Below are 144179 nucleotides of genomic sequence, written 5' to 3' on the forward strand. Positions count from 1 at the left end.
GGGGAACACTGTCACCGAAACGTTGAAGTAAAGACATGCTTTTTTCACCTATCCGGGAGTGCCGTGGCTGCTTTCTGATACTCACAGATTGCAATTGTCTGCATATTTATCATTGGCAAAGGCACACCGGTTATTGTACCTGCTGTTTGGAGTGCCGGACCTACTTGCTACATATATATATATATATATATATATATATATATATATATAAGCAGTACTTTCTAGCATGCAGCGGCACTCAGAGACTGACACATGGGTAGTTTAACAAATAGTGTATTTAATCCATTGTGTCATATAAAGAACATCCAATGTTTCAGGGTGGTAACACCCCTTTGTCAAGGTGAATAAACCAGAAGTGAAAAAAAGTACATAGTGATTACCTTTATAGGTAAAGAAGTCCCGCCGGCGGGAGGTACAGCAGAATCTGGGAGAAGCACTTGCTTCCACCCCAGCTTGCGTGTGCATCGTGATGTAGGAGCACTGGTCATGTGATCCGTTTGCGCCGTTGGATACCCTCGTCTCCCCGGCAACCCCCAGTATACGGGCTGTGTATTAGACAGCTCCTACGTCACGATGCACACGCAAGCAGGGGCGGAAGCAAGTGCTTATCCCAGATTCTGCTGTACCTCCCGCCAGCGGGACTTCTTCACCTATAAAGGTAATCACTATGTACTTTTTTTCACTTCTTGTTTATTCATCTTGACAAAGGGGTGTTAGCACCCCGAAACGTTGGATGTTCTTTATATGACACAATAGATTAAAGACATTGGGGCAGATGTATTATCACCTCCTAAGTGTTAATTTACATATTGGAGCTGATTGGCTGGTGCATGTATCACCTTGCATTTAACACTGGTTTATCACTTCCTTATGCCAACTCCAGGTTAATACATCTGCCCTACTATTTGTTAAACTATCCATGTGTCAGTTTCCGAGTGCCGCTGCATGCTAGGAAGTTCTGCTTATGTCATTGTCTCCAGAGGGCACCGGAGCTTCATATATGGGGAAGGGTGAGTGCCAATCTGCATGTGTATAGATAGATAGATAGATAGATAGATAGATAGATAGATAGATAGATAGATAGATAGATCTCTATATTGTTACTATCACTCCACACAAACAATATTGCCCCAGTGCCCTCCAATCAAAAAGTTATCATACCATATCCAAACGGCGGCACTCCAGATGGGACTTTACAACCACAATAACCAAGAGACAGACGCTGTGTGTGAGGTTAATGTTTTAGTTATTATTAACTTTTGTCAGAACAACATGTGCAGATAACAATTCACACCTTTATACCTTCACCAACATCTATGCTCCGTCCCCACAAGCTCGGTGGCTTGTCGGGTCTGGATGACGTCACCCGCAACAGGTGCGGCACGCTCCTTCCTCCATCGTGACGCCGGTTACCTGGGTTACACATAAATAAACAAATGAACAGGATGAAAAAAATATACATAATAACCACCACCGTAATGCAACAAAAGGACAGTGGACAATAATACATATAACAAATATAATAGCCTGTACTAACAATTAGTGCAGGTTCGTTACATAGTATACAATATTAGCAGACATGAATATGCGCAATATACATAAAGAATACAACAGAACATTATAGGCACTTATTTAATAAAGCAATGTAGACTTAATTGCTCACTAAGTCCCCAAGGGACTAGGGTGTTGAGCCAATGGATACACCTTGCTTCTCGTCAGGGCCGGTGCTAAGGTGTTCAGCGCCCACCTGCAAACTATAATTTTGCGCCTTCCCATAACTGAAAAGGGGACAAGGCGCGCCAAAGGCACCACAAAAAAGGGGTGTTGTCTCACAAGGAAGGGACGGTGCCACACAACAGTACCTTCAATTCAAATAGTAGTTTCCCTTATACACATAGGAACTAGAGATGTGCACTTGAAATTTTTCGGGTGTTGTGTTTTGGTTTTGGGTTCGGTTCCGCGACCGTGTTTTGGGTTCGACCGCGTTTTGGCAAAACCTCACCGAATTTTTTTTGTCGGATTCGGGTGTGTTTTGGATTCGGGTGTTTTTTTCAAAAAACCCTAAAAAACAGCTTAAATCATAGAATTTGGGGGTCATTTTGATCCCAAAGTATTATTAACCTCAAAAACCATAATTTCCACTCATTTTCAGTCTATTCTGAACACCTCACACCTCACAATATTATTTTTAGTCCTAAAATTTGCACCGAGGTCGCTGGATGACTAAGCTAAGCGACCCTAGTGGCCGACACAAACACCTGGCCCATCTAGGAGTGGCACTGCAGTGTCACGCAGGATGGCCCTTCCAAAAAACACTCCCCAAACAGCACATGACACAAAGAAAAAAAGAGGCGCAATGAGGTAGCTGTGTGAGTAAGCTAAGCGACCCTAGTGGCCGACACAAACACCTGGCCCATCTAGGAGTGGCACTGCAGTGTCACGCAGGATGGCCCTTCCAAAAAACACTCCCCAAACAGCACATGACGCAAAGAAAAAAAGAGGCGCAATGAGGTAGCTGTGTGAGTAAGCTAAGCGACCCTAGTGGCCGACACAAACACCTGGCCCATCTAGGAGTGGCACTGCAGTGTCACGCAGGATGGCCCTTCCAAAAAACACTCCCCAAACAGCACATGATGCAAAGAAAAAAAGAGGCGCAATGAGGTAGCTGTGTGAGTAAGATAAGCGACCCTAGTGGCCGACACAAACACCTGGCCCATCTAGGAGTAGCACTGCAGTGTCACGCAGGATGGCCCTTCAAAAAAATACTCCCCAAACAGCACATGACGCAAAGAAAAATTAAAGAAAAAAGAGGTGCAAGATGGAATTGTCCTTGGGCCCTCCCACCCACCCTTATGTTGTATAAACAGGACATGCACACTTTAACCAACCCATCATTTCAGTGACAGGGTCTGCCACACGACTGTGACTGAAATGACGGGTTGGTTTGGACCCCCACCAAAAAAGAAGCAATTAATCTCTCCTTGCACAAACTGGCTCTACAGAGGCAAGATGTCCACCTCATCATCATCCTCCGATATATCACCGTGTACATCCCCCTCCTCACAGATTATCAATTCGTCCCCACTGGAATCCACCATCTCAGCTCCCTGTGTACTTTGTGGAGGCAATTGCTGCTGGTCACTGTCTCCACGGAGGAATTGATTATAATTCATTTTAATGAACATCATCTTCTCCACATTTTCTGGATGTAACCTCGTACGCCGATTGCTGACAAGGTGAGCGGCGGCACTAAACACTCTTTCGGAGTACACACTTGTGGGAGGGCAACTTAGGTAGAATAAAGCCAGTTTGTGCAAGGGCCTCCAAATTGCCTCTTTTTCCTGCCAGTATAAGTACGGACTGTCTGACGTGCCTACTTGGATGCGGTCACTCATATAATCCTCCACCATTCTTTCAATGGGGAGAGAATCATATGCAGTGACAGTAGACGACATGTCCGTAATCGTTGGCAGGTCCTTCAGTCCGGACCAGATGTCAGCATCAGCAGTCGCTCCAGACTGCCCTGCATCACCGCCAGCGGGTGGGCTCGGAATTCTGAGCCTTTTCCTCGCACCCCCAGTTGCGGGAGAATGTGAAGGAGGAGATGTTGACAGGTCGCGTTCCGCTTGACTTGACAATTTTCTCACCAGCAGGTGCTTTGAACCCCAGCAGACTTGTGTCTGCCGGAAAGAGAGATCCAAGGTAGGTTTTAAATCTAGGATCGAGCACGGTGGCCAAAATGTAGTGCTCTGATTTCAACAGATTGACCACCCGTGAATCCTTGTTAAGCGAATTAAGGGCTCCATCCACAAGTCCCACATGCCTAGCGGAATCGCTCTGTGTTAGCTCCTCCTTCAATGTCTCCAGCTTCTTCTGCAAAAGCCTGATGAGGGGAATGACCTGACTCAGGCTGGCAGTGTCTGAACTGACTTCACGTGTGGCAAGTTCAAAGGGCAGCAGAACCTTGCACAACGTTGAAATCATTCTCCACTGCGCTTGAGACAGGTGCATTCCACCTCCTATATCGTGCTCAATTGTATAGGCTTGAATGGCCTTTTGCTGCTCCTCCAACCTCTGAAGCATATATAGGGTTGAATTCCACCTCGTTACCACTTCTTGCTTCAGATGATGGCAGGGCAGGTTCAGGCGTTTTTGGTGGTGCTCCAGTCTTCTGTACGTGGTGCCTGTATGCCGAAAGTGTCCCGCAATTCTTCTGGCCACCGACAGCATCTCTTGCACGCCCCTCTCGTTTTTTAAATAATTCTGCACCACCAAATTCAAGGTATGTGCAAAACATGGGACGTGCTGGAATTTGCCCATATTTAATGCACACACAATATTGCTGGCGTTGTCCGATGCCACAAATCCACAGGAGAGTCCAATTGGGGTAAGCCATTCCGCGATGATCTTCCTCAGTTGCCGTAAGAGGTTTTCAGCTGTGTGCGTATTCTGGAAACCGGTGATACAAAGCGTAGCCTGCCTAGGAAAGAGTTGGCGTTTGCGAGATGCTGCTACTGGTGCCGCCAATGCTGTTCTTGCGGCGGGAGTACATACATCTACCCAGTGGGCTGTCACAGTCATATAGTCCTGACCCTGCCCTGCTCCACTTGTCCACATGTCCGTGGTTAAGTGGACATTGGGTACAGCTGCATTTTTTAGGACACTGGTGACTCTTTTTCTGAGGTCTGTGTACATTTTCGGTATCGCCTGCCTAAAGAAATGGAACCTAGATGGTATTTGGTACCGAGGACACAGTACCTCCAACAAGTCTCTAGTAGCCTCTGCAGTAATGATGGATACCGGAACCACGTTTCTCACCACCCAGGATGCCAAGGCCGCAGTTATCCGCTTTGCAGCAGGATGACTGCTGTGATATTTCATCTTCCTCGCAAAGGACTGTTGGACAGTCAATTGCTTGGTGGAAGTACTAAAAGTGGTCTTACGACTTCCCCTCTGGGATGACCATCGACTCCCAGCAGCAACAACAGCAGCGCCAGCAGCAGTAGGCGTTACACGCAAGGATGCATCGGAGGAATCCCAGGCAGGAGAGGACTCGTCAGAATTGCCAGTGACATGGCCTGCAGGACTATTGGCATTCCTGGGGAAGGAGGAAATTGACACTGAGGGAGTTGGTGGGGTGGTTTGTGTGAGCTTGGTTACAAGAGGAAGGGATTTACTGGTCAGTGGACTGCTTCCGCTGTCGCCCAAAGTTTTTGAACTTGTCACTGACTTATTATGAATGCGCTGCAGGTGACGTATAAGGGAGGATGTTCCGAGGTGGTTAACGTCCTTACCCCTACTTATTACAGCTTGACAAAGGCAGCACACGGCTTGACAAATGTTGTCCGCATTTCTGTTGAAATACTTCCACACCGAAGAGCTGATTTTTTTGGTATTTTCACCAGGCATGTCAATGGCCCTATTCCTCCCACGGACAACAGGTGTCTCCCCGGGTGCCTGACTTAAACAAACCACCTCACCATCAGAATCCTCCTTGTCAATTTCCTCCCCAGCGCCAGCAACACCCATATCCTCCTCATCCTGGTGTACTTCCACACTGACATCTTCAATCTGACTATCAGGAACTGGACTGCGGGTGCTCCTTCCAGCACTTGCAGGGGGCGTGCAAATGGTGGAAGGCGCATGCTCTTCACGTCCAGTGTTGGGAAGGTCAGGCATCGCAACCGACACAATTGGACTCTCCTTGTGGATTTGGGATTTCGAAGAACGCACAGTTCTTTGCTGTGCTTTTGCCAGCTTGAGTCTTTTCATTTTTCTAGCGAGAGGCTGAGTGCTTCCATCCTCATGTGAAGCTGAAACACTAGCCATGAACATAGGCCAGGGCCTCAGCCGTTCCTTGCCACTCCGTGTGGTAAATGGCATATTGGCAAGTTTACGCTTCTCCTCCGACAATTTTATTTTAGATTTTTTAGTCCTTTTTTTACTGATATTTGGTGTTTTGGATTTTACATGCTCTGTACTATGACATTGGGCATCGGCCTTGGCAGACGACGTTGCTGGCATTTCATCGTCTCAGCCATGACTAGTGGCAGCAGCTTCAGCACGAGGTGGAAGTCGATCTTGATCTTTCCCTATTTTTGGAACCTCAACATTTTTGTTCTCCATATTTTAATAGGCACAACTAAAAGGCACCTCAGGTAAACAATGGAGATGGATGGATACTAGTATACTTATGGATGACGAGCGACTGCCGACACAGAGGTAGCTACAGCCGTGGACTACCGTACTGTGTCTGCTGCTAATATAGACTGGATGATAATGAGATAAAATTAAAATATATATATATATATATATCACACTAGTACAGCAGCCGGACAGGTATATATTATGTAATGACGGACCTGCTGGACACTGTCTGTCAGCACTGCAGACTCCTAAAGTAAGTTACTAGTATCAAGAAGATAGAAAAAAAAAACCACGGGTAGGTGGTATACAATTATGGATGGACGAGCGACTGCCGACACAGAGGTAGCTACAGCCGTGGACTACCGTACTGTGTCTGCTGCTAATATAGACTGGATGATAATGAGATAAAATTAAAATATATATATATCACACTAGTACTGCAGCCGGACAGGTATATATTATGTAATGACGGACCTGCTGGACACTGTCTGTCAGACTCAGCACTGCAGACTCCTAAAGTAAGCTACTAGTATCAAGAAGATAGAAAAAAAAAAACCACGGGTAGGTGGTATACAATTATGGATGGACGAGCGACTGCCAACACAGAGGTAGCTACAGCCGTGGACTACCGTACTGTGTCTGCTGCTAATATAGACTGGATGATAATGAGATAAAATTAAAATATATATATATATCACACTAGTACTGCAGCCGGACAGGTATATATTATGTAATGACGGACCTGCTGGACACTGTCTGTCAGCACTGCAGACTCCTAAAGTAAGCTACTAGTATCAAGAAGATAGAAAAAAAAAACCACGGATAGGTGGTATACAATTATGGATGGACGAGCGACTGCCGACACAGAGGTAGCTACAGCCGTGGACTACCGTACTGTGTCTGCTGCTAATATAGACTGGATGATAATGAGATAAAATTAAAATATATATATATATCACACTAGTACTGCAGCCGGACAGGTATATATTATGTAATGACGGACCTGCTGGACACTGTCTGTCAGCACTGCAGACTCCTAAAGTAAGCTACTAGTATCAAGAAGATAGAAAGAAAAAAAACCACGGGTAGGTGGTATACAATTATGGATGGACGAGCGACTGCCGACACAGAGGTAGCTACAGCCGTGGACTACCGTACTGTGTCTGCTGCTAATATAGACTGGATGATAATGAGATAAAATTAAAATATATATATATATCACACTAGTACTGCAGCCGGACAGGTATATATTATGTAATGACGGACCTGCTGGACACTGTCTGTCAGACTCAGCACTGCAGACTCCTAAAGTAAGCTACTAGTATCAAGAAGATAGGAAAAAAAAAAAAAACACGGGTAGGTGGTATACAATTATGGATGGACGAGCGACTGCCGACACAGAGGTAGCTACAGCCGTGGACTACCGTACTGTGTCTGCTGCTATATAGACTGGATGATAATGAGATAAAATTAAAATATATATATATCACACTAGTACTGCAGCCGGACAGGTATATATTATGTAATGACGGACCTGCTGGACACTGTCTGCAGAATGCGTTTATAAAAACACCACACGACGAGTGTTTAACTTTTTCAGGCAGACAATCACAATATACTGGTGGTCAGCAGACAATCACAATACTGGTGGTCAGTGGTCACTGGTCAGTCACACTGGCAGTGGCACTCTGGCAGCAAAAGTGTGCACTCACTGTACTTAAAATATGTACTCCTGCTATAACTGCTCCCCAGTCTCCCCCACAATTAGGCTGTGTGAGCAGTGAGCACTCAGCACAGTCAGATAATGATATACAGTATTACATATGATGCAGCACACTGGGCTGAGCACAGATATGGTATGTGACTGTGTCACACTGTGTATCGTTTTTTTTCAGGCAGAGAACGGATTAATTAAACTGGTGGTCACTGGTCACACTATCAGCAGCAAGTAGTACTCCTCCTAATAATATGCTCCCCAAAATTTGTGTCTCTCTCTAGTACTCTAGTCTAAACGGAGAGGACGCCAGCCACGTCCTATCCCTATCAATCTCAATGCACGTGTGAAAATGGCGGCGACGCGCGGCTCCTTATATAGAATCCGAGTCTCGCGATAGAATCCGAGCCTCGCGAGAATCCGACAGCGGGATGATGACGTTCGGGCGCGCTCGGGTTAACCGAGCAAGGCGGGAAGATCCGAGTCGCTCGGCCCCGTGTAAAAAAACCTGAAGTTCGGGCGGGTTCGGATTCCGAGGAACCGAACCCGCTCATCACTAATAGGAACCAGGCTTTTTTCAATAGCAATAACGTGTATTCAAACTATTTGTTAACGTGTAGACATATTTTCTAATAAAAAATAAAAACGACGAGTGCCACTTGGTTCCTATTTCAGCTGTTTAGGGGATATGCAAGCTACCTCCATGGAACCTTATTTTGCATATGGTATTAGAGAAGGGCACCGCATTTGCTTTATAGACCTAAAGTGCCAATTATTTACTGTTTATATATATATATATTTTTTTTTTTTAATTATTATTATTTTTTTCATTTAACACATATAATATTATATATATTATGTCAAAACCCAAGCCGGGAAGAGAAAGAGGCATGGGGAGAGGGAGACAAAGACAGAGAGAGAAAGAGTTTGCGAGAGAGAGAGAGAGAGAGATGGAGGCATAGGGAGGGAGGTCGTGGGGAGAAAGAGAGAGAGGCATAGTGAGAGAGAGACCAAAACATTGGGAGAGAGAGAAAAATACATCGGGATAGAGGTGGAAAGAGAGAGAGAGAGACACGGAGAGAGAGTGATGGGGGGAGAAAGAGAGAGAATGAGGAATATATGGAAAGAGAGAGAGAGAGGGTTCCCGGGACATCACACACCAGTTACAGTGGCGGCTGGTGAACTGCAGACTGAGGAGCCACTCTTTAAGCTGCTGGCACCCCTGCCTGTCAAACATTTGGCAGCTGCAGGCTGCAGCAGCCGGCAGCAAAATTATTGTTCACTGTGACGAGCGGGAAAGCGGTTCACAGTGACGAGCGGGTGAGTGGGCGAGCGAGGAGAAGGGTGGGTGGTACATTAGTAAAGAGGCAGAGAAGGGGATCCAACCAGCACTTCAAGCTGCCAGCCCCACACACACACACACACACACACACACACACACACACACACTACAGATAGATAGATAGATAGATAGATAGATAGATAGATAGATAGATAGATAGATAGATAGATAGATAGATAGATACATACATACATACATATACGTATATACATGCACATTATTTCTTTTACTCACTTTTTCCATCCACTTTCTGATGGCTGGCTGGCAGGATCTGACTGTAGCCTGGTCCAGTGTAGCTCCGCCCCCTCAGCTCCTCGTAGCCCCACCCCTTTTCAGCCAAACACAGACACTATCACAGGGGAGTGGGTAGGAGGAGGCTACTAGCTGCTGGTGCTGCTGCCTGTCAGTGTGACAGGCACAGCAGCCATCAGCAGCATCAGCAGAAAAGGCAGGCGCAGCAGCAGGGATGCAAAGCAGGGAGAGAGCCTCTCCAGTCCGGCGCCTCCCTGCTTTGCATCCCTTTGCTGAGCGGGCAGCACCGAGCCTGCTTCTCGCTGTAATAGGGCTTTGTTCCTGTCACCTCCCCTCATATTTGTGGGTTGCTGATCTATTATCTTTAGAGAGGACAAGTTATGCTTACATTTCTTAAAATGACGAGCTACAGGTTGGGCTTGGCAGTCGCCCTCAAGGGCGGCACGGATGGCTGATCTATGCATGGCCATTATCTCACGGAATTGTCCGGTATATAGATAGATAGATAGATAGATAGATAGATAGATAGATAGAATGTATTAAGAGATATTAAACTGCAAGAAAACTTTCCATTTGTCTGCAAATAAATGTTCCAAGATTATTGCGTCTTCTTTTTTTATTTTTTTTATTTCTATTCTTATTTCTCTATATCATTGATTTCTCCTGTTGGTCCTGCTTAGTGTGATTTGTTTTCTTTAGTTTGTGGCATCTGCTTTGCTTAATTACTTGACTGCTCTGTGAACCAGACCCATTTATTTGCAGCAGGTTCTGGGGGTAATTGTTGGCAAGAGATGTCTAATCATTCTGCTGCCTGAGGCAGCAAATTAATTGGTGCCATTGTCATCGTACACAAACAGCCATAATCATTCATAGACATGTATTATGCACTATACAGACAAAGGGACAGTAGAAAATGTGGTTTTCGCATTTCTTAATAACACCCTGCGAATTTTATGAAATCTTGTACAGTCCAGTGGCGTAACTACTGCCCCCACAGCCCTCGCGGTGGCTTGGGGGCGAGGGGCTGCGGGGGCGCCACTGATACTGATTTACAGCAGACTGACATGCGAACGAGCGTCCGCATGTCAGTCTGCAGTCTCCTTCCCTCCGCCGCTTTTTGGAGGGACACAGAGGGCACAGCGCGCCTCCCTGTGTCCCTCCTGCTGCATCATCTCCGGCGGCCGCGGGTCTAATAGGGGAAAGTGCCGTCCGTGAGCTCTAATTGGCTCACGAACCGGCACTTCCCCCTATTAGACCAGCGGCCGCCGGAGAGGATGCAGGAGGAGGGACACAGGAGAGGTGAGCTGTGCCCTCCGTGTCCCTCCAAAAAGCGGGGGGGGGGGGATATCTGGCACTGGGGGGAATATCTGGCACAGGGGCATATATGGCACTGGGGGGAATATCTGGCACTGGGGCATATATGGCACTGGGGGGGGAATATCTGGCACTGGGGGCATATATGGCACTGGGGGGGGAATATCTGGCACTGGGGGGAATATCTGGCACTGGGGGCATATATGGCACTGGGGGGAAATATCTGGCACTGGGGGGAATATCTGGCACTGGGGGCATATATGGCACGGGGGAATATCTGGCACTGGGGGCATATATGGCACTGGGGGGGAATATCTGGCACTGGGGGCATATTTGGCACTGGGGGGAATATAAGGCACTGTGGGCATATGTGGCACTGGGGGGCATATGTGGCACTGGGGGGGAATATCTGGCACTGGGGGCATATATGGCACTGGGGGGGAATATCTGGCACTGGGGGCATATATGGCACGGGGGGATATCTGGCACTGGGGGCATATATGGCACTGGGGACATATATGGCACTGGGGGGGAATATCTGGCACTGGGGGCATATATGGCACTGGGGGGGAATATATGGCACTGGGGGCATATCTGGCACTGGGGGCATATGTGGCACTGGGGGGGAATATCTGGCACTGGGGGCATATGTGGCACTTGGGGGGTATATGTGTACCTGGCACATGGGGGGGCTATATTTGGCACCGGGGCATGTGAGTACCTGGCACCGTGGGGGAATATCTGGCACTGGGGACATATGTGGCACTGGCAGCACAGCCCTAGCAACAAGGACTACCTCCTAGCAACGAGCATGACACCCAGTGCATGAAACACCTGGCAACGAGCATGACACCCAGTGCATGAAACACCTGGCAACGAGCATGACACCCAGTGCATGAAACCCCTGGCAACGAGCATGACACCCTGAGCATGAAAACCCCTGGCACCGTGGATGGAACCAAGAGCATGAAACCCCTGGCAACGAGCATGGCACCCAGTGCATGAAACCCCTGACAACGAGCAGGTAATTGAAAAGTAATTAGAAGCCTTACTGTAGGACTTAATGTGTAATGGGCATTACGGTGTGTGGCATAACGTATCACGGACATTGCAGTGTGTGTCATAATGTGTCACAGGCATTACGGTGTATGGTATACTATATCGCGGGCATTGTGATGTGTGGTATGTCTCAGGGTCATTGCAGTGTGTGGCATAATGTATCACGGACATTGCGGTGTGTGTCATAATGTGTCACAGACATTGTATGTGCTATAATGTATCAGGGGCATTGCAGTGTGTAGCATAATGTATAACGGGCATTGCGATTCCTGTCATAATGTGTCACAGGCATTACGGTGTGTGGCATAATGTGTCACAGGCATTACGTTGTGTGGCATAATGTGTCGGGGGCATTACAGTGTGTGCATATTGTGTCATGTGCATTATTGTGTGCGGCATAATGTCTAAGGGCCATTGCAGTATGTGGCATAATGTATACTGGGCATTACTATAAGGAGGAAAAATGACAAATAATGTAAGGGGCATGAATAAGGATTATTTTTCTTTCCTGTGGTGGCCAACGTATGGACGTGCAGGTTGCAAAACTGGGGTATAAGGTAGTCTTTTCCTGCAATGCCACGCCCCTTTATGTGAAACCACGCCCATTCCAACGAAACCACTCCCCTTTTTTGCCGCACGCCTTCGGCACGCGCATATTTATCCCTTTCTGCCCGCAGCTTCAATTGCATGGATGTCCAAAAATAAACATTGGGGTCAATTCTATTCGGCAACTTAAGAATAGCGCCGGGAATTAGCTCCCGACGCTATTCAATTCAGCTGCTAGTGACCCGCAATTGTCGGGAATTCTTCTCTCATCCCCAGGGGATGAGAGAAGAAACCCGACAAAAGTGCTGCCTCGCGGCCGGCGCGAGGCTGATTCTGTCGGGAATCAGCCTCGCGCCGGGGAGTTAAGTCGGAGAATGCCCGTTCTCCCGACAAAACTACCTGTTAAGTCGGCGAGAACGGGACATCGCCGACTTAACTGGAGCTGAATTGAATAGCGTCGGGAGCTAATTCCCGGCGCTATTCTTAAGTTGCCGAATAGAATCGACCCCATTGTGTCCATAGTTAATAAACAGTCCCTAGAAGAATATTTCTCCCCAGAAATGTATATTTATGTACATAATAGTAATTTTGGACACGAGTAGACTACACTCAACGGGGTATATTTACTAAAATTCGTATTTTCCCGATTGAGGTTAAAGTTCAATCACGAATGACATCGAAAGTGTAAAGTTGCAACTTTTTGAATTTATTCCGACTAATTTACTAAGCTGTCGTATTCTGCATTTTCGTATTTACCGATGTCGATGTCATTCGTATTTTTTTGCAGTGTTTTACGTGAGTGAATTGTAAAACACTGCCGACTTTAACACAATGAATCTCGGCCGGATCTGTGAGATCCGTGCTGGGCTTCATTGTGCACCTTTATAAAAAAATAAATCATTGTTAAAATCTTGAAAAAAAAATGCGTGGGGTCCCCCCTCCTAAGCAAAACCAGCCTCGGGCTCTTTGAGCCGGTCCTGGTTGTAAAAATATGGGGAAAAAAGTGACAGGGGTTCCCCCATATTTAAACAACCAGCACCGGGCTCTGCGCCTGGTCCTGGTTCCAAAAATACGGGGGACAAAAAGCGTAGGGGTCCCCCGTATTTCTGAAACCAGCACCGGGCTCCACTAGCCAGATACATAATGCCACAGCCGGGGGACACTTTTATATTGGTCCCTGCGGCCCTGGCATTACATTCCCAACTAGTCACCCCTGGCCGGAGTACCCTGGAGGAGTGGGGACCCCTTCAATCAAGGGGTCCCCCCCCTCCAGCCACCCAAGGGCCAGGGGTGAAGCCCGAGGCTGTCCCCCCCATCCAAGGGCTGCGGATGGGGGGCTGATAGCCTTTTTGTCCAAAATTGAATATTGTTTTTAGTAGCAGTACTACAAGTCCCAGCAAGCCTCCCCCGCAAGCTGGTACTTGGAGAACCACAAGTACCAGCATGCGGTGGAAAACCGGGCCCACTGGTACCTGTAGTACTACTACAAAAAAAATACCCCAATAAAAACAGAAGACACACACCTTGAAAGTAAAAGTTTAATACATACATCCACACCTCCAAACATACATACTTACCTATGTTCACACGAGGGTCGGTCCTCTTCTCCATGTAGAATCCATGGGGTACCTGTTGGAAAAATTATACTCACATAATCCAGTGTAGTTCGGTCCTCTTCTTTTCTTTTTGTAATCCACGTACTTTGCAAAATAAAAAAACGGATACACGACCACGCACTGAAAGGGGCCCCATGTTTTCACATGGGACCCCTTTCCCCGACTGCCAGGAACCCCCCCTGACTTCTGTCTAAGAGGGTTCCTTCAGCCAATCAGGGAGCGCCACGTTGTGGCACCCTCCTGATTGGCTGTGTGCTCCTGTAGTGTATGTCAGGCAGCACACGGCAGTGTTACAATGTAGCGCCTATGCGCTCCATTGTAACCAATGGTGGGAACTTTGTGGTCAGCGGTTGACCGAAAGTAACCTCACCGCTGACCACAAAGTTCCCACCATTGGTTATAATGGAGCGCATAGGCGCTACATTGTAACACTGCCGTGTGCTGCCTGACATACACTACAGGAGCACACAGCCAATCAGGAGGGTGCCACAACGTGGCGCTCCCTGATTGGCTGAAGGAACCCTCTTAGACAGAAGTCAGGGGGGGTTCCTGGCAGTCGGGGAAAGGGGTCCCATGTGAAAACATGGGGCCCCTTTCAGTGCGTGGTCGTGTATCCGTTTTTTTATTTTGCAAAGTACGTGGATTACAAATAGAAAAGAAGAGGACCGAACTACACTGGATTATGTGAGTATAATTTTTCCAACAGGTACCCCATGGATTCTACATGGAGAAGAGGACCGACCCTCGTGTGAACATAGGTAAATATGTGTGTATGGAGGTGTGGATGTATGTATTAAACTTTTACTTTCAAGGTGTGTGTCTTCTGTTTTTATTGGGGTATTTTTTTTGTAGTAGTACTATAGGTACCAGTGGGCCCGGTTTTCCACCGCATGCTGGTACTTGTGGTTCTCCAAGTACCAGCTTGCGGGGGAGGCTTGCTGGGACTTGTAGTACTGCTACTAAAAACAATATTCAATTTTGGACAAAAAGGCTATCAGACCCCCATCCGCAGCCCTTGGATGGGGGGGACAGCCTCGGGCTTCACCCCTGGCCCTTGGGTGGCTGGAGGGGGGGGACCCCTTGATTGAAGGGGTCCCCACTCCTCCAGGGTACCCCAGCCAGGGGTGACTAGTTGGGTATGTAATGCCAGGGCCGCAGGGACCAATATAAAAGTGTCCCCCGGCTGTGGCATTATGTATCTGGCTAGTGGAGCCCGGTGCTGGTTTCAGAAATACGGGGGACCCCTACGCTTTTTGTCCCCCATATTTTTGGAACCAGGTGCAGAGCCCGGTGCTGGTTGTTTAAATATGGGGGAGCCCCTGTCACTTTTTTCCCCATATTTTTTCAACCAGGACCGGCTCAAAGAGCCCGAGGCTGGTTTTGCTTAGGAGGTGGAACCCACGCATTTTTTTTTTTGGAAAAATTAACACTTTCCCACCCCTTACCACTGAAAAACATGCACGGATCTCATGGATCCGTGCATGCCTATCCGAACACGGTAAAAAAAAGCAGGTCTGGGTTTTTTTAGCACTTTTTCACGAATTGTGGCCCTCATTCCGAGTTGATCGGTCGCAAGGCGAATTTAGCAGAGTTACACACGCTAAGCCGCCGCCTACTGGGAGTGTATCTTAGCATCTTAAAATTGCGACCGATGTATTCGCAATATTGCGAGCACAAACTACTTAGCAGTTTTAGAGTAGCTCCAGACTTACTCTGCCTGTGCGATCAGTTCAGTGCTTGTCGTTCCTGGTTTGACGTCACAAACACACCCAGCGTTCGCCCAACCACTCCCCCGTTTCTCCGGCCACTCCTGCGTTTTTTCCGGAAACGGTAGCGTTTTCAGCCACACGCCCATAAAACGCCGTGTTTCCGCCCAGTAACACCCATTTCCTGTCAATCACATTACGTTCGCCGGAGCGATGAGAAAGCCGTGAGTAAAAATACTTTCTTCATAGCAAAGATACTTGGCGCAGTCGCAGTGCGAATATTGCGCATGCGCACTAAGCGGAATTTCACTGCGATGCGATGAAAAATACCGAGCGAACGACTCGGAATGAGGGCCTGTATTTTTTCACGGCAGTGTTTGGCTATTGTCGGCAGTGTTTGTGATTTGCACTTTTTAGTAAATGACCGATTTCTACCAAATTCCAGGCGTATTTGACCGATGGTGTATTCATTCGTAATTTTTTCCTAGGACTTCCAAAAAAATACGAATGCCCTCATCACTGCCGTGATTTGAGTTTAGTAAATTCCCGAGATGACACTTTGAAGAAAAAACAACATCTCGGTCAAAATCGGGACCTTAGTAAATATACCCCAACGTGTGTGATGAGTGTCAAGCATCTGGTTTTTCCTTTATTGCTTTTCTCCATGATGTCACATCAAGATAATACATACCTCAGTTTCTTTCTAGGTCACTGTCATCAGTCATTTTCCAGTACAACCGCTGCAGCCTATTTTGCTTCCTTATGCTACTACTGTAAAGAATCTGCCCATGTATGCCACAGATCTGTGCATCTGCATGTGGCAGGTCATTCACGACCCTCTATTTTTATGTATGAAGTTTCAGCAGTCATCATTAGTACCTGTATCAGTATATAGTAGAGATGAGCGGGTCCGGTTGTCTGAGAACCAGACCTACCCGATCTTCATGATCCGAGTCCGGATTAGGGGTTTCCCGTCAGGCTCAGATCCCAAAACGAGGCAAAATGTCATCATCCCTCTGTCGGATCCTCATGGGGTTTTGGATTCTATAAAGGTTCTGGTGATCAATGCCATTTTCACTCCAGCTGTGGAGGGTGCACTGAACAGTTGTGTCCATCTCAGTTCTGGGGTTGTGTGGTGTGCAGTGGCGCCGAGAGATGCGCTGCTGTGTGCTGGTCTGCAGTGTGGCCAGGGAAGCGCTTAAAATACAAATGTATCTGTATTTTTTCTAAGGGTACATAGCCACGCCTCCTGTTATTAGACCACACCCCCTGAAAAGTACCTGGGTCCAGCCAGGCTCTCTACTGCCCTGGGCGTGGGGCTGCTGGCTGCTGTAAGGCTGGTGTAGCAGTCGAGGGATGCTCTGTCCATCGTTAAGTGGTGTATCTAATAAAGGGTGATCTGTCCATAATCCGTCTACATCCAGGGGCTCTGTCCCAGTGTTAGAAAAACAACAACAGTATACTGTGTGTGCATCCAAGGGTTGGTGTGTGTTATGTATCAGTATCAGTCCAGGGGTGCTCTTTCTGCTGTCTGGTGGTGTATCTGACAAGGGGTGATCTGTCCATATATATCCAGGTGCTCTGCCCCAGTTTTAAAATAAACCCCAGTATACTGTGTGTGCACATCCTGGGGCTGGTGTGTCTGACTCCTATTAGTATTAGTCCAGGGGTGCTCTGTCTGTCGTCTGGTGTATCTGACAAGGGGATGCTCTGTCCACCTAGGGGTGATCTGTCTATCCATCCAGGGGCTCTCCTCCAGTGTAAAATTTAAATAATAAAAGCTATAAAGCCTAAAATAAAATTACTTTAAAAATATATATTTTTTTTGTTTGTGCTGTACCCCAGTGTACTATACATTTTTTATTTTTCATAAGTAATGTGACACTGCTGGTCAGACTGCAGTTTATTGTTATTTCGTACTCATACCTGTATTGTGCAACTGTTGGTGAAATGAAACCGCAATGTTTGATTACTATTCCTGACTCATACACATATTGTGCGACACTGTGGGTGAAGGTGGTACTACAGTAATATATTTTCGCACTCATCTCATACACATATTGTGCGACACTGTTGGTGAAATTAAACCGCAGTGTTACAAGGCATGTCAGACAGTCCGTTTCAATACTCGCAGGAAAAAAAGGTAATCTGAGCAAATGTAGCTAAATTGAGAGCCAACTTACCTAAAGGTACCCCTGGGATCTCCAAATAGCACTACAGAGACCAGCATTAGTGTGAAGAGCACGGATGGGACCAGTGTTGGAGGGTATGCTGGTCTCTGTAGTGCTATTTGGAGATCCCAGGGGTATCTTTAGGTAAGTTAGCTCTCAATTCGGCTACATTTTTTCTCAGATGCCATTATCATGTGGCATTAATTTATATTACCCGGAAGGGATGTTATTATTATTAGTACCTGGGATGAGTCTGAGGTGCTGTTCCCCCTGGAATGGTGTGGCCGGGCTGCTTTGGGTAGCACACTGCAATATCTTATTTAGCACCCCCTTAACACATTTATAAATCCTTCTGATCTTTTAATTATACCTGCACTAGTATATTAATTTTTGTATATAAATTTTACTTTCTTTTTATTAACATGTATTAACACTTTACTTTCTCGCATTGTTCTGTCTTTGGGTAGCTGGCCTTTGCCCGTTTGTGAGGTTCTGCACCCCAGGCCCTGACCTAGAGTTAAGGACCACCAGTATCAGAAGAGCCGTGTCAGGAACTCAGAGCCGGCCTTAGCTATAGGCAGGCTAGGCATCCAAGCATGTCTGGGGGCATCCAAGCATGTCCCTGTAGTATCTCATGCTGGGAGAGACAGTCTGCAAACTATCTGTTACTTTCTAAATGTATTCAATGAGTACTTGTATACACTGCTGTTTACATTTGTCAAATAGAATGCAGACAGTTCCTTGAACTCCCTCCGACATGCTTGAATGCCCCTGACTTGTGAGACCTCAGACAGCAGAAGCCCAGTAACTGCAATTCCTGGACCTGCATAATTTTCACTGACTATATAAGGTTATTACTGGATGGCTCCTTATGATACCACATGTGTATTTTGGAAGACTGCTCCACATAAATCCGACATCACCTATACTGCTTGCGCACATGGGGGAAGGGGACCCTGCTATCCTGTGTCCCTTATCCCTGTGCAAACCCCAGGTGTCTGCAGGAATATAACATGTGCAGTGTTCTCCCCATACTTTATTTCTCAGTCAGTCCATGCCGTAAAATTTCCCTTCCATCCAGCACTGTAACATGGTCAGTAAGTTGTGTTGCGCTATTTCTATATGAAACATCAGTGCAGCGTGACTTTCAAATGTGTCAGACTGCAGGGCAGAGCATGTCACTTCAGCAGTATAAAATAAAGTGCATGCATTTTGCCGGGAGTAACAGACACCAGCAAACACACTGAACAGTGAAGAGAATGGACAGTTGCTTGCTACATGTTTAATACTGGTCTTTTTGTATAACCAGCAAGTATGGCAGTATCTGGACTTTGCTGCCGTCTGTGTCCAATCAGCAAGCTAAAATAAAGGATGAGGCTTGCAAAGGACAGCATACGCTGTGAGGTCACATCCCTTGTATGGGTGCCCCTTTAACGGGTGCGAGTGCAAGCACTCACCCATCCTGCCACCCCCATCTCACAAAACGCAGTCACGGATCCAAGTGGCACAAACTGACTCCAAGCACGCCAGCAAGCAAAAGTAAGTTTAAAAAAAAAAAAAAGCTACTAGCATTACTAATGTGGGGCATATGTGTAAGGTGCATTACTGTGTGGAATTATGTGTATTATGGGCATTCCTGTGGGGCATTATGCAGGGTTTAACTGGCCCACAGGGGCACAGGGTAACCCCCCGGTGGGCCCCACTGCCTAAGTGTTGCTGGGTCAAATGCAGAGCTAGCAGCGGTGCTAGGATGCACCAGCCAAAATTTTCCCTTGGGCATCAAATTAGCTAGGACCGCCTCTGCGGGAACTGATGGCTTATCATATATTTGCAAATGTATGCAACTAAGACCTCTGGATTTCTGTTATATATATATATATATAGGCTTTCAAGTCTTGGTACAGGTAGATTTCAAATTTTTTATTTTAGAGCAGGCCAGGAATACAGGATATAACTGGGAGGTTGTGTTTCGAGTCGCACAAGTTCCTGGACGATATTTGAGCAGGCAAGAATGACAGGATATGGCTGAGAGGTTGTAGCTCCAGCCATGCAGGGCTCTGGTAGATGGTTGGCAGTCCAGGAATGCAGGATAAGACTACAAGGTCGCGGCTCCAGCTGTGCAGGATTCTGGCAGATATTGAGCAAGCCAGGTATACAGGATATGGCTAAGAGGTTGTCGCTCCAGCCGTACAGGGTACTGACAAATGATGAGCAAGCCAGAAATACAGGATATGGCTGAGAGGTTGCAGCTCCAGCCATGCAGGGACCTGGCAGATGGTGAGCAAGCCAGGAATACAGGATATGGCTAAGAGGTTGTGGCTCCAGCCATACAGGGTTATGGCAGATAGAAGCAGGCCAGGGGTACAGGATACGGCTGTGAGGTTGCGGCTCCAGCCGTACAGGGTTCTGGCAGGTAGTTGCAGGCCAGGGGTACAGGATGTTCTCAAGAACAACAGGAGTACCAACAACAGCCTGGACGAGTTTTAAATGAATATCTCGTGTAGCTGGAAAGCTGCACATCTCTCCTGTACTCTCCACAACCTCCCTCAGCAACCAGGCATCCCCATTATTATTATTATTATTATTATTTATTAACAGTTTCTAATATAGCACAGCATATTCCAGTGCGCTTTACAATTGGAACAACAGTAATAGAACAAAACTGGGTAAAAACAGACAGACATAGTAGGAAGGCCCTGCTCGCAAGCTTACAATCTATAGGGAGTTAGGCACTGATACACAAGGATAGATGCTACCTATTGCATAATGGTCCACCAGATTGCTAAGTTCTTAATGGGTTGTATGATATGATCACCCCACAATGTTGGCCAGGAGGGTGTGAGAGTAAAGAAAGACAAGATATGTGATGTTATGTATACTGTACAGAGAGGATGTAATAAGATAGGGAAGCACTGAAGGTTATGTGGGTGGGTCTGGAATTTGATAGGCTTGTCTGAAGAGGTGAGTTTTCAGGGAGCGTTTAAAGACTAGAGGCGATGCTTATTGTGCGTGGGAGGGCATTCCACAGAGTGGGTGAAGCCCAGATAAAGTCCTGTAATTTTGAGTGTGAACAAGTAATGCGTGTGTATGAGAGATGTAGATCTTGTGCAAAGCGGAAAAGTCGGGTAGGGAGATATTTTGAGATGAGTGAAGAGATGTATGTTGGTGCAATTTGGTTAATAGCCTTGTTTGTCAGTAAAAGTATTTTATATTTAATACAGTAGAATACTGGTAACCAATGGAGGGACTGCAGATGATGAACGTCTAGCAAGGAAGAAAGGCCTCGCAGCTGCATTCAAAATGGATTGTAGTGGTGAGATCCTATGTTTGGGAAGACCGGTCAGGAGACTATAATCAAAGCGGGAGATAATGAGAACATGGATTAGAGATTTTGCTGTGTCTAGTGTAAGATATGGTCATATTTTGGATATGTTTCTTAGATGTATGTAACATGATCTTGAGACAGATTGAATGTGGGGAACAAAGGACAGTTCAGAGTCAAGAATGACACCTAGGAAGCAAGCTTGTGGGGTAGGGATGATTGCAGAGTTATCAACAGTGATAGAGATATCAGGTTGGAAACTACTATTGGCCGATGGAAATATAATTAATTCTGTTTTGGAAATATTAAGTTTGAGGTGGCAAGATGTTATCCAAGATGAAATGGCAGAAAGGCATTCAGTGACACGGCCCAATACAGATGGTGACAAATCTGGGGAAGATAGGTAGATTTGAGTACCATCCGCATACAGATGGTACTGAAATCCTAAGGAGTTGATTAGTTTGCCAAGAGATGTGGTATAGATAGAGAAAAGCAGAGGACCTAAGACTGAGCCTTGCGGTACTCCAACTGAGAGAGGTAGCGAAGAGGAGGTGGAATCAGAGAAACGAACACTGAAGGAGCGATTAGATAGGTAGGATGAGAACTAAGAAAGGGCTGTGTCCTGAATACCTAGGGATTGTAGTGTTTCCCCATGCTTAGCTAGCAGTGGGAAGCCCCTGGCAGGAAGCATCCTGACGTCCTGGTCGCCTAGCAGTGACCAAGACTCAGAGGCAGCCACAGCAGCTCGCAAAACAACATTGCTGATGGTACTTTGATGTGACTGTGTGTTTTGTACATATATAGTATACTAGGTGATTCATCGCACCCTACAGGCGCTCTTCACACCGTCAAAAGGGGCTATGCCCCCCTTAACCCTTGCACGCACTTGTGACATGCAATATTTTTATTATATGGAGTATTACTTCCAATCATAATGTCAGGTTCGGTTTTGCTTGTGTCCCCGGAGGGGGCGCTAGTGGGTCAGTGGAGGTAGGATGGAAGAAGTGAGGAGGCTGGATTGGGTTTCTGCGCATCAGCGCAATGGTGTTTTATTAACATAAAAGTTCACACAATAAGGCAGCAGAATAACGTGCAGGAATAAACAATAAAAAGTATGCAATGGAAATGGTGCAGCTTGGAAGCTGAGAGTCTATGGAGGAAATGGTAATGATGGATAAGTTCACTGGTGTGAGAACCAGAATGGTTTAAAACGTGGAGCCAGCAGAGATGGTAATAAATGTGTAGCAAACCTGGTAGCAGATGCAGGAGACTCAGGTGGAAGTCCACAGTGTAGTTCGTTAGGCACAGGCAGCTAGCAAGCTGCTTCACAGGTGAGGTGATGGAATGCACCTGGAGAGAGTCTCTACTGCTGAGGCTGAAGCACACAGTGTTTGTAGATAGGTGTGGAGCCAAATACAAATGCAGGGATTGCTGATGCTTGTAGTTCCACGGAAATGCAGGAAGGTAACCAGGAACACGGAGGAACAGGTAGGTAACCAGGAACACGGAGGATCCAGGCACATGGGTCGCAGGAGTGACACAAAGTTCAGGACAACCACAGGCTCACCCTGCAGCTCCTGATATACCCCCTGGTGTGCAGACATTGGTTGGAGTGGGAAAAGGAGGTGCGGCCAAGCTCCGGATTGGCCGCCGTATTCTGACCGATGGAGACTGTCATGGCGGCGCCCATGCCGCGGCCCGGCGGGAACGCGGCATGCTCACACGCCCGCTATTACAGGAGCGCTCCCAGGCCCAGGATGACGTCTGGCGGCAGAGGAGCGGACGACAGCAGAACGCTGGGACCCCGGACGGAGTCCGCACCGACGGACAGATGTGGCTGTGGTGAGTCGATTCCTGACAGTACCCCCTCCTTTATGGGTGGGCACTGAACACCCACGTGGCTTGGAAGGATGAGTTCTGTGGAAGACACGGACCAACCTTGGAGCATGGACATCTGACGAATTCACCCAACTTCTCTCCTCAGGACCATAACCGGACCAGTCGATAAGGTATTGTAGACGACCGTACCGGCAACGGGAATCCAGAATCTTCTCTATCTCGAACTCCACGCCCCGCTGAGTTTGCACTTTGGGGCCGACTGGAAGAGCTCTTTGGAAGCGATTCAGGACTAACGGTCTGAGGAGAGAGACATGAAAGGCATTAGGTATTCGTAGAGAAGGTGGTAACTTGAGCTTGTAGGCCACAGGACTGATGACTCTTTCGATGGAAAAGGGACCGATGAAACGTGGTGCAAATTTCATCGACGGGACTCTAAGACGGAGGTTCCGGGTGGAAAGCCAAACCTTGTCACCAGGTTTCAGGCTAGGAACTGCACGTCTTTTGCGGTCAGCAAAGAACTTATACCGGCTAGAAGCCTTCTTGAGAGAAGCATGAATCTTCCTCCAGGTTGAAGAGAACTGACTCAAGACAGCAGTGGCAGCAGGAACATCAATGTGAGGAAGTTCTTGAAAATCTGGAACACGGGGATGTTGTCCATATACAGCAAAGAACGGAGTTGTTTCTGTAGCAGTATGGTAGCGGAAATTGTGGGCAAATTCAGCCCATGGGAGCAGGTCCAACCAGTCATCTTGAGAAGACGAAACATAAAGTCTTAAAAAGGTTTCTAACTCTTGGTTTACCCTCTCCGTCTGCCCATTCGTCTGAGGGTGGTAGGCTGACGAAAACTTGAGGTTGACTTGCATGGCAGAACAAAGGGCTCTCCAAAATCTTGCCACAAACTGAACTCCACGGTCAGATATAATTTCAGTGGGTAGTCCATGTAAGCGGAAAATCTCCCGTAGGAAGATTTGGGCAAGCTTTGGTGCGGAAGGAAGACCCTGGAGTGGTACAAAATGGGCCATTTTGGTAAACCTGTCAACCACAACCCGGATGGTATTGAATCCTTGAGAAGAGGGAAGGTCAGAAATGAAATCCATGGACAAGTGTGACCAGGGACGGCTGGGAACAGATAATGGTTGTAACTGACCTGCTGGAGATTGTCGAGGAGTCTTGTGCTGCGCACACTTCGGGCAGGATGCCACGAAATCTTTGATGTCAACTTTCATCTTCGGCCACCAGTATGTCTCAGAGAGGAACTTGAAAGTTTTCAGGACACCAGGATGCCCAGTGAATTTGGACTGATGAGCCCAAGACAGCAACTTGGAACGGAGTTCTGGGGAAACAAAAGTCTTACCAGGAGGTGGAGCAGGAGAAACTTGAGACGAAGCAAATACCACTGGACTCAGGATGGAATGCGGAACCGAGTCGGACGTCTCCTCTTCGGACTCCATAGATCGGGATAAAGCGTCTGCCTTGATATTCTGAGAACCTGGGCGGAAATGAAGCTTAAAGTTAAAACGAGAGAAGAACATAGCCCACCAGGACTGGCGAGGATTGAGGCACTGGGCTGCCTTCAAATAAAGCAGATTTTTATGATCCGTATAGATGTTGAACGGAAATTTGGCCCCTTCCAGGAGATACCTCCATTCCTCAAGGGCCAGCTTGATCGCTAGTAGTTCTTGATCTCCAATGGAATAGTTAGCTTCTGCAGGGAGGAATTTACGAGAATAAAATCCACAAGGGTGAATCTTCCCATCAGTTCCCTTCTGGGAGAGAACAGCTACAACTCCTACTGTGGAGGCATCCACCTCCAACTCGAATGGCTTGTTTACATCCGGTTGAGACAGAACTGGAGCAGACATAAAGGCCAGCTTGATCTTTTGAAATGCCGCTAAAGCTTCTTCTGACCAGTTGGAATGATCTGCCCCTTTCCGAGTTAAGTTGGTAATAGGAGCGATGAGAGTTGAAAATCCTCGGATAAACTTCCTATAATAATTGGCGAATCCCAGGAATTGCTGAATAGACTTGAGACTACTTGGAATGGACCAATTGGCAATGGCTTCCAACTTTGTCGGGTCCATCTGGAGATCCGATCCGGAAATTATATACCCCAGGAAGGGTATGGAGGGAACTTCGAAGGTACACTTGGATAATTTGCCGTAGAGACGGTTCTCACGAAGACGTCGGAGGACCTCACGGACTTGCAGACGATGAGAAGAGAGATCTTGGGAGAAGATGAGGATATCATCCAGGTAAACTACGAGGTATTTGTACAGAACGTCACGGAAGATTTCATTAACAAAGTGCTGGAACACTGCTGGGGCATTGCTCAACCCGAATGGCATTACCAGGTACTCGTAATGACCATCTCGAGTATTAAAAGCTGTCTTCCATTCGTCACCACTACGGATTCTGATGAGGTTGTAGGCACCGCAGAGATCTAACTTGGTGAAGATGCGGGCTCCCTTAACTCTATCAAACAATTCAGTGATGAGTGGTAATGGATAACTGTTTTTGATGGTAATGTCATTGAGACACCGGTAGTCAATGCATGGACGTAATCCTCCATCCCTTTTTTTAACAAAGAAGAAGCCCGCACCAGCGGGTGAAGATGAGGGACGGATAAATCCTTTCTGTAAGTTCTCCCTGATGTAGTCGCTAATCGCCTCAGTTTCAGGAACGGATAACGGATAGGTACGCCCCCTTGGTGGTTTCTTGCCGGGAATGAGGTCAATGGGGCAATCCCACTCTCTATGGGGCGGCAGAACATCAGCGGTCTTTTCACTGAAGACATCAGAGAAATCTTGGTAAGCCGCAGGAAGATTTGACTGGGTTTTGACTTCAGAAGACTTGATAGGACAAACTTGGGCTAAGCAGGACTGGCGACAATGCGAACCCCAGGAAGTGAGTTGTAACGTAGACCAATCAATCTGCGGATTATGTAGTTGGAGCCAGGGCATTCCCAACACGATCTCCGGGGTTGCCTGAGGAATAACTAAAAACTTTATTAATTCAGAATGCAGGAACCCGACTCCCAGAACCACTGGTCTGGTTTGGTGAGAGATATTCCCCTTGGAGATTCGGCTACCATCTACTGCAGTGATGTAGACTGGATATGAGAGTTCGCAGATAGGCAAACGAAACTTATCTACCGCAGCTAGAGTGATGAAGTTTCCTGCGGCTCCACAGTCCACTAACGCAGATGCAGACTGAAGACCATCTGTAGTCTCTAAAGTCACAGGAAGAATGAGGTCTTGGTTTGAAGGAGCTTGTCTAGAAGATCCCAACTTGACTCCTCCTTTACAAGTCAGGATCTGGCGTTTCCCGAACGCACTGTACAAGAATTGATCTGGTGACCTGCAGCCGCACAATAAAGACACAATCTCTCACGGAGTCTTCTTGACCGCTCCTCAGGAGTTAGACGGGACCTATTGATTTGCATAGGCTCATCAGAAGGTGGAGACTGAAATTGTACTGAAGGTACCATTCTTGACTTGTGCGGCTCACTACGAGCACGCTCACTGTTGCGTTCGCGGATGCGAGAGTCCAACTTGATGCATAGAGAAATCAGTTCAGGCAATTGCTCAGGGACATCGCGGGTTGCCAGTTCATCCTTGATCCGATCTGAAAGTCCATGCCAGAAGGCTGCTACCAGGGCTTGATTATTCCACTGAATCTCTGCGGCTAACGTCTGGAACTGGATGACATATTGTCCCATACTCCGGGTACCTTGACGAAGCTGAATAAGGTCTGCAGAGGCTGATGTTGCACGACCTGGCTCGTCAAAGATACGTCTGAAGGTTGACACAAATTCAGCGTAGTTGTTCATCAGAGGGTCAGCACGTTCCCACAGAGGAGACACCCAACTCAAGGCAGAACCAGAGAGCAGTGAGATAATGTAGGCAACCTTGGATCTTGACGTGGGGAAATTGTGTGATAATAATTCAAACTGGATTTCACATTGGTTAAGGAACCCGCGACATAACTTCGGACTGCCATCATATTTGCTAGGCACGGGCAGGTGCAAGCGTGACACTGGAGCTGATGCAGCCGGCGTAGTAGAACTCACAGCACTTGCAGGTGCTGGGGTAACTGGAACTGGAGTAGCAAGTACACTAGGCAGGGTTTGCTATAGTGTATCAATCCGGGAGGACATCCCTTGCAGAAACTGGAACATCTGCTGCTGCACAGCCTCTTGACCATCCAAGCGGGAGACCAGATTTTGTAAGGCCCCTGACCCCACACTCTGACCACCGTCCGAGTCCATCGGTCCTGAACTTACTGTCAGGTTCGGTTTTGCTTGTGTCCCCGGAGGGGGCGCTAGTGGGTCAGTGGAGGTAGGATGGAAGAAGTGAGGAGGCTGGATTGGGTTTCTGCGCATCAGCGCAATGGTGTTTTATTAACATAAAAGTTCACACAATAAGGCAGCAGAATAACGTGCAGGAATAAACAATAAAAAGTATGCAATGGAAATGGTGCAGCTTGGAAGCTGAGACTCTATGGAGGAAATGGTAATGATGGATAAGTTCACTGGTGTGAGAACCAGAATGGTTTAAAACGTGGAGCCAGCAGAGATGGTAATAAATGTGTAGCAAACCTGGTAGCAGATGCAGGAGACTCAGGTGGAAGTCCACAGTGTAGTTCGTTAGGCACAGGCAGCTAGCAAGCTGCTTCACAGGTGAGGTGATGGAATGCACCTGGAGAGAGTCTCTACTGCTGAGGCTGAAGCACACAGTGTTTGTAGATAGGTGTGGAGCCAAATACAAATGCAGGGATTGCTGATGCTTGTAGTTCCACGGAAATGCAGGAAGGTAACCAGGAACACGGAGGAACAGGTAGGTAACCAGGAACACGGAGGATCCAGGCACATGGGTCGCATGAGTGACACAAAGTTCAGGACAATCACAGGCTCACCCTGCAGCTCCTGATATACCCCCTGGTGTGCAGACATTGGTTGGAGTGGGAAAAGGAGGTGCGGCCAAGCTCCGGATTGGCCGCCGTACTCTGACCGATGGAGACTGTCATGGCGGCGCCCATGCCGCGGCCCGGCGGGAACGCGGCGTGCTCACACGCCCGCTGTTACAGGAGCGCTCCCAGGCCCAGGATGACGTCTGGCGGCAGAGGAGCGGACGACAGCAGAACGCTGGGACCCCGGACGGAGTCCGCACCGACGGATAGATGTGGCTGTGGCGAGTCGATTCCTGACACATAATTTTGTGAGTGGTTACAAATTAAATGGACAACGGGCGTGCAATGGTTAATGGGCCGTAGCCCCTTGCAACGGAGTGAACAGCGCACATAGGGCCCGATGAATCACCTAGTCGGTGCTGTGGTTGGGGGAGTGGTGGGTGCAGGGGAGAAGCGGATGAGGGAGGGAGTCTGGGGGTGCCGCGGGTGGGGGAGGGGCTTTTGTGGTGTGGGAGGGGCGGATGTGGTGGCGCCATGGGTGGGGGAGGGGCGGGTGTGGTGGTGCCATGGTTGGGGGGGTCAGGAGGCACCGCGGGTGGGGAGGAGCGGTTGCAGCGGTGCCGTGGGTAGGGGAGGGGTGGGTGCAGTGGTGCACAGGTGGGGAAGGGGCGGGTGCAGGGGTGCTGCAGGTGGGGGAGGGGGTCTAGAGCCACAGCAGGTGGTGGAGGGGTGTGTGTTGGGATGTAAAGGATGGGGGGCCAGAGGTACTGCGAGTGTGGGAGAGGCGGGTAATGCTTCTCCTCATGGAAGCAGCTAAGCTGCTGTCCTCCCTTTAGCTATGGCTCTCCCGGATACTCGCACAGCAGCCAAGCAGTCACTATTGTTAGCGCCGGTGTCCCAACGCGCCGCATTACAGGGAAGAAGATGCACTCAATAAACTACAGCTCCCAGCAGTCCTAAGCGCCGGAATGCTTCAGAGCTAAGGGCTGCTGGGAGCTGTAGTTTATGTAGTGTGTCTACTTCCCTGTAATGCAGCTCGTTGGGACACTGATGCTAACAATAGTGACTGGCTGGCAGAACTGACTGGCTGAATCAATGTAAAAGGTTAGAGTGCTGTGCAGTGTCAGTGACACTGCACACCCACTGCACTGCACAGCAATGTCACCTTTTATATTGATTCAGCATCCAGACATTACCCTCCGTGATATCACCCACTCTATCCGTTATATTAGCCATCTCGGGTATTCCAGGCCAGCAGCCTAGGTGCTGTGTTGCGGAGTCAGGGCCTCTGGGGATCGGGGGGCGGCTGTGGTGGAGAGGCATTTCTGTTACATCACGCGCAGAGGAGGCTCCACGGCTCAGCGAGTATGCGCCGCAGGGAGGGCTATGAAAGCCTTCCACTGTGCCGCTTTCATATACAACTATGCTGGTGGCCGCAGCAGCTTTTGTTCCACCTGCGCCATGGCTAGGGAGTGGGGATTATTGATGCTGGAGGGGGCAGGCGGACTGGCAGCAGGACATAGGACGCTGCAGTAAAAGGATTTTTTTTCCCTATCTACAGTGCAGAGACTTGCTGCAGATGCAATGGCATACCCACCAGCTGTACCTTTTTGTCAGGTACAGTACCTTTTCTTTATGGTCTGTACTGATTTTTGGCTCTCCAAACTTCCATTGAAAGTATTGGAAAAGGGCGTGGCCACGCCACTTTACCCATGCCCACGCCCCTTTTCGGATTTGTAGTGATTTTTATGTGTAAATTGTTAGAGGGTATGTTGCTGGAGATGCAGTGGGCCTATTTTGGGGTGTGGACCTGGAGCTGCAGCTCCATCAGCCCCATTGTTAAGCCTGCTCTGGGAACACACAGCAGCCAAAGGGCAGAGCCTCCCACTGGATGTAACCTGTGTGGAAGGGCATTTCTCGTCCAATCAGCTGTGGGCTGGGTGTGATAGACCTGCTGCTAATCCAATGAGAGCTCCTAGCCACGGCCAGCGTTATACACACTGACACAGAGTCAAAGATCTGGGCTATTATATAGGAAATTATTTTGCATCTTTCCAATCGTCTTTGCCTAAATTAAAATTATGGTGGTACCTGGTACTCTCAGCTAGCATTAAGGCTGCTTCGAGCTTCCCAAATTGGGTAGACCATCTAGAATGACTAGATAACAGAGATAAACATTAACCCAGTCTTCCAACAATGATCAAATCAATACTTTTTTAAAAATAGTATTTTGGGCTTGCATATATCAAGTAAAAGAATTATATTTTTTCAAGTTCCTGCTGAACATGAAAATATATTTGTTAGACACATGATGGAGCTCCATGCAGAAAGTGTGCTCTGTACACAGACAAAATTGATGGACACATCACAATTAGTACATGTGAATATGACCTAATATAATCAAAAGAATATTTGATATTTCTGCTTTAAAAATCACCAGAAAATCTCCTTTGGAATAGGGTTAAGCTGACAGGAATAAAAGTAAGTGGTTGTTTAGGCAGATGTTAGCAAATGGCAAAGAGAGTAAAAGAAAACTAATGTGTAAGCCTCAGGCTAGATGCAGTCAGAAAGCCACATGCCAATGGTTCTTCACTGGACACTGCCGCCAGCAGTCAGCATCAAAGCATGGGCATATGCTCTCCAGCAGCGTAAGAACATGAAGAGGATGGGACTCTCCAGAAGCCGGATGGCTGATTGTTTTGACAGAAACAGCTGCCTGTGAGTCTATTCAAAATATAGGATTTGGCTCTTTAGTATAAATGAACATAAACATTATACAAACTGGTTTCACATGCAAATATGTTCTCCCTCGTGAGCAACAGTGTGTGTGAAAGCAGTTGTTTAGACATACTGGGCTAGATGCATCATCGCTTGGAGAGTGATAAAACAGAAAAAGAAAAAGAACCAGCCAATCAGGTCCTAACTGCCATGTCACAGGCTGTGTTTGAAAAATGGCAGTTAGGAGCTGATTGGCTGGCACTATTCTCTCTCCATTTTATCACTTTCCAAGTGATGATGCATCTGGCCCACTTAATGAAGTAAAGATATATTTCATAGGGGAGATCTATGAAGCAGTGAAAAAAGTGGAGAAGTGAGCTAGTGGAGATATTGTTCATGGCAACTAATCAGCTGCTACCTATAATTTTATAGAGTGCACTTGATAAATGTTACTTAAAAGCTGATTGGTTGCCCTGAGCAGGGGCATAGACAGCCATGCCGGGCCCCAGTAATGAACGGTGGGTAACCTAAACGGGGTGTGTCCATGCCCCCTAAAAATAATAGCATGTACATAAGTTACTAATTGCAGTGCCACACGATTCACAAGTGGTGCCATTCTAATACAGGGGGTGGGCAGGAGGGGGCACGGGGGTGGGCACCCACTCCCTACCTTGCTTACATGAAGCATGTCCTTCCTCCTTCAGTGATATTTAGGAAGCCGTCTCATGTGCTGTAGAGAGTAAAGACTCTGGCACAGTGCCAGAGTCTTTGCTTTCAATGTGCAGGCACCATCTTCCCGAAGATATCACTGGGAAAATTGCGCCAGCCTTAAGTATAGGTAAACTCAGGAGGGGTCCCCGACCTTGGGAATTAGCACCAGCTGCCCCCACCCCACCCCTTCAGTGCCATTGGCCACAGACATTTTCTCCACTGGCACACTTCTCTACTCTTTTCACTGCTTCATACATCTCCCCCACAGCGCGAAGCCTGGGTGATGGTGATTGCATTTTCTGTATATACTGTATGTCACGGATCTGATCTGTGTAATGGCAAATTCCTTATTGTCAGTCACAGTTAATGCTAGAAGCGTCATAGGTACAGATTCTACCAGATTCTCATTTTTCACCAGGAACACTCAGAGGGAGATTAAGGCTTGACTGCAGAGCAGTCTGTAGGTCATAGTCTCACTGAACTGCCTTCTGGTGACACAATCTGGTGCATAAAGATGGTGCATTGCCACAACAATAATGAGAGAATAATAAGACAACCTCAGGTTGGAAACACAAAAATGCATTGCCAAATTGAAAGGAAGAAGAGGAGTCAGAACTATCAAGTCAGAATCAAGTCAGAAGCTTTACATCTGGGAAGGCTCAAAGGGTGGGCTGACAGTGCCATTGCCCGGAGTGCTGTAACCTGAAAGGACACATAAATAGTAAGGGTCACAACCCTTTCGGAGTGTGGCGTAACAGCAATCCTAGGTGGGTGGTGTCTGTAATAGTCGGCATTTGCCAGCCTGGTCCCTCTGTCTCTGCTTTGTCCTACCTTCCCTCCTGGTCCTTGCAGCTACTGCCTTTCCTCTGCTCCATCTGTCCCCTGTTCCCTCCTGCCTCCACCCTGATCTATCCCATCTTTTCCCTGGTCCCTTCCTTCTGCCTCCCACATGCTTCATACTGCCTCCCTATGTTCCATACTGCTGTCTCCCCCTGATCTGTGGTGCTGATCCCTCCTGCTTTGTACCACCTCCCCCCTACTCCACTCTGGCTCTCCCTGGTCTAGCCCACCTTTTACATGATGCCTTCCTCCTGCTGCATACTGTTTTCCCCTGCCTCTATACTTGATACCCACCCCTGATCTGTGGTGGGGCATCCCCCCAGCTCTAAACCCCCACTCATCCATTACTGCACTGTACCACCTCCTCCATATTACATATTGCTGCTGTTTCTCCCCCCTATGTTTCAGGTATCTTTTCCACTCCTCGTCAGTGATGCATACTGGCTGTCACCACCTTCCTGCCATTAGCAATGCGGGCACACACCTCTGAGGGAACTTTAAAGGACAGATGCCCCCTGTCTCAACCCATCTGCCATGTCCAGCTCTGGGTTTCCCGCCAGACTAGGAACCCAAAACGAGGCAAAATGTCATCTCCCAATGTCAGATTCTTGCAGGTTATGGATTCTATAAAGGTCCCCAGTGATCAGCGCCATCTTCGCGCCGGCTGTGGAGAGTGGACTGGATGGACGTGACTGCCTTGGTGCTGTGTTGTCTGGTGTGGGGTGGGTGCTCCATCTGCTGCATCAGTCCAGGGGTGCTCTGTCTGCTATATCAGTCCAGGGGTGCTATGTCTGCTGTATATGTCCAGGGGTGCTATGTCTGCTGTATTAGTCCAGGGGTGCCCTGTCTGCTGTATCTGAAAAGGGTGATCTGTCCATTCAGGGGCTCTGCCCCAGTGTAAAATGAAAATAATAAAAGCTGAAAACAAAAAGCCTAAAAATATAATTATAAAAAAATAGTATGTTTTTTCTTTGTGCTTTACTCCAGTGTACTATACAATTTTTATTTTATTTTCATAAGCACTGTGACTCTGCCAGTCATACCGCAGTATATTATTATTATTTGATACTTATACACGTATTCTAAGACACTGTTGGTGAAGGTCAACCGCAGTGTTCGATTACTGCTTCTGACGCACACACATATTGTGTGATGCTATGGGTGAAGGTTGTACCACAGTAATATATTTTTTTTCTTACTCATACACGTATTGTGCGACACTGTTGGTGAAAGATTGTTAGATTATTATCTTTGACTCACATGTGGTACATTTTTGTACAAATTATGGTGTGTGCTGTACCCCACTTGGTTTGTGTTTGTTGATAGATATGGAGGACAAACAATTGCGGGAAGAGGCATAGGCTGCTTAATTCAGGGCAAGCAAAATAAAAAAAAAGTAAAAGTCAGATTAGTAAAAATCAGATTAGTGCATTGATATAAACAATAAAAATTGTAGTCTATGCAATAAAGACCGTCACCAATGCGACCAATGATTAATTACATTTTTTTAAATCAAACAAATTAAATGAAATCACTAATCAATCCTTCCTTACACTACATACTTACTCTACCTCCCTTGGGCCCCTGATATAGTTATTGATAAATGTCTGTGTCAGACCATTTTTGCTGATTTTGGTTTTATATTTTCTTAACTTTTTTTTTACAAAAACAGCTAAAGGCCATGATTTGGCCTTTTTTTTTCTTCCTATAGTATTATTACCTCAGTAACGTTCATTTCCAGGAATTTCCAGGCAATTTTGACCACAGTACAAACAATGAAAAATATATATTGTACAATATACATTTTTAGATGCTGTAGTCTTCTGAATAGATTATTTTCAGCCTCAATGTAGCATCAGTTCCTGAAAGTTATATTCAACATGGAGAAGGTTCCGCTTCACCCAGCTTTACGCAAGATATGTAGTACCATGTAAAAAAATGTTTTACCAATATACAAAAATAATTTTTCTATTAATTCAACATATTTTCACTTTATTGCAGACTTCGTGGCAAAGGGAATGCAATCATGCCGCGTCAAGGATGTGGCTCCCTTATATGGAATTCAAAACCTGCAAGATCCGATGCTGGATGATAACAATATTTTGATGTGGTCAAAATTGACTGGAAAGGAGTGAAAATTAATGTTATTGAGGACCTGTAGGCACAAAAACAGGCCCAAATTCTGTGATGTTAGATGTTTTTATGATTTAAAAAAAAATACATATCCAAAACAAATACAGATTCAAAACGCACAAGGAAGGTTTTGGCAAAACAAATACAGATCCAAAATACAAAGGAGATACAGATCCAAAACAAGAACCCAAAACCCAAGGTTTGGGCCGCGCACATCCCTAATACAGTATAATGTAGACTACTAATATAATTAGTAGTGATGAGCGGGTTCGGTTTCTCGGAAACCGAACCCCCCGAACTTCACGCTTTTTACACGGGTCCGAGGCAGACTCGGATCTTCCCGCCTTGCTCGGCTAACCCGAGCGCGCCCGAACGTCATCATCCCGCTGTCGGATTCTCGCGAGGCTCGTATTCTATCGCGAGACTCGGATTCTATATAAGGAGCCGCGCGTCGCCGCCATTTTCACACGTGCATTGAGATTGATAGGGAGAGGACGTGGCTGGCGTCCTCTCCGTTTAGAGTAGACTAGAGAGTAGTAGAGAGTAGAGACACTTGATTTACTAATTTTGGGGAGCATATTAGGACGGAGTACTACTTGCTGATAGTGTGACCAGTGACCACCAGTTTAATTAATCCGTTCTCTGCCTGAAAAAAAACGATACACAGTGTGACACAGTCACATACCATATCTGTGCTCAGCCTCAGTGTGCCCTCAGTGTGCCGCATCATCTATGTAATACTGTATATCTGACTGTGCTGAGTGCTCACTGCTCACACAGCTTAATTGTGGGGGAGACTGGGGAGCAGTTATAGCAGGAGTACATATTTTAACAGTGCACACTTTTGCTGCCAGAGTGCCACTGCCAGTGCCAGTGTGACTGACCAGTGACCACTGACCACCAGTATATTGTGATTGTCTGCCTGAAAAAGTTAAACACTCGTCGTGTGGTGTTTTTATTCTATAAACGCATTCTGCTGACAGTGTCCAGCAGGTCCGTCATTATATAATATATACCTGTCCGGCTGCAGTAGTGATATATATATATTTTATATCTCATTATCATCCAGTCTATATTAGCAGCAGACGCAGTACGGTAGTCCACGGCTGTAGCTACCTCTGTGTCGGCAGTCGCTAGTCCATCCATAATTGTATACCACCTACCCGTGGTGTTTTTTTTTTTTTCTATCTTCTTGATACTAGTAGCTTACTTTAGGAGTCTGCAGTGCTGAGCTGACAGTGTCCAGCAGGTCCGTCATTATATAATATATACCTGTCCGGCTGCAGTAGTGATATATATATATTTTATATCTCATTATCATCCAGTCTATATTAGCAGCAGACGCAGTACGGTAGTCCACGGCTGTAGCTACCTCTGTGTCGGCAGTCGCTAGTCCATCCATAATTGTATACCACCTACCTGTGGTGTTTTTTTTTTTTCTATCTTCTTGATACTACTAGTAGCTTACTTTAGGAGTCTGCAGTGCTGAGCTGACAGTGTCCAGCAGGTCCGTCATTATATAATATATACCTGTCCGGCTGCAGTAGTGATATATATATTTTTTATATCACTATCATCCAGTCTATATTAGCAGCAGACGAAGTACGGTAGTCCACGGCTGTAACTACCTCTGTGTCGGCAGTCGCTCGTCCATCCATAATTGTATACCACCTACCTGTGGTGTTTTTTTTTTCTATCTTCTTGATACTAGTAGCTTACTTTAGGAGTCTGCAGTGCTGAGCTGACAGTGTCCAGCAGGTCCGTCATTATATAATATATACCTGTCCGGCTGCAGTAGTGATATATATATATATATTTTTTATATCATTATCATCCAGTCTATATTAGCAGCAGACGCAGTACGGTAGTCCACGGCTGTAGCTACCTCTGTGTCGGCAGTCGCTAGTCCATCCATAATTGTATACCACCTACCTGTGGTGTTTTTTTTTTTTATATCTTCTTGATACTACTAGTAGCTTACTTTAGGAGTCTGCAGTGCTGAGCTGACAGTGTCCAGCAGGTCCGTCATTATATAATATATACCTGTCCGGCGGCAGTAGTGATATATATATATATTTTTTATATCATTATCATCCAGTCTATATTAGCAGCAGACGCAGTACGGTAGTCCACGGCTGTAGCTACCTCTGTGTCGGCAGTCGCTCGTCCATCCATAATTGTATACCACCTACCCGTGGTGGTTTTTTTTTCTATCTTCTTGATACTAGTAGCTTACTTTAGGAGTCTGCAGTGCTGAGCTGACAGTGTCCAGCAGGTCCGTCATTATATAATATATACCTGTCCGGCTGCAGTAGTGATATATATATATTTTTTTTATATCATTATCATCCAGTCTATATTAGCAGCAGACGCAGTACGGTAGTCCACGGCTGTAGCTACCTCTGTGTCGGCAGTCGCTCGTCCATCCATAATTGTATACCACCTACCCGTGGTGTTTTTTTTTTTTCTATCTTCTTGATACTAGTAGCTTACTTTAGGAGTCTGCAGTGCTGAGCTGACAGTGTCCAGCAGGTCCGTCATTATATAATATATACCTGTCCGGCTGCAGTAGTGATATATATATATTTTATATCTCATTATCATCCAGTCTATATTAGCAGCAGACACAGTACGGTAGTCCACGGCTGTAGCTACCTCTGTGTCGGCAGTCGCTAGTCCATCCATAATTGTATACCACCTACCTGTGGTGTTTTTTTTTTCTATCTTCTTGATACTACTAGTAGCTTACTTTAGGAGTCTGCAGTGCTGAGCTGACAGTGTCCAGCAGTTCCGTCATTATATAATATATACCTGTCCGGCTGCAGTAGTGATATATATATATATATATATATTTTTTATATCATTATCATCCAGTCTATATTAGCAGCAGACGCAGTACGGTAGTCCACGGCTGTAGCTACCTCTGTGTCGGCAGTCGCTCGTCCATCCATAATTGTATACCACCTACCTGTGGTGTTTTTTTTTTTTCTATCTTCTTGATACTTCTAGTAGCTTACTTTAGGAGTCTGCAGTGCTGAGCTGACAGTGTCCAGCAGGTCCGTCATTATATAATATATACCTGTCCGGCGGCAGTAGTGATATATATATATATTTTTTATATCATTATCATCCAGTCTATATTAGCAGCAGACGCAGTACGGTAGTCCACGGCTGTAGCTACCTCTGTGTCGGCAGTCGCTCGTCAATCCATAAGTATACTAGTATCCATCCATCTCCATTGTTTACCTGAGGTGCCTTTTAGTTGTGCCTATTAAAATATGGAGAACAAAAATGTTGAGGTTCCAAAAATAGGGAAAGATCAAGATCGACTTCCACCTCGTGCTGAAGCTGCTGCCACTAGTCATGGCCGAGACGATGAAATGCCAGCAACGTCATCTGCCAAGGCCGATGCCCAATGTCATAGTACAGAGCATGTAAAATCCAAAACACCAAATATCAGTAAAAAAGGACTCAAAAATCTAAAATAAAACTGTCGGAGGAGAAGCGTAAACTTGCCAATATGCCATTTACCACACGGAGTGGCAAGGAACGGCTGAGGCCCTGGCCTATGTTCATGGCTAGTGGTTCAGCTTCACATGAGGATGGAAGCACTCAGCCTCTCGCTAGAAAAATGAAAAGACTCAAGCTGGCAAAAGCACAGCAAAGAACTGTGCGTTCTTCGAAATCACAAATCCACAAGGAGAGTCCAATTGTGTCGTTTGCGATGCCTGACCTTTCCAACACTGGACGTGAAGAGCATGCGCCTTCCACCATTTGCACGCCCCCTGCAAGTGCTGGAAGGAGCACCCGCAGTCCAGTTCCTGATAGTCAGATTGAAGATGTCAGTGTTGAAGTACACCAGGATGAGGAGGATATGGGTGTTGCTGGCGCTGGGGAGGAAATTGACCAGGAGGATTCTGATGGTGAGGTGGTTTGTTTAAGTCAGGCACCCGGGGAGACACCTGTTGTCCGTGGGAGGAATAGGGCCATTGACATGCCTGGTGAAAATACCAAAAAAATCAGCTCTTCGGTGTGGAAGTATTTCAACAGAAATGCGGACAACATTTGTCAAGCCGTGTGTTGCCTTTGTCAAGCTGTAATAAGTAGGGGTAAGGACGTTAACCACCTCGGAACATCCTCCCTTATACGTCACCTGCAGCGCATTCATCATAAGTCAGTGACAAGTTCAAAAACTTTGGGCGACAGCGGAAGCAGTCCACTGACCAGTAAATCCCTTCCTCTTGTAACCAAGCTCACGCAAACCACCCCACCAACTCCCTCAGTGTCAATTTCCTCCTTCCCCAGGAATGCCAATAGTCCTGCAGGCCATGTCACTGGCAATTCTGACGATTCCTCTCCTAACTGGGATTCCTCCGATGCATCCTTGCGTGTAACGCCTACTGCTGCTGGCGCTGCTGTTGTTGCTGCTGGGAGTCGATGGTCATCCCAGAGGGGAAGTCGTACTCGTAAGACCACTTTTACTACTTTCACCAAGCAATTGACTGTCCAACAGTCCTTTGCGAGGAAGATGAAATATCACAGCAGTCATCCTGCTGCAAAGCGGATAACTGAGGCCTTGGCATCCTGGGCGGTGAGAAACGTGGTTCCGGTATCCATCATTACTGCAGAGGCAACTAAAGACTTGTTGGAGGTACTGTGTCCCCGGTACCAAATACCATCTAGGTTCCATTTCTCTAGGCAGGCGATACCGAAAATGTACACAGACCTCAGAAAAAGACTCACCAGTGTCCTAAAAAATGCAGTTGTACCCAATGTCCACTTAACCACGGACATGTGAACAAGTGGAGCAGGGCAGACTCAGGACTATATGACTGTGACAGCCCACTGGGTAGATGTATGGACTCCCGCCGCAAGAACAGCAGCGGCGGCACCAGTAGCAGCATCTCGCAAATGCCAACTCTTTCCTAGGCAGGCTACGCTTTGTATCACCGCTTTCCAGAATACGCACACAGCTAAAAACCTCTTATGGCAACAGGGGAAGATCATCGCAGAATGGCTTACCCCAATTGGACTCTCCTGTGGATTTGTGGCATCGGACAACGCCAGCAATATTGTGTGTGCATTAAATCTGGGCAAATTCCAGCACGTCCCATGTTTTGCACATACCTTGAATTTGGTGGTGCAGAATTATTTAAAAAACGAGAGGGGCGTGCAAGAGATGCTGTCGGTGGCCAGAAGAATTGCGGGACACTTTCGGCGTACAGGCACCACGTACAGAAGACTGGAGCACCACCAAAAACGCCTGAACCTGCCCTGCCATCATCTGAAGCAAGAAGTGGTAACGAGGTGGAATTCAACCCTCTATATGCTTCAGAGGTTGGAGGAGCAGCAAAAGGCCATTCAAGCCTATACAACTGAGCACGATATAGGAGGTGGAATGTACCTGTCTCAAGCGCAGTGGAGAATGATTTCAACGTTGTGCAAGGTTCTGCAACCTTTTGAACTTGCCACACGTGAAGTCAGTTCAGACACTGCCAGCCTGAGTCAGGTCATTCCCCTCATCAGGCTTTTGCAGAAGAAGCTGGAGACATTGAAGGAGGAGCTAACACAGAGCGATTCCGCTAGGCATGTGGGACTTGTGGATGGAGCCCTTAATTCGCTTAACAAGGATTCACGGGTGGTCAATCTGTTGAAATCAGAGCACTACATTTTGGTCACCGTGCTCGATCCTAGATTTAAAACCTACCTTGGATCTCTCTTTCCGGCAGACACAAGTCTGCTGGGGTTCAAAGAACTGCTGGTGACAAAATTGTCAAGTCAAGCGGAACGCGACCTGTCAACATCTCCTCCTTCACATTCTCCCGCAACTGGGGGTGCGAGGAAAAGGCTCAGAATTCCGAGCCCACCCGCTGGCGGTGATGCAGGGCAGTCTGGAGCGACTGCTGATGCTGACATCTGGTCCGGACTGAAGGACCTGCCAACGATTACGGACATGTCGTCTACTGTCACTGCATATGATTCTCTCCCCATTGAAAGAATGGTGGAGGATTATATGAGTGACCGCATCCAAGTAGGCACGTCAGACAGTCCGTACTTATACTGGCAGGAAAAAGAGGCAATTTGGAGGCCCTTGCACAAACTGGCTTTATTCTACCTAAGTTGCCCTCCCACAAGTGTGTACTCCGAAAGAGTGTTTAGTGCCGCCGCTCACCTTGTCAGCAATCGGCGTACGAGGTTACATCCAGAAAATGTGGAGAAGATGATGTTCATTAAAATGAATTATAATCAATTCCTCCGTGGAGACATTGACCAGCAGCAATTGCCTCCACAAAGTACACAGGGAGCTGAGATGGTGGATTCCAGTGGGGACTAATTGATAATCTGTGAGGAGGGGGATGTACACGGTGATATATCGGAGGATGATGATGAGGTGGACATCTTGCCTCTGCAGAGCCAGTTTGTGCAAGGAGAGATTAATTGCTTCTTTTTTGGTGGGGGTCCAAACCAACCCGTCATTTCAGTCACAGTCGTGTGGCAGACCCTGTCACTGAAATGATGGGTTGGTTAAAGTGTGCATGTCCTGTTTATACAACATAAGGGTGGGTGGGAGGGCCCAAGGACAATTCCATCTTGCACCTCTTTTTTCTTTCATTTTTCTTTGCGTCATGTGCTGTTTGGGGGGTGTTTTTTGGAAGGGCCATCCTGCGTGACACTGCAGTGCCACTCCTAGATGGGTCAGGTGTTTGTGTCGGCCACTAGGGTCGCTTAGCTTACTCACACAGCTACCTCATTGCGCCTCTTTTTTTCTTTGCGTCATGTGCTGTTTGGGGAGTGTTTTTTGGAAGGGCCATCCTGCGTGACACTGCAGTGCCACTCCTAGATGGGCCAGGTGTTTGTGTCGGCCACTAGGGTCACTTAGCTTACTCACACAGCTACCTCATTGCGCCTCTTTTTTTCTTTGCGTCATGTGCTGTTTGGGGAGTGTTTTTTGGAAGGGCCATCCTGCGTGACACTGCAGTGCCACTCCTAGATGGGCCAGGTGTTTGTGTCGGCCACTAGGGTCGCTTAGCTTACTCACACAGCTACCTCATTGCGCCTCTTTTTTTCTTTGCGTCATGTGCTGTTTGGGGAGTGTTTTTTGGAAGGGCCATCCTGCGTGACACTGCAGTGCCACTCCTAGATGGGCCAGGTGTTTGTGTCGGCCACTTGGGTCGCTTAGCTTAGCCATCCAGCGACCTCGGTGCAAATTTTAGGACTAAAAATAATATTGTGAGGTGTGAGGTGTTCAGAATAGACTGAAAATGAGTGGAAATTATGGTTATTGAGGTTAATAATACTTTGGGATCAAAATGACCCCCAAATTCTATGATTTAAGCTGTTTTTTAGGGTTTTTTGAAAAAAACACCCGAATCCAAAACACACCCGAATCCGACAAAAAAAATTCGGTGAGGTTTTGCCAAAACGCGTTCGAACCCAAAACACGGCCGCGGAACCGAACCCAAAACCAAAACACAAAACCCGAAAAATTTCCGGTGCTCATCACTAATAATTAGGTGTATGCACATGTGTTACTTGCTTTTTTCTCCTAGCCCTCTGAACCCTCCCCCCCTTTTTCATGTTTGTGAATCTTGTCAGTGTGCTCTGACCACTTTCCTCTTTGTGTTACTTTTTCTGATGTTTCTCTTTCTACTCCCTCCATATGGTATGTCTGCTGCCCTCTTTCCCCTGTGTTCTACTTTTTATGGACTCTCTCTCCTCCACCAACAGTAGAGATGTGCGCCTGGCCATTTTTTAGGGTTTTGGTTTTGGGGGTTTTTTTCTTGTGTTTTGGTTTTGGATTGTTTTTGTCAAAACTGCCCTTGTGTGTTTTAGTTCTATTTTTTTTAAAGCAACAATGTAAAAACAGCAAAAATAACAGAATTTGGGGGTGTTTTTGTTCCTACAGTATTATTAACCTTAATAGCATTCATTTCCATGCATTTCAGGTCCATTTTGAACACCTCACAGCTCACAATATTGTTTTATCCAGTTTAGGACAAAAGGTTGCACTGAGGTAGCTGGATGACTAAGCTAAGTGACATAAGTGGGTGGCACAAACACCTGGCACATCTAGGAGTGGCACTGCAGTGGCAGACAGGATGGCAGTTTTAAAAACTATGCCCCAAAAATGCTCCAAAGATCACATAACGCAAAGAAATAAGGTGCAAGATGGAAATGTCCTTGGGTACTCCACCCAGCCTTATGTTGTATATATTAAACAGGACATGCACAGTTTAGCAAACCAATCATTTCAGCGACATGGACCGTCACTTGTGGCTGAAATTATTGGTTTGTTTGGGCCCCCACAAAACAATTTTTTGAAGTACTTCCTCGGTTAAGTAATTTCTCTGAGGATATACAAAAATAGAAAATTTGAAATAGACTGAAATGGTGCAATAACAAGGAACAGCTGTACACTATCATTGGAAAAAAGTCACCCAAACTTTTCAACAACGTTCAAATACATACAATTAGTGATAACATTTGCATTTAAAAGTTACACATATACTTATCATTAATGTTCAAAGAGTCCTACTTACGTGATCCACTTAGAACTACCAAGGACATAAAAAATAAAAGCAAAAGAAGATACAATAGTGTAATACAGTCTTTTGATCTAGGAATTCCTCCTTGTTTAAGAGGATGAAGTGTAGTGCTCTCCCAAACACATGCTTCTATAGCATAGACGTGTGTCCCCGAAGCCAGGCATTGCAATTACACCACGTGTTGTCCGGGGGAGGGGGGGGGGTTCGGTTCCTAGGGAACCAAACCCGCTTATCTCTAGTCAACAGTCAGAGATAAACTACGAGTGACCCACGCCATGCCTTTCACCATGTTTCATTATACTTAAAATTATACATGTTCATGTTATAATTATATATGGATATTTTTACCACAGGCGCCACTTGGTCTAGAAATATCCCTGATGGAGGTGGTTACAATGCCAAATCAGGACACTAAGAGGAAAAAACAACAAGCCTGGACTGGCACACAGGAAACCCAACCCACTTGGAACATCTATTAAGGCTGGAGCACTGAAAAGAGCACTGAATAGATGGGCATATAATATAGGTGGCCACATGACTATAAGATTAAAACTAAGGAAATACAGCATGCCTGTTGCTATTAGAGATGTCCATCAATGTGTTAGTTAGACCATCAATGGTCGGGGAATGGGCATGCGAAAAGAAACGGGGACTGCAGAAGAAACGGATCACACATGTGCAGTACTCACAAGCGATAGCCTCTGTAACTGCCCCATTGATAGTAAAACTATTTACCAATGTGAGAAACCATCAATGGTTCCATGTTCCATAGAAAAAATACATATAAAAAAATGAATTGAGAGGTCACTTCCATGCAGGCCCGTAACTAGGTGTGGGCAGATGGTGCCTAGTACACAGCACATTTTCGCCATCCACATCCACCTCGATTGGCCACCACTAGATACAGTGCTCCCCACTATAATAAATAATAGTAGCGTTGCGCCCGGCTCCTTCTATGCCGGAAGCATCGCTGCTGATTTAAAGTATAACCATCAGCGCTGGGCACTGCAGTCATCCAACTGTCTCTTTGTGTGTTCTGCCCCGCTCTTCCCCTCATCGCCTGCTGCAGCAGCACAAGTGTCTCCTCTCCTCTCACACCATACAGCGCAGGCCAGGCAGGGAGCAGTGCAGGGGATGCCGGGAGCCAGGAGGATGGAGTTTTCTGAATAGACTGGTGGCAGATCTGGTACTGCAGCAGCTCTAAGTGCATGTACCGCAGTCATCCCCCTCCATCCCCCGCCGCCATGACCGCCCACACTCACAATAAGAGAACACCAGAACTGCTAATCACACAGGTGCGTGTATGTCTCTCCCCTGTGTGCTCTGCCCCCCTACTGCAGAGGGACATCCAGGTACTGGAGTTGGTGTTGCTGCCTGCTGCCGCTCAAATTAAGCCGCAGCATCTCTATCTTCCTTCAGTCTCCTTCCCTCTCTCACCTCACCTCACCCCCCTCTCTCTCCCCTCCCTTCTTTCTCCTTCTACCCCTCCCCCTACCTCTTTCTCTCTTCCCCCTACCCGTACTACCCCTCTCTCTCCCATCCCTCCCTCTCTGTCTCTCATCCCCCCCCTCTCTCTCTCTCTGTCTCCCACTTTCCCCCCCCCCCTCTCTCCCTGCTGCCCCTCTCTCCCCCACTCACCCACTTTCATTTGCACTGGCACACACATGATAGGGCCGTGCCACCCGGCAACCTTATCAGCGCATAATATACATTGGTTGCAGGGTGCTGTAGCTTGTGGTCTACATGCTGGTCTCCCCTGCTGTATCAGGAGTAGCTGATCCCCCTGTGCTGTTGTCCCACGGTGCCAGGGCTCTAGGAGCTGTGACTCCCCACCGTGCTGTGGGCTCACCGGAAGAGTAACGGCTCCCCTGATGGCAGGAAAGTCTCTCTCCCACCCTCCCTCTCTCTCTCCCTCCTCCTCTCTCTCTCCCCCTGGCTAATGTGTAAAAAAGAGGGACTCTGCCGACCTAATGTATGAAAAAGGGGGACTCTCCTGCTGTAATGTGTAAAAAAGGGGGACTCTGCCTGCCGTAATGTGTAAAAAGAGGGACTCTGCCTCCGTAATGTGTAAAAGGGGGACTCCGCCTCCGTAATGTGTAAAAGGGGGACTCTGCCACCATAATGAGTAAAAGGGGACTGTGCTGCCGTAATGTGTAAAAGGGAACTCTGCCACCGTAATGTGTTAAATTGGACTCTGCCTGCCGTAATATATAAAAGGGGACTCTACCTGCTGTAATGTGTAAAAGGGGCTCTACCTGGCATAAAATGTGATAGGGGCTCTACCTGGAGTAATGTGTAAAATGGAGCTCTACCTGGCGTAATGTGTAAAAGGAATTCTACCTGGTGTAATATGTGTAAGTGGTGCTACTGTGCGGCGTCATTTGAATAATGGAGACTTCTGTCCAGCGTAATATGAATTGGTATTATTTTATGGCCACACACCTTCCACATGAAGCAACACCCCTATATTTTTGGCACACGCCTTGGCCCTGTTTTGTATATGGGGGGGGCAATGCTGTTTCTTGCACACAGCTCTAAAATGTCTAGTTACGGCACTGCTTCCATACTCCATATTGGAACGCCATTCAGATAAAGAAGGGTGGGGTTGGCGCAAGAAAGGCATCTTACCTTGCTTTATCTGGGAAGCGGGTCCCTCCTCCTCAGCTGCCGACATCTTCCCAGTGATATTTTGGAAGATAGCACATGTGCACTAGAGAGCAAAGACTCTGGCACAGTGCCAGACTATTCACTTTCATTTAGCGGTGCTATCTTCCTGAAGTTGTCACTGGGAATATGGGTCACCAGCTCTAAGGCTTTCAGTTAGACCCTGCTAAATGCAGTGAATGGTATGGGTCTCAGGAGCAAGATCACCACAGTGTAATATCCTTGGTTGGTGAAGTTATTTGAATTGCAGATATATGCAGTGGGGGAGATAGAAAAAGTACCAACCAATCAGCTCTTGTAATTTCAAACTATGAGGGAGATTTAACAAAGCTTGGAGAGAGAAAAAGGGAAGAGATATAAAGTACCGACAAATCAGCTCCTGTCATGTTACAGGCTGTGTTTGAATAAGTAACAGTTAGGAGCTGACTGGTTGGTAATTTATCTCTTTTTCCACTTTATTTTTCAACAAGGTTTGATACGTCTCACCCACAGCCTGTTACATGATGGTTAGAAGCTGATTGGTTGCCCTTATGTTATCTGTGCTCAAATAAGGAAGAGAAGTGTGGATGGCTTTGGCAAAGGAAAAATAGGAGGAAATGGTGTAACAGGTATGGGACAGATGGTAATGAGTGATGAAATAGCAAAAGTGGCTGCAAATACAGTATGGGGTAAAAGTGGAAATAGACCTTTCCTTTCTCCGTATTTCTTAGAAACCCCATAGTGTTAATAAAAACTGTTACATAAAAATACATTAAACAAACATATTTGTTCTATTGCAGAGCTACAATGTCTACAATGCCAAAAATATTCTTTTAATGGGTGCCGCATATAGTAAAAGTCACATACTGTGTGTAGGTTCATCAGACTGAATTGGTCTCCTTGTAATCCTTATAATTGTGGGTTTTTTTTACATGACCAAACTGGCATAAGTACGGACAGTAACAAGAAGATATCATTGGGTCTGCACTTACTGTACATGCAACATAGCACCTACTAAGCCAATCTCCCCCAGATTAAACATACAGTTCAGCACAGTTAGTCTTATATCCCTATTGTTATAGTAGACACTTTGCTAGAGTGCTCACAGTGGGCCTGATTCATATTTGTATGTAACACGATGGTTTGCATACAAATACAATAGTTGGGGTCTACGCAGGCACAAGACCCGTTCTGCGTATGTGCAGAACGGGTCTTTCTATGTCACTCACAGACCCCTCTCAGCTGCAGCATGATTGATATGCTGCAGCATTTGGTGGCAGGGCAGGGGTGGCATACCCTCCAACATTTTACTAGTGATGAGCGGATTCGGTTTTACTCGGTTTTACTCGGTTCTCAAAACCGAATCTTATTGGCTCACTGATGTCACGTGTTTTGGATAGCCAATAAGATTCGGTTTTGAGAACCGAGTAAAACCGAATCCGCTCATCACTACATTTTACACATAAAAATCGGTACAAATTATAAAAGGGGGTGTGGCCATGGGGAAAGGGCGTGACTATACTTTCAATGGAAGTTTGGAGAGCCAAAAATCGGTACAGACCATTAAAAAAAGGTACTGTACCTACTAAAAAGGTACAGTTGGAGGGTATGGGGTATATATATATATATATATATATATATATATATATTTTATTTTTATTTTTTATTTATTTATTTTTATCTGCTAGTGAAATCCTAACTTCTGGTTTACTGTGCAGTGTGCTTACATCTGGGACCTGGACATATCAGCAGAGCATAAGCACCTTCTTACCACTGCCATTTAGTAGTGCTGGGAATTAGCTGCCTTGTTGAATCTGATATGACAAATTGGCCCAAAATATAAATAAAATATTTTGTAACTTTTTATGTGAAAATATATAGAAGACATTATATAAATAAAATATCTAAAATGTTGTTTGTTTTCCCTCAAAAAGTGTGAATTTTGTATTGTCAGCAGCAGACATTCAAGCATTGACCCAGTATAACAGGGCATGTCAGGGACACACAGGCTAGTAGCACTATATAGATAATAATTATAATAATATTATTATAATAATAATAATAATAACATCTCCATGCGCAAGACTATAGGGAAACAGTCACCAGCAAAAATAAGCAGTACTTCAGGCCTAATTCAGACCTGATCGCTGGGCTGCTAATTTTGCTGTCCTGCATTCAGATAGTCGCCGCCCAAGGAGAGGGTAAATACACCCGTGCAAGTGTGCACTGTGCTACAAATATCTCTCAGTCAGCGGACAGCTACAAATCCATTCGCACCTTACTCACCATTGGATATTTTTACTAGTGTGTGCAGTCTGTCTGCAGCCAGGTCCGGTGATAGGGTGTTCGGTGCCCCCCTGCAAACGATAAATTTACACCCTCCCATATTTTACAAAGGGACAGCATGCGTCAAAAAGGGGTGTGGTCTCAAAAGGAAGGGGCCTGGCCACACAATAGTACCCCCATTTCAAATTACGCCACACAGTAGCACAATCTTATTCACATTACCCTGTGCATAGTAGTGCTGTTTATACACATAATGTCACCAGTAGTGGCGCCAGTTATACACATAATAGCCTCTGTGGTAGTGCCGGTTATACACATAATAGCCCCTGTGGTAGCGCCGGTTATACACATACAGATGTAGCCAACTTTATCTTGACTGTTTCTCCGCCGAGACGGGCGTTTAGCCACGCTAAGGCGATAGCTGAGTTTAATCACAGGCAGGCGCGTTGAGACGATCTAGATACTCATCATGCATTACACATCTCCACCACTGTGTGGCTAATGCTCCACTAATCCAGTACTTTCGATCGTACAGTATAGCGGCGGATTGATCTACAGCTCTGGCAATACTGTAGGCGTAACGGGAAGCGGTGGAAAAAGTATGGAGTACAGTACTGTATGTGTATGGAGACGCAACTACAGTAATTGTGTAAAAGGAATAATGTACAGTACAATGTATAAACACCGTGCTTTTTAAAATATAAAATATATGAGCGTCTGAGTTCGCTAATGCATAATGGGAATGGAGGACTAGCAGGAGGCGGAGGAAAACACCGTGCTTTACAAATGCGAGCGTCCGAGTCCTCTAAGGCATAAACCAACAGCAATGGGGCGAGGGCCGGGCGCTGTTTGCAGTACTTTCACACATGAAATTAGAAATCTCTCATGAGGCGTCGTGGGCTAGGGGTGAAGGCTCCCACCTCCCTCACTGGGGGTCCAGGGTTCGAGACATGATGTGCTTTCTTTCTTTTTTTTTTTTTTTTTTTTTTCTGTAATAATGCACTGTATTATTTTATTTCCATTGTAAGACAGTCAATGGAAGAATGCACACAGGTTTCACATAAATCAAAGTACATCTGCAGGAGCGATTCTTTACGCTAAATGCACCCAAACAGCGTGAATGAAATGAGTGTATTCTGGCGCTACCAACTAAGCAAAACAGTACTGTAGATCTTCAGCGTTTGTGCATTGCACAGGACCTGAATTTCCTTCCCTGTGCAGGCCCCCAGGGGGGAAGGGTGATGGGGGTAGGGGGGAGACGATGGAAAATACTGTGCCTTTGAAATGCAATTACATGAGCGTCCGAGTACACTACGGCATACTGTAAACCAACACCAATGGGAAGGAAGTGCCAACCTTATTTTTAATGTGTTCCCGTGACATTCACTTTAACATTTTTTTTTTCTCTCCAATACAGTACATCCAATGGAAGGATGCACACAGGTTTCACATAAATCAAAGTACATCTGCAGGAGCGATTCTTTACGCTAAATGCAACCTACAGTACGGTACTGTAAGTGAGCAAAATAGTACTACAGTGGGCGTTTGTGTATTGCACATGACCTGCATTCCCTCCCTGTCTACTGCATGATCTGTGCAGGCTCCCATGGGGGAAGGGCAACAGGCTAGCAGGAGGCGGAGGAAAACACCGTGCTTTACAAATGCGAGCGTCCGAGTCCTCTAAGGCATAAACCAACAGCAATGGGGCGAGGGCCGGGCGCTGTTTGCAGTACTTTCACACATGAAATTAGAAATCTCTCATGAGGCGTCGTGGGCTAGGGGTGAAGGCTCCCACCTCCCTCACTGGGGGTCCAGGGTTCGAGACATGATGTGCTTTCTTTCTTTTTTTTTTTTTTTTTTTTTTCTGTAATAATGCACTGTATTATTTTATTTCCATTGTAAGACAGTCAATGGAAGGATGCACACAGGTTTCACATAAATCAAAGTACATCTGCAGGAGCGATTCTTTACGCTAAATGCACCCAAACAGCGTGAATGAAATGAGTGTATTCTGGCGCTACCAACTAAGCAAAACAGTACTGTAGATCTTCAGCGTTTGTGCATTGCACAGGACCTGAATTTCCTTCCCTGTGCAGGCCCCCAGGGGGGAAGGGCGATGGGGGTAGGGGGGAGACGATGGAAAATACTGTGCCTTTGAAATGCAATTACATGAGCGTCCGAGTACACTACGGCATACTGTAAACCAACACCAATGGGAAGGAAGTGCCAACCTTATTTTTAATGTGTTCCCGTGACATTCACTTTAACATTTTTTTTTTTCTCTCCAATACAGTACATCCAATGGAAGGATGCACACAGGTTTCACATAAATCAAAGTACATCTGCAGGAGCGATTCTTTACGCTAAATGCAACCTACAGTACGGTACTGTAAGTGAGCAAAATAGTACTACAGTGGGCGTTTGTGTATTGCACATGACCTGCATTCCCTCCCTGTCTACTGCATGATCTGTGCAGGCTCCCATGGGGGAAGGGCAACAGGCTAGCAGGAGGCGGAGGAAAACACCGTGCTTTACAAATGCGAGCGTCCGAGTCCTCTAAGGCATAAACCAACAGCAATGGGGCGAGGGCCGGGCGCTGTTTGCAGTACTTTCACACATGAAATTAGAAATCTCTCATGAGGCGTCGTGGGCTAGGGGTGAAGGCTCCCACCTCCCTCACTGGGGGTCCAGGGTTCGAGACATGATGTGCTTTCTTTCTTTTTTTTTTTTTTTTTTTTTTTTTAATAATGCACTGTATTATTTTATTTCCATTGTAAGACAGTCAATGGAAGGATGCACACAGGTTTCACATAAATCAAAGTACATCTGCAGGAGCGATTCTTTACGCTAAATGCACCCAAACAGCGTGAATGAAATGAGTGTATTCTGACGGACTGTGCATCTTCGGTATTTGTGTATAGCATAAGACCTGTGAAGGCTCCCAGGAGGGAAGGGCGTAGGGCAAGACAGTGGAAAATTTACGGTTTACAATTATTTATATACTGTACGTAAATGATGAATGTCCCTGTGCATTGCTCCATGGCCTGTACAACTTATCCCGGTGTATTTTAAAATGTATACCATCTCTCACTACATATCCGAGCGCTGCCACGTGCTGGGAGTTCACGGTCGGCGGCCATGTTGTCAGGTTGCTAAGCGATCCAGCTCGGTATACCGTAATGTGCATAGACCATTGAGCTAGGGGATTGTGACGCTCCTTCAGCATTGCCCCCTGAACTGTGAAATGTATGCCATATTGTATCTCACTACATATCCGAGCGCTGCCACGTGCTGGGAGTTCACGGTCGGCGGCCATTTTGTCAGGTTGCTAAGCGATCCAGCTCGGTATACCGTAATGTGCATACAGTAGACCTCGCTTATCCCAATGTAATTGAGCTAGGGGATTGTGACGCTCCTTCAGCATTGCCCCCTGAACTGTGAAATGTATGCCATATTGTATCTCACTACATATCCGAGCGCTGCCACGTGCTGGGAGTTCACGGTCGGCGGCCATTTTGTCAGGTTGCTAAGCGATCCAGCTCGGTATACCGTAATGTGCATAGACCTCGCTTATCCCAATGTAATTGAGCTAGGGGATTGTGACGCTCCTTCAGCATTGCCCCCTGAACTGTGAAATGTATGCCATACTGTATCTCACTACATATCCGAGCGCTGCCACGTGCTGGGGGTTCACGGTCGGTGGCCATTTTTTGTGTGCATAGAACTCGCTTATCCACATAGGCCCCTGTGTTTTTAACTACTATATTGAGATGCACATTTCTAGGCCTACAGTATTTAATATACAGTAAGCAGCATTGTTGTTAGGCAATAATTGAAGAATTTACATACAGTACTGACATGTACTGTATGTAATGCTTGTACATCATGTCAGTCGACCCTTATGCTGTACACTACTGTAAGTCTCACAGGGCCCATGCACTTCCAAGGAGGGTTATTTACTGTACTGTGTCTGTTTCATACAGGAAACTAATTGCAGTCCATAACACTGAAGTTGTATTTTCAGTACTGTACAGTATACAATACTTAAATTTGAACATCAGGTACTGGATAGTAAACATGTACAGTATTAACTTCTATCATAAAACTCTTATGCATTTTCAGATGTGTAAATTTTAGACTACAGTATTCACAAATGTTTTCTCTCCATACAGGAATTATAGTTGGACAACATGCCAGTAACTATCAACAAAACGATGAGCAAGATAATCGCCAACATGAAAAAAGAAAATAAAACCATCAAAGAGATCCATGCATGGCTCAAGGAAAGTGGCATTATAGTCACTTTAGAAACGGTGCGCTATCATGCATTCGAGAGAACAACGCCCAGATTTGTATTTCCTACAAAATGCACATGGTACGTACTGTACACTACTGTAATGTTTAAATGACTTGCTTTATACCATAAACAATTTTTTTGAAATAAAATAAAAACTTCATCAATTGTAACTGTGATTGTGCTGTTCATGAATTCATATTTTTCATACTGTATTGTACTGTAGGAGAGTGCAACAAATTGTGGAGGAACTAACTCGTGAGGATGATGAGCGTACTGCTCTGCAAATAAAACGAATTCTCCATTCCAAGTATGACCTGGACATATCGGCCACCAGCATCAGAAGGATGCGACGGAAAATGGGATGGACCTTTGGCGCAACAAGGTAAAATACTGAAAGCAGTATAAACCATACAGTAAATGCACTGTTAATAATCCCTTGATACGTGATATAATAATGCCATAAATCATTATACAGAGTGTGTACTTTATACTATATACAGTATGTGTGTGTGTATATACTGTATATACAGTATTCTATCCCAAAAGAGATACCTACTGTATAGGCACTCAGAGACAGCAATGAAGCATTGCCGGCTTATTGTGATGATTACATACTGTATACTGTGTGTGTGTGTGTGTTTGTGTGTATGTACAGTATGTATATATATATTACTCTGTATGTAACTTAATGTACTGTATGTACAGTTTAATGTATACAGTAGGTATATAATACAGTATACTGCACATACAGTCTACTGTATATACAGTAATCTGTAAATCTGTAATTTCATAACTGTATCTGATTTCATTATTTTTGGCTCTTCACAGGATATCTCCAATGATAAGAGATGTGAATAAAGAAAAGAGAGTGGAACAGGCACGGCGATGGATTGAGAGTGGTGAAACATTTGATGATGTCATTTTCACAGATGAATCGTCTGTTGCCCTTGAGCGGTTCTCCAGAATGTCATTCAGGAAACGTAACCATATCTCTTTAAAACCACGCCCAAAGCATCCATTGAAAATCCATGTATGGGGAGGCATATCACGATTAGGAGCTGGTCCCCTATTATTTTTCGAAGGTACAGTACAGTACTATACTTTATTCTGTGCCTGTGTTCTGTAAAAATACATGTTGTACTGTAGAGTACGTGTAACTGCACAATAAAAGGAGTTGCTTATTAATGAACAACATTTTTTGATTTCTGTAGGAATCATGGATAAGAAATATTTCCAAGAAACAATAGTAGAGAAATGTATGGTGCCATTTGTGAATAAATATTACCCAACTCACCATAGGATATTCCAAGACAATGATCCTAAACACTCCGCCTCAGCCAAATTTATGGAAGAGAAAGGTATGAATTGGGAACGCACACCACCAGAGTGAGTATTCTTTCAACAGTGTACAAGTAAAATTTTGGATAGCACTCTAGTACTGTAAAAAAAAATTTTGTTTAATAAACAGTACAATATTGTATGTTTAATTTTCTCTATTTACTGTAATGTACTGTAATTAATTTTTTCTATACGCTTTTTTTTTTTTTTTTATTAGATCACCAGACATGAACCCAATCGAATTAGTGTGGGCTCAATTGAAGAGGTACGTTAGGAGTGTTGCAAAGCCAACAACAAAACAGCAACTGGTGGATGGGATAAAGAAATTTTGGCTAGAAGTACTCACACCTGAACATTGTAATAATTATATAAATCACCTGTATAAAGTATTACCTGTTGTAGTTGAAAGAAATGGTCAAGCCACAAATATGTAGTTCTGTATTTTCTGTTTAAAATTTTAAATTGGTGCATTATTAAAAAAAATGATAAAATTGCCTTTGTCTGATTATTGCATAAACTAATGTAGAATATTATACAGTAGTAATGTTATTGATGTGTACTGTATGAACAGTTATTTTCAGTTTTATAAGTCCTGAATAAGAGTACTGTACATTTTGATCAGTGCAGTACATGGAATCGGATGTTGTAATACTTTATTTTTACATTAATATTGATGTTTTTCCAATAAATATTCAATTTTACAGTATGGTACGGTACAGTACATGAGGGTACCTGTACAGTATGATACGTCATTATGGGGGAGAAATACTGTATCCACTAAATGTACAGTAAAATGTTTTTTTCTTATTACAAACACACAAATGCATCTCAGATGGAAATATGCTATACACAGCAGACAGCTTATGGTGACAGAACTTCCCTACTGTATCCCCACCCATAGTCGTGGTATATTTTAGATTGCCTAATGAGACACTCCTGCAGCATTGCCAATGATTCATGTAAAACCTGTGTGCAAACAGTATCTGTATTGAATGCAAAGTACAGTAAGAGTACAGTATACAGTATTATCAGAGCCAAACCTGACCAACATGATGCCCTAGGCTAGATTTTGGCTGATGCCCTCTTGCACAGATGCTACGTAGTTCCGCCTCTAACCCTGCACCCCTTTCCCAGCACCATCACCCATTTTGGCGCTCCTACCCCCTATAATCTAAATAAGAACAATGTGCACATTTAGTGCCAGCCCAAAACAGTGTACAGTATGTTCTTGCTGGGAAGGGGCATGGTAACACAATAATACCCGAAGATGAAATGACACAACACAGTACTGCAACTTTATTCACATTATATCATGCAGTGGTGTCTCTTATTCTCATGACATCATATCATAGTACCACATTACTCCTAACAGTAATGCCCCTTATTCACATTACACCCCACCACATTCATCTTTATTTACATTAGACCACAGGTTCTCAAACTCAGTCCTCAGGACCCCACACAGTGCAGGTTTTGCAGGTCTCACAGAATCACAAGTGAAAAAATTAGCTCCACCTACTGTATGGACCTTCTAAAATGTGTCAGTTAGTAATGAATACATCTGTGCACTTGCTGGTTTACCTGCAAAACATGCACTGTGTGGGGTCCTGAGGACCAAGTTTGAGAACCACTGCATTAGACCATGCAGTAGTGCCCTTTCCTTATGTTACACCAGAAAATATTGTAGTACACCTTATACACATACAGTACAGTAATGCCACACATTAGTAATGCATTTCATATTTAAATTTTCTGATTTAATTTCATAGAGCCGCAGTCACTCACAGAATATAGGCATGTACTGTAGCATCTCATTTTATTCTGCAGAAGCTGATTATTCCCGTTTGGCTAGTTTGCCGCCTCTGTACAGTATATCACAATAGAAAAAAGTTATAGTGTCAGTGAAAAAAGCACCTCATGACAGATACTGTACACAAGCTCATGTCTAAATACTGTATACTGTAAGCAGTGACATTAAGGGGTACAGTACTGTACAGTATATGCAATTGCAGTCGAATTCCGGAAGGAATACGGAAAAAATGGACACGGGATCCCCCATCTTTTTAGAACCAGCACCGGGCTCTGCGCCTGGTCCTGGTGCAAAAAATAAGGGGGACAAAAAAAGCGTAGGGGTTCCCCATATTTTTTGAATCAGCACTGGGCTCCACTAGCTGGACAGATAATGCACAGCCGGGGGAGACTTTTATACAGGTCCCTGCGGCCATGGAATCAAATACCCAACTAGTCACACCTGGCCGGAGTACCCTGGAGGAGTGGGGGCCCCTTAAATCAAGGGGACCCCCCTCCAGCCACTCGATTATCTCTATCACCCCTGTGTATTGTAGCTAGGGGATTGTGACGCTCCTTCAGCATTGCCCCGTAGCCTGCAAAATCTGTGCTGTTATTTGCTCCATAGCTGAGTGCCTCCTAGGAGCTACTGTAGGAGTCACAGGCGGTAGCCATTTCAATTGAGTCTGCCCTGCTATAGAATTGTACAGGTATGTGTACATTACCGTACGGTGCATAGAACCTTTACAGTAGAAACTCTCCTGCAGCTTTGGCCTGCTTTACTGTATGTACTGTAAAACTTGTGTTTTGTCAGTTTGCTATGCGACCGAGCCCGGTGTAACGTACAGTACTGTAATGTGCATAGACCTCGCTTACAGTATCTCTGTGTATTTTGGCTAGGGGATTGTGACGCTCCTTCAGCATCGCCCCGTAGCCTGCACAGCTTATGCCATTTCTCATTCCATACCCAACTGCTGCCTGCCACGAGGTGGGGGTTCAGGAGGTGGGGGTTCATGGGTAGTGGTCGTTTTGACAGTGTGCTATGCGATTGAGTCCGGTGTACCGTAATACTGTATGCAATCCTACAGTAGCTTATCCCTCCCCTGTGTATTTTGGCTAGGGGATTGTGACGCTCCTTCAGCATTGCCCCATAACCTGCACAAGGGTTCAGGGGCGGCGGCCATTTTGCCAGTGTGCTACAGTATGTCATCGAGTCCGGTGTACCATAATATGCATACTGTGTATTTTAGCTAGGGGATTGTGACGCTCATTCAGCATTGCCCCATAGTCTGTACAATCTGGACTATTACTTGCTCCGTAGCCTAGGGCCTCTGTGGGGCAAGGAGTCATAGGTGGTAGCCATTTCTATTCAGTCTGCCCAGCTACAGAATTGTATGTGTACTGTGTACGGAGCATAGTACCTTAACCTGCATAGAACCTGCACATTATGGTACACCGGACTCGATCGCATAGAACCGCTCATGCAGCTACTGTATGCCCTGGTTTGCAGTATGTGAATAAAAAAAATAATAAAGTGTCTGAAAAAAACTACAGTAACATGCATTCGTACAGTACTTAAGGAATCGAACCCTGGACTCTGAGTATAGGAAGCGAAACACTTCACCACTTCGCCGCAGACAAATGTATAAATCCGTTGGTTTTGATTATGCTGTAATGGCTACGGGATTAGGACGATAACACTGTAGAAAATTCCTAATCTTGAGAGGCAATAGTGAACTTGTAACACACATCCATTTGCGACAGTGTACACTACTGGTTTTACAGTACTGTGTTTTGTCTGCGGGACTTGCACGCTCACATACAGTATTCATAAAGTATTGTAGATGGATCATATACTGTATGCTGTACTACTGTATTTGCGTCGGTGTCGTACTGTATATACTGTACAGTACTGTATTAAATAATGCAGCGTAATGAGTACAGTATTTGCTGTATGCAGCGTAATGAGACGCCTTAGTAAAGTAGTCCTTATTATGTATGTCAGTATTGTATTTTACGGGAGACCACACGCATGCGCAGTGGTGATTGTAAAAAGCGACATCTGGTGGCTGATCGCAGGTATTACACGTAAAGGTAACGCCAAACGTCAAATGTCTGTCTCCGTGCGATTAGATAGCCTCTCTGTGGCTAGGCGCGCCTCGCTACGCCACAGTACGCTGCGTATGGTCGAACGGGACAACCGCCGCGGCCACTCAAGATAAAGGTGGCTACATCTGTAATAGTCCCTGTAGTAGCGCCAGTTATACACATAATAGCCCCTGTAGTAGCGCCGGTTATATATAATGCCCTCAGAAGTGCCATTTATACAAATTATGCCACCCCCCTCCCACCAGTGGTGCAAGTAGAAAAAATGTCTTAGTGGTACTGTGTGCGCGCGCCAAAGGTGTGCCTGCCAAAAATGGGTGTGGCCAAATGCCACATGGGGCATTGCCAATGAAAATGGGGGTGGTGATACATATATGGGGGGCCAGATACTCATATGACCTCAATAGTGCCAGATACACATATGCCCCCACACTGCCAGATACAGTATGCTCCTACAGTGCCTGATATGCCCCAACAGTGCCAAATACACAAATGCCCCACAGTACCAGATATACAAATGCCCCACAGTGCCAAATACACAAATGCCCCCAGCAGTGCCATATATGCCCCCACAGTGCCAGATAGGCCCCTACTGTGCCAGATACACATATGCCACCAGTGCCAGATATACTCCACAGTGCCAGATACACAGTGACCCACAGTGCCAGATACACATTGCCCCCACAGTGCCATATACACTGCCTTCCACACACACACATACACATGGATACTGTCATACATACACACACACACACACACACACACATACAGTGGGGCAAAAAGTATTTGGACAGCCACCGATTGTGCAAGTTGATCCACTTACAAAGATGAGACAGGTCTGTAATTTCCATCATAGGTACACTTCAACTGTGAGAGACAGAATCTGGAAAAAAAAAAAACAGGAAATCACATTGTATGATTTTTAAACAATTTACTTGTATATTCTTGCGGAAAATAAATATTTGGACACGTACCAAGCAGCAAGATTTCTGGCTCTCACAGACCTGTTACTTCTTCTTTAAGAAGCTCTTCTATCCTCCACTCGTTACCTGTATTAATGGCACCTGTTTGAACTGATTATCTGTATAAAAGACACCTGTACACACCCTTAAACAGTCAGACTGCTACCTCTCCACCATGGCCAAGACCAGAGAGCTGTCTAATGACACCAGGGACAAAATTGTAGAGCTGCACAAGGCTGGGAGGAGCTACTCGACAATAAGCAAGCAGCTTGGTGAGAAGAGATCAACTGTTGGCGCAATTATAAAAAAAATTGAAGAAATACAAGATCACTGACAATCTCCCTCGACCTGGGGCTCCATGCAAGATCTCATCTCGTGTGGTATCAATGATCTTGAGAACGGTGAGGAATCAGCCCAGAACTACATGGGGGGACCTGGTCAATGACCTCAAGAGAGCTGGGACCACAGTCACAAAGGTTACCATTAGTAACACACTACGTCGTCATGGATTGAAATCCTGCAGCGCCCGAAAGGTCCCCCTGCTTAAGCCAGCACATGTCCAGGCCCGTCTAAAGTTTGCCAGTGACCATCTGGATGATCCCGAGGAGGATTGGGAGAATGTAATGTGGTCAGATGAGAGCAAAATCGAAATTTTTGGTATAAACTCCACTCGCCATGTTTGGAGGGAGAAGAATGATGAATGGCATCCCAAGAACACCATACCCACTGTGAAGCATGGGGGTGTAAACATCATGCTTTGGGGCTGCTTTTCTGCAAAGGGGACAGGACGACTGATCCGTATGAAGGAGAGGATGAATGGGGCCATGAATTATGAGATTTTGGGCAAGAACCTCCTTCCCTCAGTAAGAGTATTGAAGATGGAACGTGTCTGGGTCATCCAGCATGACAATGACCCCAAACACACTGCCCGAGCAACTAGGGAGTGGCTCTGTAAGAAGCATTTCAAGGTCCTGGAGTGGCCTAGCCAGTCTCCAGACCTCAACTTAATAGAAAATCTGTGGAGGAAGTTGAAAGTCAGTGTTGCCCGGCGACAGCCCCAAAACATGACAGATCTAGAGAAGATCTGCATGGAAGAGTAGGCCAAAATAACTGCTACAGTGTGTGAAACCTGGTCAAGAACTACAGGAAACGTTTGACCTCTGTAATTGCCAACCGAGGTTATATTACAAAGTATTAAGTTAAACTTTTTGATTGCCCAAATATTTATTTTAAGAATATACAAATTAATTGTGTAAAAATCATACAAAGTGATTTCCTAGGTTTTTTTTTTCAGATTCTGTCTCTCACAGTTGAAGAGTAACTATGATGGAAATTACAGACCTCTCTCATCTTTTTAAGTGGGTCAACTTGCACAATCGGTGGCTGTCCAAATACTTTTTTACCCCACTGTATACACACACACACACACACACACACACACACACTGTAAATTTACACATACACAGATAGATACACACACACACACATATACACACACACATACTCATACACACAAATACACACACACACTTTCTCACTCACGCTCCTTCAACATACCATCTGGCTGGCTCAACTTGTAGTAGTTTCTCTCTTATTCAGCCGTGTCCCGTGTAGCTCCGCCCCTCTGTGCCATTTAGCTCTGCCTCCTTTTGACCAGAGCCCAGGACACTGCAGGGGGGTAGGGGAAAGCTTCAAGCTGCTGGCGCCGCTGCCTGTCAAATGGTGTGACAGGCACAGCAGCCGGCAGGAGCATCAAGGGGCCCAGGCACAGCAGCGGGGATGCAGAGCAGGGAGAGCGCCTCTCCAGTCAAGCGTCTACCTACTTTGCATCCCTTTGCTGAGCAGGTAGCGCCGGGCCTGTCCCCCAGGACTTACTCCTACAGTGCTATGAAAAAAGGCTGATCAAAAACGCACAGCAGCGATCAGGTCTAAATCGGGCCCTTAATGCTAGTGTTTGGGTTAATGCATAGGGGGCAGAATATGCTGGGACTTGTAGTTTCACAGCTGGAGAGTCACAGGGGGTTTTATATTTTTGAATATATTGCATTCCTGCACAAAAAAGATGAGTAAATTCTTAGATATTTTTATTGGGTATGGAATATAGTTTAATCTCTATCAGGATCATTCATAGGCTTGTTCAACAATGATTTTTAGCTTGCAGATGTGTAGGTTTAGTTAGAGATGGATACAAATAATAAAAGCTTGCTCCATTTGCCTTATCCATCTTATCATCGGCTACCCTAACACAGCCTCTGCAATGACAAGCACAGCTCACATTAAACAGATTATGTGAGGCGGCAGATGAGAATTTCCTGAGATGCTAGTGTAATCCTACAGGCTCAATGGATATAACTCAGGCCAGCACATTCTGAACCAGACCTTATTAGCCGGATGATCCAGAGGAACTGGTAAGATTAATATAATACTTACTGGAAAAAAAACATCAGACCTTTACCAAGATAATAAGTATATATAGAAGATTTTAGAAAAGTTTGACCTGAATAATATCATATACTGTAGATGTAGACACAATATACACATGCAAAAATTGCAAATACGTTTTTTTCAATAACTGGTATTTTACCAATTATTTAAAAAAACGTATTTGCAATTTTTTTCTATCGTGTACAGATTACAACAAGCCTCCATTTTCCTTCCACACACAAAGCTAGGAGCAGTGTATTTTTTCTGGTGCTATTTTAATTTTACTTTATTTTTCTTTTTTTAATTAATTCTTATAACTAGAAACATAATTAAGAAGAGGTCAGTGAAACTATTTCGGAAATAAATAAAAAAAAAAGCACCTGCACACGTTCATGGAAGCTACTGTACTATAAATCTTTTACCAGGTATACTACGAGATACCGGCGCTCGGATCCCGGTGCCCAGCATTACAGCGCCGGGATCCCGACCGCTAAAATGCCGGCAGCGGGGCGATTTCAAAAAAATCCCTTGTGGGCCATGCTATTTATTCTTCCTTCAGGAGTGTCGTGGACACCCCAAGAAGGAAAAGAGTTGTCGGTATCCTGGAAGTCGGGATCCCGGCACCGGTATGCAGAGCGTCGGGATCTCGACAGCCGATATATCGAGTGTCTCCCCTTTTATCACACTTTAGGTGAGTATAGGCATTTTATCACACGAAAACACCAGTTAGTAGAATGGGGTGGGGGGATGCACGATTATTTTTTTCTCACAGTTAAGGGGGTATCCAATTAGCTGCGAAGAAACATCAGAGGCGAAAAAATAAAAATTTTCGCAATTATTCCTGATGTGATTGGATACCCCCCCTTAGTCTCCCAGGATTTAGGCTGGGTATACACTTGGCGATATGCGCACGATATATAGTCCAATCCGACGGATCAGATGATATATCATTTACATCATTCAGTGTGTATTTTTACTATGGGGGTAATTCCAAGTTGATCGCAGCAGGAATTTAGTTAGCAATTGGGCAAAACCATGTGCACTGTAGGGGAGGCAGATTTAACATGTGCAGAGAGAGTTAGATTTGGGTGGGGTATGTTCAATCTGCATTCTAATTTGCGATCAACTTGGAATTACCCCCTATATCGTTAACGATGCGTGCTCCCACGGGTCATTAACAATGTACAATGGGGGTAATTCCAAGTTGATCGCAGCAGGAAATGTTTTAGCAGTTGGGCAAAACCATGTGCACTGCAGGGGAGGCAGATATAACATGTGCAGAGAGAGTTAGATTTGGGTGGGTTATATTGTTTCTGTTGAGGGTAAATACTGGCTGCTTTATTTTTACACTGCAATTTAGATTGCAGATTGAACTCACCACACCCAAATCTAACTCTCTCTGAACATGTTATGTCTGCCTCCCCTGCAGTGCACACGGTTTTGCCCAACTGCTAACAAAATTCCTGCTGCGATCAATTTGGAATTACCCCCCATATCTTTTGTTTTTACCTTGAAATCTAAAGATATTGTACAAGACTGGATGTGGGTGGGTGCCGTCACTGGCGATATGGTAAACAATATTGTTTAGTGTGTATGAACAATATTGCTTGCGGGGGGGAATCTTGCACGATGTTACATCTGATGTGCATTGGCAAGTGTGTATATAGTACCATGTCCTTTTTTACTTTATCGATATAACATATATCCTAAAAGAGTTACTGTAGTTTTCTTTTTTTGGGGGGGGGCGAAAAAGTGTTCATCACCAGTTCCTCCTGTGTTAGAAGAGGGACACCGCAGTGATACCATTGATTTCGTCTGTGTTTTCACAGTTTTCCACAATGGCTGTCCAATTTATCAAGTGTGATCACATTATGTATACCCAAAAATGAGGGACTTGCAAAGACAGAACGGCTTTGCTGGATACCCCCTGGATCAAATGCAAATGTGTATTTTACTGAAGCCTTTTGCCGGTAACGTGGCAGTGTTAAGCTGCTGGTAAGGATGAGTAATTCTATGTATAGGGTCTCTTCTTGGCACCATGAATTGATAAAGTGATACGAAAATACATTCTATATCACCGCTATATGTAAAGTTAATTTTATGGTGAGAGCAACATTTTTCAGAACTTGCCCCATCGATATCGAAGTAATGTCAGACATTAAGGTCTAGTACTAGCAGTGACAAAATAATTGGGAAGACATATTGGCCCAAATGTATTAAACCATAACAAGAGATAAAGTGGAGACAAATAAAGAGAGATAAAGTGCCAGCCAATCCGCTTCCTAACTGCCATGTCACTAGAGATGTGCACCGGAAATTTTTCGTGTTTTGTGTTTTGGTTTTGGATTCGGTTCCGCCACCGTGTTTTGGATACGGACGCGTTTTGGCAAAACCTCCCTGAAATTTTTTTGTCCGATTCGGGTGTTTTTTTTCAAAAACCCCTCAAAAACAGCTTAAATCATAGAATTTGGGGGTAATTTTGATCCTATAGTATTATTAACCTTTAATAACCACAATTTCCACTCATTTCCAGTCTATTCTGAACACCTCACACCTCACAATACTATTTTTAGTCCTAAAATTTGCACCGAGGTCGCTGGATGACTAAGCTAAGCGACCCAAGAGGGCGGCACAAACACCTGGCCCATCTAGGAGTGGCAAGACAGGATGGCACTTAAAAAAATTGTCCCCAAACAGCACATGATGCAAAGAAAAGAGAAAAAGAGGTGCACTGTGGTCGCTGGACGGCTAAGCTAAGTGACACAAACACCTCAATATCACAGGAATTATTTGTTCTAATCAGTGGTATTATTGGTCCAAATCACTGGAAGAACATGACAAAATCACAGGAATTATTCATTCTAATCAATGGTATTATTGGTCCAAATCACTGGAAGAAAATGACAAAATCATTGGAATTAAATGGCAGTAATGTCGGGAATTATATCAAATGGCAGTACCACTGGACATATACGGAAGTGTCAGACAGGATGGCACTTAAAAAAATTGTCCCCAAACAGCACATGATGCAAAGAAAAGAGAAAAAGAGGTGCACTGTGGTCGCTGGATGGCTAAGCTAAGCGACACAAACACCTCAATATCACAGGAATTATTTGTTCTAATCAATGGTATTATTGGTCCAAATCACTGGAAGAAAATGACAAAATCACAGGAATTATTCGTTCTAATCAATGGTATTATTGGTCCAAATCACTGGAATAAAATGACAAAATCACTGGAATCATTTGGCAAGATCACTGTAATTAATAATTCATTATAAATCACTGATATTAATTGGTAAAATCTCGCTATCGCCTGCCTAGTGAAGTGGAATCTAGTTGGGATTTTGTACCAGGGACACAATAACTTCATCAATTGTCTAAATCCCAATGCACTAATGGCGGAAAACGGGCGCACGTCTAACAGCGCACTGATTATACTGAGAACTGATTATACTGATCAATCACTGATTATACTGAGCACTGATTTTACTGAGCACTGATGATTCTACGGAGAACTGACACTGAGCAGCAAGAACAGCACTGGACTATTGTACTGTAGTATACTGGTCACCACAATGCTGCACTGTACTACTATATACTGCTCACAACAATGCAGCACAGATATGGATACTTGAAGTTACACAGAGCTGCAAGATACAGTAATGGCCTACTGTACTGTACAACTATATAATGTTGGTCACCAAAATGCTGCACTGTACTACTATATATATATATATATATATATATACTGCTCACAACAATGCAGCACAGATATGGATACCTAAAGTGACACTGCGGAGCTGCAAGATACAGCAATGGCCTACTGTACTGTACAACTATATACTGTTGGTCACCAAAATGCTGCACTGTACTACTATATATATATATATATATATATATATATATACTGCTCCCAACAATGCAGCACAGATATGGATACTTGAAGTGACACCGTGGAGCTGCAAGATACAGCAATGGCCTACTGTACTGTACAACTATATACTGTTGGTCACCAAAATGCTGCACTATACTACTATATATATATATATATATATATATATATATATATATATACTGCTCAAAACAATGCAGCACAGATATGGATACTTGAAGTGACACCGCGGAGCTGCAAGATACAGCAATGGCCTACTGTACTGTACAACTATATACTGTTGGTCACCAGAATGCTGCACTGTACTTATATATATATATATATATATATATATATATACTGCTCACAACAATGCAGCACAGATATGGATACTTGAAGTGACATGGAGCTGCAAGATACAGCAATGGCCTACTGTACTGTACAACTATATATTGTTGGTCGCCAAAATGCTGCACTGTACTACTATATATATATATATATATATATATGCCAAGTGAAAGATTATTAATGCGCCACATGTGATGGGAACACGTATCAGATATGCTTTGTAAATTGTGATAGTAAACAGTTGAACACTCCCCTATACTACTTATGGGGCGTCAGCTTAATCCCTCAAAAAAGAACAGGGGTGGTGACTTCCCTGAATAAATAAAATCGGTAAGCAAGGGATGAGGGATGTATAGCGACCGCTGGTGTCCAACAACACAATAAATATTGGTATAGGTAAAAAAGTAATAACAGTTTATTTAACAATAAAACATAAAACATAAAAATGGGACAATAATACAAATCACAGCTGGACTAAAGTACTTAAAAAATATTAAAAACTACAATACGATCAATAAAAAGGTTATTCCTTATCTGGATATGAGGTAGGTACAGGTCTACCAACGCGTTTCGTCACATGGACTTCATCAAGGGGCCCTTGCTTACCGATATATATATATCTATATATATATACTGCTCACAACAATGCAGCACAGATATGGATACTTGAAGTGACACTGCGGAGTTGCAAGATACAGCAATGGCCTACTGTACTGTACAACTATATACTGTTGGTCACCAAAATGCTGCACTGTACTACTATATATATATATATATATATATATATATATATGCATGTGTATGGTGCAGGACTCCAGGCGACAAAGAACTCAGGGCCAATGCACAAGTTGAAGAACAACGTTTCAATGCCTTTATTTGGGCATTTTCATCAGGTCAGATGACCTGATGAAAATGCCCAAATAAAGGCATTGAAACGTTGTTCTTCAACTTGTGCATTGGCCCTGAGTTCTTTGTCGCCTGGAGTGCCGCACCATACACATGCATATTTGATCCTATGTGAGGGCACCCGGCGCAGCATTGCCATTAATGGGAGAGACGGACCCTCTGTTGGCTATATATATATATATATATATATATATATAGTATATACTGGTCACACAACAATGCAGCAGATATTGAGCACTGATCAGGATACTGTCTAGAACTGAGTCTGACACGGAGCTGCAAGATACAGCAATGGCCTACTGTACTGTACTAATATAATATACTGGTGGTCCCCACAATGCAGCAAACTGAGCACAGATATTTGCAGCACACTGAGCACAGATATGGAGCTTTTCAGGGAGAGAATGTAGCCACATCCTCTCCGTTCAATCTCCAATGCACGAGTGAAAATGGCGGCGACGCACGGCTCTTTATATGGAATACGAATCTCGCGAGAAACCGACAGTGGGATGATGACATTCGGCCTCGTTTGGGTTAACCGAGCAAGGCGGGAAGATCCGAGGCTGCCTCGGACCCGTGTAAAATACGTGAAGTTTGGGAGGGTTCGGATCTCGACGAACCGAACCTGCTCATCTCTATACAGTATGTCACAGACTGTCTGTGGGGCAGATGTATTAAGCCTGGAGAAGGAATAAAGAAGTGATAAAGCAGTGATAAGTGCAAGGTGATAATGCACCAGCCAGTCTGCTCCTAACTGTCATTTTTCACATCTGTAATGATTGGCTGGTGCGTTATCACCTTGCACTTATCACTGCTTTATCCCTTCTCCAGGTTAATACACCTGACCCTGTGTTTGAAAAATAAAAGTTAGGAGCTGGTGGGCTGTTTATTTCTGACTCTTTATCCATCTCTATTTTATCTCTTGTTAAGGCCCTTGTGCCACTAAAGCTCCTCCTGCTTTGCTTCTTATGGAGATGAAGCAGGAAGCATTAACGTTGAGATGTATTAACGTCTTGGCCACTGGAGTGGAGTAGAGAGAACTCCCCCCTTCGGTAATCCCTGCAAGCACTAAGTCAATGTGCCACCTGGCCAGCCTCAATATACATTGCGACATCTAATACGCAAATAGAGGCATTGCTCGACAGCACAAATACCGCCAGGTAATCCTGCCAATATGTGATAGGTTTGGGTGGGTTATATTGTTTCTGTGCAGGGTAAATACTGGTTGCTTTATTTTTACACTGCAATTAGATTTCAGTTTGAACACCCCCACCCGAATGTAACTCTCTCTGCACAAGTTATATCTGCCCCACCTGCACTGCACATAGTTTTTCCCATTAGAGAAAAAGTTTGCTGTTGCGATCATGTCTGAATTAGGCCCTAAGTTCTGGATAAAATGTGTATGTATGGTAACTGGTGAGTTGCAGTTGAGATGATTGCAGTATAAATAATGCATCAGGTTTGCAAAGGACTGAAGACTTTGCAGTATGAGAACTGCAGGGTGAAGCTGTATACTAGAGTTGATACTCTGCAGAGTGGGAACTGCATACTGGAGGATGTAGATATTAAGCAGTGTGAGAACTGCAGGTCGGAGTTGAACATGCAGGACTTGTTGCAGGAGGCAGACAGCACTGGTGTGATGGATGATTTCAGACTGAACACACCCCACCCAAATCTAACTCTCTCTGCACATGTTACATCTGCCCCACCTGCAGTGCACATGGTTTTGCCCAACTGTTAACAAATTTGCTGCTGCGATCAACTCTGAATTACCCCCTATAACCCATAACATTTTTTAGTAATAATTTCCCGTTTTTTTTTTACAGCAAAATCATTAAGGTTTTTGCAGATACCATAAGAAAGAGTTCACACGTTGTTAATTCAAGTATTCAAAACCTTAGTATGTTAAAGACTCCTAATGCCACACATCACCATAAAAGGTAGTACAGATAAGCAAAATATTATGGCAGATATTTGTTATATCTATCTCATACAGCCAATTAATCAAGTAAGGAGAATATTTTCTCATTATTTTGAAAAATTGATGCTTAATTAGTTCCTTATTTACAAGTGTCACCATTTGATTTTAACTACATGTACTAATTCAGATTAGTTGATAAGACTGATTTTATACCTACTGTATACAGTGAGAGACCACTTGAAATTGATTGATTTCCTGTAATATATAATTTCATATTTTTACTCCAACAACATTAGTTTATGTGACTTTTGATATTTATTAAGTTTGATTTAAGAACAGTATATGTTATGAATACTGTACAATAAACAATTAACAATTTTTTTTTAATTAAGATATTTAAGAATTAAACTGTACAGTACTTGACATAAAATCTTAATGTATTATTTAACTAGTGTAGCAATTTATTATGAGGGTGCCGTAGCAGATTCCCTCTGCTCAGTGGCAGAACTTGCGCCGGTGCAGCCGGTGCATTGTACCAAAGGGCCTAAAGTCTACAGCATTGTAGAGAGTCAGACTGCCTTATTACAAGCCTCCTGCCACTGTGTGCTGCCACCGGAGCAATGAGAGGAGCAGAGAACGCAGTAACAGGGGCAGGAGAGAAGAGGGAGAAAGAGGGACTCGGGGCAGCAGCAGCACACTGTAATTGGTGCATCATTCTTAATGGCAGTGGTGCCACTGCAACTATCTCTCTCCCTCCCTGTTGGCTGGCCGCTGTGAATGCTGGGAGGATGGACAGGAGCTGCCAGCAGCAAGGAACCTGAGCCAATGGAGAGAGATTCACATAATAACAACATGTAACCATGTAACCCTTATAGCACACTTATCCATCTGCTGTATATATATCTTTATGTATCTACTATGTATCTATCTATCTATCTGTCTATTGACTGTCTATCTGTCAATCTGTATATCTATTTATCTACTGTCTGTGTATCTATCAATCTATCTATCTACTGTCTGTCTGTCTGTCTGTCTATCATCTGACTATCTATCTACTGTCTATCTGTATCTACCTACTGTATATCTATATCTGTCTATATATCTAGCTACTGTCTGTCTGTCTGTCTATCTATCTACCTACCTAATGTATATCTATCATCTATTTGACTGACTGACTGACTGACTGACTGACTATCTTTCTATCTATTTATCTATGTATTTATCTACTGTCTATCTATATATTGTATTATACCTCCCAACATCAGGACTTTATAAACAGGGACTCCCCTTGTGCGGTGAGGCCTATAGATATGGGGCGTGGCTTTGCAGGCATTCCACAATAACGAACCATGCCTCCCAATTTCGTAACTGAGCTGCTGGCATGCTCCCAGTCCCTCTGTCTCCTGTGAATAGATGCTGTGAACATATGCACAGCGTCTATTCACTGCTGATTGACAGGAGCCTCCCATCTGCCCCCAAACCATGGGTCACTGCTGCCCGCCGGTGGGATATCGGGACAGTCACCAAAAAACAAGACTGTCCCATGAAAATTGGGTCAGTTGGGAGGTATACTATATATCTATTTATCATCCATCTGTCTATCTATCTATCTACTGTCTATCTGTATCTACCTACTGTATATCTATCTCTGTCTATCTATCTATCTATCTATCTATTGTATCTATCTACCTACTGCATATCTATCTATCTATCTATCTATCATCTATCTGACTATCTGTCTATCTACTGTCTATCTGTCTATCTATCTATCTACTGTATATCTATCACCTATCTGTCTAAAGGGATGTAGTCAAGATGCTGGTGGTCGGGATCCCGGTGGTCAGAATCCGACCGCCAGAATGCCAGCAGTGCCGCCACAGCTATTCCGACTCCTGGGTGTCCACTGTACCCATGGAGTGGGAATAGAACCTGTGTCGAGCGCAGTGAGCCACCGAGCCCGCAGCTTGGCGAGCTCAGCGAGCCCACAAAGGAATTTGTTGCATTCGCCCCCCTGCTTTCATTCTAGTGGTCAGGATCCCGGCGTCGGTTGGGGCTAGTTTTAATCACCCGCACACAGTCAGGTAGAAAAATTAGCCTTTGTAATGCACTTACTTTTTATATATGGCGCTTTTCTAAAGGTGATTTATAATAACAAAGATCTAATAGATCGTGGCCGTGGCCTGCTGCACTTTCAGAGCTTCCGCTTTGTTCACCAGTTATACCTCTATTTATTGTATGTATTTATTTTATATTATTGTTTCACAGCTATTACCCGTGGATGTTACTTAATAGATGTTATGATGGTCTCCATGGAAACTCTCCTGTGATACGGCACGCCGTGACATCAGGGTTATGCGATGCGGAAGCGGGCAGAGCATGCTGGCGGGTGGCCACGCCGTAGAGCAGGTGAGTATGATTACGACACTAATGTCCTATTTGGTGCGTTATAAACTGTAAGTTTGATTTGTATGTTCACTCTGTTTGTCTGGCCCTGAGGATGGGGAGATTACCTCGAAACATGTCAGTTTAATAAACGGAAACTTTCTTAATAACTGTAGTTCCGCCACGATCCTGCCATAGATATATATATATATATATATATATATTTCTATGCTGCCATATACTGTAACACATTGCTCAATTCATCCATTAAATTTGTTAAAAAAAGTTTGCCAGACATACTGTAAGTAAAACAACAAAATTTACAAATATCCTTTACAACCAACATTTTATACCAAAAGGATATCTTTTTAACTACTTTATTTATTTATTTATTTATTTATTTACTTAGACCAGTTAGAACATTTTTAATTGATTCTTTGTGAAAATAGAATTATTGTCCTGAACCCTTCTCTGTATGGAACCATGGGTGATTCCTTTCATTTCACCACTCAAGTGAAAAACTTTACTTTCTTTTTAAAAATCATGCCCCATTAATTATGTGTCATACTTGATATAAAGAAAAGCTAAATACAAAATTTTGGTAATATGCTGTGCGTAAGCATTAAAATTATTTCTTTTTTAGTACACAGAGCAATTTAGAGAGCCATCGTAATACAGTTTCTAATTTTGCTTATTTGTAGAAAACAGTAGTGCTTTAGCTCAGAAAAGAAACGAGCCATGTTTTGTTTTTAAAATGTTTTCGTTTTTTTAAATAAATCTAAACGGAACAGGAAAACAATAAACTTGTTCTTGAGTGGTTAACACTAGGGGACATAGAGATCTCCATTAATTAGTTTCTGCATTAGTGACACGCTTTTCATGTTTCAAAACCTTCCCAGCTGTGTTGACAAGCAATTAATATTTCTGTATGCAGTGATTTCGAATATGAAAATAAAGAGGAGTTGAGCTCTTTAACCATTTATTGCTGGAAAGTTCCAACACCATTCTGATAATAAATGGTTGTAGATAGAAAATCTGCTTCACAGCAAGTGATAAAGATTGCTAATTGCACAACCCCGCTATCACCCACAAGTAATACCATGCACAATGCCCATGGAAAATAAGAATATTTATTGCTATTGATAAAGGTAACCACTGGAAAGGGAAACCCTTGCTGATCCCAGTTCAGGTGCGCACTCAATTGGTCAGCATCATGTTCATTCATGGCTGCAGCCAGTGACCAGTTTAACAAAGAGTGTGAAGTAGGAAATAGCAGAGCAAAAGCATTTAATTTGACAAAACAGTACAATATAAAGAAGCTCAAATCTGCATACAATAACGTAGTTTCCTGACACATAGCTCTATCTTATTGGCTAACAAAACCTTATCTTATATGTCATATATCTAGAAACTTCTATAATTAACATATGAACTTATTGGGTTTAAATATGGGGAATTTTGCTAGAAACAAAACATGCATTTGTCTGATATTGTTTCACACCTGCCTTACCACAAAGGGACAGATACCTTTGTGAAGCCTACATGTCTAGCTGCTGACAGTTACATTTCAAGCAAGAAAGTACCAAAAAAATAGAACTGTGTTTTTTACTTAAAAGGTCATATAAAGTGCAAAACCTTCCACTTGTTCCAATATCAGCTCTGAGCTGAAAAACTATTTTAAACAGCTTATCAAATGTCAATGGGACATATTAAAACATGGAGTCTATGAACAAAGATGGCTTCCATCTTTATCAACTTCCCCTCTTTGTTTACCTCTATTCTAACCTTGCTTTATATTGCCATTGATTCTATAGGGACGCCTACATTTACGTCAAGCGTGCCATAGGGGCACTCAGTACATGGGCTAATCCATTTAACACCCCTATGTTCATGCCGAATCAATGTTCCCTATTTTCTTATCCCTAACTTTTAGATTAATTGAGAATTTGCATAGAGTTCATAGAACAGAAGCATTTTCTGGATATGGAATCATCATAATGTCCATTGGCCCTCATTCCGAGTTGTTTGCTCGCTAGCTACTTTTTGCAGCCATGCAAACGCATAGTCGCTGCCCACGGGGGAGTGTATTTTCACTTTGCAAGTGTGCGATCACATGTGCAGCCGAGCGGGACGAAAAAGTTTTTTGCAGTTTCTGAGTAGGCCTGAATTTACTCAGCCCTTGCGATCACTTCAGCCTGTCCGGTCCCAAAATTTACATCAGACACCCGCCCTTCAAATGCCTGGACACGCCTGCATTTTCCCTACCACTCCCAGAAAACGGTCAGTTGACACCCATAAACGCCCTCTTCCTGTCAATCTCCTTGCAAACAGCTGTGCGAATGAAATCGTCGCTAGAAGCATTGCACAGCAACAATGCTGTTTGTACCCGTATGATGCGCGTGCGCATTGCCGTGCATACGCATGCGCAGTAGTAACCTGAATGCTGCGCTGCGAAAATCGGAAGCGTGCGATCAACTAAGGATGAAGCACATAGTTCTTGCTCAGTAGTCCTTGAAAGTCTTTTTGACTCAATATTGTGACAGCAAAGTTCTTAGATTACGTTATCATAACAGTAGGGACAGCTTGTGGCTTCTGAGTATTTTGTATGGCAGGTTTCACAGTAGTGTAATGTGGAGTTATACATTATAGTTCCTCTCATAAGTTCCATATAAATTGCTTGCGGTTTGGCAGTTTTAGTAATGCCTTGGGTAGAGAAACATTTCAGTGTCAGTATTTACATAATAAGCCTTACAATAACATATGTAATCAATAGCATAACAAGTCCCTTAGCAATAGTAGATAATATTTCCGAAAACCAATTGGCTGTGCAGTGTCAATAAAACCAAGAAAAGAAAAAATCTGGAATTACACTGGTATAATTATGATTAGTAGCAAACGGATTTTTATTTTTTATTTTAAATCAATTTTTTTTCATTCATGTTTTTATCTAAAAACTTTACAATTGCCTGCAGATATATTTAACAATTTGTGACTACCACATCTTCTATGCCTATTTTCTGTACCTGGGTAAATGATGACACCCTATGTATAGACATTTTAAGTGGAGTAAGGGTAGTTACTTGTGTATATATAAATATTTCCTTATGTTTTATTATCTTTGGCATAGTTACTGATTATTGCACTGTCACTTGACTCCTCATATAAGAAAGGGTCAATCATTACTTTTTATATAAGAATCACCATGCCAACAATAATAACTGAGTAACACATTATACATTCCCACAGACCCTTATATGGCCTGGGGCCTATTAAATTGTATCTGTACATTCTGATTGTGTATCGTGATTGGATAATATTTCCGTTGTCACATTCTTGCAATGTGATGCATGTCTCTATGATCTTTTCCACTCAACTTGATTGAAGTGGCTGTAGTCAACAGAACTTATAATGGATCTTCGAATCTGGGCTCAAGAGATTTTTTTTCTTTTTCTTAGTGACCACCTAATCATTGGGCTTTGGCTCATGTAAGTCTTGGGATCAGTTGATATCTGGAATAGCACCAAAAACTTTGCTGTGCAATTTGGTTAGTTTTTGTAGTATATGCATTACATACTAAGTTACGTTACCATGTTCATGCAGAATCTGCTGAGGAAAATAACATACTATCCTAGCAACAATACCAAACAAGATTTCATATGGTATTAACCCATGCTTTCCACTTGGAGCATTTCTGAATACAAAGCAATAGGTAAACATTCTGACCATGTTTTGCCTGTTTCTGTAACTAATTTTTGTAGCTTTAATTTTAGGGTGTAGTTACATTTTTCTACGTGTCTGTTACTTTGCTTATAGTGAGTGAGAAAGGCCTGAGTAACACTCAAATCTGACAGAATTTTGCCTAATACTTCTCCTGTGAAATGGGTACCCCATATCTACAGAACACCTCTTGCATTAATTTCTTTGCAGCTGTTTTGGCATTTGCTACCCTGCAAGCCCAAGCTACTGCTCAATTTGAGAAGAGTTCCTTGCTCACGCACATTTATTCATAACCAGAACATTTGGGTAACGGAATAAAGTCTATTTGTAATCGCTAAAAGGGGTAGCAAATTTGCGGGATACTTTATACTGGTACCTTTGCTACTTTTTCCTGGGTTATGCAAAGCGTAAGTTACACACCCTGCATCATAGGCCTGTGCGAAACCTGGCACTACACAATGCTGTTTTAGAATCCTCACCATTGCATCTCTTAACTGGTGTGACAATTAACATCACCTGAGTGTCTGGCAGAGGCTGGACTGCTGTGGCCTATCTGCTTGGTCAGCCAAAGCATTCCCTCTGACCACTACAGTATTTTCTTTAGTGTGTGCCTTGACCTTTATGACTGCTCATTTCTTTGGCAACTAAAAGGCAGCAAATAATGCCCTAATACAGTCTGCATGTTTAATTGGTTTTCATGAAGAACCTATAAAATCCCTGCTCTTCCAAATAACCGCGTAGTCATGCACAATACCGAAACAATATCTGGAGTCTATGTAAATGTTAACTGTTTGACCCTCAGCATACATACAAGCTGCAATTAGTGCCCTGAGTTCTGCTTCCTGAGCTGAACTACCTGGTAACAAAGGATCCTGTATTAAAATGTCTGTTTCTGTGGTAACCACAAATCTAGTGTGCGGCTCCCCATCCACTTAGTACCTAGAGCCATCCACAAATAAATGTAAATCTGAATTTAGTAGAGGATGTTCCTGTATGTCTGGTGTACTTGCGGTTTCAATTCTATACTGTCGTGTTCTTGGTCTTGTGTGGGAAAAGAAAAATTTGATGGGTCTTCTGTGTCTCCCATTTCATCATTACTCACACTGCCCTACTTGTCACTAGGGGCAGGAGATTCTTCTCCCCCTCACCTTTCTCCTCTTTTGAAACCAGCGGCAATAACGTAGCTGGGTTTAAAGATGTACATCGCTTGATGGTGACATTGGACGGTGTGAGCAATGCTACTTTATATTTGGTTAGTCTAGCAGCTAATAGGTGTTTTGATTTTAACGGACAGAATGTGTATAGCTGCTCATGAGTCAGTTATAATGCACCTTGTGCATTATGTCTTATTTGGGCATCATGTAAAACTTGGAGTTTTTGTGATGCCCCTGCAATCCCTTCCCTGCAATATGTAATTATACCTAAAAGGATATGAATTGTTTATGTTTCTGAGAAGGTTTAACTTTTGAAATTATTTTCCTCCTTTTTGTAGTGATATGCTTGCTATTAGCAGAAATGCAGTGTCCTAGAAATTGTACTTTGTTTTGTGCATATTGTAACTTATTTCCAGGTACCTTGCATTTCTTTTTATATAGGAATAGCAATAAAGGTTGACATTCGGGTCCTATTTAAAAATATCTTACACCTGTTGTCCTTTTGATGGCATCATATAAAACGTAGTTTTCTGTGATGCCTTGGAATGTATTTTGTACAATAGGTGATCAACTTTAGAAATTACTTAAATCTTAAACTGTTGTAAGGTGCGTGGTAGAGATATCTTTAAAATCAACCTTCCCGTTTCTGTTATGTGCCTAGCATCAGCAGTAATGCAATATCAATGTGTGTTCACTTAACATCTTTTATAGGTATTGTAGATAAATTTATGTACTGTTAAATTTTACAGTTACAATTTTGATTTTACACCATGTAAATGTAATTGTATCCTGAAGCAGACTTCTAACTTAGGGGCATGGACTATGACTACAGTTCTGCCCTCCTCCATACCTAGTTTACCTCATCACTTGGCCCCATCCCTTGTAATAGTCACCCAAACACTTCCTGATTCTCTGGCATTTCATTACACACTGTAACTGGAACAGTAACTCAGAGGTGTCACTCTGCATTACTGCACCCTCCACTCACCTCGCCGGAGCCATGGGTGCCCGAAAAAGGGTGTGTGGCCTGATTTGAAGGGACGTGGCCTCTCGGATCTCCTCTTCACTCCGGAGGCATGTCCAGCTTACCCGGACTGGAGATGCTGGCTGACCCCGGAGACTGTGTAGTGCAGTGCCGGCTCCTTATCTGTGACAGGAGCCAAGTGCTGCAGAGGATTATCACACTGCAGCACTCGGTTCCTGTCACTGCAGAAGAGCTGGCACTTTGGTGTCACCCCTTCCGAGGGTGAAACCTGGGTGCGGGCCGCACCCCCCACACCCGCCTTCTGATGCCACTGCAGTGACTAGCTGTACATACAAGAAAATATTTTTTTGTTACATCTGTAGCATTTTCCTAATTATTTACCTATGAACTATTACTCTCAGACACAGTTATTAATTTTACTGCTGAGATCTTTTTAATGCCAATACATGTCATATTTTTAGTTGTATAACAGCCCTTTACTATTGGCTGCAACAATATTTATTTGACCACAACACATTTCATTATTTTGTTCAAAACTTTATATTTTGTCTATTTTTTTAATTACACTAATTTTATTTATATTAAGAGAATACTATTTCACACACACAAATAAAACACTGAGTGTGAGCTAGTACTCCCCCAACTCTGATCAGGGGTTGATTGGATTCTGATGGTAAATTATTAGAACTCACATAATACATTATATTACACACTTCCATTGAAGTCTACAAGTCATTTTGAGCACTTCCATTGAAGTCTACAAGTCATTTTGAGCAACTGATTCAATACATATTCACCAATGTACAGTATTTCACTGACCATATATATTTTGTTTTGTGGCACAAAATGACAGAAATGTGCAAACACACTGACTATAATTCATGAAGTAATCTTTTTACATAGTTTGATGAGCATGCAGCTCCAGAGACAAAAGCAGCCTGAAACTGAGACTTTCAGACCCCGAATAAGTTTTACCTAATGACAGATCAGACCAGCCCACATGGGAAGGCAAAGTGTATTAAATAATAGATTACTCACCAGCTGGATTTATGTTTGCATTTCCATGCCACCTGAGTCCAACTGTTCATCACTAAGCAGGATCCAGAAAGCTCATAACCCTTTATGGAGTCTATTTCCAGGTTTAAATTGTTCTTAATCTCTTTACATGTCTAAGGAAACCCATAAGTTATTGTTTAACATCAGGGACTTCTGTAACTATTGTTAACAGTTCTGAATTTGTTTATACCATGTAGTGGTTTGGCACAGCTCTGGGCGCGCTGGATTAGGTCCGTCAGCAGCTACACCAGGTGTGACAGTATCTTATATGCACACCAGATATAGTCCACTGGGGACCAAATCATCAGGTAAATTAGACGCTAGAGGTGCAGATGCCAGACTTGAAATTATACATACATTTTACTTATGAGACACTCCTGGTCTCTTGATATTACATGCTGTACAGATTTTAGTCTGCCAATGTATTAGTCTGGGGCATGCACATCTCCAGGTACATTTAGTAGGTTTTTTACTCTTCAACACTGGCAACCATTCACTGACAGACTTTATAAACCTAACAGATTTCCTAACATTTGGTCCGTCACAGGGCTTACACTTATAGAACCAAGGTGTCTGATAAATTGGACATATTGTATCATCTGGTGGGTTACAATGTCCACAATTTGAACATGCCCAGTAAGGATACCCTTTGGTTTTCTTGGTACCTCTATGTCTAATTGTTCCTTGTCCTGATGTGTCTGTATCTTGAAAATTATCCATATTTATTAGAGCCATTTGTTCTTGAATTTGTTTTAACTCTTCTAACTCTTTATCATACTGAAGTAATTCACCTGTTTCAATCCACAAATCAAGACTCTGTTCCAGATTATTATCTATCACATATCTCCCATGTTACTCTAATCTGTTACTTATTTGGGTCCAGAGTGCCATCAATGGACAACCCTGCCGATTGAAACAACCACTTCATACCTTTCAAGCATTGCTCACCATGCACATATTTCATAATGTCCATGGCTTTCCGAGGTGCTTCATCCAAAGGGTAACTATGTATATTGCCCATACTTATGGGCAGTAAGTATTCACAACCGGGAAATATTAGTAACCTGGATCCAGCTTCTGAGAGATAACTATGAGGAATGTTCCCCGGAACAGAGGTGATTTGCAACCAATCCTTACCTATGTCACTATCCTTCGGTATGAAATGACATCCTATCCATATGAGCACATCATCTGGGTTTTTCTATTTTTCCAAACCATTTCTTCTGCAGTGTTCACTGTGGCTTTTAAAATAAATGGATATCCTTCTCCTAACTTATGTATGATAGCCAGGGGTTAAAGTGAGCCGGAACGGGGTGGAACTGCGGTCCGTCAGTTCCACTTGGAGCACTGATGATAGCTATGCAGACACAATCCTGACAAGACATTTAATTTGCATTTTCTGCCCGTACCTGTCTTTAGTTGCTTATCACAGACAGAGAGAAAGTTTTAAATGACTTCGGTTCCTCTTTTTTCCCCCTTAACCTTGTACGCTATTATTTTTAAAGTGACAGGAAGAGTTTTGTTCATGTACTGGCAGCACACACAAGCAGACAAACAATAGTAGTTGCTCGGTCATTCCTGGAGATAATTATGTATCAGGTGCTGGAAAGGGGGAGGGATCACAGACAAACAGACAGAGAGGGGGGTAGCACACACAAGTCAGATGTTTCCTGGCAATGATATTCAACCGTAACTATAAATTAGACTGTTATGGTATATGTAATATGATGTTCTGAGTTTCCCAATTCAGAAATTATTTCTGTCCAATGCCTTCCAATGTCTCTAACTTTAGGGAAAAAATAACAACCTATTGGTACAAAAATGTCAAGCCCCTCTTCCCACATTTTAGAGAATAAGGGTAATTGCCTGGGCTACAAATATAGTTTAAATAATATTTCTGATTGTGGTGTGCTTTTACTAGGATTATTACACACTTACAAAGGGGACATGTTTCTTTCATAACATGAGTTATTTCTAAAGTGGTCCTACAATATCCTACACATATAGACTGCAGTAACACAAACCTAACCTACGTTCTAATTTTCAGTATAAGACAAGACAAATGGGTCACTTGAGTAAGTGTACAGTATTGCTTCCGCACCAGACCACCTGACCAGACTCACTGGACACTTTTACCGTGCCACTTGATCCACCTGGTATTTGAGGTCCTCACACCAAGTTCACGGGTCCCAGGAGCTGCTACCGCCAGTGAAGGCAGCTGCAGCAACGTCCAGTTTAACAAACCCATAAGTTGATTATACAGTATGTGAACACACTCTAAATACACAGAACACATTCACTTCCACATTCATTGATTCTTACACCTTTGTGACACATATATAAGCACATATAAGCAGAAAGATAGAAAGGGAAAAAAAAGAATTAACCTGAATATTGAGTGATCGATGTGCACAGTCCCCGGTCCCTGTCTGGCAATGGAACAGATGTACAGGCAAAAGAGTGAGAGTCTGGAGAGAAATATCTCTACTCACCATTCGCATGGATTTGTGAGTCTCAGTCCACAAACAGTCCACCCAGCTGTCCATTGTTCAATAGGTGATGAGGATCTTGGTGGGACCTCCATATTGATAAAGGCAACCCCTGGAAAGGGAAACCCTTGCTGATCCCAGCTCAGGTGCGCACTCAATTGGTCAACATCATGTTCATTCATGGCTGTAGCCAGTGACCAGTTTAACAAGGAGTGTGAAGTAGGAAATATAGCAGAGCAGAAGCATTTAATTTGAAAAGATAGTACAATATAAAGAAGCTCAAATCTGCATACCATGATGTAGTTTCCTAACACATAGCTCTATCTTATTGGCTAACAATACCTTATCTTATATGTCATATATCTATAAACTTCTATAATTAACATATGAACTTATTGGGTTAACTATGGGGAATTTTGCTAGAAACAAGACATACATTTGTCTGATATTGTTTCACACCTGCCTTACCACAAACGGGACAGATACCTTTGTGAAGCCTACATGTCTAGCTGCTGACAGTTACATTTCAATCAGGAAAGTACCAAAAAAATAGAAATGTGTTTTTTACTTAAAAGGTCATACAAAGTGCATAACCTTCCACTTGTTCCGATATCAGCTCTGAGCTGAAAAACTATTTTTCTCTGACGTCCTAGTGGGAACTCCGTAAGGACCATGGGGAATAGCGGCTCCGCAGGAGACTGGGCACAAAAGTAAAGCTTTAGGACTACCTGGTGTGCACTGGCTCCTCCCCCCATGACCCTCCTCCAAGCCTCAGTTAGATTTGTGTGCCCGGTCGAGAAGGGTGCACACTAGGGGCTCTCCTGAGCTTCTTAGTGAAAGTTTAGTTTTAGGTTTTTTATTTTCAGTGAGACCTGCTGGCAACAGGCTCACTGCATCGAGGGACTAAGGGGAGAAGAAGCGAACTCACCTGCGTGCAGAGTGGATTGGGCTTCTTAGGCTACTGGACACCATTAGCTCCAGAGGGACCGTACACAGGCCCAGCCTCGGAGCTCGGTCCCAGAGCCGCGCCGCCGGCCCCCTTACAGAGCCAGAAGCAAGAAGAGGTCCGGAAAATCGGCAGCAGAAGACATCCTGTCTTCACCAAGGTAGCGCACAGCACTGCAGCTGTGCGCCATTGCTCCTCAGCACACTTCACACTTCGGTCACTGAGGGTGCAGGGCGCTAGGGGGGGCGTCCTGAGCAGCAATAAAAACACCTTGGCTGGCGAAAATACATCACATATAGCCCCCAGGGCTATATGGATGAATTTTAACCCCTGCCAGATTCCACAGAAAAACGGGAGAAAAGGCCGCCGAGAATTACAATGTAATTTCGTCTGTCAACTTGTTTTGGCTGATGACAATAAACTTGAACTTGAACATGAACTTAAACTTGAACTCAGCACACTGGCGCCATTTTCTCTCACAGCTCCGTTGGAGGGAAGCTCCCTGGCTCTCCCCTGCAGTTACTACACTACAGAAAGGGGTTAAAATAGAGAGGGGGGCACTAATTAGGCGCAGTATAACAATACAGCAGCTATAAGGGGAAAAACACTTATATAAGGTTATCCCTGTATATATATATATATATCGCTCTGGTGTGTGCTGGCATACTCTCCCTCTGTCTCCCCAAAGGGCTAGTGGGGTCCTGTCCTCTATCAGAGCATTCCCTGTGTGTGTGCTGTGTGTCGGTACGTTGTGTCGACATGTATGAGGAGGAAAATGATGTGGAGGCGGAGCAATTGCCTGTAACAGAGATGTCACCCCCTAGGGAGTCGACATCTGAGTGGATGAGCTTATGGAAGGAATTATGTGAGTCAGCTCTTTACAAAAGATTGATGACATGAGACAGCCGGCGACTCAGCCTGTGCCTGTCCAGGTGTCTCAAAAGCCATCAGGGGCTCTAAAACGCCCGTTACCGCAGATGGCAGATACAGACGCCGACACGGATACTGACTCCAGTGTCGACGATTAAGAGACGAATGTGACTTCCAGTAGGGCCACACGTTACATGATTGAGGCTATGGAAAATGTTTTTACACATTTCTGATAATACCAGTACCACTAAAAAGGGTATTATGTTGGGTGAGAAAAAACTGCCTGTAGTTTTTCCTGCATCTGAGGAATTAAATGAAGTGTGTGATGATGCGTGGGTTTCCCCCGATAAAAACTGTTAATTCCTAAAAAGTTATTAGCATCATACCCCTTCCCGCCAGAGGATAGGGCACGTTGGGAAACACCCCCTAGGGTGAATAAAGCGCTCACACGCTTGTCTAAACAGGTGGCACTACCGTCCCCGGATACGGCCGCCCTTAAGGAACCTGCTGACAGAAAGCAGTAAAATATCCTAAAATGTATATACACTCACACGGGTGTGATACTGCGACCAGCAATCGCCTCAGCCTGGATGTGCAGTGCTGGGGTGGCTTGGTCGGATTCCCTGACTGACAATATTGATACCCTAGATAGGGACAATATATTACTGACTATAGAGCATTTAAAAGATGCATTTCTATATATGCGTGATGCACAGAGGGATATTTGCCGACTGGCATCAAGAGTAAGTGCGCTGTCCATTTCTGCCAGAAGAGGGTTATGGACAAGACAGTGGTCAGGTGATGCTGATTCCAAAAGGCATATGGAAGTATCGCCTTATAAAAGGGAGGAGTTATTTGGGGTAGGTCTAACAGACCTGGTGGCCAAGGCAACGGCTGGAAAATCCACATTTTTACCCCAGGTAGCCTCTCAACATAAGAAGACGCCGTATTATCAGGGGCAGTCCTTTGGGCCCCATAAGGGCAAGCGGGCAAAAGGCTCCTCATTTCTGCCCCGTGGCAGAGGGAGAGGAAAAAGGCTGCAGCAAACAGCCAGTTCCCAGGAACAGAAGCCCTCTCCCGCCTCCGCAAAGTCCTCAGCATGACGCTGGGGCTTTACAAGCGGACTCAGGCACGGTGGGGGCCCGTCTCAAAAATTTCAGCGTGCAGTGGGCTCACTCACAGGGGACCCCTGGATCCTTCAGGTGGTATCTCAGGGGTACAAATTGGAATTCCAGACGTCTCCCCTTCGCCGTTTTCCTAAAGTCTGCTGTACCGACGTCTCCCTCCGACAGGGAGGCGGTATGGGAAGCCATTCACAAGCTGTATTCCCAGCAGGTGATAATCAAGGTACCCCTCCTACAACAGAGAAAGGGGTATTATTCCACGCTGTTTGTGGTACCGAAGCCGGACGGCTCGGTGAGACCTAATTTAAATCTGAAATCCTTGAACACTTACATACAAAGGTTCAAATTCAAGATGGAGTCACTCAGAGCGGTGATGGCAAACCTGGAAGAAGGGGATTATATGGTGTCTCTGGACATCAAGGATGCTTATCTCCATGTCCCAATTTACCCTTCTCACCAAGGGTACCTCAGGTTTGTGGTACAGAACTGTCACTATCAGTTTCAGGCGCTGACGTTTGGTTTGTCCACGGCACCCCGGGTCTTTACCAAAGTAATGGCCGAAATGATGATACTCCTTCGAAGGAAGGGAGTTTTAATTATCCCTTACTTGGACGATCTCCGGATAAGGGCAAGATCCAGGGAACGGTTGGTAGTCGGGGTAGCACTATCTCAAGTAGTGTTGCGGCAGCACGGTTGGATTCTTAATATTCCAAAATCGCAGCTGATCCCGACGACACGTCTTCTATTCCTAAGGATGATCCTGGACACAGTCCAGAAAAAGGTGTTTCTCCAGGAGGAGAAAGCCAGGGAGTTATCCGAACTAGTCAGAAACTTCCTAAAACCAGGCCAAGTGTCAGTGCAGCAGTGCACAAGGGTCCTGGGAAAAATGGTGGCTTCCTACGAAGCAATTCCATTCGGCAGATTCCACGCAAGAACTTTCCAGTGGGACCTGTTGGAAAAGTGGTCCGGATCGCATCTTCAGATGCATCAGCGGATAACCCTGTCACCAAAGACAAGGGTGTCTCTCCTGTGGTGGTTGCAGAGTGCTCATCTTCTAGAGGGCGCAGATTCGGCATTCAGGACTGGGTCCTGGTGACCACGGATGCCAGCCTGCGAGGCTGGGGAGCAGTCACACAGGGAAGGAATTTCCAGGGCTTGTGGTCAAGCCTGGAGACATCACTTCACATAAATATTTTGGAGCTAAGGGCCATTTACAATGCCCTAAGCCAAGCAAGACCTCTACTTCAAGGTCAGCCGGTGCTGATTCAGTCGGACAACATCACGGCAGTCGCCCACGTAGAGAAGCTGCAAGGATTTTTCGCTGGGCGGAAAATCATGTGATAGCATTGTCAGCAGTGTTCATTCCGGGAGTGGACAACTGGGAAACAGACTTCCTCAGCAGAAGTCTTCCACATGATTGTAAACCATTGGGAAAAAGATGGCGTCCCGCCTAAACAAAAAATTGGACAAGTATTACGCCAGGTCAAGGGACCCTCAGGCAATAGTTGTGGATGCTCTGGTAACACCGTGGGTGTACCAGTCAGTGTATGGGTTCCCTCCTCTTCCTCTCTTACCAAAAGTATTGAGAATTATAAGACGGAGGGGAGTAAGAACTATACTCGTGGCTCCGGATTGGCCAAGAAGGACTTGGTACCCGGAACTTCAAGAGATGCTCACGGAGGACCCGTGGCCTCTACCTCTAAGAAGGGACCTACTCCATCAAGGACCCTATCTATTCCAAGACTTACCGCGGCTGCGTTTGACGGCAGGGCGGTTGAACGCCGGATCCTGAAGGAAAAAGGCATTCCGGATGAAGTCATCCCTACCCTGATCAAAGCCAGGAAGGATGTAACCGCAAAGCATTATCACCGCATTAGGCGAAAATATGTTGCGTGGTGCGAGGCCAGTAAGGCCCCGATGGAGGAATTTCAACTAGGTCGATTCCTGCATTTCCTGCAAACAGGAGTGTCTATGGGCCTAAAATTGGGGTCCATTAAGGTTCAAATTTCGGCCCTGTCAATTTTCTTCCAGAAAGAACTAGCTTCAGTTCCTGAAGTTCAGACGTTTGTAAAAGGGGTACTGCATATACAGTCTCCTTTTGTGCCTCCAGTGGCACCTTGGGATCTCAATGTAGTTTTGGGGTTCCTAAAGTTACTATGGTTTGAACCATTTGAATCTGTGGAATTAAAATATCTCACATGGAAAGTGGTCATGCTGTTGGCCCTGGCCTAGGCCAGGCGCGTGTCAGAATTGGCGGCTTTATCCTGTAAAAGCCCTTATCTGATCTTCCATTCAGACAGGGCGGAATTGAGGACTCGTCCTCATTTTCTCCCTAAGGTGGTTTCAGCGTTTCATCTGGACCAACCTACTGTGGTACCTGCGGCTACTAGTGACTTGAAGGACTCCAAGTTGTTGGACATAGTCAGGGCCCTGAAAATATATGTTTCCAGGACGGCTGGAGTCAGAAAATCTGACTCGCTGTTTATCCTGTATGCACCCAACAAGCTGGGTGCTCCTGCTTCTAAGCAGACTGTTGCTCGTTGGATTTGTAATACAATTCAGCTTGCACATTCTGTGGCAGGCCTGTCACAGCCAAAATCTGTAAAAGCCCATTCCACAAGGAAGGTGGGCTCATCTTGGGCGGCTGCCCGAGGGGTCTCGGCTTTACAACTTTGCCGAGCAGCTATTTGGTCAGGGGCAAACACGTTTGCTAAATTCTACAAATTTGATACCCTGGCTGAGGAGGACCTGGAGTTCTCTCATTCGGTGCTGCAGAGTCATCCGCACTCTCCCGCCCGTTTGGGAGCTTTGGTATAATCCCCATGGTCCTTACGGAGTTCCCAGCATCCACTAGGACGTCAGAGAAAATAAGAATTTACTTACCGATAATTCTATTTCTCGTAGTCCGTAGTGGATGCTGGGCACCCATCCCAAGTGCGGATTGTCTGCAATACTTGTACATAGTTATTGTTACAAAAATCGGGTTATTATTGTTGTGAGCCATCTTTTCAGAGGCTCCTCTGTTATCATGCTGTTAACTGGGTTCAGATCACAGGTTGTACGGTGTGATTGGTGTGGCTGGTATGAGTCTTACCCGGGATTCATAAATCCTTCCTTATTGTGTACGCTCGTCCGGGCACAGTATCCTAACTGAGGCTTGGAGGAGGGTCATGGGGGGAGGAGCCAGTGCACACCAGGTAGTCCTAAAGCTTTACTTTTGTGCCCAGTCTCCTGCGGAGCCGCTATTCCCCATGGTCCTTACGGAGTTCCCAGCATCCACTACGGACTACGAGAAATAGAATTATCGGTAAGTAAATTCTTATTTAAACAGCTTATCAAATGTTAATGAGACATATTAAAACATGGAGTCTATGAACAACGATGGCTTCCATCTTTATCACATTCAAAATACAAGGGACATAGTTAAATTAGCTCATATTGTAATATAAAATTCTTATTCACAGCACATAGACCAGAATATGAGCAACTGGTCAGTTTTCTTGGGCTCAGGAACATTGCCTAAGTTGTATCTCCATGTAGAATTAAATTAATATATATTTGTGAGCATGCTGGAATTTTCAAGATTTAAATTTAAGAAAAGAGAAAAATAAGAATTTACTCACCGGTAATTCTACTTCTCGTAGTCCGTAGTGGATGCTGGGAACTCCGTAAGGGCCATGGGGAATAGCAGGCTCCGAAGGAGGCTGGGCACTCTAGAAAGATCTTAGACTACCTGGTGTGCACTGGCTCCTCCCACTATGACCCTCCTCCAAGCCTCAGTTAGGACACCGTGCCCGGACGAGCGTACACAATAAGGAAGGATTTTGAATCCCGGGTAAGACTCATACCAGCCACACCATTCACACCGTATAACTCGTGATATGAAACCCAGTTAACAGTATGAAACAACTGAGCCTCTCAACAGACAGCTCAACAATAACCCGATTTAGTTAACAATAACTATGTACAAGTATTGCAGATACACCGCACTTGGGACGGGCGCCCAGCATCCACTACGGACTACGAGAAATAGAATTACCGGTGAGTAAATTCTTATTTTCTCTGACGTCCTAGTGGATGCTGGGAACTCCGTAAGGACCATGGGGATTATACCAAAGCTCCCAAACGGGCGGGAGAGTGCGGATGACTCTGCAACACCGAATGAGAGAACTCCAGGTCCTCCTCAGCCAGGGTATCAAATTTATAGAATTTTGCAAACGTGTTTGCCCCTGACCAAGTAGCAGCTCGGCAAAACTGTAAAGCCGAGACCCCTCGGGCAGCCGCCCAAGATGAGCCCACCTTCCTTGTGGAATGGGCATTGACAGATTTTGGCTGTGGCAGGCCTGCCACAGAATGTGCAAGCTGAATTGTACTACAAATCCAACGAGCAATAGTCTGCTTAGAAGCAGGAGCACCCAGCTTGTTGGGTGCATATAGGATAAACAGCGAGTCAGATTTTCTGACTCCAGCCGTCCTGGAAACATATATTTTCAGGGCCCTGACCACGTCTAACAACTTGGAGTCCTCCAAGTCCCTAGTAGCCGATGGCACCACAATAGGCTGGTTCAGGTGAAACGCTGACACCACCTTAGGGAGAAACTGGGGACGAGTCCTCAATTCTGCCCTATCCATATGGAAAATCAGATAAGGGCTTTTATAAGACAAAGCCGCCAATTCTGATACTCGCCTGGCAGAAGCCAAGGCCAATAACATGACCACCTTCCACGTGAGATATTTCAGATCCACGGTTTTCAGTGGTTCAAACCAATGTGATTTTAAGAAACTCAACACCACGTTGAGATCCCAAGGTGCCACAGGAGGCACATATGGGGGCTGAATATGCAGCACTCCCTTTACAAAAGTCTGAACTTCAGGTACTGAAACTAGTTCTTTTTGAAAGAAAATCGACAGAGCCGAGATCTGTACCTTAATGGAGCCCAGTTTTAGGCCCATATTCACTCCTGCTTGCAGGAAATGCAGAAATCGACCTAGTTGAAATTCCTCTGTTGGGGCCTTTTCGGCCTCACACCATGCAACATACTTCCGCCATATGCGGTGATAATGATTTGCTGTAACCTCTTTCCTAGCTTTAATAAGCGTAGGAATGACTTCCTCCGGAATGCCCTTTTCCTTCAGGATCCGGCGTTCAACCGCCATGCCGTCAAACGCAGCCGCGGTAAGTTTTGGAACAGACAGGGCCCCTGCTGCCGCAGGTCCTGTCTGAGCCGCAGAGGCCATGGGTCCTCTGATATAATTTTTTGAAGTTGTGGGTACCAAGCTCTTCTTGGCCAATCCGGAACCACGAGTATCGTTCTTACTCCTCGCCTTCTTATTATTATTCTTAATACCTTTGGTATAAGGGGCAGAGGAGGGAACACATAAACCGACTGGTACACCCACGGTGTTACCAGAGCGTCCACAACTATCGCCTGAGGGTCCCTTGACCTGGCACAATATCTTTTATAGCTTTTTGTTGATGCGGGACGCCATCATGTCCACCTGTGGCCTTTCCTAAAGGTGTACAATCCATTGGAAGACTTCTGGATGAAGTCCCCACTCTCCCGGGTGGAGGTCGTGTCTGCTGAGAAGATCTGCTTCCCAGTTGTCCACTCCGGGAATGAACACTGCTGACAGTGCTAACACATGAATTTCCGCCCATCGGAGAATCCTTGTGGCTTCTGCCATCGCCATCCTGCTTCTTGTGTCGCCCTGTTGGTTTACATGGGCGACCGCCGTGATGTTGTCTGATTGGATCAGTACCGGCTGGTTTTGAAGCAGAGGCCTTGCCTGACCCAGGGCATTGTAACTGGCCCTCAGTTCCTGAATATTTTGTGTAGAGAAGTCACCTGACTTGACCAAAGTCCTTGGAAGTTTCTTCCCTGTGTGACTGCCCCCAGCCTCAAAGGCTGGCCTCCATGGTCACTAGGACCTAGTCCAGTATTTCGAACCTGCGGCCCTCCTTAAGATGGGCACTCTGCAGCCACCATTTTAGAGATACCCTGGTCCTTGGAGACAGGGTTATCAGCCGATGCATTTGAAGATGCGATCCGGACCACATGTCCAACAGGTCCCACTGAAAAGTTCTTGCATGGAACCTGCCGAATGGGATTGCTTCGTAGGAAGCTACCATTTTTCCCAGGATTCGCGTGCAATGATGCACCGATACCTGTTTTGGCTTCAGGAGGTCCCTGACTAGAGATGACAGCTCCTTGGCTTTCTCCTCCCGGAGAAACACTTATTTCTGGTCTGTGTCCAGAACCATCCCCAGGAACAGTAGACGTGTCATAGGAACCAGCTGTGACTTTGGACTGTTTAGAATCCAACCCTGCTGTTGTAGCACTTTCCAAAATAGTGCTACCCCGACTACCAACTGCTCCTTGGACCTCGCCCTTATAAGGAGATTGTCCAAGTACGGGATAATTAAAACTCCCTTTTTTCGAAGGAGTATCATCATTTCGGCCATTACCCCGGTAAACACCCTCGGTGCCTTGTACAGTCCTGTCTGGACTTGGTAATGGTAATCCAGTACCACAAATCTGAGGTACTCCTGGCGAGGATGGTAAATGGGGACATGCAGGTAAGCATCCTTGATGTCCCGGGATACCATGTAATCCCCCTCGTCCAGGCTTGCAATAACCGCCCCGAGCGATTCCATCTTGAACTTGAATTTTTTTATGTATGTGTTCAAGGATTTTAATATAAATGGGTCACACCGAACCATGCGGTTTCGGTACCCCAACCCGTGTAGAATAGTAACCCCGTCCTTGTTGAAGTAGGGGCACTTAAGTATTACCTTTGGGAATAGGGAATACTGCTTATTAATTGCCTCTAGTACAGCCTCCCTGCCTGAGGGAGTTGTCGGCAAGCCATAATCTAGGAAACGGCTGGGGGGAGATATCTCGAATTCCAGCTTGTACCCCTGACATACTATCTGAAAGAAACAGGGATCCACCTGTGAGCGAGCCCACTGATCGCTGAAATTTTGGAGACGGCCCCCCACCGTACCTGGCTACACCTGTGGAGCCCCCGCGTCATGCTGTGGGCTCAGAGGAAGCGAGAGAAGAATGTTGATTCTGGGAGCAGGCTGACAGGTGCAGCTTTTTCCCTCTTCCCTTGTCTCTGTACAGAAGGGAAACGCCTTTGACCCGCTTGCTTTTCTGAAGCCGAAAGGACTGTACCTGATAATACAGTGCTTTCTGAGTCCGTGAGGAAACCTGAGGTAAAAATATTTCTTCCCAGCTGTGGCTGTGGATACGAGGTCCCAGAGACCATCCCCAAATAATTCCTCACCTTTATAAGGCAGAATCTTTTTAAAGTCAGCATCACCTGTCCCGTGACAGGTCTCAAATACCCTCCTGACAGAATGGACATTACATTCATTTTGGATGCCAGCCGGCAAAATATCCCTCTGTGCATCCCTCATATATAAGACGACGTCTTTAATATGTTCTCATGTTTGACAGGGTCACCGACCACGCTGCAGCAGCACGATCTGCAGGTCTCCGTCTAGTACCTGAGTGTGTAAATACAGACTTCAGGATAGCCTCCTGCTTTTTACCAACAGGTACCTTCAAAGTGGCCGTTCCTAAAACGGCAGTGCCACCTTTTTTGACAACCGTGTAAGCGCCTTATCCACCCTAGGGGATATCTCCCAGCGTAACTTATCCTCCTGGCGGGAAAGGGTACGCCATCAGTAACTCCTTAGAAATTACCAGTTTCTAAACGGGGGAACCCACGCTTTTCACACACTTCATTTATTCATCTGATGGGGGAACAAAACACTGCCTGTTTTTTCTCCCCAACCTAAAAACCCATTTTTAGAGGTGCTTGGGTTAATGTCAGAAATGTGTAACACATTTTTTATTGCCGGGATCAAGTCACGGATGTTCCTAGTGGATTGTGTATATGTCTCAACCTTGTCGACCCTGGAGTCAGACTCCGTGTCGACATCTGTGTCTGCCATCTGAGTGAGCGGGCGTTTTTGAGCCCCTGATGGCCTTTGAGACGCCTGGGCAGGCGCGGGCTGAGAAGCCGGCTGTCCCACAGCTGTTACGTCATCCACCCTTTTATGTAAGGAGTTGACACTGTCGGTTAATACCTTTCACCTATCCATCCACTCTGGTGTCGGCCCCACAGGGGGCTACATCACATATATCGGCCTCTGCTCCGTCACCATGTAAGCCTCCTCATTCAACATGTCGACACAGCCGTACCGACACACCGCAGACACACAGGGAATGCTCTAAACGAGGCCAGGACCCACAAAAGCCCTTTGGGGGGACAGAGTGAGAGTATGCCAGCACACACCAGAGCGCTATATATATACAGGGACTAACTGAGTTATGTCCCTAATAGCTGCTTTTCATATAATATATGTATATATACTGCCAAATTTAATGCCCCCCCTCTCTTTTCCCTCTTACTGTACTGTAGATTGCAGGGAAGAGCCAGGGAGCTTCCTTCCAGCCGAGCTGTGAGGGAAAAATGGCGCCAGTGTGCTGAGGAGATAGGCTCCGCCCCTTTTTCGCGGCCTATTCTCCCGCTTTTTATGGAATTCTGGCAGGGGTATTTTCCTCATATATAGCCCCTGGGGCTATATATTGAGGTATTTTAGCCAGCCAAGGTGTTTTTATTGCTGCCTCAGGGCGCCCTCCCCCCAGCGCCCTGCACCCTCAGTGACCGGAGTGTGAAGTGTGTGAGAGGAGCAATGGCGCACAGCTGCAGTGCTGTGCGCTACCTTGGTGAAGATAGAGTCTTCATGCCGCCGATTTTCCGGACCATCTTCTTGCTTCTGGCTCTGTAAGGGGGACGGCGGCGCGGCTCCGGGACCGAACACCAAGGACTGGGCCTGCGGTCGATCCCTCTGGAGCTAATGGTGTCCAGTAGCCTAAGAAGCCCAATCCGGCTGCAAGCAGGCGAGTTCGCTTCTTCTCCCCTTAGTCCCTCGCTGCAGTGAGCCTGTTGCTAGCAGGTCTCACTGAAAATAAAAAACCTAAGTCTATTCTTTCTAAGAGCTCAGGAGAGCCCCTAGTGTGCATCCAACCTCGGCCGGGCACGAATTCTAACTGAGGCTTGGAGGAGGGTCATAGTGGGAGGAGCCAGTGCACACCAGGTAGTCTAAGATCTTTCTAGAGTGCCCAGCCTCCTTCGGAGCCCGCTATTCCCCATGGTCCTTACGGAGTTCCCAGCATCCACTAGGACGTCAGAGAAATCAACCTGATATTTAATATATGATCATGGACCAATGGACAAAGGGGCTGATATATCAAGCAGCGCATATATTGGAGAAGAGGACCAATGGAGAAGATGCCCATAGCAAAACATCAGCTGCTTCTTACAATTTTATAGAATGTACTTCATAACAACTACCTCAAAGCTGATTAGTTGCTATTGGCAACTTTACCACTGGTCCACTTCTCCACTCTTTCACTGTTTGATACATTAACCCCATAATCTCCCATCTCCATCTGTTATGGAAAATCCCTTGATCTAATCTTCATCTGCTTCTCCAACTTGGCTTTCCCACTAATGACCACAATCTAATTTCCTTCAGCCTTACCATGACTCTTCCCCCGGCATTCAGCCATATCCTCACATACAAACAGTGACAGCTCAATACACTCATCCTGATCCACTTCTCTTCCTCACTAAAACTATTCCTCTCTCCTACAACTGCCCTATCTATCTTCTAGCCCAGATCTATCTTCTTTCTACAACACTTCACTAGTGACAGACTACCCCAGGCGAGGAAGGGGTTAACCTCCTGGGATTCAGGTGGTGACTCCCCTCCTCCCTCACACCTGGTGGTTGAATTGTGTTTGTATGGTGATGGAGGAAGGACCAACACCTGTGAACCTAGGTTACAGTATACTTATACTGCTAAATTAACTGTTACATTCTCTTTACAACTGTTTATAACTTGCACAATACAGCAATTTAACTTTACCAAGAAATTAATATTATACTGCAGTTTATGTAACCTTGGTTTAACCAAAATATCTATACATTTGGGATCAGTATGTAAAGCCGGCTGCCGGGATCCTGACCATCAGTATAACGACAGCGGGATCCCGCCACGGGTATGCCGGCATCGGGGCAAGCGCTGGCAAGCCCTTTGTGGGCTTGCCACGCTGCGGGCCCGGTGGCTCGCTGCGCTCACCATAGGATTTATTCTCTCTCTATGGGTGTCATGGATTCCGGCATTGGCATTGTAACGTCCGGGATCCCGACTAGCAGTATGGTGACCGCTCCCTTACATTTGACCTAGATAATGATCTTGGTGGTGTACACAATTTCCCTGCTTTTGCAATGTACACAGGATAATGTTGGACTGGCGATTGTAACAATTGCCAATATAAACTTAAATCACAGTAGAAGAAACTTCTATTGCACGTCAGTGTAAGGTTAGGCTTTGCAAGGAATTTCTTAGTTAAACAGTTGTTACATGTGTGAGATCTCCCACGTGCAGCCTGGACCCCAGCAGCTACTGCAGGTTAGTACACTTATAGGCAGGTAAAACATCTAAATAATTTTTCATCACTATGCAATACTATGGTGATAGCAAAATCATTAGATGTTTGCAGGTACTGGTTATAGAGCATTTGATACCACTTATTCTTACATCTCCTCCAGAGTACCTTCCAGCTCCGCCTCCACCGATGGATCACACTTCATCTCAACAGAGTTACAGCCCCATTAGCCTGGACATCAGTCTACTGTACCTCTACATTGTCTGGAAGTATGCCTCTGTTCCTGGAAAACAAATTTCCAAATTTTATTTTATTTTATAATACTGTATTTATTAAAGAAATGATGTTTGGGTGTTTCATTTAACAAATAAATACACATTGTTGCTATTTACCATTTTTTTTTTACAACATACGATAGCTAAGCAATACTCACATCTTTATTAGAGATGTGCACTGACCCCTGTATTTTGGATTTGGTTTTGGATCTGTATTAACTGTGTATTTTGGTTTTGGTTTTAGATCTGTATTAGAAATTGCAAGAGGAGACATGGATGCCCATACAAAAGTGCACATGTCCCCAGCACATGCCTATTTTCAGTGCCTAATGATTACCTCCCTCTTGGTGGGTGGCCCTGATGACTGGCACTCTATGCCCATGTTGTTGATTAGCTCCCAAAAATCTCCACAACCATAAAATCAGCATTCCTTACTTGCAGAATACTTTGGGACATACAGTTAACTATTGAACGGGTTACGGTGAGGGAAAGTGTTGGATACAGTGCAAGCTGGATACGGTGTGGGTCAGACACAGTGTAGGTTGGATATAGTGTGGGTCAGATACAGTGCAGCTTACAGTGTGGGTTGGATACAGTGCAGCTTACAGTGCAGGTCGGATACAGTGCAGGTTGGATACAGTGTGGGTTGGATACAGTGCAGGTTACAGGGTTACAGTGTGGGTCAGATACAGTGCAGGTTGGATACAGTGTCGGTCGGGTACAGTGCAGGTCGGATACAGTCAGTGGTGCAAGTGAAAAAAAATTCTTATATGTAGGTACTGTGTGCCTATGAGACAAAAAATGGGTGTGGCCAAATGCCACAAGGGGCATGGCCAATGAAAATGGGGGCATGATACACATATGGGGGACCAGATACACATATGACCCCAATAGTGCCAGATACACTTATGCTCATACAGTGCCAGATACACAAATACCCCACGGTGCCAGATGCACAAATGCCCCAAGGTACCAGGTGCACAAATGCTCCACAGTGCCAGATACACAAATGCCCCATGGTGCCAGATAAACAAATTCCCCCAGTAGTGCCATATATGCCCCCACAGTGCCAAATACACATTGCCCCAGAGTGCTAGATACACATTACCCCATAGTGCCAGATACACATTGACTCAGAGTGCCAGATACACATATGCTGCCACTGCACCAGATACACATATGCCCCCACAGTGCCAGATACACATATGTCAGATATGCCCCCACAGTGCTAGATACACATATGCCCCCACAGTGCCAGATGTGCCCCCACAGTGCCAAATTTGTCCACAAAGTTCCAGATATGCCCCCACAGTGTCAGATACACATATGCCCCCACAGTGCAAGATATGACCCCACAGTGCCAGTATGCCCCCACAGCGTCAGATATGCCCAAACAGTCCAGATATAACCCACTTTGCCAGATACATGTGCCCCCACAGTGCTAGATATGCCCCCACAGTACCAGATACTCATATGCCCCCAGAGTGCCAGATATGCCCCTTTAGTGCCAGATATGCCCCCACAGTACCAGATATGCCCAAACAGTCCAAATATGCTACCACTTTGCCAGATACACATGCCCCCCATAGTGCTAGATATGCCCCCGCAGTGCCAGTTACACATATGCCCCCAGAGTGCTAGATGTGCCCCCACAGTACCAGATATGCCCTCACTTTGCCAGATGCACATGTCCTAAGAGTGCCAGATATGCCCCAAGAGTGCCAGATATGCCCCAAGAGTGCCAGATATGCCCCCAGAGTGTCAGATATGCCCCAACTTTGCCAGATACACATGCCCCCACGGGTCAGATATAGTGCAGGTTGGATACAGTGTTGGTAGGAAACATGCAAGTTGGATACAGTGTGGGTCAGATACAGTGCAGTTTACAGTGTGGGTTGGATACAGTTTTAGTCATATACAGTGCAGGTTACAGTGTGGGTTGTTTACAGTGTGGGTCAGCAGCAGCGCCAGAATGTTTTGTGGTTGGGGAGCGCTTACCTCCGGATTCCGGGGAAGACTCCTACTTCAAAAAGTCTGTTGCCGCAGCCTGCTGCCACATGTCCTGTCTTAGCTGGCTATTCACTCTTCACGGATGCATTACTGGGAGGAGGCGTGGCCATGCTGAGCCTGCTGGGACATCGCCTCCTTCTAGTAATGTATCTGTGAAGAGCCGGCTAGGACAGGACATGGGGCAGCATGCTGCGGCAGCAGACTTTTTAAAGTAGGAGGCTCCGCGGGGATCCGGAGGTAAGTGCTGCCCCTCCCCAGTGCCTCTGACATGTTTGGGGGGGCATGCTACCAACTTGCCCCCCCACCATTCTGATGCCTCTGTGAGTGCAGGTTACAGTGTGGGTTGGATACAGTTAGGTAAGATACAGTGCAGCTTACAGTGTGGGTTGTATACAGTGTGGGTCAGATACAGTGCGGGTTACAGTGCAGGTCGCATACGTTGTGGGTCTGACACAGTGTGGGTTACAGTGAAGGTCATATACAGTGCGGGTTGGACACAGTGCAGGTTACAGTGTGGGTTGGATATAGTACAGATCGGTTACAGTGTGGGTAATAATACACTTATTGTGACAGGCAGGCAGGAGGGTCACCCTGATGATACATTCCACCGATGGTGTCTGTGAGGATGATGATGGTCCAAGCACTGCAGTGTACACAGCACTCTCTCCGTGCCTGTCATGCCTGGTTTGTGTATCAGTAGAAGCACAGAGGCAGCCTCTGGGTGGATGCAGCAGCATGAATCCATTGGCTGGGAGCTGGGAGAGACGGTTAGCCCATTGATTTCAGCTGGACTATTTAAATTTGTACCTGAATCCAAAAAAAAACCCTAAATCCAAAACAATATGGTAATCTGTCAGGTGGTCAAAATTCACTAGAAATGAATGTTATTGAAGTTAGTAATACTGTAGGCACAAAAAGGCACAAACATGTCATTTTAGCTGTTTTTATCAATTAAAAAAAAAATACAGATCCGAAACCAAAGCTGAACGCCGAATTAGAGCCAAAACCAAAAACATGGGGGTTGGCGCACATCTCTACTTTATATACTAGAGAGAAATCGCATGTAAAGTATGTTTATGGACATTATATCTCCCATTTTACAAATAAAAATAATACTTATTTTTTAGGGATTTTTTTTTTCAATTAATTTTTCCTTTTAACTCCATATATATATAGATGACATTAACAGAACAGGTTCCCTGGGAGTACAAAGAGTTGGGTATGAAATGTCAACACAGTCATAATGTTGACATTGACCATGTTGTCATTCATCATGTAGTGTCACAACTGAGGGCCTGAGCTGACGGGAGGCAGCCTCAGTTGTAGGGGCTGAGATGTACCGGAACCTGGGAGGTTGTATCAGACCCCTGGACATGTAAGTAACATGAATAATAACTGCCCGAAGGCGTGACCACGACAACTTGGATAAAAGTCAATGATGTTTATTATGACAACTCCGCAACACAGCAGCAGTAAAAGAAAACGTAAAAGTCAGCAAAGAATAAATACAGTTCCTGGGTACTACAGGATGGCAGGAGCCACAGGGCACTGGTAGTGTGAGATAGTTCTTATGATCTTCTAGATGGAAAGTCCTTACCAGGCCCGACTGTAGCAATGGAGATAACCCAGGATTGTGCCAGCTGGTGTTCCAGGAAAAGCTGGGTTGCTGAAGATAAAACAGCTGCTGTGGATACTGGCTGGAACCAGACTGTTGTTAGCACGGAGTGGATACTGGCTGGAACCAGTTAAATAATAAATGAACTTGGGAGCGATGAAATATGAACTGAAATGTAGAACTTGAGAGCGGAGAAATAATAATACCGGTGGAGAGTGGTAAAGTGTAGAAAGGACACCGGCCCTTTAAGGAAGCTGTACTCTGCTGGAAGCTGAGCTGGAAGCAGGTAATGTTGTAGCTGGAAACAGATGAATCCACAATGGATTGGAGAGTCAGGCTACACCGCAGGTGGAATGCTGGTGCGGGTCTCTATGGTGGAAGTCTTGAGACAGGAGCTGGAACCTGGAAGACAATCACAGGAGAGAGACAAACAGGAACTAGGTTTGACAACCAAAGCACTGACGCCTTCCTTGCTCAGGCACAGTGTATTTATACCTGCAGCAAGGAAGGGATTGGCTAGGCAATTATGCAGATTATCAATACTGAGAACAGATTGGTGGAAATGATCAGCTGACAGAATCCAAGATGGCTGCGCCCATGCAGACACTTGGAGGGAAGTTTGGTTTGTAATCCATGTGGTAATGAAAACAGTAATGGCGGCGCCGGCCACCGGAGACAGGAGGCGCCAGGCTGACAGATGCACATCCAACCACGCGGACACAGCGGAGGCCGCGGCTGACGTAATCGCCACTCAGACACTCTGCATGCAGAAGTTCAGGGACGGCGGCGGAGGCCGCGGGAGACGCCATGCCAGGTGAAATATGGCGTTTACTGTGACAGCGTCCCAGAGTGACAGGAGAGGATACAGGAATGTACACATCAGGATAACAGATGGGATCCGGTCCTGGAGCGCTGAGCCAGCCTTAGGAGGCATCTGATGGGTAAGAAATGGCGTCCAGATACCCGGATCGTGACAGCACCCCCCCCTTTAGGAGTGGCCCCAGGACACTTCTTTGGCTTTTGAGGAAACTTGGAATGGAATCTCCGGACCAAGGCAGGAGCATGGACATCAGAAGCATTGGTCCATGAACGTTCCTCAGGACCATAACCCTTCCAGTCAATAAGATATTGTAGTTGACCGTAACGATGACGTGAGTCTAGGATCTTGGCCACTTCATACTCAACGCCTCGTTGAGTTTGGACTTTCGGAGTTGGAGGAAGTGAGGAATGAAACCGATTCAAGATCAGCGGTTTCAACAGGGAAACATGGAATGTCCTGGGTATTTTTAAGAAGGGAGGCAACTGGAGTCTGTAAGCAACAGGATTGATGACTTGTTCAATCTTGAAAGGACCGATATAGCGAGGTGCAAACGTCATACTGGGAACTCTTAACCTCAAATTCTTCGTGGATAACCATACCCGATCACCCACCTTGAGAGCAGGAACTGCTCGACGCTTCTTATCCTCAAACTTCTTGTACCTGAACGATGCCTTGAGCAGAGCTGATCGTACGCTCTTCCAGATATTGGCAAACTGATGCAAGGTGATATCCACTGCGGGAACAGAAGTTGCTGGAAGCGGTTGGAACTCAGGGACTTTAGGGTGGAATCCAAAGTTAGTGAAGAATGGTGTTGAAGCAGATGAAGAATGATACTGGTTGTTATGACAGAACTCGGCCCAGGGAAGTAATTGAACCCAGTCATCTTGAGAGGAGGACACATAGATGCGGAGGAAGGCCTCCAAGTCCTGATTCACCCTCTCGGTTTGACCATTGGTCTGAGGATGGTAAGCCGTGGAAAACTTTAGCTTGACTTGGAGGACTTGACATAAACTTCGCCAGAATTTGGCTGTGAATTGAACTCCTCGATCTGAGATAATTTCTTCAGGAAGACCGTGGAGTCGGAAGATCTCTTGTATGAATACTTGAGCCAACTTGGAAGCTGACGGAAGACCGGTGAGAGGAATGAAGTGTGCCATCTTGGTGAACCGGTCAACTACCACCCAGATGGTATTGAACTTGTTGCACATGGGTAAGTCTGTAATGAAATCCATCGACAAGTGGGTCCATGGTCGACGGGGAACGGATAGTGGAACCAGTTGCCCCGCAGGCGACTGGCGGGATACTTTATGTTGGGCACACTTTGGGCAAGATGCAATAAACTCCAAGACGTCCTTTTTCAGAGTTGGCCACCAATAGGACCTAGAGATAAACTCCAGGGTTTTTTGGATACCTGTATGTCCGGCAAAACGGGAAGCATGGGCCCAATGCATGAGCTTCTTCCTTAGCATCGGCTTCACAAAACTTTTCCCTGATGGGGGCGTAGAGTCCATCCCTACCGTGGAGAATGCCAACGGATTTATAATAGGATGCTTGTCTGAAGACTCTGACTCATTTTCTTGCTCCCATGAGCGGGAAAGGGCATCGGCCTTGCGATTCTGAGAGCCCGGACAGAACTGGAGTTTAAAGTCGAACCTGGAAAAGAAAAGTGCCCATCTGGCCTGACGAGGGTTGAGACATTGTGCGCCCTTCAGGTATAAAAGGTTCTTGTGGTCTGTAAGTATGGTGATTGAATGAGAAGCTCCCTCCAACAGATACCTCCACTCTTCTAGAGCGAGCTTGATGGCTAGCAACTCCTGGTCGCCAATGGCATAGTTGCGCTCAGCTGGGGAGAACTTCCGGGAGAAGAAACTGCAAGGGTGTAAATGGCCATCTTTAGCCCTCTGAGATAACACCGCTCCTACTCCAACGGAGGAGGCATCCACCTCTAAGATGAAAGGAGAGTCGATGTCAGGCTGTTTCAGAACAGGCGCAGAGATGAACCTTTGTTTTAAAAGATGAAATGCTTGCATGGCTTCTTCAGACCACTTGGACGGGTTAGCACCCTTCTTAGTGAAAGCAGTAATAGGCGCCACAATGGTGGAAAAGTCTCGTATAAACTTTCGGTAATAGTTGGCGAACCCTAAGAACCTCTGGACCCCTTTGAGGGTTAAGGGTACCGGCCAATTTTGGATTGCTTGTAGTTTCTCAGGATCCATCTCTAGTCCGGAACCGGACACAATGTACCCTAGAAACGGAATGGACTTGACTTCAAAGACGCATTTTTCTAATTTGCAATAGAGATGATTGACACGGAGACGGGACAGAACCTCTTTAACCCAAAAACGATGTTCCTCTAAATCGTTGGCAAAAATGAGGATATCGTCTAGATAGACCACGACATGACGGTATAGAATGTCTCTGAAGATCTCATTGACAAAATGCTGGAAGACAGCTGGAGCATTGCTCAATCCGAAGGGCATGACGAGGTACTCATAATGTCCGTCACGGGTGTTAAAGGCAGTCTTCCACTCGTCACCCTCACGGATCCGGATGAGATTGTATGCACCTCGCAAGTCCAGCTTTGTAAAGATGGTAGCTCCGCTAACTCTGTCAAAGAGCTCAGTAATCAGGGGTAAAGGATAACGGTTCTTGATGGTAATGTCGTTCAAACCTCTGTAGTCGATGCACGGCCGCAGACCACCATCTTTCTTTTTTACAAAAAAGAAGCCTGCGCCGGCTGGAGAAGAAGAAGGTCGAATAAACCCCTTTGCTAGGTTCTCTTTAATATATTCCTCCATAGAATGCGTCTCAGGCAGAGACAACGGATAAGTTCGGCCTCGAGGTGGAACCTTCCCTGGAACGAGATCAATCGGACAGTCCCATTCTCTATGAGGAGGAAGGATATCAGCAGAAGCTTTACTGAACACATCCGTGAAATCTTGATATGGAGGAGGTGGAACATCAGACGACCTGGGGGAGGAAGAACAGACAGGCAATACTTTAAACAAACATGTCTCAGCACAGGAGGAACCCCATGCCAGGATTTGCGTAGTCGTCCAATCAATTGTAGGATTGTGAAGACGGAGCCATGGAAGGCCCAGGACCACAGGATGTGTGGCTCTTGGAATCACTAAAAAAGAAATAAGTTCGGAATGAAGAACTCCCACTCTCAGACGAACTGGTAGAGTCCTTAAAGAAATAACTGCATCAAAAATTTTGCTGCCATCCACGGCAGTTAAAGAAATGGACGAAGGAAGTCTCTCGGTGGGTAGGGACCACCGTTTAACATAGGCTTCGGTAATAAAGTTCCCAGCTGCTCCGGAATCAAGGAGGGCAATGACGTTCCGATAACGTTGAGCAACTTGAAGCGAGACTGGGAGATTACAATCTTGAGGAGATGGAGAGGAGATCATTACTCCTAGCCGGCCCTCTCCTTGGCGAGCTAGGGTCTGGAGTCCCGGACGTTTGGGACAGGCATTAATGGTGTGAGACGGAGCTGCACAATAGAGACAGAGAGACTCGGAGAGACGTCTTCGGCGCTCAGCAGGAGTTAAACGGGAACGGCCAAGTTGCATGGGCTCATCTTTAGATGGTGACAGTTGACGAGGAGGAGGAGCAGAAGATTTTGGAGCAGATGATCTTCCACGCTCAGTTGCTCTCTCTCTGAAACGTAAATCAACTTTCGTGCAGAGTGAGATTAGCTCATCTAACTTAGAAGGTAAGTCTCTGGTAGCTAACTCATCTTTAATACGCTCAGATAAGCCATGCCAGAATGCAGCATACAGGGCCTCGTCGTTCCATGCCAGTTCGGATGCCAGGATCTGGAACTGTATCAGATATTGTCCTACAGTACGTGACCCCTGGCGTAAGCGGAGAATCTCGGATGAAGCTGAGGTTACCCGGCCTGGCTCGTCGAAGATGCGCCTGAATGTTGACACGAAGGCAGTGTAGGAAGATAGCAGGGTGTCAGACCTCTCCCATAACGGTGATGCCCAATCAAGGGCTGAGCCACTGAGAAGAGAAATAATGTAGGCAATTTTTGTACGGTCACTGGGAAAATTGCCAGGTTGTAGCTCAAACTGAATCTCACACTGGTTGAGAAATCCCCTGCAGAATCTTGGAGATCCGTCAAATTTTGCTGGCGTTGGAAGATGAAGACGTGGAGCAGAAATGGGTAAGGTGGGTGGGGTTAAAGCTGGAGTCACTGTGGTTGACGCACCAGACGCGCCTGATCCACGGAGAGTTGTCTGAATCCCATCCAGCCGAGTAGAGAGATCCTGGAGACAGCGGATGATGTGGCCCTGTGCAGCCTCCTGATGTTCTAGTCGGGCTGCCAGTTCTTGCATCGGCCTGGCCGCTTGATCCTGGTCTCCGGCTGGATTCATTAGGTCAGTGCTTACTGTCACAACTGAGGGCCTGAGCTGACGGGAGGCAGCCTCAGTTGTAGGGGCTGAGATGTACCGGAACCTGGGAGGTTGTATCAGACCCCTGGACATGTAAGTAACATGAATAATAACTGCCCGAAGGCGTGACCACGACAACTTGGATAAAAGTCAATGATGTTTATTATGACAACTCCGCAACACAGCAGCAGTAAAAGAAAACGTAAAAGTCAGCAAAGAATAAATACAGTTCCTGGGTACTACAGGATGGCAGGAGCCACAGGGCACTGGTAGTGTGAGATAGTTCTTATGATCTTCTAGATGGAAAGTCCTTACCAGGCCCGACTGTAGCAATGGAGATAACCCAGGATTGTGCCAGCTGGTGTTCCAGGAAAAGCTGGGTTGCTGAAGATAAAACAGCTGCTGTGGATACTGGCTGGAACCAGACTGTTGTTAGCACGGAGTGGATACTGGCTGGAACCAGTTAAATAATAAATGAACTTGGGAGCGATGAAATATGAACTGAAATGTAGAACTTGAGAGCGGAGAAATAATAATACCGGTGGAGAGTGGTAAAGTGTAGAAAGGACACCGGCCCTTTAAGGAAGCTGTACTCTGCTGGAAGCTGAGCTGGAAGCAGGTAATGTTGTAGCTGGAAACAGATGAATCCACAATGGATTGGAGAGTCAGGCTACACCGCAGGTGGAATGCTGGTGCGGGTCTCTATGGTGGAAGTCTTGAGACAGGAGCTGGAACCTGGAAGACAATCACAGGAGAGAGACAAACAGGAACTAGGTTTGACAACCAAAGCACTGACGCCTTCCTTGCTCAGGCACAGTGTATTTATACCTGCAGCAAGGAAGGGATTGGCTAGGCAATTATGCAGATTATCAATACTGAGAACAGATTGGTGGAAATGATCAGCTGACAGAATCCAAGATGGCTGCGCCCATGCAGACACTTGGAGGGAAGTTTGGTTTGTAATCCATGTGGTAATGAAAACAGTAATGGCGGCGCCGGCCACCGGAGACAGGAGGCGCCAGGCTGACAGATGCACATCCAACCACGCGGACACAGCGGAGGCCGCGGCTGACGTAATCGCCACTCAGACACTCTGCATGCAGAAGTTCAGGGACGGCGGCGGAGGCCGCGGGAGACGCCATGCCAGGTGTATTATGGCGTTTACTGTGACAGCGTCCCAGAGTGACAGGAGAGGATACAGGAATGTACACATCAGGATAACAGATGGGATCCGGTCCTGGAGCGCTGAGCCAGCCTTAGGAGGCATCTGATGGGTAAGAAATGGCGTCCAGATACCCGGATCGTGACATGTAGACAGTGATGAAATGTTGACATATTAGAATGTCATCATTTTATCCTGGTGCTCCATTGGTGACTTCCATGCTCCACGCTATATCGCTTAGTGTGTACCCAGCTTAACCCTAATGGTGACATTCTGATAACATTACACCTGACTTTAAAAAAATGAAAATAATAATAAATGATATAACAAAAAAAGGATGAATATAATACATTTTATGAAGTTTTCAGTACGAGGAGAGAAAAAAAACACAGACACCAGCTCTGGGGAAAACTCCCTTCTTCAAATGTATAGATTACATAAATTACTGCCTTATATTTGAACCATGAGCTGTTCCAGGGAAGCCTGCCACAAGGCTTTTTTGGACATCACACACAACCTGCACATAAATTAATCAGGAAGATTTTTCCATTTTGCATGGCAATGTCAATAGCATTTACTGTATATGCAATTGATAGCACCCAGGGAATAACATGCCCCTTTAAGCTCTCATCACTCAATCTCCTACTGAGCAAATAAAAAAGAGAGTTATATATTGTAAGCTCTCTGAGCTTCTCTCGTAACCTGGAACAGACACCACAAGTTGGGCATCTGTGAGAACCATTGTCAGTCGGAAAGTGCTTGACACAAAAAAAATGTGATACACTCAACATCATTATATGTTATGCGATAAGTTACAATATTGTCATTTTCTTAATGATTGCTGTAAAGAAGGGACCTGTAGCTGGTACAGAACAGAATGTGTCCTCCAGCGAGATACGTAACTCTTACAGCTGTGGATATTATTTGCTGTGGTAGATGAGTATAGCACAGCTGCCATGGTAATAAAATAATTGTATATTGCAGAGATAAGTGACAAGAACCATTATGATGAGAAACTAAGCCCAAATTATGTAAATAACAAAACATTCAACAAATTGATGATCATATTTACTCTATACTGTTATGGTATATATATCAAAATATAAAATAAATTATAACAAGTTCTGCTACGTGTCCTCATTAAACTTGATGATGTGTAAGACTTTTCACCACCGTCTGAAGAGCACACTGTTTAGAAAAAATGTATAACTAATTGTTAGGGTCTCCTGCCCTGTGCTGCCACGTCGTCATGGCAACCGGGAGACAATTGCTAGTGGAGTAACCTGAGCGCAGCTGATACTCCGGTTCGGGTCTTTTGCTGTGCAGTGGTTATAGGCTCTGTGCACGGCAGGGGATCCGGTGCTGGTTTTTGTGCTCACAGTCTGTGAGGTCTGAGTGGGGCGTGGACAGCACCTGCTTTATAAGGCCTCTTTTCAGGGTAAGCAGATGCTGCTGAATCTCTGTTGGTTAGTCAGTTCATGAAAGTTAGCCAGTACTGTGTAGCTTTGTATTTGTTTGTTGCTTACTGCAAATAGGCCTGGGGATTTGGTATTACACTCTGCCAATCCAGACCTAGCAGTAAGACTGGAGTCAGTCGTTTAGCTTGCTGGGGTTCTGTTATTACTCTGTGAACTTAGCAAGTTTGCGGCTGTATTCTAACACTTGCCTGTCTAATCCTGTCTCACTGTGCTAGGTATCAGGGGTCAGTTTAGTGGCAGTAAGCTTAAACCTGTGCACTGCAAGTGAGAATCAGGATTGTGGAGGCTCTCCTTGTGTCTATCATTCCATCTCTGACCAAGGAGTTTACTGCCACACCCGTTGGTAACCCTTTAGGGTTTTGCTGTTGCCCTTAGCAACAGCATTTCGGGTTCTCTACGTATTAAAACACAACATCTTGCTTTTTACATCTGAGCAGTTCTAATACAAGGGAGATACCCAGTTCCTTAGCCTCTGGGCTTCTCTGTTCACTGTGTGTGTATTTTGTTACCCTATCACCTTCTGTGTACGTTATGTCATATTCCCCAGTTTGTCTGTGAGTCCATTTGTTTTGCATAACAGTTCAAACACCAGTACATTCCTGCAGACACTGGAGTGCATAACAGTTCTGACACTAGTACTTTCCTGCAGGCACTGGTGTGCATAACATATTCAGCAGCCTAATACTCCTGTTGAAATTTTGTGGGAATATGGAGCATACCCCTCAAAATACGTTGCAACAGGTGGTCGATCAGGTGCAGGTCCTGACTCGACAATTTAATGATTTGTCCATTAAAATGCACACCTCCCAGGCTGCTGGCGGAGCTCCCGCAGCAGCAGCACCTGCAGGGGTTAAGGAGCCGAAAGTAAATCTCCTGGATCGTTTTTCTGGAGATCGCTCGCAGTTCTTTTGTTTCAAGGAGAGCTGCAAGCTATACTTCCGGCTTAGGCCTCAGTCTTCTGGGTCGGAGATTCAGCGGGTGGGCATAGTGATTTCCTTGCTACAAGGAGACCCACAGGTCTGGGCATATGGGTTGCAGCCTGACTGTCCGTCGCTTAAAAGTGTTGATGCTTTTTTTACGGCACTGGGCATGTTGTATGATGACCCTGACAAGACGGCCTCAGCCGAGGCTCAGATTTCGATCCTTAAGCAAGGGCGAAGGCCAGTTGAGGTTTACTGTACGGAGTTTCGGAGGTTGGCCCATGATACCCAGTGGAATGACCCAGCCCTGAGACACCAGTACCGAAGAGGTCTTTCTAACCAGATAAAGGACCAACTGGTACAATATCCCTTGCCTGATAGCTTGGATCAGCTCATGCAGTTATCCATCCGGGTGGATAGACGGCTGAGAGAGCGTAGGCTTGAAAGGGAGACTAAGATTTCCTTCCTTCCCAAGGGAACCTCAGACTCTGAGGAATTTTCTGAGGAGCCTATGCAGATTGGGGCTACCCGCCTCTCCTCGCGTGAGAAGACGCGGAGGAGACAGCAGGGGTTGTGTTTGTACTGTGGGAATAAAGGTCATGTGGTAGTATCATGCCCAGAAAAGCCGGAAAACTTCAGGGCCTGAGGGTGATGGGAAATATCCTGTCAGGCCAGAAGTCAGAATTTCCCAAGAAGACTTCTATCATTCCGGTGACCTTGAAGATCCTCGGTCAAACTGTCAAGACTGAGGCCTTTGTGGACAGTGGGGCCGACGGGGTTTTTATGGACCGCCAATTCGCCCTAAAACACTCTGTTCCCTTAGTACCCTTGGCATCGGAAATTGAGATTTGTGGGTTAAACGGGGAACCATTATCCCAAGGTAAAATTACCTCTTGCACTAGCCAGATTTCTTTGTTTATTGGAGCCACACACTCTGAAAAATTGTCCTTTTATGTGACTGTCTGTTCTTTTGCCCCATTGGTGTTGGGGTTACCCTGGTTAAGGGCCCACAATCCTCAATTTGACTGGGTCTCTGGGGAGATTCTTAGTTGGGGTACTGATTGTTTCAGGAGTTGCTTGAGCCTTCCAGTCAGGCTCTCGCAGCTAAGTTTGCCAGGATTGCCAGGGTGTTATGCAGATTTTGCGGACGTGTTCTCCAAAAAAGTTGCAGAGGTACTACCTCCCCATCGCCCCTATGACTGTGCCATTGATTTGTTGCCAAATGCTAAGCTTCCCAAGAGCAGGTTGTACTCCCTGTCACGTCCTGAGACTCAGGCTATGGCAGAGTACATTCAGGAGAACTTGGCTAAGGGATTTATCAGACCTTCACAGTCTCCAGTTGGGTCGGGGTTCTTCTTCGTGGGTAAAAAGGACGGTTCGTTGCGACCCTGCATCGACTTCAGGGAATTGAACCGTATCACGATTAAAAACTCATACCCACTGCCTCTCATTTCGGTCTTGTTTGACCAGCTTCGTACTGCCACCATTTTTTCTAAGATTGACCTACGCGGTGCGTACAATATAATCCGAATAAGAGAGGGGGATGAATGGAAGACTGCCTTTAATACCCACTCAGGGCATTATGAATATTTGGTGATGCCTTTTGGGCTCTGTAATGCCCCGGCAGTCTTCCAGGATTTCATGAATGATGTGCTCAGGGAATATTTGGATAGATTCTTAGTTGTATACTTAGATGACATCCTAATCTTCTCCCATTCCCTGGAGGAACATCGGAAGCATGTACGCTTAGTCCTCCAGAAACTCAGAGACCACCGGCTTGGGGCGAAGCTGGAGAAGTGCGAATTTGAAGTTAGGCAAATCGCATTTCTAGGATATATTATCTCCCCAGAAGGTTTCCAAATGGAGGGTTCCAAGGTACAGGCAGTCCTGGATTGGGTGCAGCCCACTAGTTTGAAGGCGCTTCAGCGTTTCCTGGGTTTTGCGAATTTTTATAGACGATTTATCGCTGGATTTTCGTCTATAGTGGCGCCCTTGGTGGCACTCACTAAGAAAGGGGCGGATGTTGCTCACTGGTCTTGTGAGGCTAAAGCGGCTTTTGCCCGTCTCAAAAGGGCATTTGTTTCGGCCAAGGTGCTGCGACACCCAGATCCAGAGCGTCCTTTTGTGGTGGAGGTGGATGCCTCTGAGATGGGTATTGGGGCAGTGCTTTCTCAGATGGGAGTGTCTGATAATCGCCTTCATCCCTGTGCTTACTTTTCCCGTAAATTTTCGCCTGCCGAGATGAATTATGACGTGGGTAACCGGGAATTGTTGGCTATTAAGGATGCACTCGAGGAGTGGAGACACTGGCTTGAGGGGGCTAAGTTTGTGGTCTCAATTCTCACTGACCATAAGAATCTGGCATATTTAGAGTCAGCGAAGCATCTCAATGCCAGGCAGGCATGATGGGCTTTGTTTTTTGCTCGCTTTAATTTTTTGATAACATATCGCCCTGGGTCAAAAAACATCAAGGCTGATGCGCTCTCGCGGAGTTTTGCTCCAATCCAGGAGACCACCGAGGAGCCGTTGCCCATTGTTTCCCCATCATGTATTAAAGTGGGAATTACCCAGGACCTCTTATCATTAGTCCTTAGAGCACAGGAGCAGGCTCTTCCAGACCTTCCGGTAGGTCTTTTGTTTGTGCCTCCTAGGTTAAGACAGCGAGTGTTCCTGGAATTCCATGCCAAGAAGTCGGCAGGTCACCCGGGTATTGCCAGAACTCGGGAGTTGCTATCTAGGGCGGTGTGGTGGGGTTGGGCTGCCATCAGCCAGACGCCTGTCTGAATTATTTATGCTGCATGTTGTGCGTCTCCACGGGTTGCCACTTGATGTGGTCTCTGACCGCGGATCCCAGTTTGTGGCCAAATTCTGGAGGGCATTTTGTTCCGATCTCCAGATTTCTGTCAGCTTGTCGTCAGGCTACCATCCGCAGTCTAATGGGCAGACTGAAAGGGTGAACCAGTCCTTGGAGCAGTTCCTCAGGTGTTATGTCTCCAAGTGTCAGACTGACTGGGTTGCTCATCTGTCCATGGCGGAGTTTGCCTATAACAACGCGGCTCACTCTGCTACAGGGATCTCTCCCTTCCTTTGTGTGTATGGGCATCATCCTAAGGCCAATTCTTTTGACCCCCTGGACTCCACGCCTGGTGGTTCCTCTGTGGTTTCGGTCCTTAGAGGTATTTGGCGGAAAGTGAAGAAAGCCCTTGTGTCTGTGTCATTAGTGACCAAAAGGGTTTTTGATAAGCGGAAAAGACCCTGCAGCTTCAAATTAGGAGACTTCGTCTGGTTGTCTACCAAGAATTTGAAGTTGAGACAGCCATCTCATAAGTTAGGCCCCCGGTTCATCGGCCCTTATAAGATCACCAGGGTTATCAATCCGGTGGCATTTCAGTTAGATCTGCCCCGTTCTTTGGGTATCAATAAAACATTTCATTGTTCCCTTTTAAAACGGGCGATTAGTAATCCTTCTTCCAGTGGAAGACCTTCCCCTCTTCTGATACGTGGCCAGAGGGAGTTTGTTGTTGAAAGGATTCTTGACTCCAAGGTGGTTCGGGGTCGGCTGTCATTTTTGGTGCACTGGAAGGGGTATGGCCCGGAGGAGCGGTCGTGGGTGCGCAGTTGTGATCTTCATGCCCCCAGACTGATACGCTCTTTCTTCTCGCAGTTCCCCGATAAACCCGGTGGTAGGGGTTCTTTGACCCCTCGTCAGAGGGGGGGTACTGTTAGGGTCTCCTGCCCTGTGCTGCCACGTCGTCATGGCAACCGGGAGACAATTGCTAGTGGAGTAACCTGAGCGCAGCTGATACTCCGGTTCGGGTCTTTTGCTGTGCAGTGGTTATAGGCTCTGTGCACGGCAGGGGATCCGGTGCTGGTTTTTGTGCTCACAGTCTGTGAGGTCTGAGTGGGGCGTGGACAGCACCTGCTTTATAAGGCCTCTTTTCAGGGTAAGCAGATGCTGCTGAATCTCTGTTGGTTAGTCAGTTCATGAAAGTTAGCCAGTACTGTGTAGCTTTGTATTTGTTTGTTGCTTACTGCAAATAGGCCTGGGGATTTGGTATTACACTCTGCCAATCCAGACCTAGCAGTAAGACTGGAGTCAGTCGTTTAGCTTGCTGGGGTTCTGTTATTACTCTGTGAACTTAGCAAGTTTGCGGCTGTATTCTAACACTTGCCTGTCTAATCCTGTCTCACTGTGCTAGGTATCAGGGGTCAGTTTAGTGGCAGTAAGCTTAAACCTGTGCACTGCAAGTGAGAATCAGGATTGTGGAGGCTCTCCTTGTGTCTATCATTCCATCTCTGACCAAGGAGTTTACTGCCACACCCGTTGGTAACCCTTTAGGGTTTTGCTGTTGCCCTTAGCAACAGCATTTCGGGTTCTCTACGTATTAAAACACAACATCTTGCTTTTTACATCTGAGCAGTTCTAATACAAGGGAGATACCCAGTTCCTTAGCCTCTGGGCTTCTCTGTTCACTGTGTGTGTATTTTGTTACCCTATCACCTTCTGTGTACGTTATGTCATATTCCCCAGTTTGTCTGTGAGTCCATTTGTTTTGCATAACAGTTCAAACACCAGTACATTCCTGCAGACACTGGAGTGCATAACAGTTCTGACACTAGTACTTTCCTGCAGGCACTGGTGTGCATAACACTAATGCCCGTATAACGCACAGGTTTTAGAAAAGAAAAGGACTTGAAACCAATGTAATCTGCTATATAAGAAAATTTAAGGTGGTCATTAGCATGACGCTTTTCACCTGAAACCAAGCACAAAATAAAGTGAAATGTGAATTTTCTGTGCAAGCAGAAAAAAAAGTATCCCAGTATCATAAGTGAATTATTTGCACAGTAAAGAAAGTGGGGTGGTAGCATCACTGATAGAGTCATTTCTTATTTTTATCATGTTCACACATGTACCTTTACCTGAGCCATGTTCTCTTTTTAAGGTGTAGATCTAGGCAAGGTTCACCATTTGATGACTCAGGAAATTCCTTACAAGTCATTTGTAAGTGGACAGACCAGGGTCACCGAGGGGGGGTTACTCATTACCTGGGCCTATTCTGCCCCCCCCCCCCCCCATCACAGATGGACAGCTGCACTGGCACTTTGGGCAGGGCAAGGATAGAAGAGAGACTACATATGCCTCTCTCCCCAGCCCAGCATACACTCTCTCCCTTGCTTGATGTGCAGTGCAGTGATAGACAAGTGACTGCACTCTACCACCCACACACACATCTGCCTTTCTGACCAGCCACCAGCGCCCACTGGCAGGTGCAGAACTGACCATGTAAAACAATGCAAGTCTTACTCTGGCTAAACAGACCACAGTATTGGCAGTTATCTCTGTGTGTGGTGCCATGCAGTCAGGTTACTAACAATTGCTGGGAAAATAGAAATGGAACACTGTGTTCCTTTGGGCTAGACCTAGACTTTCTCTGTTCCTGTGGACTTAACCTAGACTTTTTCTGAACCCTTAGTTGAACCTAGACACCCATAAAACCCTCTGGCAGCAAGTAGAGGATCACCTAAAGCTTATTATCTGGTAATGAAAGACTTGCTCCTGGAATTGGCAGATGCCTCTACTATTTTGGCTACTACAGTGATAGATTGGTAATAGTATTAAAAAGTTAGGAAGCCCACTCAGTTATGGTGGCAGCTCTCTCTTTCAAATACTGTATGGAGTGTCCTTTGTTAGATATGCAGCTCTGTCTCTGCTACAGTCCCTCTATTCTATGGGTGACCCCTGTATCTTATCCTGACTCTGCAGCACTTGTTCTCACTGTACTGACACCTTCTCTAAAATTCCTGTTTTCTGTCCCTACTATGTATACAGTATTTATATTTGTGGTTCGCTCTCCACCAGAGAAAGATGAAAGGAGCTGTCTAAAACTGATAGGTGGTGAGAATTGTTTGTGAGATTGTACTTAGCCACTTTAATGTGAACAGGAGCTAATTAGAGATGAGCGGATTCGGTTTTACTCGGTTTTACTCGGTTCTCAAAACGGCATCTTATTGGCTCACGGATGTCACGTGTTTTGGATAGCCAATAAGATGCCGTTTTGAGAACCGAGTAAAACCGAGTAAAACCGAATCCGCTCATCTCTAGAGCTAATACCACCATAAACCATATATGTGGGAACCTTATAAAGTTTTAATATGGGGCCCACATATACAGTTCTGGTAAACATTATTGGCACCCTTAAATTTTATGTACAGTGGGGGTAATTCTGAGTTGATCGCAGCAGGAACTTTGTTAGCAGTTGGGCAAAACCATGTGCACTGCAGGGGGGGGGGGGGGGGGCAGATATAACATGTGCAGAGAGAGTTAGATTTGGGTGGGGTGTGTTCAATCTGCAATCAAAATTGCAGTGTAAAAATAAAGCAGCCAGTATTAACACTGCACAGAAACAAATAACCCACCCAAATCTAACTCTCTCTGCACATGTTATATCTGCCCCCCCTGCACTGCACATGGTTTTGCCCAACTGCTAACAAAGTTCCTGCTGCGATCAACTCAGAATTACCCCCAGTATCTCCTAAATAAAAGGAAAGACGTGAAAAAGCTTTGGTCTATAAATACTCATGTTTGGCACAGAACATCTAAGGATAAAACAATAACATTTGAAAACCAAAAGGAGGAAAAACTGTAAAAAAATAAATAAATAATAATAATAAGCTTGCCATGACACACTTATTGTCACCATTTTGAGCAATTAAAATTAATTTTTAAAAAAAAGGTTAGTTAGACTTAAGTATGATAAACTAGACATGAGTCGCTTGTGATAAATTGTCAGTGCTCACATGACTGAAGTAACCAATGAATGATAGCATTAATGTTTAAAAAGGCCATCTTTTATTCCCTGTTACTTTGTGGCAGAAGACAAGAGACCTGTTTGTAAGCATCAGAAGTGTAGATCTATGCTTTATGTGGACGGAGGAAGTTGCATCATTTACATCCACTTTGTCATACAGGAAGTTCCTGTTAGACAGGCAATGTTTGTTATACAGGAAGTGCCTCTACATCCATTATTTAGCATGATTAAAGCTCTCAGAGCCGGTGATGATTTGCACAATAATTACTTTACATGGTGTTAGAAGCCTGGCTGTGATAGTGGTCTCTGAGGCACAGATCCACTGGTCTTCAATTATGCCATCGCAGACGCATGACTAAAGTTCCAGAAGGAATGGCGAATATACTGCTGTGACTGTCATATAAGTAAATAAAAGGTACAGGCATATACGCTTCTCAAGATAGCTAGGGCTGAGGTTGTAGATAAGGCAGACACTTTTGCCTATTCAGAGAAGGAAGATTAGACGGATACATAAACACTAATAAAGAGTTTGATTATATATGCTTGTGAGATTCAGAGCTATTAGGATAGAATCTCAATATTTACGTAGTTGGAATTATGTTGTTTTTTTTAAACAGAGTCATGAATCTGCTGCCCATTTATCTCTAAGTATTAGGGCCCTGCAAGTTATGTTTCAATTATGTCTGAGTTAATGGGGGTACTCACGGGAGAGATGTGTGCTGAACGATCTTAACACAGACCGCTCAGCACACATCTCTCTCCCCGCTCAGCACAGCGCGATGTGCTGAGCGAGGGGGAAAGCCGACGGGGGGCCGCTCACTTCACACAACGGTGAAGTGAGCGACCCGCTAGATTGAGCCTGCATGCAGGCTCAATCTAGCACCGGCGATAGCGATGTGCGGAGCCGCGCATCGCTATCGCTGGGGGGCATACACACGGCAGATCCGTGCTTTAAGCCCAGTACTCACGGGCCGATCAAGGAGAGATGCGTGCTGAGCGAACCGCTCAGCACACATCTCTCCTGCCGCTCAGCACAGCGCGATCTGTGCTGAGCGTGCGGGGGGAGACGGGGGGGCCGCTTACTTCACCCAGCGGGTGAAGTGAGCGACCCGCTAGATTGGCCTGCATGCAGGCCAATCTAGCAGCGGCGATAGCGATGTGCGGGGCCGCGCATCGCTATCGCCGAGGGGGCTACACACGGAGCGATCCTGCCGATATTCTAAGCAATCTAGTCAGATTGCTTAGAATATCGCTCCGTGAGTACCCCCCTTAAAATCTAAGCAATCTAGCAAGATTGCTTAGATTTTAAGCACGGATCTCTCCGTGTGTACCCCCCTTTAGGAAGCTACCTCCCACTTGTCAATTGACTAATTGATTGAAGTTGTTATCTTTGTTAGCTAAGGAATAAAAAGCCACAAGGAAACTTTGGTTAGCCACTAGGAGGATGTCATTAGAATGTTAATACACTTAAGAAGTGGAAGTGCTGAAGTGAATACCTATTCATTAGAATGCTTAAACTGTGTGTCATGAGGACCATTTGACATGTATATGTTATCTATCTCTGTATATTCTTGAAATAGGAGACATTTCCTAATTGTAAAAATTGTAAATTCGGACATAGGATGAGCCAAGAGTTGGCAATCAGATTAACATATGACTACCACAGTACTAACCAAATGGTCCAGTCTGCTGGAAGGGACCATTTCAAAGGTAATTAGTTTAGCTATTCAGTGATCTCCTCTGCCACTAACAAAGGAGGCCACATGAGTATTGAGATGTCCCCACAAGGTGACTGCACTACATTAGAGTAAGGGAACATCATATGGTATATGGAGTAAAATTAATATTTCCATACACCCAAAATGCATATAAGCTTTCCCATAGAGAGACCTAGCATATGTGGAGGTGGACTGCGTTTTTGCTATATCTGAGAAGTATTGTTTCTAAGATATGAAACCTCTCCACTATCCCATGTCACAAATACATGATATTTCTATTCATAATTTTGCTAAAATAGCAAAGGGTTATGACCAAATACGTGAAAGTGAGTTATAAATCATAAGACCACGTCCTGGGCCAGTCTTAGGCTGTTATCAAATCAGCAGGGCCTCAGATGACATCATCTATGTTTCAGGCCTGAAAACTGAGGGTCCATGACATTTGGGTTTTCGCCTATAGTCTCTACACATTTCCCACTGTTACGCTGCGTACAGACCTAGCTGCGTGTTAAGGCTGTAAATGAATCCTGTTTTATTTATCGTTTGCTTTCTTGTATGTATATTCTTTGTAACTCTTATCTTGTGACCACTACTTTTTGTAGCTTTCTAAAATAAGCATTGTACTCTTGTTTTTTGGTAGAATAAATGTTCATTTACTGTAATCTGTCATATAAATGCTCAGAGCCGGCCATAGGCATAGGCAAACTAGGCAATTGCCTAGGGCATTTGATATGCCTAGGGGCATCAGCAGCTTCTGCTGATTAAAATGATATGCGGCATGCCTATATTCTGTGTATAGCATTTCATATGCAGATACAGCCACAGTCTCACACAGTATATAGGCATGCTGCATATCATTTCAATCAGCAGAAGCTGCTTGTGCATCCTAGCCACATAGCAATGCAAATAAGCTGCATTTTCATTAAAAAAGGTGCCCGACGTTAGCATTGAGGCAAGATTTATGAGGACACATCTGTGTACCAGCAGAGGCAGAGGTCACAGTGTTAGTGGAAGTGTGAGTGCTGTGTGCATGTGAGTGGGTTGGTTGTGCAGTAGTGTTCAGAATATGTGTAAGAAGCATTATGTGTGTCATGTAAAAATGCATTAATAATGTGCAACATATGTGTAAGGGGCACTATGTGTGTCATTATGTGTATAAGGGCATTATTAATGTGCGGCATATGTGTAACAGGGTACTACTGGTATGTGTGTCATGTGTATAGGGGCACTAATAATGTGCAGTAAATGTGTAGGGGGCACTACGTGTGTCATTATGTGTATAAGGGCATTAATAATGTTCGGCATATGTGTAAGGGACATTATGTGTAAAAGAGCATTAATAAAGGTTGTCATAATGTGTAAGGTGCATTATGTTTATAAGGACATTAATAATGTGTCTCATATGTGTAAGGGGCATTACTGTGTGGAATTCTGTGTATAAATGCATTACTAATGTGTGGCATTATGTGTGTAAGGTGCTCTACTATGTGGCGTTGCATATAGAAAGGGCACTACTGTGTCGTCTAATGTGAATAAAGAGCAATAGGGTGTGGTGTAATGTGAATAAGGAGCAATTCAGTGTGATGTAACGTGAATAAGGGGCTCTACTGTGAGGAGTAACGTTTATAAGGTAAAGTGATACTACTGTGGGATGTAATATGAATTATGGACACTATCGCATGATCAAATGTGAATAAAGTTGCAGTACTGTGTGGCGTAATTGGAATTGGGGTTACTATTGTGTGGCCATGCCCCTTGCCAGCAAAAACACACCCCTTTTTGGGCTGTGCACCAAATGTGCAAACTATTCCTATTTAAAATATAGGGGGTACAAACACCAAAGTAAGGACTGCTATGGGTGAGGGGTGATGGTGCTGGGAAAGAGGTGCAAGGTCAGAGGTGGAACCAGCGGTGGTGCTAGGGGGCACCGGCCAAAATCTTGCCTAGGGCATCATATTTGTTAGGGCCGGCTCTGTAAATGCTCATAGAACCCAAATTCTTTGAAAAGACGGTTAGATCACTAAGTTATGCTATAAATTGTGATTAATTGCCAAGTATGCATTGCTTGTGGCAAACAAAAACATTTTGCATGTCCAATCCGGTGACAGACAAACTTACACTGTACATTACAGCAGCCCACACACAGTTTATACTCTGGATGCTCTGTCAGAAAACACCCCAGACACCGGTCTCCACTGTAACCTCAGGGCTGAATAGAGTGAAATATTTGCCACCATAGTAGATAAAGAGCAGCCAGACACAGTGCTGTGTTTGTATACTATATAGTATATATACAATATTAATAACGTAGAATTGACAAGAAATAACCCTCAGGTGCAGCTCAGGCACCTCAATGCTGCAAGCAGCTGAGCTGCTGCACCACAGGGGGAAGTGGTGGGGGGGTCCTGCGCCACAGAAAACAAAGGAGCTCCAGTCCCAGCCAGTCACTCACACACAGCCAGCGCCGCTGAGGAGCTCAAAGTAAAATGGCGTTGCCTAACTCTCAGCTCCTGGACATCACAGAAATCCCAGCGGCCGTGGCGGTGAGTGAAATCCTGCGAGAGTCTCTGACGTCTGCAGCGGCAGCTCGGCCGGCGAATCATGCTGTGCTCTGATTTCAGTGCTGGCGGTGAGTGCAATGCAGGGGAGCGGCGACTGGCTCAAAGCAGAGCTAGCGGCGGCGATGGGTACAATGCAGGAGGAGTGGCAATGGGCTCAAAGCAGGGTGGGAGAGTGTGGGGGCCCCTAATGTGTGGGGGCTCCAGGATGACCACCACTGTCACCCCTAGTTGGATCCGGCAATGCCAACAAAGCACAAACCCCAAAACACCTATTGACTGCTAATCTAATTGCTTACAGTGGCCAGGTAATCAAGACCATGGGCGTAGTCATGCTGCAAGCGACAAATTTCTTGCTGCAGTTTCATATAGTGGACAGTGATGTCAAAACACTTCTAGATCTGCTGGACAGCATCAAACTGGGATTAACAACTTGAAGTGCTGATGTGCATGTTATTCAACAGTATATTCCAGAGTTAAAAGACTTTGCTGATCTTCTAGATTGTAATACCATTGAGAAACTCCCAGTCACCTATCACATGTGTTTAGATGAGGTTGTTTCTCCCACAGTACTGTGGGCCCAATTCAGCATGGTTAGCAGAAGTGCTGAAACCACATTCAGTGATCACAGTTTAAGAGCCAGTGACGGGTGGTGACATGACGCTTTGGAGGCGGCGACGCAGCGCTGAGAGGACATGGTCCGGACAAAGGAGGTGTGTCTTGACCGTCTGCGGGGTGGGCCAGGGCAGCTGCGTGATGTAACACGCAGCCACTGCAACCCAAAACATGATGCCCCAGCGACTGCCTGTGCATTTTAGCGATACACTCGTAATTCAGCAGGGGAGGGGGGCGGCATGTAGGGCGGCCTTGCCCTGCAGTGGGCGGCCCCCCCGCATACTAGGGGAAGGAGTTGTAGTTTTGCAATTTCTCGCAAAATTACAACTTGTACTAATTAGGGCCCTGTATGTGCTCCCAGACTTGTGCCTCTGGCCATGTAGGACAAAGTGATAGCAGAGTGCAGGAAGTTTGACACAATAGGGTGCTAGGAAAGTGTGTCTGATCCCAGTGCCAAATAAGAGGATGCAGCAGCAGTTCAAATTTGGCACCGTCTGCAAGCCAATCACAGCTTTCAGTGTAGCAACCAATCAATAGAGGTGGCTGCTATTTGATTTTTGCATTGGCTGGGATCCAAATTCCAATCACAGATTATGGACCGGAAGCCAATCAGGGAGGGCCGCATACAGCTGATCAGTTCAGCTGCAGCAGGTGGAAAGGAAAGACATTGATTGATGAGCTCCAGGGCCGCAGAAGAGGCCAGAAGATGGTGCGGTCATGAAAGAAGATGCCAGCTGGATGCTAAAAAGAAGAGGTGGTGTTGCGTGCCTGTGGATGACCAGCAAGTGCTGCTAGTGGTGGATTGCAAAGAGATAGCAAAGTTTCCCACTGCAGCCTTTTTCTTCATACTGGTAGGTGGCCTTGGCTACTGGTAATTTATCCCCCCCCCCCCCCCCCATCCCCTCCAGGCCACCAGGTGTCAGGCATTAGGCCCATGGGTGCAATCAGGCCTGTATGGCCTGTTAGGGAGGCAGAGAGTCCATGGCTTAGGAATAAGTGACTCTGGGCATTAGGCCCAGGTCACTTCATGTGTCCTCCAGTAAGCAGACTTCAGTAAGCAGACTTTATTTAAAGTGACCTTGGGCATTAGACCTATATATTTCCAATATACTGTGGACACAGTGTAGGGGAAAGAAAGCTGCCACAGATATTAGATTCCTGACAAATTATTTTCCATTTATTTTCCCCAAGCCTGCACCTGATGTCATGAATCAGCAGTGCTGAAAGTAGGGTGGCATGGGGTGGTACAGAGTACCATTAAGAAATATTGTGGCGGTACTCAGTACCACCAACCCACTGCTGGGACATAATTTATAACGGCCATTTTTGCGTGTGGGACATAAAATGGTGCCAGTGGCATAACTGTGTGTGACATAATATGTAATAGGTATTATGGTGTGTTGTATAATATGTAAGGCATTATGGTGTGTGACATAACGGGTAATGGGCATTACAGTGTGTGGCATAATGTGTAATAAGCATTATGGTGTGTGGCATAATGTGTAATAAGCATTACGGTGTGTGGCATAATGTGTGTGGGACATAAAATGGTGCCAGTGGCATAACTGTGTGTGACATAATATGTAATAGGCATTATGGTGTGTGGTATAATATGTAAGGCATTATGGTGTGTGACATAATGGGTAATGGGTGTTACGGTGTCTGGCATAATGTGTAATAAGCATTATGGTGTGTGGCATAATGTGTAATAAGCATTACAGTGTGTGGCATAATGTGTAATAAGCATTACGGTGTTTGGCATAATGTGTAAGGGACATTACAGTGTGCGGCATAATGTGGCCATGCCCTGATTGTCATGTAGCCATTTCCCTAGCTTCATGTGACCACGCCCCCTCGTGACATGTGACCACGCCCATTTCTACTATCAGTACCACTAAGAAAAAAATTCTACTTGCACCACTGTGAACCAGATAGTGGGTAGCAGAGTGGCAGGTCTCTGCAGTATTGGTGAATTGGAGAGCAGTCCTGGGGCTGCTTTAGCAGTTTGGAGGCATCAGGAAGTGCAACAACATGAAGGTGTCAGTGATGTGATGGAGGGCGACCAATAAAGTTGTGCCTAGGGGCGACCGGACCCCTAAAGCTGCCCCTGTTGGACAGAGGGGCCAAAACTGGTACCTTGCCTAGGACCCCATGGGATATTAATCCATCTCTGTTGTACACAGTGGTGTATTAAACTACTTCAGTTAGAGTTTAAAGTGGTCATCACTACCCATGGGGGGCCTGGTTTATTATTTTTATGACAGAGTGTAACTTAAAAGATTATTTATTTTTAAACTATGAATTTACAGAATACATACAAGTGACTGGCGGACGGGATGCCAGCTGTCACTATACTGACAGCAGCATCCCATCCCATCTGTCGGAATCCTGTCAGCGAGTCCCCTCATGGGCTCGCTGTGCTCGCCGCGCTTTGGGCACAGTGGGTCACTTTGTTTGCCACAGTTCCTATTCCCACTCGGTTGGTGGCATGGACCCACCAACTGAATGGGAATACCCCACGTTTGTCGGGATTCCAGCCGGCGGCATTTCACCAGCTGTCAGAATTCCAGTGTCGGTCTTCTGAACGCCGGGATCCCGACAGACGGTATATTAACTGCATCCCGAACTTACAGGTGGGAGACACTTTTTATAAGCCAAAATACTGAGAAAGGCTACTATAAAAGCTGTCATCCATTATGATACATACTGTATTTAGGGTCTAATCTGAGGAGAAGTGGACAGCCTTATCAAGTTCTGGTTTAGGAATAATTCTGGTGGTCCCATTGAGATGAGTCATTGCTTCCTTGCTTACTGTACTACTGATACTGGGCCTAATTCAGACCTGATCGCTAGCAACCAATTTTTGCACTGCAGATAGTCACCGCCTACAGGGGGAGTGTATTTTAGCTGTGCAAGTGTGCGATCGCATGTGCAGCCAAGCTCTACAAACAGATTGTGTGCAGTCTCTGTGCAGCCCAGGACTTACTCAGCCGCTGCGATCACATCAGCCTGTCCGGGACCGGAATTGACGTCTGGAACCCTCCCTGCAGATGCATGGACACGTCTGCGTTTTTCCAGACACTCCCTGAAAACGGTCAGTTGACACCCACAAACGCCTTCTTTCTGTCAATTTCCTTTCGATTGCCCTTGCGAACGGATCCGTCGCACAAACCCATCGCTGAGCGGCGATCCGCTTTGTACCCGTGCGATGCGCCTGCTCATTGCGGTGCATAAACATGCGCAGTTTGGACCTGATCGCCCGCTGTGCGAAAACGCTAGAGATGAGCGCCGGAAATTTTTCGGGTTTTGTGTTTTGGTTTTGGGTTCGGTTCCGCGGCCGTGTTTTGGGTTCGACCGCGTTTTGGCAAAACCTCACCGAATTTTTTTTGTCGGATTCGGGTGTGTTTTGGATTCGGGTGTTTTTTTCAAAAAACCCTAAAAAACAGCTTAAATCATAGAATTTGGGGGTAATTTTGATCCCAAAGTATTATTAACCTCAAAAAACATAATTTACACTCATTTTCAGCCTATTCTGAACACATCACACCTCACAATATTATTTTTAGTCCTAAAATTTGCACCGAGGTCGCTGTGTGAGTAAGATAAGCGACCCTAGTGGCCGACACAAACACCGGGCCCATCTAGGAGTGGCACTGCAGTGTCACGCAGGATGTCCCTTCCAAAAAACCCTCCCCAAACAGCACATGACGCAAAGAAAAAAAGAGGCGCAATGAGGTAGCTGTGTGAGTAAGATTAGCGACCCTAGTGGCCGACACAAACACCGGGCCCATCTAGGAGTGGCACTGCAGTGTCACGCAGGATGTCCCTTCCAAAAAACCCTCCCCAAACAGCACATGACGCAAAGAAAAAAAGAGGCGCAATGAGGTAGCTGACTGTGTGAGAAAGATAAGCGACCCTAGTGGCCGACACAAACACCGGGCCCATCTAGGAGTGGCACTGCAGTGTCACGCAGGATGTCCCTTCCAAAAAACCCTCCCCAAACAGCACATGACGCAAAGAAAAAAAGAGGCGCAATGAGGTAGCTGACTGTGTGAGAAAGATAAGCGACCCTAGTGGCCGACACAAACACCGGGCCCATCTAGGAGTGGCACTGCAGTGTCACGCAGGATGTCCCTTCCAAAAAACCCTCCCCAAACAGCACATGACGCAAAGAAAAAAAGAGGCGCAATGAGGTAGCTGACTGTGTGAGAAAGATAAGCGACCCTAGTGGCCGACACAAACACCGGGCCCATCTAGGAGTGGCACTGCAGTGTCACGCAGGATGTCCCTTCCAAAAAACCCTCCCCAAACAGCACATGACGCAAAGAAAAAAAGAGGCGCAATGAGGTAGCTGTGTGAGAAAGATAAGCGACCCTAGTGGCCGACACAAACACCGGGCCCATCTAGGAGTGGCACTGCAGTGTCACGCAGGATGTCCCTTCCAAAAAACCCTCCCCAAACAGCACATGACGCAAAGAAAAAAAGAGGCGCAATGAGGTAGCTGTGTGAGTAAGATTAGCGACCCTAGTGGCCGACACAAACACCGGGCCCATCTAGGAGTGGCACTGCAGTGTCACGCAGGATGGCCCTTCCAAAAAACCCTCCCCAAACAGCACATGACGCAAAGAAAAAAAGAGGCGCAATGAGGTAGCTGACTGTGTGAGTAAGATTAGCGACCCTAGTGGCCGACACAAACACCGGGCACATCTAGGAGTGGCACTGCAGTGTCACGCAGGATGTCCCTTCCAAAAAACCCTCCCCAATCAGCACATGATGCAAAGAAAAAGAAAAGAAAAAAGAGGTGCAAGATGGAATTATCCTTGGGCCCTCCCACCCACCCTTATGTTGTATAAACAAAACAGGACATGCACACTTTAACCAACCCATCATTTCAGTGACAGGGTCTGCCACACGACTGTGACTGATATGACGGGTTGGTTTGGACCCCCCCCAAAAAAGAAGCAATTAATCTCTCCTTGCACAAACTGGCTCTACAGAGGCAAGATGTCCACCTCATCTTCACCCTCCGATATATCACCGTGTACATCCCCCTCCTCACAGATTATCAATTCGTCCCCACTGGAATCCACCATCTCAGCTCCCTGTGTACTTTGTGGAGGCAATTGCTGCTGGTCAATGTCTCCGCGGAGGAATTGATTATAATTCATTTTAATGAACATCATCTTCTCCACATTTTCTGGATGTAACGTCGTACGCCGATTGCTGACAAGGTGAGCGGCGGCACTAAACACTCTTTCGGAGTACACACTTGTGGGAGGGCAACTTAGGTAGAATAAAGCCAGTTTGTGCAAGGGCCTCCAAATTGCCTCTTTTTCCTGCCAGTATAAGTACGGACTGTGTGACGTGCCTACTTGGATGCGGTCACTCATATAATCCTCCACCATTCTATCAATGTTGAGAGAATCATATGCAGTGACAGTAGACGACATGTCCGTAATCGTTGTCAGGTCCTTCAGTCCGGACCAGATGTCAGCATCAGCAGTCGCTCCAGACTGCCCTGCATCACCGCCAGCGGGTGGGCTCGGAATTCTGAGCCTTTTCCTCGCACCCCCAGTTGCGGGAGAATGTGAAGGAGGAGATGTTGACAGGTCGCGTTCCGCTTGACTTGACAATTTTGTCACCAGCAGGTCTTTCAACCCCAGCAGACCTGTGTCTGCCGGAAAGAGAGATCCAAGGTAGGCTTTAAATCTAGGATCGAGCACGGTGGCCAAAATGTAGTGCTCTGATTTCAACAGATTGACCACCCGTGAATCCTTGTTAAGCGAATTAAGGGCTGCATCCACAAGTCCCACATGCCTAGCGGAATCGCTCCGTGTTAGCTCCTTCTTCAATGCCTCCAGCTTCTTCTGCAAAAGCCTGATGAGGGGAATGACCTGACTCAGGCTGGCAGTGTCTGAACTGACTTCACGTGTGGCAAGTTCAAAGGGCATCAGAACCTTGCACAACGTTGAAATCATTCTCCACTGCACTTGAGACAGGTGCATTCCATCTCCTATATCGTGCTCAATTGTATAGGCTTGAATGGCCTTTTGCTGCTCCTCCAACCTCTGAAGCATATAGAGGGTTGAATTCCACCTCGTTACCACTTCTTGCTTCAGATGATGGCAGGGCAGGTTCAGTAGTTTTTGGTGGTGCTCCAGTCTTCTGTACGTGGTGCCTGTACGCCGAAAGTGTCCCGCAATTTTTCTGGCCACCGACAGCATCTCTTGCACGCCCCTGTCGTTTTTTAAAAAATTCTGCACCACCAAATTCAAGGTATGTGCAAAACATGGGACGTGCTGGAATTTGCCCATATTTAATGCACACACAATATTGCTGGCGTTGTCCGATGCCACAAATCCACAGGAGAGTCCAATTGGGGTAAGCCATTCCGCGATGATCTTCCTCAGTTGCCGTAAGAGGTTTTCAGCTGTGTGCGTATTCTGGAAAGCGGTGATACAAAGCGTAGCCTGCCTAGGAAAGAGTTGGCGTTTGCGAGATGCTGCTACTGGTGCCGCCGCTGCTGTTCTTGCGGCGGGAGTCCATACATCTACCCAGTGGGCTGTCACAGTCATATAGTCCTGACCCTGCCCTGCTCCACTTGTCCACATGTCCGTGGTTAAGTGGACATTGGGTACAACTGCATTTTTTAGGACACTGGTGAGTCTTTTTCTGACGTCCGTGTACATTCTCGGTATCGCCTGCCTAGAGAAGTGGAACCTAGATGGTATTTGGTAACGGGGGCACACTGCCTCAATAAATTGTCTAGTTCCCTGTGAACTAACGGCGGATACCGGACGCACGTCTAACACCAACATAGTTGTCAAGGACTCAGTTATCCGCTTTGCAGTAGGATGACTGCTGTGATATTTCATCTTCCTCGCAAAGGACTGTTGAACAGTCAATTGCTTACTGGAAGTAGTACAAGTGGGCTTACGACTTCCCCTCTGGGATGACCATCGACTCCCAGCGGCAACAACAGCAGCGCCAGCAGCAGTAGGCGTTACACGCAAGGATGCATCGGAGGAATCCCAGGCAGGAGAGGACTCGTCAGACTTGCCAGTGACATGGCCTGCAGGACTATTGGCATTCCTGGGGAAGGAGGAAATTGACACTGAGGGAGTTGGTGGGGTGGTTTGCGTGAGCTTGGTTACAAGAGGAAGGGATTTACTGGTCAGTGGACTGCTTCCGCTGTCACCCAAAGTTTTTGAACTTGTCACTGACTTATTATGAATGCGCTGCAGGTGACGTATAAGGGAGGATGTTCCGAGGTGGTTAACGTCCTTACCCCTACTTATTACAGCTTGACAAAGGGAACACACGGCTTGACACCTGTTGTCCGCATTTCTGGTGAAATACCTCCACACCGAAGAGCTGATTTTTTTGGTATTTTCACCTGGCATGTCAACGGCCATATTCCTCCCACGGACAACAGGTGTCTCCCCGGGTGCCTGACTTAAACAAACCACCTCACCATCAGAATCCTCCTGGTCAATTTCCTCCCCAGCGCCAGCAACACCCATATCCTCCTCATCCTGGTGTACTTCAACACTGACATCTTCAATCTGACTATCAGGAACTGGACTGCGGGTGCTCCTTCCAGCACTTGCAGGGGGCATGCAAATAGTGGAAGGTGCATGCTCTTCACGTCCAGTGTTGGGAAGGTCAGGCATCGCAAACGACACAATTGGACTCTCCTTGTGGATTTGGGATTTCAAAGAACGCACAGTTCTTTGCGGTGCTTTTGCCAGCTTGAGTCTTTTCAGTTTTCTAGCGAGAGGCTGAGTGCTTCCATCCTCATGTGAAGCTGAACCACTAGCCATGAACATAGGCCAGGGCCTCAGCCGTTCCTTGCCACTCCGTGTGGTAAATGGCATATTGGCAAGTTTACGCTTCTCCTCCGACAATTTTATTTTAGGTTTTGGAGTCCTTTTTTTTCTGATATTTGGTGTTTTGGATTTGACATGCTCTGTACTATGACATTGGGCATCGGCCTTGGCAGACGACGTTGCTGGCATTTCATCGTCTCGGCCATGACTAGTGGCAGCAGCTTCAGCACGAGGTGGAAGTGGATCTTGATCTTTCCCTAATTTTGGAACCTCAACTTTTTTGTTCTCCATATTTTATAGGCAGAACTAAAAGGCACCTCAGGTAAACAATGGAGATGGATGGATTGGATACTAGTATACAATTATGGACGGACTGCCACGGTTAGGTGGTATAAAAAAACCACGGTTAGGTGGTATATATTATAATAATAATACAATTATGGATGGACGGACTGCCTGCCGACTGCCGACACAGAGGTAGCCACAGCCGTGAACTACCGCACTGTACACTGGTTGATAAAGAGATAGTAGTATACTCGTAACAACTAGTATGACACTATGACGACGGTATAAAGAATGAAAAAAAAACCACGGTTAGGTGGTATATATTATAATAATAATACAATTATGGATGGACGGACTGCCTGCCGACTGCCGACACAGAGGTAGCCACAGCCGTGAACTACCGCACTGTACACTGGTTGATAAAGAGATAGTAGTATACTCGTAACAACTAGTATGACACTATGACGACGGTATAAAGAATGAAAAAAAAACCACGGTTAGGTGGTATATATTATAATAATAATACAATTATGGATGGACGGACTGCCTGCCGACTGCCGACACAGAGGTAGCCACAGCCGTGAACTACCGCACTGTACACTGGTTGATAAAGAGATAGTAGTATACTCGTAACAACTAGTATGACACTATGACGACGGTATAAAGAATGAAAAAAAAACCACGGTTAGGTGGTATATATTATAATAATAATACAATTATGGATGGACGGACTGCCTGCCGACTGCCGACACAGAGGTAGCCACAGCCGTGAACTACCGCACTGTACACTGGTTGATAAAGAGATAGTAGTATACTCGTAACAACTAGTATGACACTATGACGGTATAAAGAATGAAAAAAAAACCACGGTTAGGTGGTATATATTATAATAATAATACAATTATGGATGGACGGACTGCCTGCCGACTGCCGACACAGAGGTAGCCACAGCCGTGAACTACCGCACTGTACACTGGTTGATAAAGAGATAGTAGTATACTCGTAACAACTAGTATGACACTATGACGACGGTATAAAGAAAGAAAAAAAAATACCACGGTTAGGTGGTATATATTGTAATACAATTATGGATGGACGGACTGCCTGCCGAGTTCCGACTGCCGACACAGAGGTAGCCACAGCCGTGAACTACCGCACTGTACTGTGTCTGCTGCTAATATAGACTGGTTGATAAAGAGATAGTATACAATACATACAACAATATACTACTATACTGGTGGTCAGGCACTGGTCACCACTAGTCACACTGGCAGTGGCACTCCTGCAGCAAAAGTGTGCACTGTTTAATTTTAAATTAATATAATATTATGTACTCCTGGGGGCTCCTGCTATAACAACCTGCAGTGCTCCCCAGTCTCCCCCACAATTATTATAAGCTTTGCCTTTTATACATTGATGTGCAGCACACTGGGCTGAGCTGAGTGCACACAGACTGAGTCACACTGTGTGACTGGCTGCTGCTGTGTATCGTTTTTTTTCAGGCAGAGAACGGATATAGCAGAGAACGGATATATTATATTAAAATAAATAAAAGTTAACTAACAACAACTGCACTGGTCACTGTGGTAAACTCTGTCTGACTCTGCACAATCTCTCTCTCTCTTCTAATCTAATTTCTAATGGAGAGGACGCCAGCCACGTCCTCTCCCTATCAATCTCAATGCACGTGTGAAAATGGCGGCGACGCGCGGCTCCTTATATAGAATCCGAGTCTCGCGAGAATCCGACAGCGTCATGATGACGTTCGGGCGCGCTCGGGTTAACCGAGCAAGGCGGGAGGATCCGAGTCTGCTCGGACCCGTGAAAAAAACATGAAGTTCGTGCGGGTTCGGTTTCAGAGAAACCGAACCCGCTCATCTCTAGAAAACGCCCAGCAGCGATCAGGTCTGAATTACCCACACCGTTCGCTAGGTAGACCCTATAACAAAATAGCAGCTTTACAAGTTTATGTACACGTGTCTGTAATTGGGAATTTGCAGTTTAGCTATATCCTCTGGCCACAATAAACTATACACATTGGCCCTCATTCCGAGTTGTTCGCTCGGTATTTTTCATCGCATCGCAGGGAAAATCCGCTTAGTACGCATGCGCAATGTTCGCACTGCGACTGCGCCAAGTAACTTTACTATGAAGAAAGTAATTTTACTCACGGCTTTTTCTTCGCTCCGGCGATCGTAATGTGATTGACAGGAAATGGGTGTTACTGGGCGGAAACACGGCGTTTCAGGGGCGTGTGGCTGAAAACGCTACCGTTTCCGGAAAAAACGCAGGAGTGGCCGGGGAAACGGTGGGAGTGCCTGGGCGAACGCTGGGTGTGTTTGTGACGTCAACCAGGAACGACAAGCACTGAAATGATCGCACAGGCAGAGTAAGTCTGGAGCTACTCAGAAACTGCTAAGTAGTTAGTAATCGCAATATTGCGAATACATCGGTCGCAATTTTAAGAAGCTAAGATTCACTCCCAGTAGGCGGCGGCTTAGCGTGTGTAACTCTGCTAAATTCGCAATGCGACCGATCAACTCGGAATGAGGGCCATTGTTCATTGCTTATTTATGGGAAAATAAATATTTTCCATTAAAGCCGATTATAAACAGGCAAAGTAAGTTGAAACAAGCAGTTATTATCTGTTGTCAAATCCCATGATTTTAAAGCACACAGCCATCTTTTCAATATTAATGGTGGCTATAATTATTATGTGTCAAGATTTTATATTTAAATATCCTCTTTAAGGGATATGCTTTTTTATTGCCCAATATCAATTACGAACCATTTTATCGGCTACAGCTGGAAGAAAAGCTGAGCCGACCTTGGCAGGTTTGAAACCTTGTATTGTCTCTAGGAGGTTCTATGCTAAAGGATGCATACTGATGGAAATGCTTTTAATGTGTCTCTTCTGTCACTTATCTAAATGATGAAAGCTATGCATTTGTCAATTCCAGACAACCAAACAATTTTTATACAGCCTTTAAAATGTAAACACACAACCTGCATTCAAATTTACAACCAACTGCCAAGACGTTCATCTAATGGTTAAATAGACACTGATATACATTTTCTATGACATACCAAACAGAGGGGCAGATGTATTAACCTGGAGAAGGCATAAGGAAGTGATAAACCAGTGATGAGTGCAAGGTGATACACGCACCAGCCAATCAGCTCCTAACTGTTAATTTACATATTGGAGCTGATTGGCTGGTGCGTGTATCACCTTGCACTTATCACTGGTTTATCACTTCCTTATGCCTTCTCCAGGTTAATACATCTGCCCCAGAGTTTCTTAATACAATGTCATAAACAGGGGTTGATTTTGCTAGTGCACTGCATGCCGCCTAGGGGAGTATAAAACCAAAGACCAAAAGGAAGTAGGCAATGCTTTATGGCTTCCAATTAGTAAGCAAGATACTCTACCTAGGGGGATGCATATTTGGCTGGTTAACACTATTAAGAGGATGAAAATGTTACAGATTATAGTCGAGCAGGCCCAGGAATACTGCTTCAGTGTGTAACAGTTCCCGAGGCTCAGCATTAGCCCAGTAGGACTTGTCTTATGTAGCAAAAGAACATCCTGCCCTTGGTCATGAAATAACTGTCATACAAGGTTGGGGAATATGCAATTTAAAGAAAAAAATATTTTCTGATGTGCAAAATAGCAATAATCTAATATTATAGTCATTATGATGCTTTCTGTTGAGAAATCTCACTCACATGTCAAATCTTTTATTGTAAATTGCTAAAAATCATGACATGAAGTGTACAGATTATACTTCAACATAAAAAATTGGAAGGATATATGTGTGTGTGTGTGTGTGTGTGTGTGTGTGTGTGTGTGTGTGTGTGTGTGTGTGTGTGTGTGTGTGTGTCTGCGTGTGTGTGCGTGTGTACATTTAAATAATATTTAGGTTGTATTAAAATTAAAACATTGAATGAATTATACAATGTTGGCGGTTATTTACTGACAAAGTAACCTACAGAAACATGATATTTGCTTCCACTATTTAACGTACGCTAAATCAAAGTATTTTGCTGGACTTCATTTGTAAATAACTCTGGGGGTCATTCCGAGTTGATCGCTCGCTGCCGATTTTCGCAGCGCAGTGATCAGGTAAAAAATTGCAAAACTGCGCATGCGTATGCACCGCAATGCACATGCACGTCGGACGGGTACACAGCGCATCGTTGCTGAGCGATGGATTTAACGAAGCATCCATTCGCATAGCTGATCGCAAGGTGATTGACAGAAAGAGGGCGTTTATGGGTGTCAACTGACCGTTTTTTGGTAGTGTTTGGGAAAACGCAGGCGTGTCCAGGCGTTTGCAGGGTATGTGTCTGACGCCAATTCCGGGACCTTCATCGCTGGATTCATCGCACAGGGTAATTAACTGCAGGGCTAGTCTTCTTTTACACAATTTTTTTTAGCATAGCAGGGCTGCACAAGTGATTTCAGCCTTGCTATGTTAAAATACACTCCCCCATAGGCGGCATCTAGTTGATCGCACAAGCAGCAAAAAGTTGCTACGTGCGATCAACTCGGAATGACCTCCACTGTGATAAGTAGTGATGAGCGGGTTCGGATCCTCGGGATCCGAACCCCCCCGAACTTCACCCATTTTACATGGGTCCGAGGCAGACTCGGATCCTCCCGCCTTGCTCGGTTAACCCGAGTGCGCCCGAACGTCATCATCCCGCGGTCGGATTCTCGCGAGATTCGTATTCTATATAAGGAGCCGCGCGTCGCCGCCATTTTTCACTCGTGCATTGGAGATGATCGTGAGAGGACGTGGCTGGCGTCCTCCCAGTTTCTATGTTCAGTGGGCTGCAAATTGTGCTGCAAATATCTGTGATCAGTGTGCTGCAAATATCTGTGCTCAGTGTGCTGCAAGTGCAAATATCTACGTTCTCTGCCTGAAAAACGCTCCATATCTGACTGTGCTCAGTGTGCTGCAAATATCTGTGCTCAGTGTGCTAATTGCTTTATTGTGGGGACTGGGGACCAGCAGTATTATATAGTAGGAGGACAGTGCAGTGTTTTGCTGACCAGTGACCACCAGTATTATACGTTCTCTGCCTGAAAAACGCTCCATATCTGTGCTGCATTGTAGGATATAGCAGGAGGACAGTGCAGAATTTTGCTGACCACCAGTATAACTATATATATAGCAGTACGGTACAGTAATCCACTGCTCTACCTACCTCTGTGTCGTCAAGTATACTATCCATCCATACCTGTGGTGCATTTCAGTTTTGCACAGTTTGCTGACCACCAGTATATACTATATAGCAGTACGGTACAGTAGGCCACTGCTCTACCTACCTCTGTGTCGTCAAGTATACTATCCATCCATACCTGTGGTGCATTTCAGTTTTGCACAGTTTGCTGACCACCAGTATAACTATATATATAGCATTACGGTACAGTAGTCCACTGCTCTACCTACCTCTGTGTCGTCAAGTATACTATCCATCCATACCTGTGGTGCATTTCAGTTTTGCACAGTTTGCTGACCACCAGTATATACTATATAGTAGTACGGTACAGAAGGCCACTGCTCTACCTACCTCTGTGTCGTAAAGTATACTATCCATCCATACCTGTGGTGCATTTCAGTTTTGCACAGTTTGCTGACCACCAGTATATAATATATAGCAGTACGGCACAGTAGGCCACTGCTCTACCTACCTCTGTGTCGTCAAGTATACTATCCATCCATACCTGTGGTGCATTTCAGTTTTGCACAGTTTGCTGACCACCAGTATAGACTATATAGCAGTACGGTACAGTAGGCCACTGCTCTACCTACCTCTGTGTCGTCAAGTATACTATCCATCCATACCTGTGGTGCATTTCAGTTTTGCACAGTTTGCTGACCACCAGTATATACTATATAGCAGTACGGTACAGTAGGCCACTGCTCTACCTACCTCTGTGTCGTCAAGTATACTATCCATCCATACCTGTGGTTCATTTCAGTTTTGCACAGTTTGCTGACCACCAGTATATAATATATAGCAGTACGGTACAGTAGGCCACTGCTCTACCTACTTCTGTGTCGTCAAGTATACTATCCATCCATACCTGTGGTGCATTTCAGTTTTGCACAGTTTGCTGACCACCAGTATATACTATATAGCAGTACGGTACAGTAGGCCACTGTCAAAGTCAGAAAAATGTCTCAATGCACGTTGCCATATTTGCACCGCACACTGGTCCGCGCTGCGCGTGCGTACGCTCTCCCGTGGAGGCGCATACCCGCAATAGCGTGCACTCGCAGGCGCGGTATGCGTATTTACGGTAGAGTTTATATAGTCGTAGCGTGCGACTCATTCGTTACAAATGTTCACAATTAATGTAGTTTATAGATCATGGTCCCTTTGATAGATTCTGAAAGTTTGGTTAAAATACAATGTCCCAGAGCTGAGGAATCCCTCTTTATATCGTACGAAGGGTCTAACAGGAATCATACAGCAGTGTTTGGTACCCATCGGAAGAGTATTTAATTAGCAATATTCCGGTGTTGGTTTGGAGCGTATTAATCGCTCGTGCGAATAGTTATGGACATAAGAAGTTTATGTCCATTTCTATTAATTACACATACTCAGGTATGCGGCGGGAAACCCAGTTTCCCACCCACCTGAGCTGTTGGAAATCGTCACAGCCCACCTGTATGAATCACCCTATGACCTTTTGTTATGATGCAGGGCCGAATTCCTTCGGCCAATGGACAATGGGATTGTAGGACCAGGAGATTGCATTGTGTGTGGGGCATAAATAGGCAGGCCGACCACATCCAGCTCTCACTCTCTCATCAACGGTTATCTGCTGATAGCCGGGAGCTGGATATCGAGGCGCAGGCGATCATACCCTTTGTGCGTAAGTTTCTCTCCGTTATCATTGTCTTTCTGTGAGCCAATCTCTCTCTCTCTCTCTCTCGATCTCTCTCTCTCTCTCTGTCCTGTTCTCTCATATCTCCCCTAGACTAGGCTAGTATTGTATTGTATTAGATAGTATTGTATTGTATTGCATTTAGGTCAGTGTAGTATTGTCTTTTTGTATTTATTGTTTAGTTCTGTGGTTAGGAAGTCTCTGTTATATTGTAGTGTATCATTTGTACTGTTATCCCCTTTTACAAGTATATTAGATATAATACAGTTAATAGGCTTTGGAACCTAAACCAGCATCTGTGTATTTCCTATAGTGTTAAGTGTTCACTTGAGCGTCGGTGACGCTCAAGCAGCTTTGTAGTTAGTCAGGTTACACAAGGTTGCACTTACACCCTGTACTCACATTAAGGTATTCAGTGTATTTCATTGGTATAAGGTTTTATCATAAAGGTATAGTGTTGTGAGCGTCTGCATCGCTGGTGACCTCCTCGTGGTCTCGAGCGTAAGCTACGCCATAGCGAATCATTACCCTAGACATAACCAATAACGTGTCCTGTGATCGCTGGGCCGTGAGCGAACGTGACGCTTGAGCGTCTCGCCTACGGCTGAGCGATCGTTACGCAACTAGCGTACCATTACGGTACTTCTTAAGTAAACAGCGTACAGTGTTCTTAGCTTCATAAAGGGTTGTTATACGACAAAGGAATTTAGCATTGTCAATTGGGGACTCGTCCTATCCTTCTCATATCTGCACTAGGTAGATCAGCAGACATTATCCCTCCAGCAAAGGGTGGGAGGTTGTCTCATAGTGCTGGCGGGATAAGCGTCTGCTTCGCTTAGATAAAGAGTGCTGAAGGAATCCGGGAACCGGAAGTAAGAACAAAACGCTTGTGTCTTTTTAAAACTGTTTATTTTTCTTTTGTCTTGCGTACGCACGCATATATCTGCATTTCTGTTTCATTTTCGTATATCACTATTCCTGTTTGCCAATTTTATAGTTGATAGAAAGTGCTAAAAAGAGATTTGCTGTTATTTAATAGTAGAGGTAATAGTTAAAGTATAGAACAACACACGGTTTGTCTGAGATACAAGGCAGTCAGTGTGGATTGCGGTAGATGATCAGGGATCATTTACATTGATAAAAGTATATATTGTGTTACGGTGGATCCTTTGCATTGCGTACACGTGTCGCTAACAAAGACTAGCGTACGCAATCCAAAAGGCAGACGCACGCAGTGTACATTACGCAACGTAGCGTCCGGTTACGCCCACGTAGCTCAAGTTGTGATAAAGTGAAGTAGCGCAAGGCGATAATTAACGCGAAGCGGTAAATAACGCAAATCTATTTTTGGAAAATCTGAAATTTAGTTTAACAGATCCTGCTCCTAATTGGTAACACTTTTGGCCTAAAGACAATTTCTGCGCAGAAATAGATATAGAAACAAAAGTGTACATGTGTTGAGTGAGTGTGTTTTGTATACAAAAGTTTATATAACTTTAAGGTGGAACCAAAAGGAAAGCCGGGTACTCGTCAAGGGACATACGTGTAAGTGACATATACGGTGGCCAGGGAGGCATCCCTGGTTAAATAATATTTGAGCATTAGAGTATAGCGGACCATAAGGTAACAAGACCAGGAGGTCATAAGGTAACAAGACCAGGAGGTCGTAAGGTAAAAGGTCCGCTATAAAAGTCCAGTGGCACAACGACTGGGGTGTTGGTGCAGAACCCATATAGGCCATAAGCTCTTGCTGAAGGAATCGCGGCCGGAAACATCGATTCCATTGATCTTTCAGTACATGACAAGTAGTGCTCGTGTACTGAACGATTGGACCACACGTAATTGTGTGCAGTAGTTAGTAATCTGACCATTAGAGTAAAGTGGTCACAAACGCTATCTGTACATTCTGACGTGATTTGTGTAATTTTTTATTTTTGGAAGGGAAGTTCGCTGGTCACTCAGGAACTATCTAACAACCCCAACTTTACTGGAAAGAGTAAGTGTCCTGCGGGTAACCCTCATATGTTCCAGTAAACTGAAGGTTCCATAGGGGCCCTGTATCGAGTACGCCAGCACCATATCGGTGTGATCAGGTCGTATTGGTCGAGGTGGGCGAGTGAGTGGGGTACTCGGTAAACCGCCACCGCCGGCCTACTGTGGAGTAATTTGGTTGTCTGTAAAGGCTTGCTGAAAACCTTGATACAGAGATCCAAGGAGGACTAAGCAACACCTGCAGACTATGGGGGCCAGTTGCTCAGGTAGGGGGCGATCAACCCTGGTTCAGGTTGATTCTGTGAACCGACCAGTTGGGTCGGCACGATATGTAATGTGTGAAAAATATGGAATTCACACCGAATCTTTATGTGATGAATGGGAGAGAATGACTGTACAAGACAGGGACAAATTCCCAAGAATAGGTAGCTTCAGTCCAGAAGTGTTACAAAATTTAAGGAGGAGGATATGTCTCGTAAAATCAACAAAGAGACGAATTCAACATCATGATTGTTTACAGTTATGGCACCAGGAAGGTGAGATACAGAGAGGTTTGGCTCTGGCGGCAGGATCTGGGGCAGTCAGGAAGTTGATTGCCACAGCTCCTCCTCCACCATACATTGCAGGAGAGAAGTTGATTGCGGAGAGAAACGCACTGGGTTGTAAAACACAAACTCTTAGTAACACTGTAAATGTTAGTGATGTTAACCAAATAACTCATGCAAGTATTAACCCGTGCAAGATGTACCCTGTTTTGAACCTTCCTCAGGAGTGTGATCAAGAAGACGATTCAGCAACAATTTCAGCTCTCTCTCTTGCAGCCACCATAGCAGAGACCACAGTAGGCACAGCGACACCCACGAGATTAGTGAAAGCCCCTAGCGGAGGGATAGGTGAGGTTGTGTCAACGGGTAAGTACGGCACCATGCACTACACTGAAACAATTGTACCACAACAAGCAGTAGAATCTACACAGGAAGAGGCTGTTAGAATTGCTCCTGTAAGGGTAATAGCAGTTCCCAATGGAAAAACAGATGTGTCTGGAGCCACTCCCATAAGGAACATTGCCATGTACACTCCATTTTCCAGAATGGAATTATGAACAATAGTGTCCGAATTTCCTGACCCCAGGAAGGATTTAGTTGCTAGCCAAAAATACATCAGGGATCTAGGTAACACTGTAGAACCCAACAACAAGGATTGGCAGATACTGCTAAGAGCTTGTTTACCTTCCAATGTTGATGCAACTCAGTTTTTAGCTGATTGTGCATTGGATAAAGATGTACCGCTTACAGACGTGTACAACAAGGATAATGTAAAAAGGATAAATTTACAGCTAAAAGAGTATTTCCCAGCCGTTGTTAAATGGAATAAAATATTTTCCATTAAGCAAAAGGAGTCCGAAACGGCAACAGAATATTTTCACCGGGCACTATTAGAAATGGCAAAGTACACGGGTATAGAAGACATAAAGACCAACCCAAACCATCGGGAAGTAGCAGTATCTGTACTGATGGATGGTTTGAAAGAAACATTAAAAGCTAGGGTACAGACCACGCAGCCATGTTGGCGAGGTCTGTCAGTGTCCACATTGAGAGAGGCTGCTATTGATCACGACAGAAACATCACTAGGCACAGGGAATCGCAAAGTGATAAGTTGATGTCCGTAAGTATACAGGCGCTGACCACAAGGCAGCCTGCGTATGTACCACCGAATCCTGTGGGTAAGGCAAGTGTAATAACATGTTTTTCTTGTAACAGACCGGGACACTTTGCACGAGAATGTAGAACAAAGAATGTACAAAGATCTTTTCAACCCCCTAGACAACAACACAACACACGACATTGGGAGCAGGGTCCACAGAGGCGGAGTTTTGAGCCACATACAGGGGAAACAAAAAGATATCCCCCGAACAGAGATTGGCATGCCTCTGGTAGTTCCCAGCTAACTCCCTCACAAGTAGTTGCTGCCAGCGGGATTCAGGGAGGTCAGCATACCCAATAGGGGTGTGGCCATACCTGTAATCTGCAGCCAGTTAAGTTGATTGCCAGTCTTGGAAGCGAACCAGAGATTGCAATCAATGTGGCTGGTAAAACTTTAAACTTTCTTGTAGACACAGGGGCGGCCAAGTCAGTGATAAATTCGACAGTGGGCATGAGAACCACTGGTAGGACAATTCCAGCCATGGGAGTAACAGGAGTAGTCCAGCACTACCCTGTTAGCAAACCAGCCGAGATTACAATAGGGCCTTTGCATACCAAGCATTCCTTTTTGCTGGCTGCATCGGCACCAACTAATCTCCTGGGGAGAGACTTACTATGTAAAATGGGTTGCGTCATTTATTGTACTCCTGAAGGTGTATTCTTGGACATTCCTGAGAATCACGCTCAGGAAGTACGAGACATGTTAGACTCCCCATCAAAATTAATGTCACATTCCATTATGACAAATAGGAATCCATCCCAAGTAGAAGAGATGATATCTCAGATACCAGAGTCACTTTGGACAAAAGATGGACAGGACACTGGATTAATGGCAAACGTAGCTCCAGTAGTTGTACAAGTAAAAGATGGTAGGATAGCTCCAAAAATCCCACAGTATCCTCTGAAGCCAGAGGTGGAGTTAGGAGTTTTCCCAGTAATAGAGCGCTTGCTACAACAGGGCATTCTAGTAAGAACGTCCAGCACCGCAAATAGTCCCATCTTCCCTGTTAAAAAGAGTGGGGGGAGGGGTTACAGGCTAGTGCAGGATCTAAGGGGGATTAACAAAATAGTTGAGAGTCAGTTCCCCGTAGTGCCAAATCCAGCTGTCATCCTAATGCAAATTCCTCCCACTGCCAAATTTTTCACTGTTATTGACCTCTGCTCCGCTTTCTTTTCGGTACCTCTGCACCCTGACAGCCAATATTTGTTTGCATTCACATACAGAGGAGTCCAATACACGTGGACTCGGTTACCCCAAGGTTTCATAGATAGTCCAAGTATATTTTCTCAGGCTTTGCATGATTGTTTACAGTCTTTCCAACCAGACAGTGGATCAGTATTGATACAGTATGTGGACGATTTATTACTGTGTTCAGATTCACTGGAAGCATCTCTGAAGGATACGAAACAGCTCCTGTTTCATCTTTCAGACACAGGTCACAAGGTTTCCAAAGACAAGTTGCAATTATGCCAAGCTAAGGTAAAATATTTGGGACACTGTCTAACACAAGGACTGAGACACCTGACCGCTGATAGAATCCAAGCCATTAGAGACATGACACTGCCACAAACCCAGCAACAGATCAGGACGTTTTTAGGAATGTGTGGGTATTGCCGTAATTGGATCCCAGGGTTTTCCATATTGGCGCTACCTTTGCAGGAAATGGTCTCTTCAAACAAACCTGATCGGATTTCGCATACAGACGAATCCGAAACAGCATTTGAGAGACTCAAACAGTGCCTAACGCAGGCACCAGCACTAGGTATGCCAGACTATGGGAAACCCTTTGAACTATACGGAACAGAAAGTGCTGGGTGCGCAGCAGGTGTACTAACACAAAAACACGGTGATGCCAGCAGGCCAATTGCATACTACAGCGCTCAGCTAGACACGGTAGCGCGATCCCTCCCCACATGCTTGCGTAGCGTTGCGGCGATAGCATTGCTAGTGACAAAAAGCGAAGATGTTGTGCTAGGCCACAACCTCACAATCCATACACCGCATGCGGTATCTGCCTTATTGAATTCTGCCCAAACCAGACACGTCTCATCAGCAAGGTTTACAAGATGGGAATTGGCATTAATGGCCCCCGTAAACATCACCATAAGGAGATGCAGTGCATTAAATCCTGTAACTTTTCTCCCAGGTGTGCCTGGTCAGGCACAAAGGGTGGAAGGTGAGAGTGATGGGGAAGGAGAATTTAATGCAAAGGAAGATACACATGATTGTATGGAATATTTGACCCAAAATTTTACCGCAAGGCCTGACATCAGTGACAATCCACTGGAAGATGCAGAACTCACGTTCTACACGGACGGTAGTTGTCACAGACAGTCAGACTCGGGAGACTTGTGTACTGGATACGCAGTCGTAGATGACCAAGACACCATAGAAGCGGAACCGCTAGGCCCACCTCACTCAGCCCAGGTTGCTGAACTGGTCGCCCTAACCAGAGCATGTGAATTGGCTAAGGGTAAGTCTGCCAATATCTACACCGATTCTAGATACGCGTTCGGGGTAGTACATGATTTCGGAGCGCTATGGCGTCTCAGAAATTTCATGACGGCAGCTGGTACACCGATAGCGCATGCAGCTCACATAAAAAGGCTTCTAACAGCGATACAGGAACCCGACAGAGTGGCTGTTATCAAATGTAAAGCACATACATATAGCCAAGACCCAGTATCCCTTGGTAACAGCCGAGCAGACGAAGCCGCAAAGCTTGCAGCTGCTACCCCCATACAGACAAACACCACACAGTTGATGGTATTTAATACCATCAACACACAGAAGTTGTGTGAGATGCAGAATTTGTGTTCCACACAGGAAAGAGCAGTCTGGAAGGCAAAGGGATATGGCCAGGAGTCCTCAGGGCTCTGGACGGATGGACATGGTAAACCAGTGGCCCCCAGGGCATACCTTCCATGTCTGGCTGAAGCAGCTCACGGGCTGACTCATCTAGGCAAGGAGGGGATGTGCAAATTGGTAAGAGCATACTGGTGCGCCCCAGGATTCTCCTCTCATGCGGGTAAAAGAGCAATGTCATGCCTTACCTGTCTGAGAAAGAATATTGGAAAAGCAATACCTACAGAACCATCCCATATCCCACCTGCCGGCGGCCCTTTCCAGGTAATACAAATTGACTTCATTCAATTACCCCCATGTCGAAATTTGAAATATGTACTTGTTTGTATAGATGTTTTCTCGAATTGGGTCGAGGCTTTTCCAGCAGCTACAAATACCGCTATGTTTACAGCTAAGAAAATTGTGCAGGAATTTGTATGTAGATATGGTATCCCTAGAATCATTGAAAGTGATAGGGGTACCCATTTTACAGGTGATGTCTTTCAAGGAATGTGTAAATTGATGGGAATTGATAGTAAGCTGCACACTCCGTACCGTCCACAGGCGAGTGCGAAGGTCGAAAGAGTGAACAGCACTATTAAAAATAAATTGAGTAAAGTAATGGCAGAGACAGGATTGACGTGGCCAGAAGCTTTACCCATTGTTTTGTATAGCATCAGAACCACTCCCAGGTCCCCTCTTAATCTGTCCCCTTTTGAAATCTTGTTTGGTCGACAACCGCATGTCATGATTAACCCTCAGGATGATTTGAAATGTAACAATGAAGTAACTGTAAAATACTTAATTAACATGAGTAAGCAGTTGAGGAATCAAAATGATAATCTGAAGTTGATGATTCCTGATTTACCAGATAGTAATTGTCATGACATTGAACCTGGGGATTATGTAATGATACGAAATTTTCTACGCTCAGGTTGTCTTATTGATAGATGGGAAGGACCATACCAGGTCTTATTGACTAGCACCACAGCATTGAAGGTTGCTGAGAGAGAGACTTGGGTCCATTCATCCCACTGCAAAAAGGTTGCTGATCCAGAGAAGTCCCGTGATAAGGAACAGACGGTAGAGGTTGTATCACTGGAGTGTCTGTTCCAGGAGGACTGAGGCGGCACCTGAGCCTTGAAGACCGAAAGCAGTTGTCGACTCCCTTCTCCCTTTTATTGTTTTTCTCCACTTCCCAGCCCCTCTCCCTTAAAATTTCTTTTTCCCCCTTCTCATTCTTCTCTATTTCCTCCTCAAAGATGGACTTGCCCCAAGAGACTGTGATCCGGATTTTGATGTTAACCATGATGTTGACCAGAGCAGTCTGTTCCGGCGAGAGTACCATAGAGGTCGAGAGAGGTTCTGGAATGGGTTCCGATTATGATGATGGAGGCGTAGTTTTCCAAGATCAACCAAACCAACAAGCAAAGGCGAGTATCAGAAAACGATCCGATAGAAGAAATTGTGATGGATTATTAGCTGAAGAAAATTGTATCTGTAGGCTCTGTGATAATCTGGTTGAAGATGGATGCATAAAGAAATGCCAATCTAGTTTTAATATCCATATAGACCGGCATCCATTGAGTGACTATCACTCCTTAGTGGGTAACGTGTTAAACCAAACAGATTGTTGGGTATGCTCTCAAGTACCTCAGGGTCACAGCAAATCAGGGCTAGTACCATTTCCTTTAACGTTAGGGGAGGTACTTGAGCTAAGTGGTGGGAGACCGGTGGACCGGAGGTTTAATATCTCCAGCCCTCCTAGTTTGAAGCTCCACCAATACCATGTGGATAGGTCCCTCATATGTTTTAACATCTCCAATCCCAGAAAACCGGGAAATTGGGAAGTGTCATGGAGCAACCTTACCATGACCTTTTCACACAGAGCAGATAGAATGCCTACAGATACAGAGCTGGTACGCCACATAGCCAGTAGAGGAAAATCTTTCCGGTATCGATATACCTTAGGAAATAGGATTACTAGAGTTGGAGAGGTATCACCAGGATACTGTGCACATATCGTACAAACCGATACGTGCATTAGGCAGATGGAAGAATTAGGGTCAGGAGATTTCACCTGGAAGGTTTGTAACATGGTCATGTCCTTCTCCGTCCCCTATGTTCTCCCCGATGATGCATATTTCATATGCGGGAGAAAGGCGTACAAGTGGCTTGCCCCAAACTCTGAAGGATTGTGTTATATTGGAAAAGTATTGCCTGAAGTGATGACTGTTACACATGACAAAATGAAGGACATACACCGTGGTGCCCAAGCTCCTTATACTCACACTCATTACGAGCACCGAGTTAAAAGACAACTGTCAGAAAGGTTAGAGCATCCGGCCTCTGATCTTATCCATGAATCCACCGGGATTCAGGTTCTGGTAGCGTTAGATTTCACTCGTACCGCTCGGGGAGTGATGAATTATAGATACATTTCCGCACTCGCCAATTTGTTAGATAATATCACTGAAATGTATGATGACACGTTTAGATACACTGGAAGAGAACTTCAAGCTTATAAAACAGAACTAGTTCAGCATAGGATGGTTCTTAATTATCTTACAGCAGTAACAGGCGGATATTGTGTTACATTAGCAACACAGTACGGCATAAAGTGTTGCACGTATATCACGAATAGCACCGAGGATCCGGTAGAGGTCATAGACCAAAAGATGGACGATATTCTCCAATTGAAGTGGGAATTTCGTCGAAAACACAATCTCACCCTTGCTGCTGTAGGTAATGAGCTGACTAGTTGGGTGTCATGGTTGAACCCGCGAAATTGGTTCTCCGGTTTGGGAGAATGGGCTCAAGGAGTCATAATGGATGTTGGAAAGTTTCTACTATGTATCTTGGGTGTCGTTATATCGATTGGATTGATATTTAGATGCGGGCAGGCTTTAATGAGGTGCAAACAAAGTACAAAAGTGATGAGCTTGAGGAGTGAGGAAACCGTAATTAACCTGGATTTGATTTATGACCCAATGATAGAAACCAGGATGTGATGAAAATGCGATTATACGGTCCGTTTCTTTCACCTGTTTTTCTGCTTTTCTCCAAGATACAAAGACCCCCTTGGACGAGGAAGCTGACGAGACGAGATGTATACAGACAACGGATTGACCAAAGAAGAAGATTTGACAACTTTAAATATGGACACTTGATGAACTTTGCCATGGATCCCCAGTTTCCCTAGTATCTTTAAACTCACGCTAGCCCAACATTTTTGTAAATCTGATGGCACTGACAAAGCTTGTTGCTCATGCCTAAGGAGCAAAACAGCGCAAAGAAGACGACTCTCAACAGATACCGAACACAACTTCAACAACAGATGTACATTTCCCTGACATAGAATATCATTGCATTTTTCGTAAGTGTTCTTTATCTTCATCTCTACAACCCTCAGGTAACGACACACATAGACGATAGGGAATACAGGCACAGATATCAGCAACCACATACCTCCCCCATTCATGTATCATCAACTAAAATGTGCATCCCCATTTTGTTACAACCACAGCCGAAATGAGCTCGGTAAAGTTTGACAGCCCATCCACAGACCTGTACCACAGGATAAGAAGGAATTCAAATGTATACTTCGCAATACCTCGAAGCTTGATTTACAACACGTACGGCACGATGATACATGACCCCCCAAACATGGATTCATACACACATGCTTCTGCTTTCTCACTAGGTCATACCCTCTTCACACCTACTCCACTCTTCTCCCCTACCCAACCATGGAAATCAATTAACCCCTGACTTACATTTTTCTCCTTAAATGTTTTGTGGCAGTTATTATTGACTGCCAAAGGGTGGACTGTCAAAGTCAGAAAAATGTCTCAATGCACGTTGCCATAGTTGCACCGCACACTGGTCCGCGCTGCGCATGCGTACGCTCTCCCGTGGAGGCGCATACCCGCAATAGCGTGCACTCGCAGGCGCGGTATGCGTATTTACGGTAGAGTTTATATAGTCGTAGCGTGCGACTCATTCGTTACAAATGTTCACAATTAATGTAGTTTATAGATCATGGTCCCTTTGATAGATTCTGAAAGTTTGGTTAAAATACAATGTCCCAGAGCTGAGGAATCCCTCTTTATATCGTACGAAGGGTCTAACAGGAATCATACAGCAGTGTTTGGTACCCATCGGAAGAGTATTTAATTAGCAATATTCCGGTGTTGGTTTGGAGCGTATTAATCGCTCGTGCGAATAGTTATGGACATAAGAAGTTTATGTCCATTTCTATTAATTACACATACTCAGGTATGCGGCGGGAAACCCAGTTTCCCACCCACCTGAGCTGTTGGAAATCGTCACAGCCCACCTGTATGAATCACCCTATGACCTTTTGTTATGATGCAGGGCCGAATTCCTTCGGCCAATGGACAATGGGATTGTAGGACCAGGAGATTGCATTGTGTGTGGGGCATAAATAGGCAGGCCGACCACATCCAGCTCTCACTCTCTCATCAACGGTTATCTGCTGATAGCCGGGAGCTGGATATCGAGGCGCAGGCGATCATACCCTTTGTGCGTAAGTTTCTCTCCGTTATCATTGTCTTTCTGTGAGCCAATCTCTCTCTCTCTCTCTCTCGATCTCTCTCTCTCTCTCTCTGTCCTGTTCTCTCATATCTCCCCTAGACTAGGCTAGTATTGTATTGTATTAGATAGTATTGTATTGTATTGCATTTAGGTCAGTGTAGTATTGTCTTTTTGTATTTATTGTTTAGTTCTGTGGTTAGGAAGTCTCTGTTATATTGTAGTGTATCATTTGTACTGTTATCCCCTTTTACAAGTATATTAGATATAATACAGTTAATAGGCTTTGGAACCTAAACCAGCATCTGTGTATTTCCTATAGTGTTAAGTGTTCACTTGAGCGTCGGTGACGCTCAAGCAGCTTTGTAGTTAGTCAGGTTACACAAGGTTGCACTTACACCCTGTACTCACATTAAGGTATTCAGTGTATTTCATTGGTATAAGGTTTTATCATAAAGGTATAGTGTTGTGAGCGTCTGCATCGCTGGTGACCTCCTCGTGGTCTCGAGCGTAAGCTACGCCATAGCGAATCATTACCCTAGACATAACCAATAACGTGTCCTGTGATCGCTGGGCCGTGAGCGAACGTGACGCTTGAGCGTCTCGCCTACGGCTGAGCGATCGTTACGCAACTAGCGTACCATTACGGTACTTCTTAAGTAAACAGCGTACAGTGTTCTTAGCTTCATAAAGGGTTGTTATACGACAAAGG

This window comes from Pseudophryne corroboree, chromosome 1 (genome assembly GCF_028390025.1).
Source record: "Pseudophryne corroboree isolate aPseCor3 chromosome 1, aPseCor3.hap2, whole genome shotgun sequence".
Lineage (NCBI taxonomy): Eukaryota > Metazoa > Chordata > Amphibia > Anura > Myobatrachidae > Pseudophryne > Pseudophryne corroboree.